We start from the raw sequence: 144179 nt of genomic DNA, 5'->3' as shown, positions 1-144179 counted from the left end.
ATATGAATACGTGCAAGTATGTGTGAGCTATACATCAAGTTTTCTGACAATTTTCCAGGGGGCGCCGTAGAGCCCCTGTGCCACGCCCGGGTCCCAGCCTCAGCGGCGTCCTAATGGCCGCAGGTTCCAATGTGCGTGCCAATTTTCGAGAGTTTTCAGGCACGTTAAGGGCCCCGAAACCCTCCGGATAGTTGAAATAAAAAAAAAATTCTTAGGGGAACAATGATTCAATATAGCTGCAAGCAGCGATGACGGGCCCAAGCCGTCAGCATACGCCACCCCGGTGGCATCGATAAAACGGTGCCCAGCGAGCACACGCATCACAGTAACCCTCTGGCAGTTTGGTTTTAAGGGATACGGCAATTAAAGGGTTAATCCAAACCATCAACTCTGTGAAACACACACACACACAGAACAACATATAAAACTTTAAATTCTGTGAAAATATATTTTTCATTGGTAGTTCATGTTAGTTAATGCATTTACAAATGCTAACAAATGAGAAATTATTATAGTTACCAAAGGTTTTAATGATTTATAAGCATTTTTTAATGATTTATTTTTCCATTAACTAACATTAATAATTTTTTCTAACACAAATGAATAAAGTAAAAAATATATTGTTAATATTTAATGTTATTTGTGAATTAACCAATGTTAAAAAACAACATTATTTAACTGTTGTTAATTTACATCATTAATAAATATATACCATTTAATGTTGATCAAAATCAATTCCAAAATGTGTTAATATATTATTACATTTTAATGTTTTATCTTTTGAACATGACTATTTTTCTAATATTACAAATATTTTGTTCATTGTTAGTTCATTGTAAGTTCATACTATCAATGAAGAATTAACATGCTGTAAAAAATATATTTTTCATTGTTAGTTCATGTTAATTAATGCCTTCCCTACCGTTAACAAATGAGACTTAATTATAAAGTGTTATCAAAACCTTTAATGCTTTATAAGCATTTTTTAAGGATTTTATTGAGATGTTTAAACAGACCCTCTCTCTCTCTCTCTCCCCCTCCACACTCACTGAACTCACACAGTCAGTCACTCACCCAGTCACCTACCGCAAACATTAGAAGCACAGAGACAGGAGATCTCTGATAGTTTTAAAATGTTCTCCTCCGCATAGTGTATTGTAAATTCATGAATTAATCACATATCCTCAGACTGTCTTGTTCTGTGTATGTAATTTTTTATGAAGTGTTTGGAAGCTGCTCTTAAAAGAAAAAAAAAAAAAAAGTTTTCTCTTTTTTACTGTAACTTTAATAAATTGCCATTAAAACGCAGTTCAAGATATCCTAAATCTGTCTGCAATTAGCATCTTCAGTATTTTGGCATCGTGAGAAAAAATATTTGGTGTGATTTCCGTGTTTCTGATTGGAGGAGTATGAATTTGTTTACAGCCCGTTTAAAAAAAAAAAAAACCCACATTAAAATAAATATAGCCGACTTCCTGTTGGTCGTAGCTAATGACTGTAAATTAGAAAGTTGTCCGGATTAATAAGAACAATTTATGTACCGAGTTTGGTGTCTGTAGCTATCATTATATATATATAAACATTAATAATTATATACCATTTAATGTTGATCAATATTAATTCCAAAATGTGTTAATATATTATTAAATTTTAAAGTTTATCTTTTGAACATGACTATTTTTCTAACATTAAAAAGATTAATAAATGCTTTAAAAAAAATTGTTCTTTGTTAGTTCATACTATCCTGCAAGAATTAACATGCTGTAAAAATATATTTTTCATTGTTAGTTCAGTTAATTAATGCATTTCCTAATGTTAAGAAATGAGACCTTATTATAAAGTGTTATAAAAATCTTTAATGATTTATAAGCATTTTTTTAAGATTTTAAAAAACAGACCCTCTCTCTCTCTTTCTCTCTCTCACCCACTGCCTCAATCCACACAGTCACTGACAGCCCACCCCACCCCCACCCCTCAATCAGAGGCAGACTGGCAGGAGCTCTCACTCAGCAGTTTAATAACTCTCTGATAGTTTTTTAATTTTCTGCTCTCCATAGTGTATTGTAAATTCATGAAATTAATCACATATCCTCAGACTGTATTGTTATGTGCATGTAATTTTTTATGAAGTGTTTGGAAGCTGCTCTTAAAAGATAAAAAAAAAAAAAAAAATCTATTTTTTACAGTAACTTTAATAAATTGCCATTAAATCATCGTTCAAGATATCCTAAATCCGTCCGCAATTTAGCATCTTCAGTATTTTGGCATCATGAGAAAAAATGTTTGGTGTGATTTACGTGTTTCTGTTTGGAGGAGTATGAATTTGTTTACAGCCTGTTTTAAAAAAAAACCCACTTTAAAATAAATATAGCCGACTTCCTGTTGGTCGTAGCTAATGACTGTAAATTAGAAAGTTGTCCGGATTAATAAGAACAATTTATGTACCGAGTTTGGTGTCTGTAGCTAAAACTAACCCCCCCATTTTTGACAAAAGGTGGCGCTATAGAGTGCCTCTTCCACGCCCGTTTATGAGCTTTTTCCAGTGTCTAACTATCATTAATACTGATATGTGTGTTGAGTTTCATGACATTCTAAACATGTTATCTGCCTCAAAATCACCAGAAACGAATTTTCAACTTTGACACGTTGCCATGGCAACATAATTTTAGATATCAATATTCCCTTCACAGTTTTACATCGGCCGTGTTTTGACATTATTCTGGTGAAGTTTGAAGCAAATCGAGTAAAAATAAGATGCTGAATTCAAAGCATTTTGAAAATGACACACTTCCTGCAGCCAGTTGGTGGCGCTATAACTTTCAGTCATAATAGTCACATCTATCCGATCGGCATCATACAACGAACAAACCACTGAAGTTTGATCTACATCATACAATGTATGTGGACGTTATTAGGCATTTCCTGGGTCTCATTTTTCGCCATAACTTCATCGCCTCGCCACGGGCAAACCGTTCGACATATCAAAAATATCTTCGCAATTTAGCGTCCCCAATGTCTTGAGATCATCTTCACCGAGTTTGGTGGCAATCGTATGGAAATCCTCAGAGGAGTATATCAAATTCCAGAGCATGCGCTTTTTAAACAGCCCTGAATAGCCGACTTCCTGTTGGGCGGAGCCTAAGACATGCAGCGTGAAAGTTGTTCGGCTCAATGAGTTCTATATGTGTACCGAGTTTCATATGAATACGTGCAAGTATGTGTGAGCTATACATCAAGCTTTCTGACAATCTTCCAGGGGGCGCCGTAGAGCCCCTGTGCCACGCCCGGGTCCCAGCGTCTGTGGCGTCCTAATGGCCGCAGGTTCCAATGTGCGTGCCAATTTTCAAGAGTTTTCGGGCACGTTAAGGCCCCCAAAAGTACCCGGATAGTCGAAATAAAAAATAATAAAAAAAAAAAAAAAAATAAATATAGCTGCGAGCAGCGATGACGGGCCCAAGCCGTCAGCATACGCCACCCCGGTGGCATCGATAAAACGGTGCCCAGCGAGCACAAGCATCACAGTAACCCTCTGGCAGTTTGGTTTTAAGGGATACGGCAATTAAAGGGTTAATCCAAACCATCAACTCTGTGAAACACACACACACACAGAACATATAAAACTTTAAATTCTGTGAAAATATATTTTTCATTGGTAGTTGATGTTAGTTAATGCATTTACTAATGCTAACAAATGAGAAATTATTATAGTTACCAAAGCTTTTAATGATTTATAAGCATTTTTTAATGATTTATTTTTCCATTAACTAACATGAATAATTTTTTCTAACACAAATTAATAAAGTAAAAAATATATTGTTAATATTTAATGTTATTTGTGAATTAACCAATGTTAAAAAACAACATTATTTAACTGTTGTTAATTTACATCATTAATAAATATATACCATTTAATGTTGATCAAAATCAATTCCAAAATGTGTTAATATATTATTAAATTTTAAAGTTTTATCTTTTGAACATGACTATTTTTCTAATATAAAAAATATTTTGTTCATTGTTAGTTCATTGTAAGTTCATACTATCAATGAAGAATTAACATACTGTAAAATATATATTTTTCATTGTTAGTTCATGTTAATTAATGCATTCACTACTGTTAACAAATGAGACTTAATTATAAAGTGTTATCAAAACCTTTAATGCTTTATAAGCATTTTTTAAGGATTTTATTGAGATGTTTAAACAGACCCTCTCTCTCTCTCTCCCCCTCCACACTCACTGAACTCACACAGTCAGTCACCCACCCAGTCACCTACCGCAAACATTAGAAGCACAGAGACAGGAGAACTCTGATAGTTTTTAAATTTTCTCCTCTGCATAGTGTATTGTAAATTCATGAAATTAATCACATATCGTCAGACTGTATTGTTCTGTGTATGTAATTTTTTATGAAGTGTTTGGAAGCTGCTCTTAAAAGAAAAAAAAAAAAGAAAAGTTTTCTCTTTTTTACTGTAACTTTAATAAATTGCCATTAAATCATCGTTCAAGATATCCTAAATCCGTCCGCAATTTAGCATCTTCAGTATTTTGGCATCATAAGAAAAAATGTTTGGTGTGATTTCCGTGTTTCTGTTTGGAGGAGTATGAATTTGTTTACAGCTCGTTTTTTAAAAAAAACCACATTAAAATAAATATAGCAGACTTCCTGTTGGTCGTAGCTAATGACTGTAAATTAGAAAGTTGTCCGGATTAATAAGAACAATTTATGTACCGAGTTTGGTGTCTGTAGCTATCATTATATATATATATATATATATATATATATATATATATATATAATCATTAATAATTATATACCATTTAATGTTGATCAATATTAATTCCAAAATGTGTTAATATATTATTAAATTTTAAAGTTTATCTTTTGAACATGACAATTTTTCTAACATTAAAAAGATTAATAAATGCTTTAAAAAAAAAATTTCTTTGTTAGTTCATACTATCATGGAAGAATTAACATGCTGTAAAAATATATTTTTCATTGTTAGTTCATGTTAAATAATGCATTTCCTAATGTTAAGAATTGAGACCTTATTATAAAGTGTTATCAAAATCTTTAATGATTTATAAGCATTTTTTTAAGATTTTAAAAAACAGACCCTCTCTCTCACCCACTGGCTCAATCCACACAGTCACTCACACAGTCACTGACAGCCCACCCCACCCCCACCCCTCACTCAGATGCTGGCTGGCAGGGAGCTCTCACTCAGAAGCAGCTTTGATAGTTTTAAAATTTTCTCCTCTGCATAGTGTATTGTAAATTCATGAAATTAATCACATATCGTCAGACTGTATTGTTCTGTGTATGTAATTTTTTATGAAGTGTTTGGAAGCTGCTCTTAAAAGAAAAAAAAAAAAAAAGAATTCTCTTTTTTACTGTAACTTTAATAAATTGCCATTAAATCATCGTTCAAGATATCCTAAATCCGTCCGCAATTTAGCATCTTCAGTATTTTGGCATCATGAGAAAAAATGTTTGGTGTGATTTCCGTGTTTCTGCTTGGAGGAGTATGAATTTGTTTACAGCCTGTTTTTAAAAAAAACCCACATTAAAATAAATATAGCCGACTTCCTGTTGGTCGTAGCTAATGACTGTAAATTAGAAAGTTGTCCGGATTAATAAGAACAATTTATGTACCGAGTTTGGTGTCTGTAGCTAAAACTAACCCCCCCATTTTTGACAAAAGGTGGCGCTATAGAGTGCCTCTTCCACGCCCGTTTATGAGCTTTTTCCAGTGTCTAACTATCATTAATACTCATATGTGTGTTGAGTTTCATGACATTCTAAACATGTTATCTGCCTCAAAATCACCAGAAACGAATTTTCAACTTTGACACGTTGCCATGGCAACATAATTTTAGATATCAATATTCCCTTCACAGTTTTACATCGGCCGTGTTTTGACATTATTCTGGTGAAGTTTGAAGCAAATCGAGTAAAAATAAGATGCTGAATTCAAAGCATTTTGAAAACAACACACTTCCTGCAGCCAGTTGGTGGCGCTATAACTTTCAGTCATAATAGTCACATCTATCCGATCGGCATCATACAATGAACAAATCACTGAAGTTTGATCTGCATCATACAATGTATGTGGACGTTATTAGGCATTTCCTGGGTCTCATTTTTCACCATAACTTCATCGCCTCGCCACGGGCAAACCGTTCGACATATCAAAAATATCTTCGCAATTTAGCGTCCCCAATGTCTTGAGATCATGTTCACCGAGTTTGGTGGCAATCGTATGGAAATCCTCAGAGGAGTATATCAAATTCCAGAGCATGCGCTTTTTAAACAGCCCTGAATAGCCGACTTCCTGTTGGGCGGAGCCTAAGACATGCTGCACGGAAGTTGTTCGGCTCAATGAGTTCTATATGTGTACCGAGTTTCATATGAATACGTGCAAGTATGTGTGAGCTATACATCGTGTTTTCTGACAATTTTCCAGGGGGCGCCGTAGAGCCCCTGTGCCACGCCCGGGTCCCAGCCTCAGCGGCGTCCTAATGGCCGCAGGTTCCAATGTGCGTGCCAATTTTCGAGAGTTTTCGGGCACGTTAAGGCCCCCAAAAGTGCCCGGATGATTGAAATAAAAAATAAAAAAAAAAAAAAAAAAAATAATAATCCTTAGAAGAACAATAGGGCCCTGCGCCTTACTGGCTTGGGCCCTAAATATAGCTGCGAGCAGCGATGACGGGCCCAAGCCGTCAGCATACGCCACCCCGGTGGCATCGATAAAACGGTGCCCAGCGAGCACAAGCATTACAGTAACCCTCTGGCAGTTTGGTTTTAAGGGATACGGCAATTAAAGGGTTAATCCAAACCATCAACTCTGTGAAACACACACACACACAGAACAACATATAAAACTTTAAATTCTGTGAAAATATATTTTTCATTGGTAGTTGATGTTAGTTAATGCATTTACTAATGCTAACAAATGAGAAATTATTATAGTTACCAAAGGTTTTAATGATTTATTTTTCCATTAACTAACATGAATATTTTTTTCTAACACAAATGAATAAAGTAAAAAATATATTGTTAATATTTAATGTTATTTGTGAATTAACCAATGTTAAAAAACAACATTATTTAACTGTTGTTAATTTACATCATTAATAAATATATACCATTTAATGTTGATCAAAATCAATTCCAAAATGTGTTAATATATTATTACATTTTAAAGTTTTATCTTTTGAACATGACTATTTTTCTAATATTAAAAATATTTTGTTCATTGTTAGTTCGTTGTAAGTTCATACTATCAATGAAGAATTAACATGCTGTAAAATATATATTTTTCATTGTTAGTTCATGTTAATTAATGCATTCCCTACTGTTAACAAATGAGACTTAATTATAAAGTGTTATCAAAACCTTTAATGCTTTATAAGCATTTTTTAAGGATTTTATTGAGAAGTTTAAACAGACCCTCTCTCTCTCTCTCTCTCTCTCTCTCTCTCTCTCTTTCTCTCCCCCTCCCCCTCCACACTCACTGAACTCACACAGTCAGTCACCCACCGCACACATTAGAAGCAGTGACAGGAGATCTCTGATAGTTTTTAAATTTTCTCCTCTCCATAGTGTATTGTAAATTCATGAAATTAATCACATATCCTCAGACTGTATTGTTCTGTGTATGTAATTTTTTATGAAGTGTTTGGAAGCTGCTCTTAAAAGATAAAAAAAAAAATGTTTTTTCTTGTTTACTGTAACTTTAATAAATTGCCATTAAATCATCGTTCAAGATATCCTAAATCCGTCCACAATTTAGCATCTTCAGTATTTTGGCATCATGAGAAAAAATGTTTGGTGTGATTTCTGTGTTTCTGCTTGAAGGAGTATGAATTTGTTTACAGCCTGTTTAAAAAAAACCCACATTAAAATAAATATAGCCGACTTCCTGTTGGTCGTAGCTAATGACTGTAAATTAGAAAGTTGTCCGGATTAATAAGAACAATTTATGTACCGAGTTTGGTGTCTGTAGCTATCATTATATATATATATATATAAACATTAATAATTATTAGGGCTGGGACTTTAACGCGTTAATTTAGATTAATTAATTACACAAAAATAACGCGTTAAATTTTTTTAACGCATTTTAATCGCACTTATTTTTGCACCGCGGAACGTTTCTCACTGGATGAGTTTCGGCGGACCGATTATACTGGAGCACCTACTAGCGTTCAGACAAAAGACGCAAAGAACGGACTTGCGTTCTCGTGGAGACCGGTCTTGCCTATGAGGCGCCGGGCTTGACAAAAGTCAAGCGAACACGGGGAGAGTGCGCGAGAGAGAGCTTCCTTGGAAGAACGAACTCGGAAGGACACGAGAACACAGAACGCACACTTATGAGAACTGAGATGTAACTTACTGCGTTCCTGCTTAACTGACCACATAGTCTCAGCATAAGAAACGGCCAATGAACAATCAATATTACAAAATGTCATAACTTATTAAAACATTTCATACTATTATAGATATTACTTTCATATAATTGTATTGTGTTTTATTTTACAGCGTTATATGTTTTACTGTTAAGATTAATTTTAATATGCCAATAAAAATGCAGACTTTCTCCGGGTCTTATAATTTTATTAAAATTAACCAAAACAAAACGATAAATGTTTACTTTTTTATTTTTATTTAACAGGGACAATGCAGTATAACATTGCTACAATTTCATGCAGCCGATGCTCTACATATAGGCTTCTAGCCGGAGGCTAATTTGCAGCCCCAGTCCCTGGTTGGGCTAAAAAAAACAAAAAAAAAACACAAATGAAATAAAATAAAATAAACAACTAAAACTATGTACCACCATCAATGTTCACATATCTGCTTTTGTTTGAACCACTTTTTCAGTTTTGTTTGAAAAATATTCAACTGTGTTTCCATTTTCAATTCAGCTGACAGGCTGTTCCATAACAACGTACCTTGAACTGAAAATGTAGATTGTGCAAATTTAGTTTTTCTCTGTGGTATTATACAGTTCTGTGTAGTTGCACCTCTTGTAGCGATCCCCTTACTACTCTGTTTTGATATTAATTTGCATATAACTTTTGGCGCAAGATTATTTAAACATTTAAAAAACATTTTAATAAAAGATGAATTTATAAAATTTTCAAAACTAAGCAAACTATATTTTTGTAAAATGCTACAGTGATGCCATCTGGTTGGTTTCTTATCCAAAACTTTTAGTGTTTGTTTATATAGGGATCTGACAGGTTTAATAGTCAGTTGAGAAACCTGACTCCAGACGGTCACACAGTAAGATAAATGTGATAAAATCATTGCATGCATGTATAACTTGGCTGCTTTCAAGGATATATATGGTCTAATCATGTAAAAACAATTCAGATTTGTTTTGATTTGTTCTACATAGCTTCTTAACATGCATATCAAATTTCAACTTGAAGAGCCGTTAAGTATTTGTGAGAGCGACTTTAAAGCTTACAGGCTTCCGTACACTGGCCGCCCACAGCGTTTTCTGGGATTTCTAACGGCTCGATTCTCTCAAGTCTGCACTCGATGCATCCTCAGTTTCAAGAACATATCCGGGCACTTTCATGCATCCTCTATACTTGCATTCTTGAGAATTGGAACTGAACTTCGGTGGTTAATGATGACGTAGAACGAGAACACAAGGACGCAAGATCGCTGAAGAATGCATATTGAGAAACAGCCAAAAACAAATCACAGTGAACATGGACAAAGAAGCTGATGAGACCGCTTTGGTTGGCCCTGTGGATGGGAAATTTAAAAATCCATATAAAAAAAACTTACTTCTCACTGTTCTCAGTTCAAATATTTATATGCGATTAAAATGCGATTAATTTCGATTAATTAATTACAAAGCCTCTAATTAATTAGATTAATTTTTTTAATCGAGTCCCGGCCCTAATAATTATATACCATTTAATGTTGTTCAATATTAATTCCAAAATGTGTTAATATATTATTAAATTTTAAAGTTTATCTTTTGAACATGACTATTTTTCTAACATTAAAAAGATTAATAAATGCTTTAAAAAAAAATTGTTCTTTGTTAGTTCATACTATCCTGGAAGAATTAACATGCTGTAAAAATATATTTTTCATTGTTAGTTCACGTTAATTAATGCATTTCCTAATGTTAAGAAATGAGACCTTATTATAAAGTGTTATCAAAACCTTTAATGCTTTATAAGCATTTTTTAAGGATTTTATTGAGAAGTTTAAACAGACCCTCTCTCTCTCTCTCTTTCTCTCCCCCTCCCCCTCCACACTCACTAAACTCACACAGTCAGTCACCCACCCAGTCACCTACCGCACACATTAGAAGCACAGAGACAGGAGAACTCTGATAAGTTTGAAAATTTTCTTTTCGCCATAGTGTATTGTAAATTCATGAAATAATCACATATCCTCAGACTGTCTTGTTCTGTGTATGTAATTTTTTATGAAGTGTTTGGAAGCTGCTCTTAAAAGATAAAAAAAAAAAAAGTGTTCTTTTTTACTGTAACTTTAATAAATTTCCATTAAATCATCGTTCAAGATATCCTAAATCCGTCCGCAATTTAGCATCATCAGTATTTTGGCATCATGACAAAAAATGTTTGGTGTGATTTCCGTGTTTCTGATTGGAGGAGTATGAATTTGTTTACAGCCCGTTTAAAAAAAAAAAACACACATTAAAATAAATATAGCCGACTTCCTGTTGGTCGTAGCTAATGACTGTAAATTAGAAAGTTGTCCGGATTAATAAGAACAATTTATATACCGAGTTTGGTGTCTGTAGCTATCATATATATATATATATATATATATATATATATATATATATATATACAAATTAATAATTATATACCATTTAATGTTGATCAATATTAATTCCAAAATGTGTTAATATATTATTAAATTTTAAAGTTTATCTTTTGAACATGACTATTTTTCTAACATTAAAAAGATTAATAAATGCTTTAAAAAAAATTGCTCTTTGTTATTTCATACTATCATGGAAGAATTAACATGCTGTAAAAATATATTTTTCATTGTTAGTTCACGTTAATTAATGCATTTCCTAATGTTAAGAAATGAGACCTTATTATAAAGTGTTATCAAAATCTTTAATGATTTATAAGCATTTTTTTAAGATTTTAAAAAACAGACCCTCTCTCTCTTTCTCTCTCTCACCCACTGGCTCAATCCACACTCAATCCACACAGTCACTCACACAGTCACTCACAGCCCACCCCCACCCCTCACTCAGCAGCAGTGACAGGGAGCTCTCACTCAGAGGCAGGCTGGCAGGGAGCTCTCACTCAAAAGCAGCTCTGATAGTTTTTAAATTTTCTCCTCCGCATAGTGTATTATAAATTCATGAAATTAATCCCATAACCTCAGACTGTATTGTTCTGTGTATGTAATTTTTTATGAAGTGTTTGGAAGCTGCTCTTAAAAGATAAAAAAAAAAATGTTTTTTCTTGTTTACTGTAACTTTAATAAATTTCCATTAAATCATCGTTCAAGATATCCTAAATCCGTCCGCAATTTAGCATCATCAGTATTTTGGCATCATGAGAAAAAATGTTTGGTGTGATTTCCGTGTTTCTGTTTGGAGGAGTATGAATTTGTTTACAGCCCGTTTAAAAAAAAAACCCACATTAAAATAAATATAGCCGACTTCCTGTTGGTCGTAGCTAATGACTGTAAATTAGAAAGTTGTCCGGATTAATAAGAACAATTTATGTACCGAGTTTGGTGTCTGTAGCTAAAACTAACCCCCCCATTTTTGACAAAAGGTGGCGCTATAGAGTGCCTCTTCCACGCCCGTTTATGAGCTTTTTCCAGTTTCTAACTATCATTAAAATGGATATGTGTGTTGAGTTTCATGACATTCTAAACATGTTATCTGCCTCAAAATCACCAGAAACGAATTTTCAACTTTGACACGTTGCCATGGCAACACAATTTTAGATATCAATATTCCCTTCACAGTTTTACATCGGCCGTGTTTTGACATTATTCTGGTGAAGTTTGAAGCAAATCGAGTAAAAATAAGATGCTGAATTCAAAGCATTTTGAAAACGACACACTTCCTGCAGCCAGTTGGTGGCGCTATAACTTTCAGTCATAATAGTCACATCTATCCGATCGGCATCATACAACGAACAAACCACTGGAGTTTGATCAACATCATACAATGTATGTGGACGTTATTAGGCATTTCCTGGGTCTCATTTTTCGCCATAACTTCATCGCCTCGCCACGGGCAAACCGTTCGACATATCAAAAATATCTTCGCAATTTAGCGTCCCCAATGTCTTGAGATCATGTTCACCGAGTTTGGTGGCAATCGTATGGAAATCCTCAGAGGAGTATATCAAATTCCAGAGCATGCGCTTTTTAAACAGCCCTGAATAGCCGACTTCCTGTTGGGCGGAGCCTAAGACATGCTGCGCGGAAGTTGTTCGGCTCAATGAGTTCTATATGTGTACCGAGTTTCATATGAATACGTGCAAGTATGTGTGAGCTATACATCGTGTTTTCTGACAATTTTCCAGGGGGCGCCGTAGAGCCCCTGTGCCACGCCCGGGTCCCAGCCTCAGCGGCGTCCTAATGGCCGCAGGTTCCAACGTGCGTGCCAATTTTCAAGAGTTTTCGGGCACGTTAAGGCCCCCAAAACCCCCCGGATAGTTGAAATAAAAAAAAAATTCTTAGGGGAACAATGATTCAATATAGCTGCGAGCAGCGATGACGGGCCCAAGCCGCCAGTGCATATGCCACCCCGGTGGCATCGATAAAACGGTGCCCAGCGAGCACACACAATACAGTAACCCTCTGGCAGTTTGGTTTTAAGGGATACGGCAATTAAAGGGTTAATCCAAACCATCAACTCTGTGAAACACACACACACACAGAACAACATATAAAACTTTAAATTCTGTGAAAATATATTTTTCATTGGTAGTTGATGTTAGTTAATGCATTTACTAATGCTAACAAATGAGAAATTATTATAGTTACCAAAGCTTTTAATGATTTATAAGCATTTTTTTTATGATTTATTTTTCCATTAACTAACATGAATAATTTTTACTAACACAAATAAAGTAAAAAATATATTGTTAATATTTAATGTTATTTGTGAATTAACCAATGTTAAAAAACAACATTATTTAACTGTTGTTAGTTAACATCAACAATAATTATATACCATTTAATGGTGATCAATATTAATTCCAAAATGAGTTAATATATTATTACATTTTAAAGTTTTATCTTTTGAGCATGACTATTTTTCTAATATTAAAAATATTATGTTCATTGTTAGCTCATTGTAAGTTCATACTATCAATGAAGAATTAACATGCTGTAAAAAATATATTTTTCATTGTTAGTTCATATTAATTAATGCATTCCCTACTGTTAACAATTGAGACTTAATTATAAAGTGTTATCAAAACCTTTAATGCTTTATAAGCATTTTTTAAGGATTTTATTGAGAAGTTTAAACAGACCCTCTCTCTCTCTCTCTCTCTCTCTCTTTCTTTCTCTCTCTCTCCCCCTCCACACTCACTGAACTCACACAGTCACTCACACCCCACCCCTCACTCAGAAGCAGTGACAGGGAGCTCTCACTCAGCAGCAGCTCTGATAGTTTTTTAATTTTCTCCTCTGCATAGTGTATTGTAAATTCATGAAATTAATCACATATCCTCAGACTGTATTGTTCTGTGTATGTAATTTTTTATGAAGTGTTTGGAAGCTGCTCTTAAAAAAAAAAAAAAAAAAAAGAATTCTCTTTTTTACTGTAACTTTAATAAATTGCCATTAAATCATCGTTCAAGATATCCTAAATCCGTCCGCAATTTAGCATCTTCAGTATTTTGGCATCACTAGAAAAAATGTTTTGGTGTGATTTCTGTGTTTCTGTTTGGAGGAGTATGAATTTGTTTACAGCTCGTTTTAAAAAAAAAACCCACATTAAAATAAATATAGCCGACTTCCTGTTGGTCGTAGCTAATGACTGTAAATTAGAAAGTTGTCCGGATTAATAAGAACAATTTATGTACCGAGTTTGGTGTCTGTAGCGATCATTATATATATATAATCATTAATAATTATATACCATTTAATGTTGATCAATATTAATTCCAAAATGTGTTAATATATTATTAAATTTTAAAGTTTATCTTTTGAACATGACTATTTTTCTAACATTAAAAAGATTAATAAATGCTTTAAAAAATTTTTTTCTTTGTTAGTTCATACTATCATGGAAGAATTAACATCCTGTAAAAATATATTTTTCATTGTTAGTTCATGTTAATGCATTTCCTAATGTTAAGAAATGAGACCTTATTATAAAGTGTTATCAAAATCTTTAATGATTTATAAGCATTTTTTAAAGATTTTAAAAAACAGACCCTCTCTCTCTTTTTCTCTCTCTCTCACCCACTGCCTCAATCCACACAGTCACTCACACAGTCACTCACACCCCACAACACCCCACCCCCACCCCTCACTCAGAAGCAGTGGCAGGAGCTCTCACTCAGAAGCAGGCTGATAGTTTTTAAATTTTCTCCTAAGCATAGTGTATTGTAAATTCATGAAATTAATCACATATCCTCAGACTGTATTGTTCTGTGTATGTAATTTTTTATGAAGTGTTTGGAAGCTGCTCTTAAAAGATAAAAAAAAAAAAAAAATTATCTTTTTTACTGTAACTTTAATAAATTTCCATTAAATCATCGTTCAAGATATCCTAAATCCGTCCGCAATTTAGCATCTTCAGTATTTTGGCATCATGAGAAAAAATGTTTGGTGTGATTTCCGTGTTTCTGCTTGGAGGAGTATTAATTTGTTTACAGCCCGTTTAAAAAAAAACCCCACATTAAAATAAATATAGCCGATTTCCTGTTGGTCGTAGCTAATGACTGTAAATTAGAAAGTTGTCCGGATTAATAAGAACAATTTATGTACCGAGTTTGGTGTCTGTAGCTATCATTATATATATATAATCATTAATAATTATATACCATTTAATGTTGATGAATATTAATTCCAAAATGTGTTTATATATTATTACATTTTAAAGTTAATCTTTTGAACATGATTATTTTTCTAACATTAAAAAGATTAATAAATGCTTTAAAAAAAAAGTTATTTGTTAGTTCATACTATCATGGAAGAATTAACATGCTGTAAAAATATATTTTTCATTGTTAGTTCACGTTAATTAATGCATTTCCTAATGTTAAGAATTGAGACCTTATTATAAAGTGTTATCAAAATCTTTAATGATTTATAAGCATTTTTTAAAGATTTAAAAAAAACAGACCCTCTCTCTCTCTTTCTCTCTCTCACCCACTGCCTCAATCCACACAGTCACTCACACAGTCACTGACAGCCCACCCCACCCCCACCCCTCACTCAGCTGCAGGCTGACAGGACCTCTCACTCAGAAGCATTATATCAACTCTGATAGTTTTTAAATTTTCTCCTAAGCATAGTGTATTGTAAATTCATGAAATTAATCACATATCCTCAGACTGTATTGTTCTGTGTATGTAATTTTTTATGAAGTGTTTGGAAGCTGCTCTTAAAAGATAAAAAAAAATAAAAATTATCTTTTTTACTGTAACTTTAATAAATTGCCATTAAATCATCGTTCAAGATATCCTAAATCCGTCCGCAATTTAGCATCTTCAGTATTTTGGCATCATGATAAAAAATGTTTCGTGTGATTTCCGTGTTTCTGCTTGGAGGAGTATTAATTTGTTTACAGCCCGTTTTTAAAAAAAACCCACATTAAAATAAATATAGCCGACTTCCTGTTGGTCGTAGCTAATGACTGTAAATTAGAAAGTTGTCCGGATTAATAAGAACAATTTATGTACCAAGTTTGGTGTCTGTAGCTAAAACTAACCCCCCCATTTTTGACAAAAGGTGGCGCTATAGAGTGCCTCTTCCACGCCCGTTTATGAGCTTTTTCCAGTGTCTAACTATCATTAATACTGATATGTGTGTTGAGTTTCATGACATTCTAAACATGTTATCTGCCTCAAAATCACCAGAAACGAATTTTCAACTTTGACACGTTGCCATGGCAACATAAGTTTAGATATCAATATTCCCTCCACAGTTTTACATCGGCCGTGTTTTGACATTATTCTGGTGAAGTTTGAAGCAAATCGAGTAAAAATAAGATGCTGAATTCAAAGCATTTTGAAAACGACACACTTCCTGCAGCCAGTTGGTGGCGCTATAACTTTCAGTCATAATAGTCACATCTATCCGATCGGCATCATACAACGAACAAATCACTGAAGTTTGATCTGCATCATACAATGTATGTGGACGTTATTACGCATTTCCTGGGTCTCATTTTTCGCCATAACTTCATCGCCTCGCCACGGGCAAACCGTTCGACATATCAAAAATATCTTCGCAATTTAGCGTCCCCAATGTCTTGAGATCATGTTCACCGAGTTTGGTGGCAATCGTATGGAAATCCTCAGAGGAGTATATCAAATTCCAGAGCATGCGCTTTTTAAACAGCCCTGAATAGCCGACTTCCTGTTGGGCGGAGCCTAAAACATGCAGCATGAAAGTTGTTCAGCTCAATGAGTTCTATATGTGTACCGAGTTTCATATGAATACGTGCAAGTATGTGTGAGCTATACATCAAGCTTTCTGACAATTTTGCAGGGGGCGCCGTAGAGCCCCTGTGCCACGCCCGGGTCCCAGCCTCAGCGGCGTCCTAATGGCCGCAGGTTCCAATGTGTGTGCCAATTTTCAAGAGTTTTCGGGCACGTTAAGGCCCCCAAAAGTACCCGGATAGTCGAAATAAAAAATAATAAAAAAAAAAAAAAAAAAAAAAAAAAAAAAAAATAATAATCCTTAGGGGAACAATAGGGCCCTGCGCCTTACTGGCTTGGGCCCTAAATATAGCTGCGAGCAGCGATGACGGGCCCAAGCCGTCAGCATACGCCACCCCGGTGGCATCGATAAAACGGTGCCCAGCGAGCACAAGCATCACAGTAACCCTCTGGCAGTTTGGTTTTAAGGGATACGGCAATTAAAGGGTTAATCCAAACCATCAACTCTGTGAAACACACACACACAGAACAACATATAAAACTTTAAATTCTGTGAAAATATATTTTTCATTGGTAGTTGATGTTAGTTAATGCATTTACTAATGCTAACAAATGAGAAATTATTATAGTTACCAAAGGTTTTAATGATTTATAAGCATTTTTTAATGATTTATTTTTCCATTAACTAAAATGAATAATTTTTTCTAACACAAATGAATAAAGTAAAAAATATATTGTTAATATTTAATGTTATTTGTGAATTAACCAATGTTAAAAAACAACATTATTTAACTGTTGTTAATTTACATCATTAATAAATATATACCATTTAATGTTGAAATCAATGTTTTAATGTTTAAAATCAATTCCAAAATGTGTTAATATATTAAATTTTAAAGTTTTATCTTTTGAACATGACTATTTTTCTAATATTAAAAATATTTTGTTCATTGTTAGTTCATTGTAAGTTCATACTATCAATGAAGAATTAACATGCTTTAAAAAATATATTTTTCATTGTTAGTTCATGTTAATTAATGCATTCCCTACTGTTAACAAATGAGACTCAATTATAAAGTGTTATCAAAACCTTTAATGCTTTAAGCATTTTTTAAGGATTTTATTGAGAAGTTTAAACAGACTCTCTCTCTCTCTCTCTCTCTCTCTCTCTCGCTCTCTCTCTCTCTCTTTCTCTCTCTCTCCCCCTCCACACTCACTGAACTCACACAGTCAGTCACTCACCCAGTCACCTACCGCACACATTAGAAGCACAGTGACAGGATATCTCTGATAAGTTTTAAAATTTTCTTCTCGCCATAGTGTACTGTAAATTCATGGAATTAATCACATATCCTCAGACTGTCCTGTTCTGTGTTTGGTGTGAATTTGTGGTTTCTGCTTGGAGGTGTATGAATTTGTTTACAGCCCGTTTTGAAAAAAAAAAACATAAAAAAAAAAAAGCCGACTTCCTGTTGGTCGTAGCTAATGTCTGTAAATTAGAAAGTTGTCCGGCTTAATGTGAACAATTTATGTACCAAGTTTGGTGTCTGTAGCTATCATTATATATATATATATAATCATTAATAATTATATTCCATTTAATGTTGATCAATATTAATTCCAAAATGTGTTAATATATTATTAAATTTTAAAGTTTCTCTTTTGAACATGACTATTTTTCTAACATTAAAAATATTTTGTTCATTGTTAGTTCATTGTAAGTTCATACTATCAATGAAGAATTAACATGCTGTAAAAAATTATATTTTTCATTGTTAGTTCATGTTAATTAATGCATTCCCTACTGTTAACAAATGAGACTTAATTATAAAGTGTTATCAAAACCTTTAATGCTTTATAAGCATTTTTTAAAGATTTAAAAAAAACAGACCCTCTCTCTCTTTCTCTCTCTCACCCAGCTCCTCAATCCACACAGTCACTCACACCCCACCCCACCCCCACCCCCTCACTCAGCTGCAGGCTGACAGGGAACTCTCACTCATAGAAGCATTGTAACAACTGTCTGATAGTTTTTAAATTTTCTCCTAAGCATAGTGTATTGTAAATTCATGAAATTAATCACATATCGTCAGACTGTATTGTTCTGTGTATGTAATTTTTTATGAAGTGTTTGGAAGCTGCTCTTAAAAGATAAAAAAAAAAAAAAAAATCTCTTTTTTACTGTAACTTTAATAAATTGCCATTAAATCATCGTTCAAGATATCCTAAATCCGTCCGCAATTTAGCATCTTCAGTATTTTGGCATCATGAGAAAAAATGTTTGGTGTGATTTACGTGTTTCTGCTTTGAGGAGTATGAATTTGTTTACAGCCCGTTTTAAAAAAAAACCCACATTAAAATAAATATAGCCGACGTCCTGTTGGTCGTAGCTAATGACTGTAAATTAGAAAGTTGTCCGGATTAATAAGAACAATTTATGTACCGAGTTTGGTGTCTGTAGCTAAAACTAACCCCCCCATTTTTGACAAAAGGTGGCGCTATAGAGTGTCTCTTCCACGCCCGTTTATGAGCTTTTTCCAGTGTCTAACTATCATTAAAATGGATATGTGTGTTGAGTTTCATGACATTCTAAACATGTTATCTGCCTCAAAATCACCAGAAACGAATTGTCAACTTTGACACGTTGCCATGGCAACATAATTTTAGATATCAATATTCCCTTCACAGTTTTACATCGGCCGTGTTTTGACATTATTCTGGTGAAGTTTGAAGCAAATCGAGTAAAAATAAGATGCTGAATTCAAATCATTTTGAAAACGACACACTTCCTGCAGCCAGTTGGTGGCGCTATAACTTTCAGTCATAATAGTCACATCTATCCGATCGGCATCACACAACGAACAAACCACTGGAGTTTGATCTACATCATACAATGTATGTGGACGTTATTAGGCATTTCCTGGGTCTCATTTTTCGCCATAACTTCATCGCCTCGCCACGGGCAAACCGTTCGACATATCAAAAATATCTTCGCAATTTAGCGTCCCCAATGTCTTGAGATCATGTTCACCGAGTTTGGTGGCAATCGTATGGAAATCCTCAGAGGAGTATATCAAATTCCAGAGCATGCGCTTTTTAAACATCCCTGAATAGCCGACTTCCTGTTGGGCGGAGCCTAAGACATGCAGCGTGAAAGTTGTTCAGCTCAATGAGTTCTATATGTGTACCGAGTTTCATATGAATACGTGCAAGTATGTGTGAGCTATACATCAAGCTTTCTGACAATTTTCCAGGGGGCGCCGTAGAGCCCCTGTGCCACGCCCGGGTCCCAGCCTCAGCGGCGTCCTAATGGCCGCAGGTTCCAATGTGCGTGCCAATTTTCGAGAGTTTTCGGGCACGTTAAGGCCCCCAAAAGTGCCCGGATGATTGAAATAAAAAAAAAAAAAAAAATAAATAAATATAGCTGCGAGCAGCGATGACGGGCCCAAGCCGTCAGCATACGCCACCCCGGTGGCATCGATAAAACGGTGCCCAGCGAGCACAAGCATCACAGTAACCCTCTGGCAGTTTGGTTTTAAGGGATACGGCAATTAAAGGGTTAATCCAAACCATCAACTCTGTGAAACACACACACACAGAACAACATATAAAACTTTAAATTCTATGAAAATATATTTTTCATTGGTAGTTGATGTTAGTTAATGCATTTACTAATGCTAACAAATGAGAAATTATTATAGTTACCAAAGGTTTTAATGATTTATAAGCATTTTTTAATGATTTATTTTTCCATTAACTAAAATGAATAATTTTTTCTAACACAAATGAATAAAGTAAAAAATATATTGTTAATATTTAATGTTATTTGTGAATTAACCAATGTTAAAAAACAACATTATTTAACTGTTGTTAATTTACATCATTAATAAATATATACCATTTAATGTTGAAATCAATGTTTTAATGTTTAAAATCAATTCCAAAATGTGTTAATATATTAAATTTTAAAGTTTTATCTTTTGAACATGACTATTTTTCTAATATTAAAAATATTATGTTCATTGTTAGCTCATTGTAAGTTCATACTATCAATGAAGAATTAACATGCTTTAAAAAATATATTTTTCATTGTTAGTTCATGTTAATTAATGCATTCCCTACTGTTAACAAATGAGACTCAATTATAAAGTGTTATCAAAACCTTTAATGCTTTAAGCATTTTTTAAGGATTTTATTGAGAAGTTTAAACAGACTCTCTCTCTCTCTCTCTCTCTCTCTCTCTCTCTCTCTCTCTCTCTCTCCCCTCCACACTCACTGAACTCACACAGTCAGTCACTCACCCAGTCACCTACCGCACACATTAGAAGCACAGTGACAGGATATCTCTGATAAGTTTTAAAATTTTCTTCTCGCCATAGTGTACTGTAAATTCATGGAATTAATCACATATCCTCAGACTGTCTTGTTCTGTGTTTGGTGTGAATTTGTGGTTTCTGCTTGGAGGTGTATGAATTTGTTTACAGCCCGTTTTGAAAAAAAAAAACACATAAAAAAAAAAAAGCCGACTTCCTGTTGGTCGTAGCTAATGTCTGTAAATTAGAAAGTTGTCCGGCTTAATGTGAACAATTTATGTACCAAGTTTGGTGTCTGTAGCTATCATTATATATATATAATCATTAATAATTATATTCCATTTAATGTTGATCAATATTAATTCCAAAATGTGTTAATATATTATTAAATTTTAAAGTTTCTCTTTTGAACATGACTATTTTTCTAACATTAAAAATATTTTGTTCATTGTTAGTTCATTGTAAGTTCATACTATCAATGAAGAATTAACATGCTGTAAAAAATTATATTTTTCATTGTTAGTTCATGTTAATTAATGCATTCCCTACTGTTAACAATTGAGACTTAATTATAAAGTGTTATGAAAACCTTTAATGCTTTATAAGCATTTTTTAAAGATTTAAAAAAAACAGACCCTCTCTCTCTTTCTCTCTCTCACCCAGCTCCTCAATCCACACAGTCACTCACACCCCACCCCACCCCCACCCCCTCACTCAGCTGCAGGCTGACAGGGAACTCTCACTCATAGAAGCATTGTAACAACTGTCTGATAGTTTTTAAATTTTCTCCTCTGCATAGTGTATTGTAAATTCATGAAATTAATCACATATCCTCAGACTGTATTGTTCTGTGTATGTAATTTTTTATGAAGTGTTTGGAAGCTGCTCTTAAAAGATAAAAAAAAAAAAAAAATCTCTTTTTTACTGTAACTTTAATAAATTGCCATTAAATCATCGTTCAAGATATCCTAAATCCGTCCGCAATTTAGCATCTTCAGTATTTTGGCATCATGAGAAAAAATGTTTGGTGTGATTTACGTGTTTCTGCTTTGAGGAGTATGAATTTGTTTACAGCCCGTTTTAAAAAAAAACCCACATTAAAATAAATATAGCCGACGTCCTGTTGGTCGTAGCTAATGACTGTAAATTAGAAAGTTGTCCGGATTAATAAGAACAATTTATGTACCGAGTTTGGTGTCTGTAGCTAAAACTAACCCCCCCATTTTTGACAAAAGGTGGCGCTATAGAGTGCCTCTTCCACGCCCGTTTATGAGGTTTTTCCAGTGTCTAACTATCATTAAAATGGATATGTGTGTTGAGTTTCATGACATTCTAAACATGTTATCTGCCTCAAAATCACCAGAAACGAATTTTCAACTTTGACACGTTGCCATGGCAACATAATTTTAGATATCAATATTCCCTTCACAGTTTTACATCGGCCGTGTTTTGACATTATTCTGGTGAAGTTTGAAGCAAATCGAGTAAAAATAAGATGCTGAATTCAAATCATTTTGAAAACGACACACTTCCTGCAGCCAGTTGGTGGCGCTATAACTTTCAGTCATAATAGTCACATCTATCCGATCGGCATCATACAACGAACAAACCACTGGAGTTTGATCAACATCATACAATGTATGTGGACGTTATTAGGCATTTCCTGGGTCTCATTTTTCGCCATAACTTCATCGCCTCGCCACGGGCAAACCGTTCGACATATCAAAAATATCTTCGCAATTTAGCGTCCCCAATGTCTTGAGATCATGTTCACCGAGTTTGGTGGCAATCGTATGGAAATCCTCAGAGGAGTATATCAAATTCCAGAGCATGCGCTTTTTAAACAGCCCTGAATAGCCGACTTCCTGTTGGGCGGAGCCTATGACATGCTGCGCGGAAGTTGTTCGGCTCAATGAGTTCTATATGTGTACCGAGTTTCATATGAATACGTGCAAGTATGTGTGAGCTATACATCAAGCTTTCTGACAATTTTCCAGGGGGCGCCGTAGAGCCCCTGTGCCACGCCCGGGTCCCAGCCTCAGCGGCGTCCTAATGGCCGCAGGTTCCAATGTGCGTGCCGATTTTCGAGAGTTTTCGGGCACGTTAAGGCCCCCAAAAGTGCCCGGATGATTGAAATAAAAAAAAAAAAAAAAAAAAAAAAAAAAAAAAAAAAAAAAAAAATAATAATCCTTAGAAGAACAATAGGGCCCTGCGCCTTACTGGCTTGGGCCCTAATAATCCTTAGAAGAACAATAGGGCCCTGCGCCTTACTGGCTTGGGCCCTAAATATAGCTGCAAGCAGCGATGACGGGCCCAAGCCGTCAGCATACGCCACCCCGGTAGCATCGATAAAACTGTGCCCAGCGAGCACAAGCATCACAGTAACCCTCTGGCAGTTTGGTTCTAAGGGATACGGCAATTAAAGGGTTAATCCAAACCATCAACTCTGTGAAACACACACACACAGAACAACATATAAAACTTTCAATTCTGTGAAAATATATTTTTCATTGGTAGTTGATGTTAGTTAATGCATTTACTAATGCTAACAAATGAGAAATTATTATAGTTACCAAAGGTTTTAATGATTCAAAAGCATTTTTGAATGATTTATTTTCCATTAACTACCATGAATAATTTTTACTAACACAAATGAATAAAGTAAAAAATATATTGTTAATATTTCATGTTATTTGTGAATTAACCAATGTTAAAGACCTATATTATTTAACTGTTGTTAGTTAACATCATTAATAATTATATACCATTTAATGTTGATCAATATTAATTCCAAAATGTGTTAATATATTATTAAAATTTAAAGTTTTATCTTTTGAACATGACTATTTTTCTAACATTAAAAATATTTTGTTCATTGTTAGTTCATTGTAAGCTCATACTATCAATGAAGAATTAACATGCTGTAAAAAATATTAATGCATTCCCTACTGTTAACAAATGAGACTTCATTATAAAGTGTTATCAAAACCTTTAATGCTTTATAAGCATTTTTTAAGGATTTTATTGAGAAGTTTAAACAGACCCTCTCTCTCCTTCTCTCTCTCACCCACTGGCTCAATCCACACTGAACTCACACAGTCACTCACACCCCACCCCACCCCCACCCCTCACTCAGAAGCAGTGGCAGGAGCTCTCACTCAGAAGCATTGTAACAACTCTCTGATAGTTTTTCAATTTTCTCCTCCGCATAGTGTATTGTAAATTCATGAATTAATCACATATCCTCAGACTGTCTTGTTCTGTGTATGTAATTTTTTATGAAGTGTTTGGAAGCTGCTCTTAAAAGATTAAAAAAAAAAAAAAAGTGTTCTTTTTTACTGTAACTTTAATAAATTGCCATTAAATCACCGTTCAAGATATCCTAAATCGGTCCGCAATGTAGCATCTTCAGTATCTTGGAATCATGTGAAAAAATGTTTGGTGTGAATTTTTGGTTTCTGTTTGGAGGAGTATGAATTTGTTTACAGCCCGTTTAAAAAAAAAAAACACATAAAAAAAAAATAGCCGATTTCCTGTTGGTCGTAGCTAATGACTGTAAATTAGAAAGTTGTCCGGATTAATAAGAACAATTTATGTACCGAGTTTGGTGTCTGTAGCTATCATTATATATATATAATCATATACCATTTAATGTTGATGAATATTAATTCCAAAATGTGTTTATATATTATTACATTTTAAAGTTAATCTTTTGAACATGATTATTTTTCTAACATTAAAAAGATTAATAAATGCTTTAAAAAAAAAGTTCTTTGTTAGTTCATACTATCCTGGAAGAATTAACATGCTGTAAAAATATATTTTTCATTGTTAGTTCACGTTAATTAATGCATTTCCTAATGTTAAGAATTGAGACCTTATTATAAAGTGTTATCAAAATCTTTAATGATTTATAAGCATTTTTTAAAGATTTTAAAAAAACAGAACCTCTCTCTCTCTCTCTCTCTCTCTCACCCACTGGCTCAATCCACACAGTCACTCACAGCCCACCCCACCCCACCCCCACCCCTCACTCAGATGCAGGCTGGCAGGGATCTCTCACTCAGAAGCATTATATCAACTCTCTGATAGTTTTTAAATTTTCTCCTAAGCATAGTGTATTGTAAATTCATGAAATTAATCACATATCCTCAGACTGTATTGTTCTGTGTATGTAATTTTTTATGAAGTGTTTGGAAGCTGCTCTTAAAAGATAAAAAAAAATAAAAATTATCTTTTTTACTGTAACTTTAATAAATTGCCATTAAATCATCGTTCAAGATATCCTAAATCCGTCCGCAATTTAGCATCGTCAGTATTTTGGCATCATGATAAAAAATGTTTCGTGTGATTTCCGTGTTTCTGCTTGAAGGAGTATTAATTTGTTTACAGCCCGTTTTTTTTAAAAACCCACATTAAAATAAATATAGCCGACTTCCTGTTGGTCGTAGCTAATGACTGTAAATTAGAAAGTTGTCCGGATTAATAAGAACAATTTATGTACCGAGTTTGGTGTCTGTAGCTAAAACTAACCCCCCCATTTTTGACAAAAGGTGGCGCTATAGAGTGCCTCTTCCACGCCTGTTTATGAGCTTTTTCCAGTGTCTAACTATCATTAATACTCATATGTGTGTTGAGTTTCATGACATTCTAAACATGTTATCTGCCTCAAAATCACCAGAAACGAATTTTCAACTTTGACACGTTGCCATGGTAACATAATTTTAGCTATCAATATTCCCTTCACAGTTTTACATCGGCCGTGTTTTGACATTATTCTGGTGAAGTTTGAAGCAAATCGAGTAAAAAGAAGATGCTGAATTCAAAGCATTTTGAAAACGACACACTTCCTGCAGCCAGTTGGTGGCGCTATAACTTTCAGTCATAATAGTCACATCTATCCGATCGGCATCATACAACGAACAAATCACTGAAGTTTGATCTGCATCATACAATGTATGTGGACGTTATTAGGCATTTCCTGGGTCTCATTTTTCGCCATAACTTCATCGCCTCGCCACGGGCAAACCGTTCGACATATCAAAAATATCTTCGCAATTTAGCGTCCCCAATGTCTTGAGATCATGTTCACCGAGTTTGGTGGCAATCGTATGGAAATCCTCAGAGGAGTATATCAAATTCCAGAGCATGCGCTTTTTAAACAGCCCTGAATAGCCGACTTCCTGTTGGGCGGAGCCTAAGACATGCTGCGTGAAAGTTGTTCAGCTCAATGAGTTCTATATGTGTACCGAGTTTCATATGAATACGTGCAAGTATGTGTGAGCTATACATCAAGCTTTCTGACAATTTTGCAGGGGGCGCCGTAGAGCCCCTGTGCCACGCCCGGGTCCCAGCCTCAGCGGCGTCCTAATGGCCGCAGGTTCCAATGTGTGTGCCAATTTTCAAGAGTTTTCGGGCACGTTAAGGCCCCCAAAAGTACCCGGATAGTCGAAATAAAAAATAATAAAAAAAAAAAAAAAAAAAAAAAAAAAAAAAAAAATAATAATAATCCTTAGGGGAACAATAGGGCCCTGCGCCTTACTGGCTTGGGCCCTAAATATAGCTGCAAGCAGCGATGACGGGCCCAAGCCGTCAGCATACGCCACCCCGGTGGCATCGATAAAACGGTGCCCAGCGAGCACACGCATCACAGTAACCCTCTGGCAGTTTGGTTTTAAGGGATACGGCAATTAAAGGGTTAATCCAAACCATCAACTCTGTGAAACACACACACACACAGAACAACATATAAAACTTTAAATTCTGTGAAAATATATTTTTCATTGGTAGTTCATGTTAGTTAATGCATTTACAAATGCTAACAAATGAGAAATTATTATAGTTACCAAAGGTTTTAATGATTTATAAGCATTTTTTAATGATTTATTTTTCCATTAACTAACATTAATAATTTTTTCTAACACAAATGAATAAAGTAAAAAATATATTGTTAATATTTAATGTTATTTGTGAATTAACCAATGTTAAAAAACAACATTATTTAACTGTTGTTAATTTACATCATTAATAAATATATACCATTTAATGTTGATCAAAATCAATTCCAAAATGTGTTAATATATTATTACATTTTAATGTTTTATCTTTTGAACATGACTATTTTTCTAATATTACAAATATTTTGTTCATTGTTAGTTCATTGTAAGTTCATACTATCAATGAAGAATTAACATGCTGTAAAAAATATATTTTTCATTGTTAGTTCATGTTAATTAATGCCTTCCCTACTGTTAACAAATGAGACTTAATTATAAAGTGTTATCAAAACCTTTAATGCTTTATAAGCATTTTTTAAGGATTTTATTGAGATGTTTAAACAGACCCCCTCTCTCTCTCTCTCCCCCTCCACACTCACTGAACTCACACAGTCAGTCACTCACCCAGTCACCTACCGCACACATTAGAAGCACAGAGACAGGAGATCTCTGATAGTTTTAAAATGTTCTCCTCCGCATAGTGTATTGTAAATTCATGAATTAATCACATATCCTCAGACTGTCTTGTTCTGTGTATGTAATTTTTTATGAAGTGTTTGGAAGCTGCTCTTAAAAGAAAAAAAAAAAAAAAGTTTTCTCTTTTTTACTGTAACTTTAATAAATTGCCATTAAAACGCAGTTCAAGATATCCTAAATCTGTCTGCAATTAGCATCTTCAGTATTTTGGCATCGTGAGAAAAAATATTTGGTGTGATTTCCGTGTTTCTGATTGGAGGAGTATGAATTTGTTTACAGCGCGTTTAAAAAAAAAAAAAACCCACATTAAAATAAATATAGCCGACTTCCTGTTGGTCGTAGCTAATGACTGTAAATTAGAAAGTTGTCCGGATTAATAAGAACAATTTATGTACCGAGTTTGGTGTCTGTAGCTATCATTATATATATATATATATATATATATATAAAATCATTAATAATTATATACCATTTAATATTGATCAATATTAATTCCAAAATGTGTTAATATATTATTAAATTTTAAAGTTTATCTTTTGAACATGACTATTTTTCTAACATTAAAAAGATTAATAAATGCTTAAAAAAAAATTGTTCTTTGTTAGTTCATACTATCATGGAAGAATTAACATGCTGTAAAAATATATTTTTCATTGTTAGTTCAGTTAATTAATGCATTTCCTAATGTTAAGAAATGAGACCTTATTATAAAGTGTTATAAAAATCTTTAATGATTTATAAGCATTTTTTTAAGATTTTAAAAAACAGACCCTCTCTCTCTCTTTCTCTCTCTCACCCACTGCCTCAATCCACACAGTCACTGACAGCCCACCCCACCCCCACCCCTCAATCAGAGGCAGACTGGCAGGAGCTCTCACTCAGCAGTTTAATAACTCTCTGATAGTTTTTTAATTTTCTGCTCTCCATAGTGTATTGTAAATTCATGAAATTAATCACATATCCTCAGACTGTATTGTTATGTGCATGTAATTTTTTATGAAGTGTTTGGAAGCTGCTCTTAAAAGATAAAAAAAAAAAAAAAATCTATTTTTTACAGTAACTTTAATAAATTGCCATTAAATCATCGTTCAAGATATCCTAAATCCGTCCGCAATTTAGCATCTTCAGTATTTTGGCATCATGAGAAAAAATGTTTGGTGTGATTTACGTGTTTCTGTTTGGAGGAGTATGAATTTGTTTACAGCCTGTTTTAAAAAAAAACCCACTTTAAAATAAATATAGCCGACTTCCTGTTGGTCGTAGCTAATGACTGTAAATTAGAAAGTTGTCCGGATTAATAAGAACAATTTATGTACCGAGTTTGGTGTCTGTAGCTAAAACTAACCCCCCCATTTTTGACAAAAGGTGGCGCTATAGAGTGCCTCTTCCACGCCCGTTTATGAGCTTTTTCCAGTGTCTAACTATCATTAATACTCATATGTGTGTTGAGTTTCATGACATTCTAAACATGTTATCTGCCTCAAAATCACCAGAAACGAATTTTCAACTTTGACACGTTGCCATGGCAACATAATTTTAGATATCAATATTCCCTTCACAGTTTTACATCGGCCGTGTTTTGACATTATTCTGGTGAAGTTTGAAGCAAATCGAGTAAAAATAAGATGCTGAATTCAAAGCATTTTGAAAATGACACACTTCCTGCAGCCAGTTGGTGGCGCTATAACTTTCAGTCATAATAGTCACATCTATCCGATCGGCATCATACAACGAACAAACCACTGAAGTTTGATCTACATCATACAATGTATGTGGACGTTATTAGGCATTTCCTGGGTCTCATTTTTCGCCATAACTTCATCGCCTCGCCACGGGCAAACCGTTCGACATATCAAAAATATCTTCGCAATTTAGCGTCCCCAATGTCTTGAGATCATGTTCACCGAGTTTGGTGGCAATCGTATGGAAATCCTCAGAGGAGTATATCAAATTCCAGAGCATGCGCTTTTTAAACAGCCCTGAATAGCCGACTTCCTGTTGGGCGGAGCCTAAGACATGCAGCGTGAAAGTTGTTCGGCTCAATGAGTTCTATATGTGTACCGAGTTTCATATGAATACGTGCAAGTATGTGTGAGCTATACATCAAGCTTTCTGACAATCTTCCAGGGGGCGCCGTAGAGCCCCTGTGCCACGCCCGGGTCCCAGCGTCTGTGGCGTCCTAATGGCCGCAGGTTCCAATGTGCGTGCCAATTTTCAAGAGTTTTCGGGCACGTTAAGGCCCCCAAAAGTACCCGGATAGTCGAAATAAAAAATAATAAAAAAAAAAAAAATAATAATATAGCTGCGAGCAGCGATGACGGGCCCAAGCCGTCAGCATACGCCACCCCGGTGGCATCGATAAAACGGTGCCCAGCGAGCACAAGCATTACAGTAACCCTCTGGCAGTTTGGTTTTAAGGGATACGGCAATTAAAGGGTTAATCCAAACCATCAACTCTGTGAAACACACACACACACAGAACAACATATAAAACTTTAAATTCTGTGAAAATATATTTTTCATTGGTAGTTGATGTTAGTTAATGCATTTACTAATGCTAACAAATGAGAAATTATTATAGTTACCAAAGGTTTTAATGATTTATTTTTCCATTAACTAACATGAATATTTTTTTCTAACACAAATGAATAAAGTAAAAAATATATTGTTAATATTTAATGTTATTTGTGAATTAACCAATGTTAAAAAACAACATTATTTAACTGTTGTTAATTTACATCATTAATAAATATATACCATTTAATGTTGATCAAAATCAATTCCAAAATGTGTTAATATATTATTACATTTTAAAGTTTTATCTTTTGAACATGACTATTTTTCTAATATTAAAAATATTTTGTTCATTGTTAGTTCGTTGTAAGTTCATACTATCAATGAAGAATTAACATGCTGTAAAAAATATATTTTTCATTGTTAGTTCATGTTAATTAATGCATTCCCTACTGTTAACAAATGAGACTTAATTATAAAGTGTTATCAAAACCTTTAATGCTTTATAAGCATTTTTTAAGGATTTTATTGAGAAGTTTAAACAGACCCTCTCTCTCTCTCTCTCTCTCTCTCTCTCTCTCTCCCCCTCCACACTCACTGAACTCACACAGTCAGTCACCCACCCAGTCACCCACCGCACACATTAGAAGCAGTGACAGGAGATCTCTGATAGTTTTTAAATTTTCTCCTCTCCATAGTGTATTGTAAATTCATGAAATTAATCACATATCCTCAGACTGTATTGTTCTGTGTATGTAATTTTTTATGAAGTGTTTGGAAGCTGCTCTTAAAAGATAAAAAAAAAAAAGTTCTCTTTTTTCTGTAACTTTAATAAATTGCCATTAAATCATCGTTCAAGATATCCTAAATCCGTCCACAATTTAGCATCTTCAGTATTTTGGCATCATGAGAAAAAATGTTTGGTGTGATTTCTGTGTTTCTGCTTGAAGGAGTATGAATTTGTTTACAGCCTGTTTAAAAAAAACCCACATTAAAATAAATATAGCCGACTTCCTGTTGGTCGTAGCTAATGACTGTAAATTAGAAAGTTGTCCGGATTAATAAGAACAATTTATGTACCGAGTTTGGTGTCTGTAGCTATCATTATATATATATATATATATATACACATTAATAATTATATACCATTTAATGTTGTTCAATATTAATTCCAAAATGTGTTAATATATTATTAAATTTTAAAGTTTATCTTTTGAACATGACTATTTTTCTAACATTAAAAAGATTAATAAATGCTTTAAAAAAAAATTGTTCTTTGTTAGTTCATACTATCCTGGAAGAATTAACATGCTGTAAAAATATATTTTTCATTGTTAGTTCACGTTAATTAATGCATTTCCTAATGTTAAGAAATGAGACCTTATTATAAAGTGTTATCAAAACCTTTAATGCTTTATAAGCATTTTTTAAGGATTTTATTGAGAAGTTTAAACAGACCCTCTCTCTCTCTCTCTTTCTCTCCCCCTCCCCCTCCACACTCACTAAACTCACACAGTCAGTCACCCACCCAGTCACCTACCGCACACATTAGAAGCACAGAGACAGGAGAACTCTGATAAGTTTGAAAATTTTCTTTTCGCCATAGTGTATTGTAAATTCATGAAATAATCACATATCCTCAGACTGTCTTGTTCTGTGTATGTAATTTTTTATGAAGTGTTTGGAAGCTGCTCTTAAAAGATTAAAAAAAAAAAAGTGTTCTTTTTTACTGTAACTTTAATAAATTTCCATTAAATCATCGTTCAAGATATCCTAAATCCGTCCGCAATTTAGCATCATCAGTATTTTGGCATCATGACAAAAAATGTTTGGTGTGATTTCCGTGTTTCTGATTGGAGGAGTATGAATTTGTTTACAGCCCGTTTAAAAAAAAAAAACACACATTAAAATAAATATAGCCGACTTCCTGTTGGTCGTAGCTAATGACTGTAAATTAGAAAGTTGTCCGGATTAATAAGAACAATTTATATACCGAGTTTGGTGTCTGTAGCTATCATATATATATATATATATATATATATATATATACAAATTAATAATTATATACCATTTAATGTTGATCAATATTAATTCCAAAATGTGTTAATATATTATTAAATTTTAAAGTTTATCTTTTGAACATGACTATTTTTCTAACATTAAAAAGATTAATAAATGCTTTAAAAAAAATTGCTCTTTGTTATTTCATACTATCATGGAAGAATTAACATGCTGTAAAAATATATTTTTCATTGTTAGTTCACGTTAATTAATGCATTTCCTAATGTTAAGAAATGAGACCTTATTATAAAGTGTTATCAAAATCTTTAATGATTTATAAGCATTTTTTTAAGATTTTAAAAAACAGACCCTCTCTCTCTTTCTCTCTCTCACCCACTGGCTCAATCCACACTCAATCCACACAGTCACTCACACAGTCACTCACAGCCCACCCCCACCCCTCACTCAGCAGCAGTGACAGGGAGCTCTCACTCAGAGGCAGGCTGGCAGGGAGCTCTCACTCAAAAGCAGCTCTGATAGTTTTTAAATTTTCTCCTCCGCATAGTGTATTGTAAATTCATGAAATTAATCACATATCCTCAGACTGTATTGTTCTGTGTATGTAATTTTTTATGAAGTGTTTGGAAGCTGCTCTTAAAAGATAAAAAAAAAAAAGTTCTCTTTTTTCTGTAACTTTAATAAATTGCCATTAAATCATCGTTCAAGATATCCTAAATCCGTCCACAATTTAGCATCTTCAGTATTTTGGCATCATGAGAAAAAATGTTTGGTGTGATTTCTGTGTTTCTGCTTGAAGGAGTATGAATTTGTTTACAGCCTGTTTAAAAAAAACCCACATTAAAATAAATATAGCCGACTTCCTGTTGGTCGTAGCTAATGACTGTAAATTAGAAAGTTGTCCGGATTAATAAGAACAATTTATGTACCGAGTTTGGTGTCTGTAGCTATCATTATATATATATATATACACATTAATAATTATATACCATTTAATGTTGTTCAATATTAATTCCAAAATGTGTTAATATATTATTAAATTTTAAAGTTTATCTTTTGAACATGACTATTTTTCTAACATTAAAAAGATTAATAAATGCTTTAAAAAAAAATTGTTCTTTGTTAGTTCATACTATCCTGGAAGAATTAACATGCTGTAAAAATATATTTTTCATTGTTAGTTCACGTTAATTAATGCATTTCCTAATGTTAAGAAATGAGACCTTATTATAAAGTGTTATCAAAACCTTTAATGCTTTATAAGCATTTTTTAAGGATTTTATTGAGAAGTTTAAACAGACCCTCTCTCTCTCTCTCTTTCTCTCCCCCTCCCCCTCCACACTCACTAAACTCACACAGTCAGTCACCCACCCAGTCACCTACCGCACACATTAGAAGCACAGAGACAGGAGAACTCTGATAAGTTTGAAAATTTTCTTTTCGCCATAGTGTATTGTAAATTCATGAAATAATCACATATCCTCAGACTGTCTTGTTCTGTGTATGTAATTTTTTATGAAGTGTTTGGAAGCTGCTCTTAAAAGATAAAAAAAAAAAAGTGTTCTTTTTTACTGTAACTTTAATAAATTTCCATTAAATCATCGTTCAAGATATCCTAAATCCGTCCGCAATTTAGCATCATCAGTATTTTGGCATCATGACAAAAAATGTTTGGTGTGATTTCCGTGTTTCTGATTGGAGGAGTATGAATTTGTTTACAGCCCGTTTAAAAAAAAAAAAACACACATTAAAATAAATATAGCCGACTTCCTGTTGGTCGTAGCTAATGACTGTAAATTAGAAAGTTGTCCGGATTAATAAGAACAATTTATATACCGAGTTTGGTGTCTGTAGCTATCATATATATATATATATATATATATATATATATATATATATATACAAATTAATAATTATATACCATTTAATGTTGATCAATATTAATTCCAAAATGTGTTAATATATTATTAAATTTTAAAGTTTATCTTTTGAACATGACTATTTTTCTAACATTAAAAAGATTAATAAATGCTTTAAAAAAAATTGCTCTTTGTTATTTCATACTATCATGGAAGAATTAACATGCTGTAAAAATATATTTTTCATTGTTAGTTCACGTTAATTAATGCATTTCCTAATGTTAAGAAATGAGACCTTATTATAAAGTGTTATCAAAATCTTTAATGATTTATAAGCATTTTTTTAAGATTTTAAAAAACAGACCCTCTCTCTCTTTCTCTCTCTCACCCACTGGCTCAATCCACACTCAATCCACACAGTCACTCACACAGTCACTCACAGCCCACCCCCACCCCTCACTCAGCAGCAGTGACAGGGAGCTCTCACTCAGAGGCAGGCTGGCAGGGAGCTCTCACTCAAAAGCAGCTCTGATAGTTTTTAAATTTTCTCCTCCGCATAGTGTATTGTAAATTCATGAAATTAATCCCATAACCTCAGACTGTATTGTTCTGTGTATGTAATTTTTTATGAAGTGTTTGGAAGCTGCTCTTAAAAGATAAAAAAAAAATGTTTTTTCTTGTTTACTGTAACTTTAATAAATTTCCATTAAATCATCGTTCAAGATATCCTAAATCCGTCCGCAATTTAGCATCATCAGTATTTTGGCATCATGAGAAAAAATGTTTGGTGTGATTTCCGTGTTTCTGTTTGGAGGAGTATGAATTTGTTTACAGCCCGTTTAAAAAAAAAACCCACATTAAAATAAATATAGCCGACTTCCTGTTGGTCGTAGCTAATGACTGTAAATTAGAAAGTTGTCCGGATTAATAAGAACAATTTATGTACCGAGTTTGGTGTCTGTAGCTAAAACTAACCCCCCCATTTTTGACAAAAGGTGGCGCTATAGAGTGCCTCTTCCACGCCCATTTATGAGCTTTTTCCAGTTTCTAACTATCATTAAAATGGATATGTGTGTTGAGTTTCATGACATTCTAAACATGTTATCTGCCTCAAAATCACCAGAAACGAATTTTCAACTTTGACACGTTGCCATGGCAACACAATTTTAGATATCAATATTCCCTTCACAGTTTTACATCGGCCGTGTTTTGACATTATTCTGGTGAAGTTTGAAGCAAATCGAGTAAAAATAAGATGCTGAATTCAAAGCATTTTGAAAACGACACACTTCCTGCAGCCAGTTGGTGGCGCTATAACTTTCAGTCATAATAGTCACATCTATCCGATCGGCATCATACAACGAACAAATCTCTGAAGTTTGATCTACATCATACAATGTATGTGGACGTTATTAGGCATTTCCTGGGTCTCATTTTTCGCCATAACTTCATCGCCTCGCCACGGGCAAACCGTTCGACATATCAAAAATATCTTCGCAATTTAGCGTCCCCAATGTCTTGAGATCATGTTCACCGAGTTTGGTGGCAATCGTATGGAAATCCTCAGAGGAGTATATCAAATTCCAGAGCATGCGCTTTTTAAACAGCCCTGAATAGCCGACTTCCTGTTGGGCGGAGCCTAAGACATGCTGCACGGAAGTTGTTCGGCTCAATGAGTTCTATATGTGTACCGAGTTTCATATGAATACGTGCAAGTATGTGTGAGCTATACATCAAGCTTTCTGACAATTTTGCAGGGGGCGCCGTAGAGCCCCTGTGCCACGCCCGGGTCCCAGCCTCAGCGGCGTCCTAATGGCCGCAGGTTCCAATGTGTGTGCCAATTTTCAAGAGTTTTCGGGCACGTTAAGGCCCCCAAAAGTACCCGGATAGTCGAAATAAAAAATAATAAAAAAAAAAAAATAAAAAAAAAATATAGCTGCAAGCAGCGATGACGGGCCCAAGCCGTCAGCATACGCCACCCCGGTGGCATCGATAAAACGGTGCCCAGCGAGCACAAGCATCACAGTAACCCTCTGGCAGTTTGGTTTTAAGGGATACGGCAATTAAAGGGTTAATCCAAACCATCAACTCTGTGAAACACACACACACACAGAACAACATATAAAACTTTCAATTCTGTGAAAATATATTTTTCATTGGTATTTGATGTTAGTTAATGCATTTACTAATGCTAACAACTGAGAAATTATTATAGTTACCAAAGCTTTTAATGATTTATACGCATTTTTTAATTATTTATTTTTCCATTAACTAACATGAATAATTTTTTCTAACACAAATTAATAAAGTAAAAAATATATTGTTAATATTTAATGTTATTTGTGAATTAACCAATCTTAAAAACCTATATTATTTAACTGTTGTTAGTTAACATCATTAATAAATATATACCATTTAATGTTGATCAAAATCAATTCCAAAATGTGTTAATATATTATTACATTTTAAAGGTTTATTTTTTGAACATGACTATTTTTCTAATATTAAAAATATTTTGTTCATTGTTAGCTCATTGTAAGTTCATACTAATCAATGAAGAATTAACATGCTGTAAAATATATATTTTTCATTGTTAGTTCATGTTAATTAATGCATTCCCTACTGTTAACAAATGAGACTTAATTATAAAGTGTTATCAAAACCTTTAATGCTTTATAAGCATTTTATTGAGAAGTTTAAACAGACCCTCTCTCTCTCTCTCTCTCTCCCCCTCCACACTCACTGAACTCACACAGTCAGTCACCCACCCAGTCACCCACCGCACACATTAGAAGCACAGTGACAGGAGAACTCTGATAAGTTTGAAAATTTTCTGCTCTCCATAGTGTATTGTAAATTCATTAAATTAATCACATATCCTCAGACTGTCTTGTTCTGTGTATGTAATTTTTTATGAAGTGTTTGGAAGATGCTCTTAAAAGATAAAAAAAAAAAAAAGTGTTCTTTTTTACTGTAACTTTAATAAATTGCCATTAAATCACCGTTCAAGATATCCTAAATCCGTCCGCAATGAAGCATCTTCAGTATCTTGGAAGCATGTGAAAAAATGTTTGGTGTGAATTTTTGGTTTCTGCTTGGGAGGAGTATGAATTTATTTATAGCCCGTTTAAAAAAAAAAAAAACACATAAAAAAAAAATAGCCGATTTCCTGTTGGTCGTAACTAATGACTGTAAATTAGAAAGTTGTCCGGATTAATAAGAACAATTTATGTACCGAGTTTGGTGTCTGTAGCTATCATTATATATATATAATCATTAATAATTATATACCATTTAATGTTGATCAATATTAATTCCAAAATGTGTTTATATATTATTACATTTTAAAGTTTATCTTTTGAACATGACTATTTTTCTAACATTAAAAAGATTAATAAATGCTTTAAAAAAAATGTTCTTTGTTAGTTCATACTATCATGGAAGAATTAACATGCTGTAAAAATATATTTTTCATTGTTAGTTCACGTTAATTAATGCATTTCCTAATGTTAAGAAATGAGACCTTATTATAAAGTGTTATCAAAATCTTTAATGATTTATAAGCATTTTTTAAAGATTTTTAAAAAAACAGACCCTCTCTCTCTCTTTCTCTCTCTCACCCAGCTCCTCAACTCACACAGTCACTGACAGCCCACCCCACCCCCACCCCTCACTCAGTAGCAGTGACAGGGAGATCTCACTCAGAGGCAGTCTAACAGCTCTCTGATAGTTTTTAAATTTTCTTCTCACCATAGTCTATTGTAAATTCATGAAATTAATCACATATCCTCAGACTGTATTGTTCTGTGTATGTAATTTTTTATGAAGTGTTTGGAAGCTGCTCTTAAAAGATAAAAAAAAAAAAAGTTTTCTCTTTTTTACTGTAACTTTAATAAATTGCCATTAAATCATCGTTCAAGATATCCTAAATCCGTCCGCAATTTAACATCTTCAGTATTTTGGCGTCATGAGAAAAAATGTTTTGTGTGATTTACGTGTTTCTGTTTGGAGGAGTATGAATTTGTTTACAGCCCGTTTTTTTAAAAAACCCACATTAAAATAAATATAGCCGACGTCCTGTTGGTCGTAGCTAATGATTGTAAATTAGAAAGTTGTCCGGATTAATTAGAACAATTTATGTACCGAGTTTGGTATCTGTAGCTAAAACTAACCCCCCCATTTTTGACAAAAGGTGGCGCTATAGAGTGCCTCTTCCACGCCCGTTTATGAGCTTTTTCCAGTGTCTAACTATCATTAATACTCATATGTGTGTTGAGTTTCATGACATTCTAAACATGTTATCTGCCTCAAAATCACCAGAAACGAATTTTCAACTTTGACACGTTGCCATGGTAACATAATTTTAGATATCAATATTCCCTTCACAGTTTTACATCGGCCGTGTTTTGACATTATTCTGGTGAAGTTTGAAGCAAATCGAGTAAAAAGAAGATGCTGAATTCACAGCATTTTGAAAACGACACACTTCCTGCAGCCAGTTGGTGGCGCTATAACTTTCAGTCATAATAGTCACATCTATCCGATCGGCATCATACAACGAACAAATCACTGAAGTTTGATCTGCATCATACAATGTATGTGGACGTTATTAGGCATTTCCTGGGTCTCATTTTTCGCCATAACTTCATCGCCTCGCCACGGGCAAACCGTTCGACATATCAAAAATATCTTCGCAATTTAGCGTCCCCAATGTCTTGAGATCATGTTCACCGAGTTTGGTGGCAATCGTATGGAAATCCTCAGAGGAGTATATCAAATTCCAGAGCATGCGCTTTTTAAACAGCCCTGAATAGCCGACTTCCTGTTGGGCGGAGCCTAAAACATGCAGCGTGAAAGTTGTTCAGCTCAATGAGTTCTATATGTGTACCGAGTTTCATATGAATACGTGCAAGTATGTGTGAGCTATACATCAAGCTTTCTGACAATTTTGCAGGGGGCGCCGTAGAGCCCCTGTGCCACGCCCGGGTCCCAGCCTCAGCGGCGTCCTAATGGCCGCAGGTTCCAATGTGTGTGCCAATTTTCAAGAGTTTTCGGGCACGTTAAGGCCCCCAAAAGTACCCGGATAGTCGAAATAAAAAATAATAAAAAAAAAAAAAAAAAAAAAAAAAAAAAAAAAAAAAATAATCCTTAGGGGAACAATAGGGCCCTGCGCCTTACTGGCTTGGGCCCTAATAATAATCCTTAGGGGAACAATAGGGCCCTGCGCCTTACTGGCTTGGGCCCTAAATAATCCTTAGAAGAACAATAGGGCCCTGCGCCTTACTGGCTTGGGCCCTAAAAATAATAATCCTTAGGGGAACAATAGGGCCCTGCGCCTTACTGGCTTGGGCCCTAATTACAGAGGAGGAATGGGAACGGGTCTGGAGTCAGGCAAATAAGATCTCTATTTGCAATAGGGCCAAAGCTATTCAATTTAGGATTGTGCATAGATTGCATATTACACCCCTTCTTAGAAGCAAGTTTGACTCAAGCAGTTCACCATTGTGTGTTAAATGTAAGGTGGAGGTGGGAAATTATACCCATTTATTATGGTACTGTCCTGTTATTAGAGTTTATTGGTCAAAAGTTATTGTTTGTATGAGCCGTATGTTTGGACGTGAGCTACAGTTGGACCCATTGTCTTTGATTTTAGGTCTTCCAGTTGGACAATTGCGGAACAAATTCAACAGACGTTTATTTGATATCCTAGCCTTTGCTGCCAGAAAAAATATATTGTTAACTTGGATCAGCGACAAACCCCCATCCTTGAAAGGATGGCACAAGATTATTAAGGAAATGATTCCCTTAGAATTTTTTAACTTGTTTTATTCATATGTCTACTGAAGCTTTTCCTCAAGTTTGGACTCCATACCTGGATTATATTGATGTCTCGTTAAGCAATATTTTGAGTTTTGGTATGCAATAACGCATTTTATTTTATTTACTATATTTTTTTTTTTTTCACTAGCATTGTAAGAGATGGGCATTGTTTGATTGTTTTTTTTTTTGTTTGTTTGTTGCATGTTGTTTGTTGAAATGTTCATAAAAAGATGTAATAAAAAAAAAAAAAAGGAGAAAACTGAAGTCATTGCATTTGGAAACAAAGATTAAGTTCTCAAGGTGGATGCATACCTTGACTAAAGGGGTCAAACAACTAAAAATCAAGTCAAAAATTTGGGGTGATTCTGGAGACAGACCTTAGTTTCAGTAGTCATGTCAAAGCAGTAACTAAATCAGCATACTATCATCTCAAAAACATTGCAAGAATTAGATGTTTTGTTTCCAGTCAAGACTTGGAGAAACTTGTTCATGCCTTTATCACCAGCAGGGTGGATTACTGTAATGGTCTCCTCACCGGCCTTCCCAAGAAGACCATTAGACAACTGCAGCTCATCCAGAATGCTGCTGCCAGGATTCTGACTAGAACCAGAAAATCTGAGCATATCACACCAGTCCTCAGGTCCTTACACTGGCTTCCAGTTACATTTAGGATTGATTTTAAAGTACTTTTACTCGTTTATAAGTCACTCAATGGCCTAGGACCTAAATACATTGCAGATATGTATTTATATATATAATATAAACCTAACAGACCATTCAGATCATTAGGATCGAGTCAGTTAGAAATACCAAGGGTTCACGCAAAACAAGGGAGTCCGCTTTTAGCTATTATGCCACCCGCAGTTGGAACCAGCCTCCAGAAGAGATCAGATGTGCTAAAACATTAGCCACAATTAAATCCAGACTCAAAACTCATCTGTTTAACTGTGCATTTGTTGAATGAGCATTGTGCTACGTCCGAACTGACTGCAATGTATTTTATGTATAGGCCTAATCGTTTTTATTTCTAACTGTTCTAAAATCATTTTAAATAAATTTTGTAATCATTTTAAACATTTTAAAAATTCTTATTTTATTGCTGTGATTATTTTTTAATGATTATTTTACTTCCTTTTATGTAAAGCACTTTGAATTACCATTGTGTATGAAATGTGCTCTATAAACAAACTTGCCTTGTCCTGCCTTGCCTAAACTGTGCAACTCTTTAGTAAAAAGGCTTTGTAAAAGACACATCGACATAAGCAACAACTCTTGAAAGAGCTAATAATTAAAGATGAATTAAATCATGAAGCTATAATTTACACTTTATGTGTGTTTGTGGCTATTCAGCTGAGCTGTAATTTATGTGCATGTGACTGAACTGCCTGTGAAGAGGATGTGTTTTTGTCATGCTTGCTCTGATTTTAATGGATGTTAAGTGCTCTCATCCCTCACATTATCCCACAGTACTGTATAGTAATAACATTACATAGGCATAGGCATAACCATAACTTAATTTTTTACCAGTATACTGTTTTACCAGCAATTCCATGGCCAGTTTTGTGACATCACGGTTGCTGTTTTCCACCTTTGCTTTTGGTTCAATTTACAATTATATTTTTTCAATGTGCAAATGTAATTGAATGAAAATAGCAAATAAATCCAAATTACATGCTGTCTTTATTAGATCATATCTGCACATCGATCTTAATTCTGTATTTCAGGATCTGTTACATATACAGTTGATCATTTTCAAGATATTGATGTTGGCATTATATAGGCAAATCTTTCTGCCTGGTTGTGGGCACCAACAGTCACAAAGACTTGGACCATAATATTTCTGTAAAATAAACAGAATGCTTATAAAGTGAATCCAAATCAATATATCTACAGAATTACAGTAAAATAATCTAAATCTATGGACTCTTTTAGCAGTTTGATTTAATTTAGAATGTAAATATAGAAAATATTTTCTGTATTTTGTGTTACATAACTCATAGTGCAAGTGGAATTTTTTTTGCTATAGCTTTCCATTTACCTCTATTTTTACTTAATTTACTGCCATTTTCTAAAACTGAAAATATGAAAAGAGTCTACACTCTAAAAAAAATGCTGGGTTAAATACAACCCTGCACTGGGTAAAATATGAATATCCAATATCCATATTTCAGCCAGCGCTGGGATGTATTTAACCCAGCATTTTTAGAGTGTATGGTCATCTGGACAACATAAAAATAAATAATTCAGCTTGGAAAACATCTTAACTGCACTCTAAAAAAATGCTGGGTAAAATATGGACAAACCCAGCAATTGTGTTGTTTTGACCCAGCGTTTTTTAACCCAACCACTGGGTCAAAACAACCCAATTCCTGGGTTTGTCTATATTTTACCCAGCACTGGGCTGTATTGAACCCAGCATTTTTAAGAGTGTGGGGACCAGGCACTGTCAAGATTAAAAAAAATATTTTAAAAAAGCAACATAAAAGTATCAAAAGCAGTTCGTACAACTCAAGCACAATATTTCAAGTCTTCTGAAGCAATATGATAGATTTGCAGATCTAGTTTAAAAATTACATATGAATTTCTTGAAGTTTCAGAAACATGGAAAATGAAAGAATTGTATTTGACCTACTTATTACACAGTGAACAAAAATAAACTTAATCAACAAGTCTTCCATTAGGAGAGAGAGAGAGAGAGAGAGAGAGAGAGAGAGAGAGCACCAATGTTACCAATGTCAGTAATAAAATAAATACTGCATGCTTATATTCTGAATAACAAAGACAAACACAACAACAACAACAAAGCGATGTTATTTGAATACAAGTATGCAATAGCTTCTTACTTGTCACGCATAGCCAAAGCAGGCAGAAACATAAAAGCCACTTTGATGTCATCACGGAGACCATTTCTCTCTCTCTTTCTCTCTCTATCCCGGGTGAAGGTTCACAGTGATGTCCAGTCCACAGCCACTATCACCCTCCAGAATCCTTCGTCCTCTCCAGGACGGGTGCTGTCGTGTTTAACCCCTACAGAGGCTTATTCTCTGTGCTCCAGGCTTTGCTCTTCCTCTCTCAGTATTCAGCAGCCGTCTCCCAGTCATCGACAGATGTTTTGCTCGCGTTAATACAATGTATTCCAGTCCGCCGAGAGAAGCGCAAGACCGTCCACAGACTCCACGCGCGCTTATATTTGAAGCACAATTAAGACATTCATCAAGTCAGTACGCATGTCTTAACAAGAAAGAAACACGTTGTTGCATTTGCAAACATGTTTCCCAGCAACAAGAAAATAAATGACAGTAGACTCCGGGTCCGGGTAAACTTTTAATCCATGAAGCGCGAGAACTGACTCTATAGCCTTTTCCGGTGAGACTGTTCAATTTCCCTCACACGTCAGCTATTTTAAGCTCGCATTCTTAGGTAGTAACAATATTTTCAGATTATTGCACTGTTATTTTATGTATCCCTGGCAGAGTGATCCTCGGATGCAGTGCGATAATCTATGAGAAATAGCTACATTCTCATATGGGACATCGCTCCGGGAGGAGCACGTGACAAACAGCGTGAGCGAGGTGAAGGAAGCGGCTCATAACAGGTCATTTGATGAAACATTTAGCATGCTAATTTAAAGATGTTTCACTTTACCCATTCTGTCTATCTTATTTCCAAGTTTTATTCCCACGTTGTCATTCAGATTTATGCCATTTTAATTTCTGTTATCCATAATATTTTTGAAGATATAGCATATTTTTATGAGACCTGAGAGATTTCTTTCACTTAAAGTCTATTCCATCAAAACGTTGATGCTTCAAAACGTTTATAAAAAATATTGTAGTATACTACTTTCCAATACGGTCTCATAGTTAACATTAGATAATGCATTGACTAACATTGATTAACTAAGGTTGTTACATGAATCATTCTATTAGCTGCTGACCCACACATACCTGTTAAAAATGTCCCCCTATTCTCATTTGGATATTCTCAGTTCCAGAGAAAACACACACACACACACACACATGCACACACAAATATAAATAAGTAAATAAACCAAATCTTCTGTTACCTACTGCAAGAGTCTACTAAAAAACAGCAACAGCCAGTGATTACCAAATGCTGTAAAATATAAATACATTTGAACAAAATAATAATAATAAAATTTAAAAAAAACATTTTGATAAGTTTTGGTAGATAATGAAAGAATACATACATTTGAATGGTGATTTTGTCTACATTTTAGGTAAAATGATACCTTTCTTTTAAGTAGATACAGTCAAAATCCACTTGACTAATACATTTGAGGGGCATGTTTCAGATACCATTTGTTTAAATGGGCATGACGTTTCTGCAGATGCCTGCTCTTTCTCTCTCTCACACACACACACTGACAACACAACACAAGTAGAGATAGTGAGGTTAGGGTTTTAAAAGTCCAGCTTCTGCATTCCACATCCGCAGTAGGTAACCTGCCAACTGTTAAAAGCAGAATCTTGTTCACAGCATAGAGAAAATCTCCACACTGCACAGTGCACACACACGCATACACACAGACTCTCACTCATACTGTACAACAAATACAGATTCAATATTTTTCATTGTGTCATTAGACACTCCCATTTGAGACACTCATTTCAGTGGGGCACCTATAGTGTATGTTAATGTTGAGAAAGACCCCTCCCCCCCATGACTGTAAAGCGCTTTGGGTGTACAGCAATACACAATAAAGCGCTATATAAATGCATCATTCATTCATTCATTATAAAGATGTGTAATGTGGCAAAACTGCATAAGAACTGACATCTTTGGCATCCAGAGGATCTGATCCAGAAACATGCTTGGGATCATAACCCCAATTTAGAATTTACTTCTTTCAAGACTGACATCCAGAAAGACACATTTGATCATGTTTTTTGACATTTTAATGGCATAGTAACACTTTACTATTTATTTACTGATGCATTTATTAAGCTATGTTCATTTATACAGTTAATGTACTGTCGTTTGTTGTTAATTCATCTTTGTTTATATGTCAATGTATTCATGTAGTAAAGCAATAGTTCACCTCAAAAATGAAAATTCTGCCATCATTTACTCTGTATAAGTTTCTTTCTTATGTACCAGTATTATTGAAAGTATCTTATTTTATGTTCAACATAAGAAAGAAACATAAGGTTTGGAACAACATGAGGGTGAGAAAATGACAGAATTTTCATTTTTGTGGTGGACTATTCCTTTAATAATTTCAATTTGCACAACTTAAATGTAAAATGTGTACATAGAAATGATCATAATATAAATAAATGCTATGAAAGAATTGTGGATGTGCTTTATTTTACATTATGTATTTACAGTGTATTTAAACATGAAAGTACTACTGAGTAATATATAGGTACTACTTGGACTTAATATGGGTTAAGGTAAGGTTAGGGTTAGGTTCAGGGTTAGTAAGCAGATAGTAAATTTAGCAGATAGTCACTTAGTAAGCAGATAGTAAATACATGTCGAACAAGACTGTAACATGAAGTGCTATAGCCTTGTTCATTGTTGCTCACAATCCTTACAGTAATGAATGAACTAATATTAACAAATTAAACATTATTTTAAAGTGTTTCTGACATGACTTGTTATTACGGCACATTCTTCTAACAGTATTCTCAGTCCTTTGGAAAACTTTACCATGTCTTCAACAGCAGTTTACCACTATCCTAATTCTGTGCCTTATATACTGTAATTATCCATAGAGCTGTTGCTGCTTTAAAAACACACACAGCTCTTTCACACTGAGTCATTAAAATTTCAATCAAAGCTGTGGCTGCTATATTAGGTGTAGAGGTGGTTTATGACAGAGAAGTGTTGCGTAAATTGTGCTCTCACACACCTCCCATTTACGGGATGATGGAGATTCCAATCTGTCGTAATGGACTTGAATCACATCTCGCCTTGTGTGGCCCACAGTAAAAGAGATTGACGGGCAAAGATTTGTGAGAGACAGATTTCTGTAATATCTGGGGGATGGGCACAGATTTAAAAAAGGGTAAGGGATGATTCAATAGATGTACCATTTTTATTCTTTTTCCTGGAAGACAAACACCTGTTGTCTGAGAGGTGAGATTACAGCTCTGATCCATCCTCCACATCCTACCCCTCCGGCAAACAGCAGACACTTTCCACAACATTTCAAACTGTCATTGATATAAGTGTGTACTGTGTTCAAGATCAGCTGAGGACAGTTAATAGTTTAAATAAAGCGATTTGTCTTCCTGGGTACACAAACACATGTGGTCAGTTTATGAGTGGGCACCACATATATAATGCTAGTAAAATAGTTTTTATGGCAGAGTCTTAAAGGGATACACCCAAAATGAACATTTTCTCATCATTTGCTCAACTTCGTGTCATCCCAGATGTATATGACTTTTGTTCTTGTGTGTAACAAACAGAGATTTTTAGAAAAATAAATAATCGCTGTGTGTCCAAATAATGCAAGTTCATGAGTTCCTCAAAGTTGACGAAAACCATGCAAAATGAACACAATAGTCCTCCATTTGACCCCAGTTGATGAATCAGTGTCTTCTGAAGCAAAACAATATGTGTTTGAGAAAATAGTAATATTTTTAACTTTTTAAACAATAAACAATTGCATCTGGCCAACTGTCAAATGTTCGTTGATGTTCATTGATGTAAACATCAGCACATGTTGAAACATTGTAAAACTTGCTCAACATGTGACGCAGAAGGACCGTCACTTCTCATCAGCATTGATTCTTCAACTGAGGTTACCAGTTAGAGTTCAGAGATTAGCAATGAGTTCACTTTGCATGGTTTTTGCATTCACTTTGAGGGACCACTTGCAGTTTATGGACTCAAAGAGAAAGACTATTTAAAGAAGGTCATTTACATCTGGGGTGGCATTACGGTGAGTAAATGATGAGAGAGTTTTCCTTTTTCATGGAATATCTCTTTACTTTACAGTTGGTATAAAACGGAAATTGTGTTTGTCTTCTCTGTTGTGATGTACACTGATCAGGCTAAAGTAAACAATAACACCACTGACAAGTGAAGTGAGTAACACTGATTATATCATTACAGTGGCACCTGTCAGGGGGTGGGATATATTAGGCAGCAAGTGAACAGTCTTTTCTGAAATTTTATGGATTGGAAGCAAGTAAAAAGCTCGAAAAGATGACTTTGACGAGAGCCAAATAGTGATGGACAGATGACCGTGTCAGAGCATCTCCAAACCCGAATATGTAATAATGATTGGCAAAACATTCATGCATTTAAGGGTCAAACAATTTTGTGGTTGAGAGAAAATTTAGAATGGGACCTGATTTTGTCCAACGGAAATTGGTTGGATCATTTGTGTTTGCTGCTCAAGTCATTGTTTTTGATTAAAGATTACAAGGGCATGTGCTTTTTATTTATTTTTAAGAGAGCCTTCTTTGGAACACACACATCCATGCACTCAAACACTGGCATGAGCATGAGGCAGCATTTAAAACTTTTGTTTGGTGCCAGTAGTGTCACAAAAATCAAATACTTCAACTTTTAAAGCCAGTCATTCAGTTATTTTGTGCTTTTTTTGTTTTTCCCTTGTTGAATGTGATTCTGTTCATTCAGCTGTATTATTTCATGAAAGTGGCAGCAAGATCATAAGGTCAAAGACAGTGGAAAGCTTTAGCCCTGACCGCTGCACTACCAAAGGTCAAACTCCATTTCAGGGGCAGTGCAGAGCAATTTAGAGTTGAGGAAAGTGTAATTGGGGCTATCTCTGACACTGTCTGTCATACACACACATATGCAAATATACACCCACACCCACAAGGTATTTCCTGTCATAGAAATGCCAGATTTAGCACTGCTTTGCTTTCAATTTAACTATATTAGCAAAAAAAATGACTCAGCATGACCTAGTATAGACACTGGGCCGGGGGAGTGTGTGTGATTTTTGACAGAATTACTGCAAGTCTGAAACTTCCTCTCTCTCTTTTTTCTTCATCTCCTGATTTTTAAGTTTAGAATAAACTGGCACTGTGACATCATGCCTTGACATTTCTCATAGATTTTGTTCGCCCTTAACTGGAAGTACCTGATTATCATGTCCACAGCCAGGTATCCTTCTCTCCAACAAAGCCTTCTTTTTCTGTCACCATTTCTAAACAGAAAGGACAAAAATTCTTCACCCAAGATAATAAGAGCCATTAGCCATTACTCCAGTTAAGCAGGGTTTTTTTTTTTTTGTTGTTGTTTGCTTTGCTTTGTCAAAGTAGCTCATTTTAACCAGTTCAACCAAGCATTGCTGATATATACGATGCTTAAAAACACTGAAAGTGATTGTCATTTGTTTATCTATTAATATTAATTAAAATATTTTTTATTATTATTTATTTTATTTATTTTTTTTATTTATTTTTTTAAGTCTACATGTGAGATGGGTTGGGGTGGGTTCTAAATTTGTACAGCTGCTTTTGGTTTTGTACTACTGTTCCACAGAATAAAATTCAATAAACAGTTGTTAACAACAGCAACAAAAAAACACTGAAAGAGTACACTTGCACATGTCACAGTTGTCGTATGTAGTGAAAAAAGAAAATTCTCTACAAATAAGAAAAAATAAGCATGAAAAAAGCATGTCCTGAACAAACATGTTGACAGTCTATTAATGTGATTTAGTCAAAAACTGAACATTAAATTTGTATGTTATACAAATTGCATATGTTATTAGAGTAAATTAAGTTTTGCCATAGTAAAGTTTTGCAATTTATGTGTAATTGAAAGACTCCTAAAGGAAGCAGGGTCAAGTTAGTTTGAGGGTGCACCAGTGGCATTACTGTCACCTCTTCCTAACACTGTGAGTCATGATTTTCTAGTGGTGTAATAGTGTACATGGGGGCCAGGATCAAATCCTGATATAATATTCCTATTTTTTAATAATGAAACAAATGGAGCACAGCGGTAGTTCTGGCAGGCCATGTTTGTCAAGCTCGCATCAGCTGACACTCAGCTGATCCACATCTACCTATAGGATCACGACACCAATCATAATTCCCTTCAGAAGGTGCCTTCAGTCATTATTCAGCAGCTATCGCTTCGCTCAGGAACTAATCACCCACCTCCATCCCCAGCTCCTCCTCTTGTCCAGTCAGGACTTGGCAGTGAATATATCGAGTCAGACCACTGAATCGTGTTGTTAAATAATCACGTAGAACAGTGGTATCTGCTACATTTATCATTGATGTTGGTTCTGTTCTGTTACCCCAGGGGGGGTATTCTGCTCTCCCTGCTCCTATCCATGCTAGGCTGCGTGGATGGGCAGGAAGTGTTTGCCCAGAACAGAACCATTCCCCCAACCTTAAATGTATGCTAATCGTAAGTTATATTGACGATAGTGGTCCTGACAAAACTAAATTAAACTGCCAGTGATTGCGCTACATTTTCGTGTATGGAAAAAAGCAGAACATTTTGATAATACTATAATGTTTCATAGGAAAAACCCAACCCTAATTTTAAATTGTATTTATAATACAATTTAACTTCCAATTTCACTGTAATAATTACTGCAATGTCTTCCTACCCAATTATATACTTTTGAAACATGAACTGAATTGAGAACATTCATTATTAATGCCTTTGGCATTTGGCGAAATTCACTAACAGACAACAAATCTGGAGAACAATTCATTTTGTAGAATAATCGTGGAACTTAATAATCAAATGTAAAAATATATATTTTTGTTATTTTCTTGTTGGAAATCCTCTTGACTCAAAATTCAACTGGGGAAGATTCATAGTTCACTGTGTTCCTCAGAAGAAAGTAAGTTTGGAACAAAATAAGGGTGCAGAGTAAATAAAAGAATGTTCATTTTTCTGTGAACTGTCCCTTTAATCAAATGAAAAGGAATATTTATGATATATTTGCTTGTGAAAGGCTGGAAACTTTAGTATGTATTAGCAGTGTACAAAGAACGGAACACATCAACAACAGCCTGCCTTCCAACATACTATGTGGTCTGCATGTTGCATTATGGGATAGAAGCCCAAGCTTCCTGTTCCTTTAGAACAGATAATAATAGCATTTAAATGTCTGCATGCTGACAAATGGCCACTGGAGAAACCAACAAAAGCCTTTGTATAAGATTTGAGCCTCCACAGTCTTCCCCTGTGATTGTGCATGTGTTTCAGGTTTAGGCCCTGCAGCAGCATCACACAACATAGCACATTAGAATTCCAAATCACTGAACCGATGTGTTTACTGACAGAGCTGTGACTGGGTCGGTACAGGGGCACACGGATCAATGATTTAAGGGTGTCTTTTAAAGACATTAATCTTTTAAAAGGACGGAAAAATCTAGTTGATACATGCCAGTTTCTTAAAAAATGTAATCTTTGTATTCATGCTGGTTTTGTTAATGCTTGGAAGGCAAAGGTGGATCTAATCCATTTAACTGATCATACAAAAGAGAAAACAAACCAATACAAGAAAATACAAACTAAACTGAAACTGACACTCAACTTTATAGGTTTTCGTATGATTTTTAAAAACTGAAACATTTCCTTACACCATCTTATCCATTATATTAACAATTCATTTAAAAAAAAATAATAATTAATTAATTAATTTAAACCAATAATTATTAATAAAAAATATCATTAATTTGGGGTTGAGTAGCCTCACGTGACTTTTATAACCTGAAGTAACCCTGCCTTGTCATAAACGTCACATTATTTAATATGTCATGAGGGTCTGCAGGGGTCCTTCTCTCTATAACATAATTTCTCATTTTGGTTTTCTGCATGTTCATTACACAACATGATTTTCCAAAGATAAATACAGATTTGTTAAAATGGTACAATTTTGCTTATAGAAATAATATTAAAATATTACATCTAAGGTTTTCTTCAAGAATTTCATTAATTTTTTTATTATGTTTTATTTCTATTTTTTCTGAGAGTTAAATCAAAGCATGAACTTCATAGAAGAGGTGTATTCTAGTCAGTGTAACTATAAATTGCGATTTTAATGTATTTCTGAATAAATTAATAGACAGGACAAAAAACAAATTGACCCAGATTTATGAACTACATAATAAATTATACACATTTTTACTTTTACCAAGTTGATGTCGCTGCAGTGCACTGTGCCTTGCAGTACTCTATAACTACATCCTTCTAGTGGTTAAATTCGGCTGAGCTGTAGATTATGGAGCTCCTTCACAGAATCCAGTGGCCAGGGGATTACGAGAGAGCTGATCAAAGTAATGCTTTCAAATCGAATCCAAAGCACACGATTAAAGGTTATTACACATTCCCCTTCCCTCATCCACAAAATGCCAGTTCTGCTGAGGATGTTTCTGCTGCTTTTTTTTTTTTATTTGTCCCTTGCACTTATTTCAGCATTACGCAAAACCATGTGTTCTATCTTTATCTCCTCATTAAAAACAGAACAACAACAGAAATACAGATCATACATACATATGCCCCTGTTGCCCCAGTGTCATTTCACAATAACGCTGCTCTCTTCCCGCCTCATTGGCTCGCCGTTGGGAATCTGAGTTAATTTGTTGTCTCCTCTTGCCCAATGGGGACGGATGGAATGTGGCAAATGTAAATGCACTGTTGTGGAGTTGAGTTGAGTCAAATGTCAAGCTCAGCTGCACTGCCACATGCTCTGTGAGTTTGCAGCATCTGTGCACATGGCACTCTGTGGATAATGTGATTATTCTAGCAACAGTGAGCACTGTGGGAGACAGAGAAACAGAAGTCACACAAAACCATGCACAATTTTAGACTGAAGAGGATAAAACACTGTGGGAAAGATGAGTTTAGAGACTGAAGCAAGTATACTTCAAAATGTATTCGGACAATATTCACAGAAACATTAAGCTCAAGTGCTAATGTACTTTGCAAACATATGTAATCCTATAGGAGGTAACTGCGACTTTTTCTCTCAAAAGAACCTTTTTTTGGACACAATTCTGAGAATATAAAAATTCAGAACTGTAACATATAAACTTCTACCACCACTCTCTCAGCCATTGTGTTAGAAATGTTAACTAGTTTTCAGTAATTTTAATGCCAGGAGAATATAACACAAAGTATAGTGTTATACAGTGTTGGGGAAAGTTACTTTTAAAAGTAATGCATTACAATATTGTGTTACTCCCTAAAAAAGTAACTAATTACATTACTTAGTTACTTTTTATGGAAAGAAATGTGTTACGTTACTTTTGCGTTACTTTTTCAATCTGGGCAGAGCTTGCTTGCTTGCTTGTTTTTAATATTAAAAAGTTTTATTTTTGGGAAAACGTAAAAGCCCTTTCACACCAAAAGTGAAGTAAATACGCCTAAAGCTGAAGAGAATGTAAATTCCCATCTGTACAATAGAACACAGAAGAAGAAAGTTCAACACACTTCAGCAATAAAAAAGAAGCACAAATGTAATTTTTGCTTATAGTCAGCAGCAAAGACATTGCTTAATAAAATGGGATTAAATACATAAAGGATATTTGTGTTATTTAACACTTAATTATTGTAGGCTCGCATCACATTCTGAGTTGCATTTCGCTGTTTTTATTAATTTTGAGGAATACTGAATGTTTTTTTTGTTTTTGCTGAAATGATGAATTAATTGCATGTTCACATTTATTCTAGAACTACAGTAAGATCTTACTCCAGATTTCTCTCAACATGGGGACAGAAGAGCTGTCAATCAATAAATGGGGAAAAAAGTAACTGGCGTTACTTATTTGAAAAAGTATCTCAGATATTGTCTTGTAAATTAAAAAGTCATGTGTTACTTTACTAGTTACTTGAAAAAAGTAATCTGATTACGTAACTCGTGTTACTTGTAATGCATTACCCCCAACATGGTGTTATAAATGTACATTAATTCAAAAAATGAAAATATAATAAACTTTGGTAGATTACAGTGTTTATAACTGTGGAAATGCATAATCACAGCCCGTGAAAAGGGTCCATTGGGATTCTTCAGAAGAAAATGCAGAGCTGTAGGTGCTGCACACAGCCAGGAACAGCACAAGGTCTGATAGACATTCACATAATTTGCTCTTATTAGTGCTTTCATTTTCGCAATAAATAAGATCTGCACCAATTTACTCACATGTAATATCCAGTTATTATTTATCCATATTCCATTTTCACTCAGCGTCATAAAATGTGCCTCCGTTAGATGGAATTATTATTTGTGTGCGTGTGTGTATGTGTGTGTGTGTGTGCGTGTGTGCACCTGGTATTCATCACGTCCTGGGGACCAAATGTCCCCACAAGGATAGTAATACCAGTAAATCTTAATCTTGTGGGGACATTTTTTGGTCCCCATGAGGAAACAAGCTTATAAATCATACAGCATAAAGTTTTTTGAAAATCTAAAAATGCAGCATGTTTCCTGTGAGGGCTAAGTTTAGGTGTAGGGTTGGTGTAGGGCAATAGCACATACAGATTGTACAGTATAAAAACCATTACGCCTATGGGATGTCCCCATAAAACATGGAAACCCAACATGTGTGTGCGTGCGTGTGTGTGTGTGTGTGTGTGTGTGTGTGTGTGTGTGGCTGAATATTCTCATCACTTCATCACTCCACAATACGACATGGGTTTCTCCTGCGTTCCAACCATGTTTGTCAGTGCCAACACAGGCCCACAATCCACTTCAAACCATTTGAAGTGGTTTGAGAAAAACGGATTGCTGTCCATCTCCACTGCTTCCTGACACATAAGCTTTATCGCCATCGGACACTAATCCAATCAGCATTAAGTGTCTAAGCATTCTTTTGAATTGGTTCGTTTCATGAGAAACAGCTCAAATCTTCGGACTCCAGTGACCCATATCACATTTCTTCGCCTTATTCCATCCTAAAGGGTTTATCCCTTGACTGATTGACCAGTTTAGGCTACTATCTGACACCCCACATCTGAAGATCTCAAAGCAAATAGAAAACTGATCCTGAAACTTCTTCTTGAACCCCACTTCTGGCACTGGGAAGTTGCATGTGTTGGTATGTTCTGATGATTTGGCTTTGTCCATCCATCCATCCAGTCTGTTTGTCTTTATCCATAGAAAAAATAAGATTTCTACAGTATAGTGTACATAAATAAAATGTACTCCATATGTTGTTCCATATGCTTTTTTCTCCTCATATTAAAACAGTTAAATGTTTTTCTAGTTCAAATGTTTACATACAGAAATCCAGACTGATAGTGTGTAGTATAAGTAAGAAAAGAAAAAACACTATCTGTGCACACAAACACACTTCAGAAGAGTATAGACTGTTTAGCAAGTGTAATGAGTCAGAACATTCTCTCATAGGACAGAGCCAATTAAGAAGAGATTTAGTCCCCTTGAACAAACCTTGTTAGTCTCATGAGCTGATTTTTATTCATGAGAGGCACTCTCAAACACAAATTCATCTGATCAAGAATTAATTTGATTCAAAAGCTGTTACAGGGTACTGCATTATGTTAATATCAATTAAAACTCACTTGATCTTCATTTCAAACTCTTTAATAAAGCTTCAACTTCAGCAAACGTCTTTGATTCAATTAGACATTATTTTTAACTGATGGTGTATATCTTATTGATATATTGATGATGAGCAAAAAAGCTTAAAATGTTTAAAAGACAGAGGCATTTTTTTCTCTCTTTCACATTAGATTTGATGTATAGATTTGTTTTATATAATTGCAGCTCTTATATTAGTGCTGTTGAATATGAGAGCTCCCCTCAGCGCTTATCATTCACTGATGTGCATGCATGTGTGTTTCATATCCGTTTCACTGCACTGCAAATAACCATATTTTTTACTTGGCGAATGTTAACATTTGCCTTCAAGAAAATCAAAAGTGCTGAATAAATAAAGAGGGAGAGAAAAAAAGAGATGTAATCAAGAAAGTAATGTACTGACTGAGAGAAAACAGTCTCTACATCACAAATCTCTTTGTGTGGAAAGTGTGGTAGACTCTATTGAATATGAAGCGTGTCAAAGCTAATTACCTGACTTCAACAGTGTTGAACTTCATCCCCCACGACAATTCCTGCCGAACCTGAGACTAGAACCCACAAGCTTCGGGTTACAAGTTCAACTCTAACCGTTAGGCCACGACTGCCCACTCATGCATTGAGTTAATGAGCATTAATGCATTAATGCTTATTTAATTAATTTCTAACCTAAATCACTGCAGTGTCTATCTGTGAAGGATGTAGGCTGTCAATACACAACTGTCAATCATAGCAGTGGTTCACAATGCTTCCGATGTAAAAATCTCAATAACATTACAAGTGGAGCTCGGAGAACAGTACAAAATAAAAAACAAAGGCAGTTCATGACCCCTTTAAGGCCCTAATATACTTCAAGCAAAATCAGTAAACTAACTGCTGTGACATTTCAAACAAAATCAGGTCAAACTAAGTTTATTTGGAGTTTTGGAGTTTGCTCCAGCTGGTAATCACCTTTGAACAAATGCTGCCTTCTGGAAAGTTCATAAGTACGAGCTGGGAAGTCCTGTTTACGATGCCAGGTGTTCAAATCATTTTAGGAGCAAGATGGTGATGTACTTTCTATTAATTAACTACACAAAAATACAGCAAGATTTTTCAACTCTACTTCTAGAAAATAAAGAACAAAGAATGTGCACCAGGTGTGTTTTGCTTTTATATGTTTTTAATTAATGTATAATTAAACTATACTTTATCGTTACATATTACATTGTTATACTACAGTGCTATTATATTTTGTTGTAAATTTTAAAAAAAAGCCTGCAAAGTCACAGCTAGATATCTAAGTATTGTGATAATCTGCCAGGTTTTTCGCTGACACACCCCCAACTCTTAAAGATCAGGGATTAAAGAAAATCCAGAGCTAACCAATGGTATTTTGGACATTGCAGTTGCGTTCATGTGCATTGAGGTCATAAATATGATTTTTCCAAAGTGACTTGAACGCACCATAAGTAACAGGCTAGGTAGGTGTGCGCTGGGCTCCTATTTCTTTTACTCACACTCTAAAAAATGCTGGGTTAAATACAGCCCAGTGCTGGGTAAAATATGGACAAACCCAGCTAATGGGTTGTTTTGACCCAGTGGTTGGGTTACTATGAACTGGGTTTGTCCATATTTCACCCAGGTTGTTTTTAACCCAGCATTTTTTAGAGTGCAGAAATCTTCTTTGGTTTATTTCCTCTGTTTCATCCATCAAGGTCAGACATTTGTGAGTGAAAACATGAGTGAATGTTATTTTGAAATTCTTTACACCCCTAAGCACACAGAAAGAAAGAAAAAAGAAAAATGTCATAAAAGTCATGCTAGAAAATGTTCAGAGAGTTGAACTGAGCATGATATTCAGTTTTTACGGCTCTATTCATAATGTAAAAGGTAAGTTACCTTGGACTGTGCTCAGGGCTTGACAGATAATCAAGCAAAATTCCACTAATTGACTTCTTGACTTTAGTGTGAGGTCATGAGTTTAAGTTTCTTTCTTTACTCGTTTTGCAAGCCAGAAGATGACATTTGCCCTGTTGCAAACTTCAACATTAGAAAAATATCTAAGGAAGATGCCAATTAGGCTTTTCTTTATACTACACCAAGAATTGCTTGTGAGTCACAGCAATCCAACAACTTTCAGTTGTTTTTTTATTATTATTATTTAAGTATTACAGTAAGGTCTATGTAAATTTCATTCATTTATAATGTAGGCTGATGATACATGGGGGCAACATTTTGAGCAATGTTGCCAGGCAACTTTGGTTAATGTTGCCATCAGTGGGCAACTAGGTGAGACACAGGGCCCACGACTGATCTAAAGTGTCCAGATAAAAATTTGTTAACCATTCTCAGTGGGGAAAATAGCCAAGCAACATTGCTCAAAAAAAGTTGTCTGGCAAAATTGCTCAAAAAGTTGCCCCATGAATCATCAGCCTTAAAGAATTGCAACCTATACACAGTCTCCCAATTTTCAGGCCCTAAAATGTAATTTGGTCAGAAGAATATAATCATAAATAAAATGTTCATTTTTTATATTTTGCTGAGAATTATTTGCAGGCAATGACTCCCTGAAGTCAAGAATCCATGGGTTTCCTTCTTCGTAATGCTTTGCCAGGCCTTTACTGCAGCTGTCTTCAGTTGTTTGTTTGTGTGCCTTTAGTTTTGTCTTCAGCAAGTGAAATACATGCTCGATCAGGTTCTTTAACTTCAAAAACTCCTGGGTTGCATTTGCACAAGTATGTTTTAGGTCGTTGTCCACCTGTACTGTGAAGCACCATCCAATCAATTTTGCTGCATTTGGCTGAATATGGTTAGACAGTATATCCCTATACACTTCAGAATTCATCCAGCTGCTTCTGTCATCTGTCAAATTATCAATAAACACAAGGGACCAAGGCCTTTTTATGTAACTGAACTCACCAGTACATCCTTTTTTAATCAGAATATACCAAACTGTCGATTTGTTTGTTTTTTTGTTCGTTTATTGTTTTGATTTTTATTTTGCAGTAATGCAGTTGTTGACTGTACAGTATCAAGGCCAGATCTGACTGTAAGAAAAATCTGTAGTGGTGATGTCAAAACACTATAGAAAAATCTATAGTGGTGATGTATCCAAAAGGGGATTTGGGCATTCTGGTACAGGCCAGTCGTCACAGATCAGTGCAGCATTATATAATTGAACATGTTGAATCAGCCTCCGTAAGTCTCCTTGACTGACACATGAGGTCAGTGTGAAGCCCTTAGGTGGGGTTAGATTTAATTAGAATCTCTCTCTCATCCTCTGGAGTCACAGCGCTCATACTCACTCATTCAAAACACTGACCAGCCTTTTTGTTTTCAACTGTGAACCATCTTGGAGTCAGCATGAGGAGTCAGAAGAGACAGGCCTGTGTTCTTATTTCCTGTTCATTTCAGCTCAAACCAGCAACCGCCACCGAATCATGGAGTACATCTTACATTTAAAAACATTTTTTGTGTTTTATTTTTTTTATATTTTTTCTCATTTTAAATTAAACAATTCAAATAGTTAATAATTAAATAATTTAAATAAAATCCAATTTTGCAAAATGGCACATCAATATAGGAGTTATTTTAAATAAATTAAAGCAATACAGATACAAGTGATGAGTATATACATCTTAAAATGTAACACACATTTTTAGAAATCTTTTGAATGAATAGAGTCACACCACATGATATTATACAACCTACCTTTTCATTAAAAGACTTGTAAGATTTATCATATTATATAAGACTTGTTGACACAGTTGTCCTCTGGGGTCCTTTCGGATTTGATTGATACATTTTTTTCACATTAATATTAATTATGGAAATATTAATAATCAGTGAAGCATTTTTTGGAAGAAATAACAATAATAAAAAATATTCTGCCAAACTACTTTTTCAAGAATATTCCTTTGATAAGACTATTTTCTTCATTGTGATATCAAGGCAACTTCTTTTCTTTTCTTTTTACTTTGTGTACCTTAAAAAATTTGAAATTAATTTGAATCCAAAATTGTAAAATATTCTCATCATAGAAGAGGTGTATTCAATTCACTGTTTGTGAATTTCATTTTTAATGTTTAATATAGGAGAACTCCCAAATGCTCCCAGTAGCCCATGTTCATTTTCCAATGTTTCAGTGATGTCACTGCACAGTCTGTCCCTGTGTCTGTTTCATGGTTGTGTGATTTTGGGAGACAGATTGCATAACAAATACAATCATGATGCACCATCCGGGTTTTTAATCGAGGAGCTTTTTGTAATCTCAAAGCCTCAGTCAAATAAAGTCATGCTTGCCTCCAGACTATTCAAACTGGCCCTATATTTTACCCGCCTACAGCAACACACACACACACACACATTGCATGCACATAGCCTTTTCTCACCCAGTACCCGCTACTGTCTCTTCATGGCTTCAGCCTCAAGGGCAGAGAGGACTGAATGGCAAACAGAGAAAGATACTGAGAGAGGAGGAAAATTGGTTCAATCAAGCAAGATTATTCAGAATCATGCACCAGAAAGGTCATTATTCATTAAGACACAGCTGAGAGCTTGCAGTATAAGAGCAAAATGAGGTTTTTTTTTTAAAAAGAAGAAAGAAACAACTGTAACTGTATCGACATAATATGCATAATGTTAAACATCTGTGTATCTTACACTTATTCACAATTACTAAAACAGATTAATATGTTCTACCAAAAACAGAGTACACAGAAAAGGGCTAAATATTTCTCAACCATTTCCACCATACAAATGTTAACCTCTATTCTCTAAATATGTTAAAACTTTCACCTTTTTACTTGAAATCTTATAAAACCACATAAAGACATTCTGTGCCTTTACATCAAAATAAATGGGACTGAGAGATCATTCACGGTACAACAACCCCCTCTAGTGGCTAGTCAAACATTTTTATCGTACAAACAGCTCAATTGTGAATCATTTTGGGAAAAGCCTTAAGGATAAAAGAACCAGTAGGCTATACCTGAATGACTGGGTCCAGTGACGTTGAATAGCAAATAGAGAGGTTCCTGCCCACCAATTAAAAAGGTATCCCAGCTAATTGATATGGCTTTGTTGGCCTGTTCAAGACACCCTGAAGTATCTTTTTGTCAGGTAGAATTCCATGCAGTGAAAATGATACTCTGTTCTCAGAGTTGGCAGAAGGGTCTTTCACAGTGTTGAAAGTGGCAGAAATGAAGCGACTGAACGAATTGCTTTAAAGCAATTGCTTTTTTTCCCATTTTAAGATGTGAAGAGAAGAAATGTCTACTTTTGCTAGCTTCTAGAAGATTGTCCTGGAAAAAGAAAGCAAAAAGGTAAGCCACAGCAGTGCAGTCACAGAAACCAGTATGATTTTTCATAACACCTATCAGATAGTAAGAACAGATATTTGATATTTCAGAAGGGAAAAAAACCTTCTTGTATCATTATTAAATAAATGTTTTTCTCTAATACGAATTGGCCACAATTAACGGCACCCTTTTATTCAATACTTTTTGAAACCTCCATTTGCCAGTTTAACAGCTCTAACTTTTCTCCTATAATGCCTGATGAGGTTAGAGAACACCTGACAAGAGATCAGAGACAATTACTTCATCCAGAAACACTCCAGACCCTTTAGATTCCCAGCTCCATGTTGGTGCTTCTTCTCTTCAGTTCACTCCACTCATTTTCTATAGAGTTCAGGTCAGAGGACTGGAATGGCCATAGCAGAAGCTTTGTTTTGTGCTCAGTGACCCATTTTTGTGTTGTTTTTGAGGTTTGTGTTTGGATTATTGTCCGGTTGGAAGATCCAAACGTGGCCCATTATAAGATTTCTAACGGAGTCAGTCACTTACTGATTTTTTATCTGTTGGTATTTGATAGAATCCATGATGCCATGTATCTAAACAAGATGTCCAGGACCTCCATCAGAAATATAGGCCCACATCATTAAAAATACAGCAGAATATTTAATTGTACACATGGGGTACTTTTTATCCCTGTGTTCACCAAACCCATCTTGAGTGTTTGCTGCTAAAAAGCTAATTTTTTTAGTTTCATCTGACCATAGAAGCCAGTCCCGTTTGAAGCTCCAGTCGTGTCTGATAACTGAATATGCTGGAGATTGTTTTTGGATAATAAAAGCGACCCATACTCGGAATTCGTGCTCTGCATTTAACCCATCCAGAGTGCACACACACAGCAGTGAACACACATACACCGTGAACACACACCAGAGCAGTGGGCAGCCATTTATTATTATTATTATTATTATTTACAATAATAATATTGTATTATAATAATGGGGAACAAATACAATGTTACAGTGAGGGGTTTCATCCAAACTAAGCATGTGAAGTTACACAATACATATGAATCGTGCCATATAGGAGGGCAGCAAGAATACTGGCGCTCTTGGTAAGTATGTCATCCAACCTACAGGACCTGGTTGAACCCACGCAAGCCCAGGGGGCGGTGGCTATGCCTGTGTCTCATTCACTCCAAAGGCTGTCAGGGCTGACACTGTTCAGACACTAGAGAACATAATTGGTGGTGGTCAACAGCAATTACTTTGAAATTAATTAACTTGATACAAGCTTATGTATAATGGGGCAACGGAGCCGTTGCAATAATGAGTACGCATGTGGCTCGTGCTGTTATTTCGGCCACATCGCCGTCCGGTTCTACATGTTATGAGCTGACAGGATGGCATTGAGGGGCATAGCATCAGCACAGGGGTGTATACAACCTAGTGGAAACCAGGCGAATGGCTCAGATAATAATTGGGTAGACGGTTGTGCTGCTTGCACAGATAATACATTTGAAGCAAGTGATGACACATCTAAGTTATCAAACCAAACAAAAAGTGTTGGGTGATGACCAATCTGCTACCAACAGATATGCCATTTGCCTAGGCCCAGGAGGAAGACATTCCCCTAGTGGAGTGGGCTTGTACCCCGATAGGACATTTCACATTCCTAGAGCCATAAGCCAAGGCAATCGCATCAACAATCCAGTGTGAGTCTTTGCTTAGACACAGGCAGGCCTTTCGTGTGTCCACCAAAGCATACAAATAGTTGTCCTGAGAGCCTGAACTGTCTAGAGCGCTCGACATATGCTGTATACCCCACCTGGTCAGTGCTGTCTATGGAAGACAGGAGGGAAGATTCAGGGTTGTGCAACCGAGCTGTGAGCGGCATGTTCCACAACTTGGATATTTCATCGTGGATTTCAGGAAAAAATGGGCTGGGTTTCCGTGGGGCACCTTTCTGGCCGTGGTCGAACTTGAGGTACCACTCATCCATGGCTTCTGGCTGGCTCGGTAGGAGGTGCCCACTCCAGTCCAAGCTGGTCAACTGCCTTAGGATGTGTACAAGCTCAACATCACAAACCTGGGAATTACGCAAGGATCTTATTTGTGGACTTCAGCTCGGCCTTCAATACCATCATGCCTGACCTTCTCTCAGACAAACTCACACAGCTCTCTGTGCCCACCTCCATCTGTCAGTGGATCACCAGCTTCCTGACAGGCAGCAGCTAGTGAGGCTGGGCAAACTCACATCCAGAACTATCACCATCAGCACTGGCGCCCCTCAGGGATGAGTTCTCTCCCAACTGCTCTTCTCCCACTCACCATCATGGTCAGTCATTCGGGTTCCTGGGCACCACCATCTCCCAGGGCCTGAAGTGGGACAATCACATTGACTCTATTATGAAAAAGGCCCAGCAGGGGCTGTATTTCCTCCGCCAGCTAAGGACGTTCAACCTGCCACAGGAGCTGCTGAAACAGTTCTACTCTGCCATCATCGAGTCTGTCCTGTGTTCATCTATAACTGTTTGGTTTTGCTCAGCTACCAAAACAGACATCAGAAGACTACAACGGACAGTCAGGACTGCTGAAAGGATTATTGGTGCCCCTCTACCTAACCTCCAAGATCTTTATATCTAAAGAGTGAGGAAAAGGGCTAAGAAAGCCACTCTGGACCCCTCACACCCAGCTCACTCTCTTTGAACTGTGAGTGAAGTGACATTCAGCCAAGTATGGTGACCCATACTCGGAATTCGTGCTCTGCATTTAACCCATCCAACGTGCACACACACAGCAGTGAACACACACACACCGTGAACATACACCCGGAGCAGTGGGCAGCCATTTTATGCTGCAGCGCCCGGGGAGCAGTTGGGGGTTCGGTGCCTTGCTCAAGGGCACCTCAGTCGTGGTATCGAGGGTGGAGAGAGCGCTGGACATTCACTCCCCCCACCTACAATTCCTGCCGGCCGGAGACTCGAACCCGCAACCTTTGGATCACGAGTCCAACTCTCTAACCATTAGGCCAACTGTTGCCCTCTGGCCGGCGCTACAGGCTGGGTAATCTGTAGCGCCTCTGGCCGGCGCTACAGATCACTGAGCACCAAAACAGCCAGACACAAGAACAGTTTTTTCCCCCAAGCCATATCCCACCTGAACAACACATAACACACCCCAGTACTGTACATCTGTAAATAACTCAAACCATCATCCGTACATAGGACAAATGCACATTCACAGTTCTGTCTATGGACATTTTTCTTTTCTGTATATTTTTATTTTTATTACTGTTGTTATTTATTTATTTATTATTAATGTTTCTATTACCTTAATTATATGTTGTCTGCACTATCTTTCTGTACTGGAAGCTCCTAACACCAAGACAAATTCCTTGTGTGTAAACACACTTGGCAATAAAGCTCTTTCTGATTCTGATTCTGATTCTGATTCAATGACTCACCAGAACACAGTAGGGGTTGAGGAGGGCGTTATCTGTTATCTGCTGTGTTGTATTAAGGAAAAGATTCTAAGGAAACCCATTAAGCCAGGGCTGGGCAACTGTGGTCCTGGAGGACCACTGTCTTGCAGAGTTTAGCTCCAACCCTAATCAAACACACCTGAACAAGCTAATAAATTGCCCTGGGTCTTTTAACTTACATCAGAAAGGTTTCTGTGACCTCTCGCGAGATCCTGGCAAAATAGTCTTGCATAGCCAGATCTTCAGACTGATGGCTGAAGGTCTGGAATCCATGGCAGCTTTCAGTGGCCAAGGCCCGCCCATGAGGCCGTTTGACCGACATGTCAAACAACCAAGCACAGTTAGTTTCGTTCAGCGTCACATTTCGAGGCGTGGAAATGTTGCATCAATAACCGGTGTGTAAAACTCTCGGATGTATTTTAAAGAGTCTATGCCGCAAACTTTAAATATTTCACATACTTTTGAAAATCCAACATTTAGCTGACCTGATACGTTAAAGAACGCGACACGTATGTCTTCCAAAAATCTATCATATAATTCAACCAATCTGATAACGACTTCGAAACTCCTAAGTGCTTCCACTTTTGTGTGCCATATGCATCAGATGTTTAGCCAGCAGTCCGTGGGCGTGATGTCTGAGGCTGAAACTACTGGCAAAAAGTCTCATGATTTATTTCCAGAACATGATACATGATGGGATACACCAAGTATACTTAGTGTATAGTGTGGATAGTGTGCTTTAGGGGCACTGTGCTTTGGCGTTTTTAAGACCTGGGACAGGCTTGCGCACTTCCTACCACATGCACACGCTCTGAAGTGGCCAAGATCGCAAGTGTGTGTATTTGGACAGGGTGTCTGTCTTCAGGATCACTAGAAAGCAGGCAGGTGTGCTTGATTAAAGTCATAGCTAAACTCTACAAGACAGTAGCCCTCCAGGACCAAAAGTTACCCAGCCTGCATTAAGCGCTGCCTAATATGGTTGGGAACCCCACCCATAATTTGCACGCGTAAATGCCATTGCCCAGTGTACACTGTCGTGATTCAATGAGGCTCCAGTAGCATTTTCAAGAAAAGAGTTTCCCCAAAAGCTTTGATGTCACAACGTAGAGACACCAAATTCGAAAGGGAACTAGTTGTAGCCTTGTTTTTCAGAGAAACAAATGTGTTAACATGTTTCCTAAATATCTGAAAACATTATGGTATTTTTATGCAGTCAAAAAAAAAAAAAAAAAAAAAAATCACATACAGCACCTTTTGAAGCTAATTAATGCATGTACGCACATGTTGTAAATTAGAAAATGAAGTTAAAAAATTCTGTAAATACAAATAATTACACAATTAATGAATGACACCCATTGGCCGTTATATGGTCATTTTGGTATAATTTGATTCATGTAAACTCTTTGTTTGTGATTTGTGTTACATGTCATTTTTATTTTGTTGACATTAGGCATACACAAGAGTGAATGTGTCCATATTTTAAAATATTTGCAAATTGTTCAATTATTTCCCTACTGTGTTCATGACATGGTTACGACTATGGTCAAACATTATAATGAACTCGGTCTACAATTACAGTGTGTTATCAATTCAATCTTACCGGTCAAATAAGAAAAAGCATCTCTGGGTACCTTTTAAATACTTTTCATGCAATCAATTAAAAGCCAGGTCACGGTTAGCTAGAGTCACAGCTCAGTTTATGGATATGAGGTGGCACGCACTGGTGAATTAAGTCTAAATAAACTGTGTGTGTATGTGTATATATATATATATATATATATATATACCAGCATTGTTACATCAAAAACAATACTACACAAAAGCAAATTACCCTTCTCGGTTTTGTTTATTTTGAACATACGCCTCCAAGCTTATGAGTTCACATTAAATTTATAATAATCTAACCCATCAAAAAAGTGCCCAAAAATATTAGAACTAAATGAGTTGCATCAACAAAAGCTAAAAATAAATACTGATGTTTACAAAGAGCATAGTAGTTGTAGATTGATGAGAAAATAAAATAAATTAGAAACAGTAATTCAGTCAGACAGACAGTTTGTGTAGCATGTATCAAGGGATGGTATAGGTTTGGATTCTGTGCTCTGTATAGTATGTGCATGAAGGGTTTTCCGAAACTGCTCATGGTTCAAGCTAAGTTGTCTGGCTCCTCTCAGGCTTTGGAGAGAGCCACAGCAGAGAAACGCACCTCCCCTTTCTCTCGCTCCATAAACTCACGGCACACCCTTGCCGCATCCTACAGAGAGATGAAGTCAGTTATTCAGTCATGGGAAGATGACTCATTGTTTTAAGATGCTCGAAATCTACTGTTCCCGACTATAATGACAGTTTACAAGAGAACATGCTACAGTTGCCATTAACTACAAACACCCATTCCTAGGAAAATGTGTGCTTACCATGACAAAGCTTTCTGGTTTTGTAGGTCCATGATTCACAGGTCCATCCATTCTGCCATCTGAGACAACAAAACACTCACTTTTTAATTCTCATATTTAAGGAGTTTATATTTAAATGCAAGTTGTTGGCACAGAAACAGACATTACACCCCAATTGATGTCATCCACTTACCCAGCTCATAAAGCTGACCATTTACATTGACAAATGTAATGAAGTGGAAGTTGACATTGTCTGCTTCTGGCTGTTAGAATAAGAGATGGAGAAGATAAATTTAATTTAATCATTACTTCTAGTGATTGTGTATGACATTATTGTCTTACCCGACACTGTCCTTCATCAGCAACTGCATCATGAGTTTCCTGAATGGCCTGAATAAAATAGTAACTTCATTTTAAAAGCACAAATCAAGTTTGAATGCATTTGTTACTGCAAACTTAATTTAAACTGCAAAAAATAAACATGGGAAATAAAAACAGTTACAATAGTACCACCTATTGGTTGTGTTGAATACTGCACAAAAAAATAAGTAGGCCTTTGAGTCGCACAAACTTAGTAACATTTATCAAGTTAATCTTTGTTTTTCAGCAAAGATTGTGGCAAATCACATGTTTAGTGTGGCTTTTAATGAACACTTACATACCTTATTTTGTTCAAGTTCTTTGGCTCTTTCTGCAGCAGACATCCCTTTGGTGGCTTCTAGAAACTTCTTCAGTGCAGAGTCACTGTCTATGGACAGAAGGGAAGAAAAAAGGAAAAAAAAACAAAAACTAAGCGTTGAATCATGACTCTGAGACACATGAATCTGCCTCTCTCACCGATCACCTTATTTTTCCCATAAGAGCGAGCATGGCAATTTCTAAGTTTAATGTGTCTGGCTTCCGGCTTAATTTGCTTCCAGCTATTTTTAACTGTACAAAACAGCTTATTTTGCAGCTTGATATTGCAAACTGGTGTGTCTTACCACATTTTAATGTATTATCTTAATTATGAACACACTGGTTTGTGGTGCAAACAGTTTTTTACTGTTTACTGCACTTTGTTATTCTCATTTACCGACAGTGGCGAATGATCCAGAAGTTACATTAACAGAAAACGGGGGGGAAAGGGTGTATTGTCAATTTGTAACTTTGTATTTCAACTGTAGTGATGTATATGTAAATTGTTGCAGTCTGGATTAACACGACTAGGACTCTAAATGTTTTTGAATTTATTTAGCTACTCAAATTATGCAAAAGTTAATTAAATTAAATAAAAATTTATTCATTATTTTTTAAATCAACAAAGCTATCCATTCTATTCAGCATCAGTAAACATCTTGTGTATGAGTGAAAGTTGATGGCATGCTTTCACTGACCAAAATCAATACGGTCCTGGTTGTTGGCCACAGCATGTACCAAACCCACAGTTCCACAAGAGTTGACCACAGTTTGTTTAAAAAAATATACACTTTTAGAGTCATCAACAGACTGTTTGGAACGAAAATCCTCATGCTAAAACAAAGAAGAGAGATGTGGGTTAAAGTTATACAATTAATATGGTAAGCCAGTAAGAATATTGTAAAGATGCTCTAAATTCCAACTGAAATATTTACTAAAAGCCAAAAATGGCTAATAAGAAACTCAAGTTTTAATTTCTTACCTATAATAAAACTACACAACTTGAGCATCTATAAGTTTTCCACGTCTCGATTCCTCACGTGAAAGATGACCACGCCCGCGTTTAGTGTAATGCTTTGAGTGCGTGCGTACCTGTTGCGTTAAAGGGAAGAGCAGCATCATGGCACAGCAGGGTGAGGGCACCCCAGACAAAGACTCATCTTCCAGACCCAAAACATCCACAAAACGCCAACTCGAGCCCACACCCAGCTTACTGAACACCTACACAGAAACACGGAAAAGGGGTTTACGAAAATCACATTATTCGAGACCCATTATCGATTCAAATCAAACTAAATCGATGTCTGATATAGCAAGTTTAAAATGACCGTGTGCAATAAATGACTAATATATTAATTGCGATATTATGCAAAATTATTGCGTTTAGCATGCATCTAAAAAATGCTACGTGTTATTGTGCATAGCAGGTGATGCTGTGTGTTAGCCCACGCCCTTTCATTTCAGATTGGGGTCCATGACAGTTCAGTCCCAGACGCCAGACCTGTCCAGCAGACAGTCTCATCATCCCCTCATCTTATGACTCAGCGAACGTACCTTATTCAGCATCTGAAACAATACAAGCGCACAAATAGTTATGTCGGTCATGATCAGTCAAGAGAAAGCGGAAGCATGCACGATACACAAATCAGCTAGCGAGGCTAAATCACGATTATGCGTTAAACCTCGGGGTTTATTTCCATAGGTTTCCACTCCATGGTTGCAGACGGTCTTGAGTGTCACTACTCTGAGTTCAGAAAGGCGCCGCCCGAGAATACACAAACCAGACCGAAGAAGCACGAGGATCATTTATGCGACTGGTCATATTCCATTTACGCAGACCGGAGGGGTGTCCGCCCAGTTACACGAGCTATTTATGAACTACTGACACACATATTCACCCTGCTAGTCACTTTTTTCTGAATATTTAGAGTGTCGGAAAAAGTCAACGTAAAACAGAAAAGAGAGAAATGGGGAAAGTTGTTTTTTCCAGCAAAGATTCTCCAGCAATAGACTGGTCCGCCATCGGCCGATTCTGGAAGCTACCAGTTCTCCAGCTCAGATGAATCATTTGATTAGAATTCAAATATAATTAGTAACACTTTACTTTAGATAGTATGGACAAAATATGAATTAAGAGCACTTAATGACTTAAGCTGCATAAATAAAAGTTGAGGGACAAAATTCAACTTTACCCAACTCACACTTGATCAGAGTGGTTCTGTTGAAATGACAACTGATGACTTGCACTTTTTAATATCTTTTAAATATGTCCAGTTTCAATGGATTTACTGTCACTCCTGTTTCTGTGTTTGTGAAACCAGTTTACACACTCAAAGATATATGCATATCGATTATTATTAATTTGATTATGAATTTTTGAAGAATATGCTGACTCTTCATCTTGAAAGAGAATGAGGATTGAATGACTAACAAATGACCAAAAAAAAAAAAAAACATTCTGAAAAATGTATTCTCTGACATTATTCACTGAAAATCACACAACAATTTTTTTATATTTTTTTTTTTAAATACAGGGCCATTACAGTTAAGGACTATTTACAGAGTACTGCAACAGCACTTCTCCTTGAGAGAAATAACGTTATCCAATTCTAATCTTTCTTTTGAGAAAAAATAATTTCAGTGAACTGTTTGATTCAGTTCACAAAACCAATATGCATCATTTATTTACAAATTAGACTGCTCTCTTGGGTTTAATTCACTGACCCGCTGATCCATTTAATAATTAGGAAACAGTTAACTAAAAAATAAAAAATTTGCTGGAAAAAGTACTCACCCTTAGGCCATTTATAGATGTGTGTTTCTTTAGCGGATGGTTGAGAACAGATTTGGAGAAATTTAGCAAAACATACCTGCTCACCACTGGATCCTCTGCAGTGAATGGGTGCCGTCAGAATGAGAGTTCAAACATCACACTACATCAAACATCTGACATCACAATAGCCCACAAGTATTCCATGTGACAGTCCATCAATGAACATTTTGAAGAGGAAAGCCGTGTATTTGTAAGATATAACACCATTAGGGTGTTTTAACTTTAAACTGTCTCTTCTGGCCAAAATACCAGCCCATAATCTATAATAATGCTTCCTCCAGTGAAAAAAATATATATAACAGTTCTTTTAATATTTATCTCCTGATTCAGACTAGACTTCTTTTTTTTCGCTGGAGAAAGTAATGTTAATTAATAATAATTTGTTACATTTTTAAAGCACTTTTCTGGGCACTTTACATGGAAGGGGGAATCTCCACCACCAATGTGCTGCATCCACCTGGATGATGCGACGGCAGCCATATTGCACCAATCAATATTGAACGCCCACCACAGACCAGCTTATTGATGGAGAGAAGGAGTGAAGAAGCCAATCAGTATATGGGGATGATTAGAAGGCCATGATGATGGACAGAGGCGAATGAGCGAATTTGACCAGGATGCCGAGGTTATGCTTTTATTTGAAGGACATCCTGGGATTTTTAATGTCCACAGAGAGTCAGGACCTTGGTTTAACATCTCATCCGAAGGATGGTGCTTTTTGACAGTATAGCGTTCCCCTCATGGGGCTTTAGGACCCACACAGACCACAAGGTGAGCACCCCCTGCTGGCCTCACTAACACCTCTTCCAGCAGCAACCTAGTTTACCCAGCTCTCCCATTCAAGTACTGACCATGCTCAACTCTGCTTAGTTTTAGTGGGCAACCAGTCTTGGGCTACAGGGTGATATGACTGCCGAATAATATTATGGATATATAGGATTCGTCTTTTAGAAGCAATGGTTTGAATTTAAAATGTCTTAATGATGAATTTGTTTATTAGCACAGCTTTTTGATTCAGGTGTTAATTGATGGACTGGTGTCATGTGGGTTTTTGGATTATTGTGATGATTTATCAGCTGTTTGAACTCTCATTTTGATGGCACCCATTCACTGCAGAGGATCCACTGATGAGCAAGCAATGTGGTGATCAATTTCTCCAGATCACATCTCACAACTCACATCTCGGATGGTCTGAACTTAAGTCAATTTTCATCAAGTGTTCATTTTTGGGTGAAAACTTTTAACAGTTTAATCACAATAAAGCTTCATAAGGCTTGAAATATAGCCTAGGCTACTGCATAGATCATATGGACAACTTTTATAATTTGATGATTTTTTTTATTTATTTTTTTTTATTGAAAGCTCCAGTCCCTCATTCATTGTAAATACATGTACAAGGATCAGGTACATTATAAATGGCTGATTTCGGGTAAGGGGGAAAAAAACAATAATAGCGTCAGTGTTAGGTTGCAGGTGAATAAATAGTACATGTGCACACTGTACCGAGATTACAGACAATTTCACCTAAAATGTGATTGTAAGGACAAGAGTATGGCTTTTTATATATTCATCATCTATGTATTCTTAATTTCATGCTAAGTCTTAGAATAAAATGCAGTTTAATTGTGTTATGGCTTGAAATTTGATCAGCAAGTCTTGCATGCATCCATGTGGAAATTATCAACAATGGGTTACTTTACAAAAAAATAAAAAATAAATATGTAATGTGACACCCATTTTTGTGTTTGATTAGACTTAATGTTGCTTGGCAAATAGTTTTTCTCCGTTTGTTTTATTAAACAGTGAAAGCACCTGCTGGAACAACAGTTTGTTGACCAACAGGGTGGGGGACAACCGCATCAGATTTCATAAACTTCCTGGATGGCAAAAGGTTTATGTTTACAATTTTGCGTGATAAAAAAAAAGAAAAAAAAGTTCACTGTATTCTTCTGAAATGGCCTTCAGATGTGATTCATTCACTGCTTTCGTACGCACATATGTGTTGAAATATAAGAAGAAAGCAGAAACACCACTACCCATAAGTCACAGCGACGGTCTTATTTGCCAGGGTGTGGCTCAACTCATCGTAGTCAAATTTAATCCTCCTACTAGCGTATTTCATTCCACATTCCTGCTGCTGTTTCGGTTTGTGCTGCAGTCCTCTGCTCCTAAGTTTCGAAACTCTTCTCTCGGTAAGTAAATGAAAACGACACTTAAAAACTAATGCTTAAACTTATATCGTACTTATATTTCTATAGAGTACACATGTACAACCCTACCTGTCTCAAAATCTTTGAAACATTTTTTTCCTATCTCAGTACTTGATAAACTAAGCTTTTTTATTATTATTTTAAACTCGCATGCTTTATATTAACATTAACGTTTATTACTCCACTGTTATTTTGTCTCATTTTTTTAGATTCTTGCTCTTTGAAGTGTGCGTGAATCTCAAAGATGGTAAGTTACTGGTTTATTGCTGTAATAAAAGTCTATAATCATTTTTAGCATGCATTAAGTTTTAACACGGCTTTATTTTGCCAATGTTTAATCTTCTATAGAGAATAATAGTATATGTAACATTTGCATCAGTTCATGTGTCGACGCCCATAATAGCTGCGAAAAACCCCTTGCTTAAAGAGGCACGTGAGCCATATAAGTCCGTTTCCTCGATGTTTCGCTGTCAAACACTTGATGGTACTGTTTATATAACTATGTTTTACGGACTACAGCTATTTCAGAGAGATTTTAAGTTTTCACAAACTTGCACAAATGTTTAGAAAGAAACAAAATAGTTGTAAATGAGAGCAACGATGACTCATTCGCGTGGGCTAAACGACCCAAAGGGCGTTCCTGTCTGTTTCTCCACTCTTGTATCCTCTCTCCTCTACTTCACCCTTGTTCCGATGAGTTCAAGTAAACTGATGGATTATTTCCGCTAACGTGGCGGATAATTGTAATATTTAATAAAGGACAAAGTCAGTAATGTGATGTTTTGATGCTACTATCAGACGATGATGCTACCTATATGCAGTTCATAGTGTGAAAGCTGCAGCTGCATTGTAAAATAAGTTCTTTTTTAGCTGTTTATGCCAGGGGGATTGAAAAACACTCAGGGACTTGATGCTGTAGGTAAATTAATATTGCTTTCATTTCCATATATTTGGATATGTCATATGTTTGTTCACTCTATTGTATGGAAAGAGTCTGAGTAACATGACTCCAGCTGGCATGAGCCTTGAATACTAGGACAAAAAGAAAAAGTATAGAAATTGGAGTAATCTGCACAGCATGTTTAGATGTATTCATATATTGTGGTGCAATGCCTTGCTTCTGTTTTGTCAGATATTTAATATAAATTAGCATTCGCTTCAGCTTCATCTAGTGAGTTGTCACCACGGCCAGATTTGCAATCTGATCTGAATCATATTTTGCTTCTTTTTTGTAACATTTCGGATTAAATTATTTCAAATCAGTTTGTATGTTGTCATTATGCAAAAGCAGGAATCTGTTCTGTTTGGACCTAGATTTTGAATGGATGGCTGCAGATTCTTAGTTGACCACAGAAAGCATTCAGGCCTGAGTTATTCAACACATTCCTGTGGCTGAGACATTAATTTAGGCTTGAGACGAACAATACATTTCCTATCCCAAACAACAGAATGTCATTTAGTTTATCTAATTAAAAGCTGTGAGAAGAAATTGGCAAGTAACAGCTGTGTGGCAGACAGCAGCTGATTTAGACTCACAAGTTTGTAAACAATAGACGCGTTCACTTTGCTTAATGTACAATTTCTGGGGGCTTAACGGCTTCTGACCTTTGGCCTTATATAATAGCCTTGGCACATATGCCAAACTCAGAATCGCAATGTAGCATACTACCCTTACTACTCCTGCCACAGAAAGATATGATAAAATAGTAAGAGTAATGTGCTAATATGCGGGTCCGAATTCAGACAAACTGTATATGTTTGCCTCTTATCGTATACCTCTTTTGACTAAGTTATTACTTTGAAACTGCGCTCTAGTTCTTTATAGTATGAATTTAATCCCAATGTACTACATTTTTCATGTTGTCATTGTCATGTGACCTACCAGCATCAGTTTTTTTAATGAGGCCTTGCTTTTGTCAGTAGTCTGGTTGTCACCCAGGGGAATTAACTGGGATAAGAACAAACCAGTGCACCTGTGCCTTTTCCTGTGACTCCTTTGATCAGCAAACAGACACCAACAGAGTGTTTTCTGCATTGAAGTTTATTAAATTGTATGAAAAATTTTTTAAAAGTATGTGAGTTTCCCAAAAGATCACGTGATCTGCATGATCTTTTACTCTGTTCTCACAAAATTTTCACTTACATCAAATGGTAATTAAAGACCTTTTATGGTGTCTTGCATAACTTTCTGAATTTGAGTAGTATCTCTTAAATCATAAATATGATGCAGATAATAAGTAAATATGAACAATGTTTGGAAAACAATGTTTAAACTAATTTTTATGTGGTATTGTATGGTATGTCCACATCCGGTATTCTGGTATCACCCCCTTCCTCCCCGAAACACATGCTACAGAAGATTTGTGGTAGTTGCTCAAAGTTTCCGTGTGGGAAACTACCGCATGTGAGAGTTAAATGCACATCTTCGTAAAGAGTCAGAGCACTGGCTGCAGAGGAAATATGGGTGTGGTTGTGACTCATGGATGCATTACTTAACTTCCTAAAGTTAAATATATACAGTGCCCTCCAAAAGTATTGGAACAGTAAAGACAAAATTGCTCTGTTGGCTGTGGAGTCAAGACATTTGCAAATATGATTAAAAGATGAATATGAGACAAAACTACAGAATGTCACATTTTATTATTAGCCATTTCAACAAAAAGAACAGCACTTTTAGAGTTCATCCCACTCATTGATGTGAGCATATTGGGACAGTTGAACATAAGGCAGATATAAAAGATTAAAATCTATTATTTAGTTGCAGCACAATCACAGCAGGGAGTCTGTGACCCATAGACATCACCAGACTCTTGGTCTCATTCTTTGAAATGCTTTTCCCAGCCTTTAATGCAGCCAATTCCAACTGTTGCTTGTTTTGGGGAGTTTCTGCCTTTACTCTCCTCTCCAGCTGGTGAAATTCATGTTCAATCAGATTTATGTTCATGTTCAATCCATTTCTTTGCCCTTATAAATTCCTTGACTGAACTGGCAGGGTGTTTTGGGTCATTGCTCTGATGCAATATGAAGCACTTCCCAATGACTCTGGGGGCATTTTCTTGAATATTGGTAGGCAAGATGGCTTTGTTCCCTTCCAAATTCATTCTGTACTGTCATCATACATTAAGTCATCAGTAAAGTTGAGAGGGCCTGTTCCAGAGGCAGGCATGCATGCTCATGCCACGACACCACCGCCACCATGCTTTACAGATGAGGCTGTATGCATATGGGATCATTGCAGTTCCCTTTTTTTTTCTCCACATTTTTGCTTTCCCATCACTTAGATAAAGGTTCATCTTTGTCTCATCGGTCCATAAACACAGTTCCAAAACTCTTCTGGCTCACCTTTGTGCTTTTTTGCAAACTTTAATCTTGCCTTTCTATTTTTGGTGCTGGTCAGAGGTTCTGTAACTCTGTGTCAGTTCTGTAATTCTGTGTCAAAGTCTCCTGAGGACAGTAGATTGTCAGAGCATCACCCCAGCTTTCTGGAAGTTGTTGGTGATTTTACAGACACGTCTTTTAGGATTCATTTTCACAGCTTTTATGATTTGTCAGTCATCAACTACTGTTGTTTTCTCAGCCGATCAGATCATTGTTGGTTGCTGATGTCGCTGGTGTTTTCCAAACTCTTGATTTCTCCATGCCCTTTGTTTTTGCTAGAGCTCTAACTGACTTCCTCTTTTCTTTTAGCATCCAAATTGCTTGTGTCATCATCGAATGCAAGATTCAGAATGCAGAAGTAATGGATATAACTGATACGACACATTCCCTGCTTTTAATATCTGAAGAATTAATGCAACAGGACACAGCTGATCACTTAGAAAGACCTGTGAGGCAACTGTTCCAATACTTATGCTCACATCAGATAGAGGGATGAAACTCTAAAAGTGCTGAACTTCTTAGCTAGTAAAACATATGTGTTGAATCACCCAATAATAAAATGTGACATTCTGTAGTTTTGTCTCATATTCATCTTTTAATCATATCTGTAAATGTCTTGACTCCACAGCCAACAGAGCAATTTTGTCTTTACTGTTCCAATACTTATGGAGGGCACTGTACATACCATAAAAGAGAACATGAAACTAACACTTGATTTTTCCAATAAGGCTGGCAGAGGCACAGTGAAGCCCCACAGTGGATTCAGTGCTAATAATGATGCTGAAGTACTCTACAAGGCAATGAAAGGACTCGGTGAGTTTGACAAGCATATTAGATGTCAATTTTGACACATTAATTATCAGTAGACCTTCAAATGCATGACTGTATTTCAACACAGTATTATATCAATAGAACCAGTATAACTGTAATGCTGTAGAATAGCAGAGATCTTACACATTTAGTGTGACTTATTTATTATTATTACTATTATAAATTTTTCTTGTTTAGAATTTTTCTCGGTTTAGTTAATTCTTATACATGAATAACCCAAAACATTGCATCTGGGTGTAGGAGATGGATATTGGTCTACTCCTTATGTAATGGTCATCAACATTAATTGTTTTTTTTTAATCAGGCACTGATGAGGATGCCATTATCCAGCTGTTGACAGCACGCAGTAATGCACAGCGCCAAGAAATCAAAGCTGCATACAAAACCCTGCATGGAAAGGTAATATCATCAGCATTAATTATGTACTCTTAACACTCTTTATTTGAATTAATGCAGAACATTTAAAAGGTGTATACATTTATTTTCATCTCTGTTTAGGATTTGGTGGATAATTTGAAGTCAGAGCTGGGTGGGAAGTTTGAGATTCTGATAGTGGCTCTGATGACTCCTCCCATCATGTATGAGGTCACGTGTCTGCGGGATGCTATTAAGGTACATACCAATAACTATAGGGCTGTCAATCACTTTTAAGATGGTTTTTTTTTTTAAGTACTTGTAGTGAAATACACTTGATATTTTGATAGACAGATCAGTGTATATCTGTACATTTGCATTTTGTTGTCTTAGGGTGCAGGCACAGATGAGAAAGTGTTGGTTGAGATCTTGGCATCTAGGTCACCTAATGAAGTCAACCAGATCAAAAGTTTATACAAGCGAGGTAACTGTGTTTGTGTGGGTTGTGCACTATAAGTCTTTGACTTTGTGTTCTCATTCTTAGTTCTTTACTCTTGATGATGTCTATACATGTATTATAGAGCATAATGATGACCTGGAGGAAGATGTGGCTGGTGACACTGGAGGTCATTTCAAGAGGATGCTGGTTGTTTTGCTACAAGTATGTAGTCCATTAACAAGAAAAATGAAAATGCAAGATTTAAATCAACAATAATGTGTCTGTGTATGTGAATAGTTCTTATGAAGTGAGACTGGAAATTTCAATCCACTGTAAATAGACCTAAGACTTAAGCGTGGATGTTTTGACCTTTTATAGTATTACTGTTCATTCATTTGATATTATATGATTTCTCTATAGGCCAGCAGACAGCAGGGTATACAAGAAGACCTCATCCAAAGCGATGCCCAGGTAAGTTTTATGCAAGTTCACATGAAGTCCAATGCAACTAAATATTTGCAAATACTTGTTTAAACTAAAGTGGTCATGTTGAGTTGGATTCAAAATTTTCATTCTCTGAAAAAAAAAAAATTGGAAGTGGAATAAAATGTTCATCTTTTGACTTGAGGTGAAATGCTGCCATCTAGTGCTTGTTGTGTGCAATATCAGTTTGTCAGTCTTACAAAGTTTAAAAAACTGTTTGTGTTGGGTGTAGGCTCTGTTTGCAGCAGGAGAACAGAAGTTTGGAACTGATGAAGGCCAGTTCATCACTATACTGGGAAACCGTAGTAATGCTCACCTTAGGAGAGGTTAGTTTGACATGCATGTGGGTAATGGAATTAGTATTTTTGTTTTTATTTATTCATTTGTTTTCTGTTAATGGTTTTTCTGCAGTGTTTGAGGAGTATAGAAAGCTCTCAGGGTATGAAATAGAGGAGAGTATCCAGAAAGAGACATCAGGAACCCTCCAAGAAGTACTGCTAGCTGTGGGTAAGACATTCTCACACAAACACACACACACACCTCTGTCAATTAAATATGGTTAATCAATCAAGTGCAAAATAGAATTTTCCTTATTTTACTTTTTATAATTTTATTATAGAGGGGAAGTTAAATTCTGGGTAGGGACTATGGACAAAATATAGAAAATGTAATCTGCCCTTTTTTAAAATCAAAAATTAGGGGAGGGAATAATTCTTATAATTGAAGAATCAGCCATATGCAGCACTCAGAGTCATGGTTTTTTCTCTATGTGTGTCTGTTTTGTCTCTTAACACACTCTTTTCTCTGCCGCCTCAGTGAAGTGTGCCCGCAGTGTGCCAGGTTATTTTGCCGATAGCCTTTACGGTGCCATGAAGGTGAATCTATGTTTTAATATTTGTGAACAATAAATATATATTTTAGTATTTATCTCTTTGATTAGAAGATTTTCTGAACCCAAAAAAATAAGGACTGCAAAGAACGAGTGTTATTTTAATATCATCGAAATACAAATATAGTTTGTTTGTTTTAGATTTTATTACTGTATTTTCAAAGTAATTTTGTGCGTTTTTGTCATTTTTATTATTATTATTATTATTGGATGTCTATATAGCAGAGAGGGGCAAACTAGTGTGGCCAAGTATGGTGACCCGTACTTGGAATTTGTGCTCTGCATTTAAACCCATCCAAGTGCACACACACAGCAGTGAAAACACACACACTGTGAACACACACTCGGAGCAGTGAGCAGCCAATGCTGCAGCACCCGGGAGCAGCTGGGTATTCGGTGCCTTGCTCAAGGTTACAAGTCCGGCTCTCTATCCACTAGGCCACGACAGTGCGGTATATAAGAGTTACGCAATTCAGTCAGAATCAGAATGTGCTCAGTATTATCTTCAGGGTTGGATTTACCCTTCATTGAGACATAGGCAAAAGAAATGTCTCGGTCCCCCTTGCCTATTAATATATAATATTACCACCGCAAAACGGCAAATAAAAATTAATCATAATCCATAGAATTTGTTGCGGTGTTGTTCTCTATTGCAGAATCCCAATTGCTGATTACAAAACATAATTTTATTTTAATGCTAATAACAGAGGCTACAGCCTTTAATATGCAAACTAACACAGTTATGAGAGAGAGAGTGAGTGAGAGATTAAGCGTGTGAATTTCCAGAGTACTAACATTCTTCGGCTGCAGCATCTCTACCAATAGCGAACCTGTAAAAGTGTGCTTTTCATAGGGAATAAATAGTAATTTCATGGGGTCAACATGGAAATAGTTTGTCTTTTTATCCTATTGTTTATTACCTATATATTTGCTTAGTCAATGAGTAGGCTATTTGGGTTTTGGTTCTTCTGCAGTTTTCTGAATTATAAAAATGCCTTTGTATCTTCCGCCGTTTTCTGGATTATAAATCAGATTTTTTATAATTTGTCATATTCCAGATGTATATATAGCAATCATTGTGAAGCGCAAAGCACGCACATTTGGATTGATTTGGATTTCCCACACTCTGATAATTTCAGTTTGGCTTTATATGAATTAATTTTGGCTTGGAGTTTATAATGTTGTTTATAGTGAATTAGACTATCATTTATGATTGTTTTATACCTATATTTTTCGTACCTTTTTCTGTTCTTAATACTGGTAAATTTAAAGGATTTCTTGTGGATTGAGGGCAACGAAAATAAATGTATCTAATGTGTATAAAGTTTTGTTTATTTTACATTATTTCTGAATTAAATAAAAAAAATGTGACTACATTAATTGACTTTATATATGCTCATTTTATGCTTGTAAAAAAACAAGGTAGAGGGGGTACAAGAACAGAACTGCCATGTATGTAAAAGTATGCATACAGTACAGTAGTAACTGAGTGTCAATTTAGAATAAATAAAATCAAGCTCCATTTGTCATGCATATACTATGCCGCCCCTCACTTTTATTCAAAAAACTTGATGTGGTCCAAGTCAAAAAGGTTGCCCACTCCTGCTATATAGCATATTTTTTGTTATTTTAGTACATCAAGTTAAACTAAATGTAAGAGAATTGTTGCTTCGGCAACTAGCTTTAAGGTTTAAAAACGTAATTTAAAAAAAAGGATTTTAGTTTTAGTTAACTATAATAACCGTGCAATGAACTTACCTGCTTTTATCCTGCAGGGGGCAGGCACCGATGACCAGACATTGATCAGGATCATGGTTTCCCGCAGTGAGGTGGACATGTTGGATATACGTGCTGAATTCCGCAAGAGGTTTGCAACCTCTCTGCACAAAATGATTCAGGTATACTCATGCATACAGGTGTTAGTAATTAGCAGTTAATGCCTTATAAATCCACATCACCGAAACTGAATGTTCTCTCATCTCTCTCTTAAATCTCTTTGTTACCACAGGGTGATACCGCAGGTGACTACCGTAAAGCCCTGCTGCTGCTGTGTGGCGGTGATGATGCATAAACCCTGTCACCTTCTCTGCCTGGGTTGGATCCCATGACTCTCACCTCAGGGGCAGGTCTATGGGACGAGGGCCTAGTCTCCTTCTGAACCTAATTCAGGACAAATTACAAAAAACATGACATTCCAAATCAAAAGAAGGATCTCTTGTCCAGCTGTGAAGATGCTCTGCATAGCACAGAATTACTTCATTCAAATAAGCAATAAGCACGTTTTGGCATTTATATTTCATGAAATGCATAATAGATTTAGAGAGGAAAAATATTTTAGTATAAACTTCAAAAATATGCAACACCTTCTCTTTTCCATATCTGCTTGTCTTATGCAGTCTATCACAGAAAAAAGAAAGGCGTACTCATTTCTTTTTAAAGATGAATACTCAAGCCTAAAAAAATGAAGTTTCTAAAAAAAATACATTAAGACCAAAGACTTGTTGTATTCAATGAAGCAATATTTTATATGCATTCAGCAATTTTTCACTTATTTATTGTTTGTATACTTACTAACTTGATATTTCAGTGTATAGCAATATAGTATAACAACCAGTCTCATAATTGGCATCGTTAGCAATTTTATTTCATTGTTTGTCTGTCTGAGTATGTTTTAAACTAGATTTGTTAAAGGAAAGGTTCACTGTACTTTTGGTGTCAGTGGTTTAAAGAAAAGAAGAAAAAAAAGTTATTTCATCAATATTCCACTGTTAAAGTTAAACATACTGCCTATAATTGGCACAATTATATATTACACACAGTAAATAAAGACTAGCAAAATGTTTGTCCTCTTTAAGATTATTAATATTCATTAAAAGCTGAAGAAAAAGGTGCTACTAAAATGTTTTAATGTTTCATTGCCATAATGTTCATAATAAACGCTCATTGATAAAAGCAAATAGAGAGTCTCCTGTGTGACTGAAGACAACTGGGCTGTTTTGTGCATTTGTTGTTGTAAAGCAATTAACCCTTATTGCAGAATTTTGCTCACCAAACGTACACACTACTAGAACAGATTTATTAGAGTCAGTGTACCATCAGGTTGGCATCGATAGCCAGAGGCGGACAGTAACTAAGTACATGTACTTGAGTATTGTACTTAAGTACACTTTTTGAGAATCTGTACTTGAGTATTATTTTTTTCTGAAACTTGTGACTTTAACGTCACAGCATTTGAAAGAAAAATATTGTACTCTTCACTCCACTACATTTCTATCAAGGTCCTCGAAGTAGAAAGTCGTTACTATGTAGCAGCATTGAAAGTCAGTGTGTGAAATTTTTATTTTTTTCTAAAACGGGACTTTTTTTTTTTTTTCAGACAGTTTATCAGTAATCACTCTTGTAGGGCTACATGAAGTGATTTCCCATCGTTTTTTGAATACTGACTAGTTGCAAATGTGATATTTATTTACAACAATTCAATAATAGGAAGTTAATATTGTGGTATATATTAGACAAAATATTGTCTGATTTTGCTAAATTGTGTACGTGAAAATATTACCTATAAAGCCACAGAAGAACTGTTGTGTGTCTCCTTATAAAACACAGTATAGGTGATGGACTGGAAGCAGCACTGCAAAGATTGTTCTGTGTGTGACATCAAAGTACTACGAGAGCGATTAGACAGCATTTAAAAAAAATTGATTTGATGTCAAATAAGTCTTGCTGTTTTGCTTTTTTGTTAAAGCAGTGTTGCTGTTGTTAATTTATACAGCTACAGTGTTGCTGGGTTTTAAAGCAGGTTTGATTTTTTTTTTTTTCTTCTTCTTCCTTATTCTGTATTTACAGCAATTTCACTGTCCACTCTGTTCAAATGTGGAAGAATGGCTACGCATAGATTTGTACACACACTGTCAGAGCTGTGTGAGATCACTACTATCCTGCTTTTGTGGGAGTGGGTAGGGGTGCTAAATATTTTTAATTTTTTTTTGCCCATAGGTTTTTAACATTCTAAAAGCTCTTAATTCCAAAGATACTACAAGCTAATCAGTGTATTCAGTTGGTGTAATGTATTGTTAGTTGCTTCAGAGGTATTGCAAGTATTATGTACAACAATAATAAAATAAAAAGCAAGTACTTCTGTACTTTTACTTAAGTAAAAATTTGTCTTTACAACTTTTACTTGTAATGGAGTAATATTTGACCAGCAGTATCTGTACTTTCACTCAAGTAACGGAGTTGTGTTTGTCCACCTCTGTCGATAGCATTGTGGGCAGTGTGCTGACTTATAGCACTGTTGCTTGCACTACAGGCGTCCTGAGTTTGAATCCTAGCTGAAGACTTTTCCCGACCCCCCCTCTCTCTCCCACTTCACTTCCTGTCACTTCTGCACTGTCCTATACTAATAAAGTGTAAAAAAAAAAAGGCCAAAAATAAGTGTACCATCAGAATGATTTTGAAACTGATATTTCAAGGTTTAAAAAAAAAAAACTTTAAGTTCAAATAGGCTAAAACTTTATAATTTCATGTTGTTGGACGTTGGTGTGGACAATTAAAATGTGAAAATGAAAATACTTGACTTTTAGTGCGTTAGTCAGTATTGGCCAAAGGGAGGCGCTGTAGTAAAAGAATGAACTGGCAGAGCAGACAGAAGGCATCGAATGGCCTACTGTGTGACATAATGAAGGAATTTTAGATGATTAATGCTTACCAGTTTGTGACTACATTACATGTAGTTTGTTATTTGTTGAAATATGAAATATGCTCTAATACTGGTCCTATTGTTTGGTGAAGTAAGGATCATAATGCTATACTTTCCCCCTGGCAAGGTACTGTAAAATAAATTTCTAGGAAAACTGACACTCGGCTTGACACTTCCTTATATCACTATAGGCATAATGGAGAATGCACTGCAAGTTTAGACAAGCTTCATTCAGACCTATATATATATATATATATATTATTATTATAAGTGGGGTGATGTACTTGTAATTCTTTAGTTCTGCTTGTGGATGTGTGCTTCAAAGTTTGTCAACTGGATAAGTTTCAAAGAGACTAGTTTTGATTATAGACCCTTATGTATGTCACTTCCACCCTCAGCTAATAGATAGGAGCAGATGTTTTACAGGTAGGTGTGACTTCATAGCAGGATGTCGACCAATCAGACTGTCTAAATTCAGGGGTGGGACTGTCAGGCCACCTCAAGCCACACAAAGGAACAATGAATGCAAAACCCAGCCCACCAAACAATACACTCCTCCCATGTGTGTGAGTGAATGAAAACAAGGAAGCATGATGAATTAAGCCTGTATGATGGCAGTGTTGAGGTAATGAAACAATATATGTGTTGTTATGAATGCTACGAATGTTGTAATGACATTTAGATGTTTATATTCAGTATTTGTGGAAACTTTGTGGATGACCCCATGCATCTGTTAGTTTGTGGGAAGGTAAACCCCTCCTTTTAAGGAAATTGTATGACTTTGATCTCTTCTTCCAGCAACCCAGGTGCAACAGTAGTCATGTAAGAACATGATCTTTGAAAGGAAGAGATATTCTACAGGTGAACACACACATGCATTCGCAAATATGTGTGTGCAAAGAGTCTGCTCACTTCAAGTGAATACCTGGGTCTGTTTGAGCTGCAACTTGAATAGACTTGAACATTCCCTTTACACACACACTAATGTCTGAACTGTAATTGATGCTATGAGAAGTGCACTGTGTTCCTGTCTAACTGTTATTTTGGTTTACACTCACACTACTGTTCAAAATTTGGATCCATAATATAAAATAAACAAATACTTTTGTTTGGCAAAGACACATTGAATTGATCAAAAATTATAATAATATGCAGTACAAACATTTTCAACACTGATAATAATGTTTCTTGAGCACCAAATCAAGAAATCTTATTATATTTCCCATAATTATATTACAAATGTTACCGACAGAAAGCATATAATATATGCTTAAGATAGATATAATAATAATATTTATTATAATAATAATAAAGCATAAGATATAATAAAAGCATTTTCAATATGGCAAGGTCGAAAAGCCTGGTCTTGACTGCATGATGACATGATCTTAAACTTTGACCGTTATAACTGTGTTGACATTAAGTGTGTGTTGGAGTGGAATGTGGTGTGATCACACAAACTGTAAAGTATAAATTGCACAATATAAATGTTGTTTTGGGTGTGTGAAAGATAGAAAGAAAGATGTTGAGTATTTCTTATTGGCCATGGGCATGATATGATCCACAGTATCGGCCAATCAAAAACATGCTCACGTGTTCTTGCATATGTGTGGGTGAATTGTCATAAGATTTATTCGTACTTACAGTCATTCTAACTAGTAGTAATCATACACCCTTGTTAATTTGATGTTAGCATTATTCCTCATGTTATTCCAAACATTTTTGGGTGAACTATTCCTTTAAGAATGAAATGTCACAAGTCAGTAGGAAGTAAATGTCTACAAGATGTATGTATGTGCTTTCCACTGATCCTCTTTCAATCCAGTGCTGTAAAGCTGTGTTGTTTATGCTTCTTGCTCATCATGTGCACATCTGCACCATCTGCTATATTACACGTTCACACATGCTAGATCACCTTGAGGATTTATCACAGAATAGTCATGTAAGTTCAGCTTTTGTGTGTGTCTGCCTGAGTGCCCATGGGAAACTAAAATGAAAGAAAAAAGTATTCTTGCTAAAGGAAATGTCATGGACAGTCATGTGGCAGAGCAACTATTTGGCCTTTAAGTGAGAAGAATGAGTTTCATTATGGGTTTAGTTATATAATGTTAAGTTACCTTTCTAAAATCTGCATTTTTAGAATTCATATTTGGAAAGAAAAAAAATATATACCATTTTTACACTAATGCACTCCAGCTATGTAATCAGCCGGTGATTAGGTGACAATATTTTATCCATAGTTGTCTATGGCAATATGACAGCATATAGCCTACAGACTGTTATTGTTTGCAATTACATTTTCATGACAGTATAAAAAATGACTGGGTGATGTTTTTCAAACTGTATTAACAAATAGCTTTAATCTCCTCTGTAAGTAACACAAAAGATTACATATTAACCATAGACAGGGAGGCAAATTATGAATGCACAGTGACAAAGTATCTCCAAAAACACACACATTACAAACCCTTGCCTTTTTGACCCCAAAGGATGATTTGTAACGTGTTGATATGATGGCATATAAATGGAATGTATTAATTACTTCACAAATCATGGTCACAAGATTATTGTCAAAGTTCCATTTGAAAGCATACTTTATATTGAAACCCAAAACATAGGTTTAATTCTCACTTTTATTTTTCATCATCGGTGTATTTCATTATTTTGTTTTATAAATACAAGAAACAGTGCCAAATTTTCTGCTATTAGATTTTCAAAATATTTTATTCTATATGATTTATAAGCTGTTTTCCACATGGGAACCAAAAAAGTGTCCCCACAAGGTCAAAATTTACTGGTATTACTATACTTGTGGGGACATTTGGTCCTCATAATGTAGGGAAATAGCAGGTACACGCACACACACTCACCTACATGCATTAGGCTACTGCCAAGAATGCTGTTATAAAGGCAAAGTATCAATGACGTGTTCCAGCTTCTATACTCGGATTACTTCAGTCAACACACACACACACACTTCCATGCTTTATGGGGACTCTCCATAGGCGTAATGGTTTTATACTGTGCAAACTGTTTTTTCTATCCCCTTACCTTAACCCTACCCCTAAACCTAACACTCACACAAAACTTTCTGCATTTTTTGATTTTTTAAAAACTTAATTCTGTGTGATTTATAAGCTGTTTTCCTCACGGGGATCAAAATATGTCCCCACAAGGTTTAAAATTCATGGTATTACTGTACTTGTTGGTCCTTTGTTCCCCATAGGCAATACCTGGTTAACACACACACACACTGACAGAGAGAACGAGAGAGAGAGAGACCTGTTTGGAATCTGTGGTTACCTTATCTCTTCCGCTGCTCCACAGACAATGAAAGTTTATGTGTGTGTGTGTGGGTAAGTGTGTGTGTGTATAGGGGAGGGTTTTTAGAATAGATCTGACAACATCCTCAAAAGCTTACCATGAACAGGAAGTTTCTTATGGTTAACATTTGGATAAGGTTTATCACTTGTTTAGGCTTTTTTTTTTTTTCCTGAATGAAAATCCAAATAAAAGTGCTATTTCTGTTAATCATCTCTGCCTCAAAGCTGCATTTTAAAAATCAAGCTTGTGTTAAATGAAACATATTGTGGTCATTTCACAAGAATGGGGTGTCTTTCAGCACAGATACATCAAAATATTTATTTTGCATGTCATGTTACAATGCAATGTCTAGTATTTTACAGTAGGCTGACGAAAATATTGTTGGCTACATTTGCTGTAACAACATCTGGATATTAAAATGAGATGATGATGAAGGTGACAGTGAGGATGAAACATCATCCAATTTTTTATTATGAGAAACAAATGTACAAATGAGCAAATTTAGCCTAACTGTTAAAGCACAAAATTAAAGGGCATATCTTCCCCCTTTTCAAAATCAAATTCATTTAAAACAACTGATTTATAGCCTAATAATCATAAAAGTAGCAACAAAAAGCTACTGGGGTCGTCGTACCCTAGGGGTCTATTTAAACTTTTCACTTCGAAATAAAAATAACTCCAAATATCTAAATTATTTACTTTTCCTACATCCCTCAAAATGCCCCTTTAATAAATATAAATAAAAACGTAATATTCAACATAGTATAAATATAGACATATCACTATTATCCGATTAAATGTCATCATTAAAAACTGTAAATGTGTCTAGAATAAATTTAGTGCCACTATGGTCAAGGCAAAAACAAGTGGTGGGAACAAGCACATCTTGACCCACCTTCCCAATTGTCAGAATCAGTACAGTGCATCTTTGTTTACAATAAAAAACACGATGTTTTACACCTTTAAAAAAAACTATCAGTAGTAGCCTATAACAATATCCACAAACGCACGTCGAGTAAAAGCGCTCGTTTAGCAGTCTCCGCTCTGGATTATAGTGAAGAGAAACGCGCAGACACTCGCCCAGGAATCTCCGCATTTCTCTTTAGCTACATCGCTGTGGTCAATGCGCTCCGTGCACTGACGCTTAGTGTCCGGAGGCGTTGTGTTCGTGGCTATCGGCGTCTTCTCTGTCTTGGGGGGTCTCGGTGACGTTTCGGTGAGTTTGAAGTGCGCATCCAGCGGCGCGCGCTTACATATGCCCGCTCGGATCATTGCGCGCGGATCCACGCAAAGTTTCTTCTGCTTTTTAACTGATCTGGCGATCTGTTTCCAATAGCCCTGGGGATTAGACTCATATTCGGTGCACGTCGCTGGCTTGGCAGTATATTTACAGGTGAATCCATCCCCGTTTGCAGGCTTACATGTAACAGTCATGGTGTACTTGTCCTCTCCGCGTGCCACCCACGAGCACTGCGCCTTATCCTTGGTTGTGAACTTTCCTTTTTGTACGGAAATGTTATTATTGCTTCGGCTCTCCTGTCTCCCTCCTTTCCTCCTCGCTTCCCTAAAGCTTTCAGCAGTGAAGATGAGCTGTGAAAGACATGCGAGGAACAGCAGGAGCGCGAGAGTCCCACGGAGAGACATTTCCTTCAGTTACGCAACGATCTAAGAAATATTAATTATGAGAATAAATACGATATTATGTCCTTTATTACATTTTAAAAGATGCAACAGGCTTATAGTAAATAGGTAATATATTTGTATAAGGTTAAAAAAAACAAGTATCATATAGGATTTTGATTTACACCGAAAAGTTAATTGATCTTACCAATAAGAGTTATGAGGACAGATGTGTGATGAGATTCCCTCACTAGTTTACAAAATGAACTCACTCTTGGTTTTTATGTCAAGTGACACACCCACTTACTACAGGACAATCAGATTCTTTCACATGAGAAAAGCCCTTTAATGAGCTCTTGCACACATGCAGGAATCCACTGCTTATGTCATTCATATATTTGCATTTTTAGAGAGGGCTGAACTAAATGATAGGAATTGCAGCTGTCATGTCCTTGGGCCTGAGGCTTTTTTAAACCTTGAAAATCTTCATTGATCTGATCTTATGCACCTAAGATTTTGAGTAAAACAAAAAGCATTATTTGTGGGTAATGTTGGCAATGTTCACCATAATGTTGAAAGAAGCCAAGATTGATTATTTGAGCCAAGGTGTGAATATTTTTTGGGGTGGGGATTCCAAACCGTGTATGTAAGAGTCATGGTTATACATGCTATATGGCTGCAAATACCTAACACTGTTATGCTTGTGTAATATGCCCTGGTATGTAAAAATGTTTTGTTAAAGGGTCATTGTGCACTCATGTGGTAGGGGTGAGGGGATTGTGTCTGTCTTTGTGGCCTAATTCCATAGTGTAACAGCCACTCCACCCCTCCCTCTTAATATCAGTTTAATGTGCTTTTTTGATTAAACTTATTGCATTTGCAGCCTATTTGCACACGCAAGTGTAAAATAAGTAATAGTACAACAACAGTAGTGCAACGAAACCATCTTTGTCTTTATGAGGTGTTAGTAACTAGTGGAATGTTAAGTGGAGTTTAATGAATTTAGGTCACTTTTGAAGGGGAGAGGGTTAGAGATGGGGTACAGAGAGACAGAAAGCAGCACTAAAAGAGTTTTAAAATGTATTTGTATATGCGTTCAGGTTTATTTCATAATAAAATGGGAAAAACATCTAAATTTAACTGATATACACACACACACACACACACACATATATATGCACTCTGGAGTTTTGTTTGAGTTATGAACAATGCGACTTTCATTTCCTTGTGCATATTCATTACTTATTTACCAAGGGATCAAGAGATGAAGATAAATTTTATAACCAAGCAATAATTCTTTGTAGTTATAGCTAAGCTCTACATCAGTGTTATCATTAATGTAATGATCTCTCATACACAAATTCATAAAGCCAAGTCAGATATGAATGTGAGTGTGATGGTTTTTAGTGATACTGTGCATGTGTCTGGTGGGGAAGCTCATGAACTCAAAAATGGCTTGGTGCTTATTGATTTGGTGACCCATTATTCCACTATGATCTATTTAGGCTACAGGAAGGGTCTGGGCTGCAGCGTTTGTGAGGTTCCAGGTGTTTGCAAATTTGCTTTGTTAAAAAAATATATATATATGTATGGTTTGACTAATAATATTTTGGTGGTGCTAAATGATATAGTATAATTAATGAATTAATGGGGCACTTGAGCCTCACTGAAGAGGCTGTGAGAAACTTGAGGCAGAAAATACTGTGCAACACTGACACATGAGTTGTGTCTGGAGGGTGTGTTTGTGTTAGGCAGGCGTGTCAGCTTACAGCTGTGCAACATATTAAAATCATAACATTACAGGGATCTAAACGGATTTGACCTCTTTGTAATACAAATACATGCATTCTTCTTTCTTTTGGTTAAATGTTTGCTGAGAGCTTATGGGATATATTTATAAAAAAGAAGCTGTCATTTTAGAAACTTGAGATTTAGAAATTCTTTGTAGCTCTAAGGTTTAAGGTTTGGCTGGTTAGCATGACCCCATTAGCCCCTGCTATAGCAGATGACTTAAAGAGATAGTTTACTCAAAAATAAAAATTCTGTCCTTTACTCACCCTCATGTCATTCCAAAATATGTGCATATCTTTATTCTGCTGAACACAAAAGAAGATAGTATGTTGTTGGTTTTGGTTCCCATTGACTTCCGTATGTCCATATGGCGACTGAAACTGTTTAGTGACCAGCATTCTTCAAAATATCTTCTTTTGTGTTTCACAGAAGAAATTCATGGAACAACATAAGGTTGAGTATAATGGCAGAATTTTCCTTTTTGCATAGACTGTGCCTTTAATTATGCCATTTGGCTTTAAAAGTATCTTTCTCCGTTGACTGACATTCAAAATTAGCTGTATATTCTGACTTAATATATAAATACATATTTTTAAAAGCAAAATTTAAATGGCTAATGTTTGATTATAGTAAAGTCGATGTTTTACTTGTGTCGGATTCTTTTTTGATGGCTCTTAAAAGTTGCTGCTTTTGATGTCACAATTTAGGATAGTCAGTAATAAAAGTTTTGGGTCTGAGAGTGTTATGGTGCCATCAGTTAATCAGCGTTCTCATGATTTAGTAATGCTCCAGATGCTCGAGAGTAATTGCTAAACTCAGGAGATTGGCTCAAAATGTTCTTTCTTGACTAAGCAACTGCCACTGAGATGCCGGACCTCCATTAAAAACAAAAACAAGAACAAACATTAATTCCACATGGGTTTTGTAACCAGTTAATTTGAGTCTTTTTAAATGAGATGTAACATTGCCCTCTAGTGGTGTTGATGTGCTCTGACATGTCGAGTGAAACAAAAATCATAATTATTGAGTCTTTTTAAATGACATGTAACATTGCCCCCTAGTGGTGTTGAAGTATTCTGACATGTCGAGTAAAGCAAAAATCATACTTCTCTTCAACTGGGTTTGGAACTGCCCTCCCCCTATTTTTTTGTCGTCTAGAGAATTCAGATATTTGTAAATTATTTATTTATTTAATTTTTTTATTTATTTTTTGTTTATTAATATTTTTATTGGAATCTTTGCTAATCAAACTAGATCAGCCCAGGATTATATTTGTTTCTGAAAATAATTTAGTAGCAAATTAATGAGCAGCCAAACTATAAAATGTGAGAACTTGAGATTAAAGGGTATTTTCAAAATTCAGATTCAAATTCAGATTTATATCATCCTTGAGACCATTATTGTGAAAAATGTATCCTAACACAATTATTGTTCACATGTGCACCACTGCATGTCTACGTCATTACATTATCTACTTTAATAAGAAAGCAAGCACAAATACACAGATTTTTATTCAGACATTATACCCAGGGAATTAAGAAATGTTTTTTCTTTTAATTAAACACATATTACAAATTTCTTTCTTTCATTCCTGTTGTCACTTAGCATGTACATTGACTTGCATAGAAAAATACATAACCACAAAAGTGCATTCATAACCACATTTACACATTTCTACACACACACACACACACACACACACACACACACACACACAAAGCCGTGGTCTCTGGAGTAAACACTTGGCCAGTTGTCTGACAATCTAAAGTCTCTGACACTGTTAACCTACAGAGAGGAGAAAAGGGGTCAAAAGAATAAAATATGAGCAACAATGGATAGAAATAATATCTACTTCTATAACAAATTTAATTTGAGCTATTTTGGAAGAATTCTGAGGTGTAACATAAATTTCCTGTTGAAATCTGGTTCAAATTTGGCCGGCGTTGGGTGTGGGTGTAAAGCAGCAGTTGATGATCAATTAAGTTAGCTTTGTGGCTAACCTTCTTTCTGTTTGCTTTCCACTGCATACGCCACAACTTTACTAAAAAGCTTCTGAATTAGTCTTTCATCTGCTGAATACACGCTACTAGTCTTGTACTAGTCCTCAAGCCAAAGTTAACAATAACAGGAGTTGGTTTTAAGTAAATAGCCTACAGTTTGTTCATCAGAGTAATGTGGTTCCTTCAAGCTTTATTTTTGCTACAGTCAGATATAGTTGGTAGATCTTTCTTACACATGATTTAGAGTTAGATTCCACATACAATAATACAAGCATAATGACATGTTTACCAGAGGTGGTGATGAATTAATTCTGGAACCAGCTAATTAAGTATGTGCAGATGCCCTGGAGACTCTTCCAGCAGTATTCCTCTGCCATTTTGGTTGCTTGACTCTTGTCTGCCACAGTGGGTCTCGCTGTGATGGTCTTTACAGGTTTACGTGGTAGAAGAGACTTGGTAATGGCAGGCTTGACTGGTTTGGAGGCTGGTTTGGCTGGTTGCTGGGGTTTAGGCTGCTGCTTTGAGCTTGGAGGTTTGGTAGAGGTGATGCTGGACTTGACCTGCTGCTGTTGCTTTTGCTGGTTCGGGGAAGCCTGTGTAGGCTTTGGGATGGAGATTTTGGGCCAAGAGGCATGGAACACCATCTGGACCTCATCTGAAGCAGAGCGGCACATCTGTGGCTTGTAGACCCGTGGTCCCTGGCAAGCGTTGTGAAGCTTCCTCATGTCCCACATGATCTGAGTAAAGTAGTGCCGAGGGTTGTTGCTATATGCTCTGCATAGGTTAGGTTTGCCCAGGAAATCGCACCAGTACGACTTGCCCTTGCAGGAGACACGCAGCTTGGTGAAGTTGGTCTGGCCGGAGATCACCATGGAGCAGCTATCTTTTGCTTTGGTGTTGAAACGAATGGGCTCATCCCAGATGCTTCCTTTCTGCGGCTGCTGCTGTCGACTGTTTTGGGTGCTTTCGATGTGGTTGATGCTGTTCCCCTGATTATTGCTGTTCTGAGCCTGAGCGTTAGTGGCCCAAATAAAACAGACCAGAAGGAAAGCGGCGCTGCATACGGCTTTCATGATGGATTTGTAGAAGGGACTCAGTGAAGGTGTTGGAGATGCAGGCTGGCTTTATAAATACAAGTCCCACAAAGGGGCCTTTGAGAAGGACAGATTGCATACATCCCTCCAGACTGGGGGGCCTCTAGTCTCCAGTCAGATTTCATACATCCCTCCAGACTGGGGGGCCTCTAGTCTCCAGTCTGGAGCTGCCTGAAAGAACTAATTGTAGGAATATTTGGAGAAGTGTGTGTGAGAGCAATTTAGTCTAGATGGGATTGGTGTGCAAGTGATTTTGATTGAGAGTGCATGAGTGTGAAAAAAAGCACCGGCTAATCTCACAGGAAAACATAACAAGGTGCCCGATTTTGTATGAATTTGTATGAAATCACATAATGAAAACCTACAATTTTTAGGGAAGAAAAAAAAAGCATGAAGGTTCACCCCTAAACTTAACCATCGCTGGGATGTAAGCAGATTGTACAAAAACATTCAAATCGGATCATATGAATGAATTCCATACAAATTAGCCACCAAAATGTAAAATAGTTAAGCTGCTATGAGATTGTGTTGATCTTTGTGTAAATGGTTTTGTGGTTCGTTTTCATTGAGTGTGTGCTGATGGTTTGAGGTGAAGGACATGCGTGTGGTTACATTCATGGATCCTTCATGGTCTTCATTATATAATCATACATGCTAACATAAGTGGGCTATTGACTATTGATGTGAATGACGTTTTAGTTTCAGGCAAAGAGACAAGGAGAGTCATTCACCTGGAATCCAGTCATGTTTTGTCTACTTTGCCTTCAACCAGTGTGGTTAACATCTGGTTTACGTGAAGTACTACATGTACTAGAATTTAGAATAAAAGAGTGCATAGAAAGAAAAGTTTTGTGCATATGTGTGTTGTTTTATAGAATACTGCCTTTACTGTAAAACTTACCTTTCTGTACTTTATTCTGCATGTGTGTAGTAGTGTTCTAACAACCTTGTAGTAACTCAAAGACAAAATGTGACCCTGGACCACAAAACCAGTCTTAAGTCGGGGTATATTTGTAGTAATAGCCAAAAATACATTGTATGGGTCAAAATTATTACATACAGTGGAACGAAATGTCGTGTCTCGCAGGACCACGGTGCTACATAAATACAGACATACAACAATGAAGTAAAAAACACTATAAACCTACACTACTAACCTACTGACAGATTTAACTATAAGTATACTATATATAAGTATTTACCCTATACAAACTAAAAGAATAAAGGATAAAAAATACAACTATACGAATGCTTCACATAAATATTACCCTATACAAACTAAAAAATAGAAGATAAAAAATACAAACTATACGAATGCTTCAGAAATACTGTACATGTGCAAAGAGAGACATTTGAGTCAGCAGCTGGTTGGGGAACAGTGCAGGATGATTTGTAGTGCATGAGCATGTAAACATACATATATTGCTGAGTCTGAGTAAACATACATATATTGTGAGATTGTGCACACGCAGCAGTGTGTGTAAGTGTCCATAGTGCACATAGTGTAAAGTGTAAGTGTCCATAGTGTAAAGTGTCCATAGTGCACATAGAGGAGAGTGTCCATAGTGTAAAGTGTCCATAGTGCACATAGAGGAGAGTGTGTTACTACAGGTGGTTTGTACAGGCCCACTCACCTGTGTGTAGCACACTTGAATTGCACAAAAAATAAGAATAAAATAAATTAAAAAAATTAAAGTTCCATACAGTTTTTCTTTGGTGTGGTAAGGTTTGGGGTGGGGGGTGGTCCATGTTCCGGAGGTAGGGGTTTGCATGGGGTTTCAGAGGGGGGCGGGGTGGTTTGAGTTCAGGGCTCTCACAGCCTGGGGGAAAAAGCTGTTGAGCAGTCTGGCGGAGCGGGCTCTGATGCTCCGGTACCGTCTTCCTGATGGTAGGAGCTGGAAGAGACTGTGGGAGGGATGGGTGGAGTCCTTCACTATGCTGTTGGTTTTGCTGGAGCATCGCGTCAGGAAGATGTCCAGGATGGAGGGGAGAGGGGCACCGATGATCTTTGCACCGATGATCTTTATAGGATATTAAGTAAAGATCATGTTTCATGAAGATATTTGGTAAATTTCTTACCGTAAATATATCAAAACGCAATTTTTGATTAGTAATATGCATTGCTAAGAACTTCATTTGGACAACTTTAAAAGCGTTTTTCTCAGTATTTTGATGTTTTTGCACCCTCAGATTCCAGATTTTCAAATAGTAGTATCTCGGCCAAATATGGTCCTTTCCTAACAAACCATACATCAATGGAAAGATTATTTATTCAGCTTTCAGGTGATGTATAAATCTCAATTTTGAAAAATTGACACTTAAGACTGGTTTTGTGAACCAGGGTCACAAATGTGATGGATGGTCAGTGTAGCACATTTCTGTTGAACCCTTTAGATTTAGTAAACTTGCAACAGCAATAAAAAGAAACAGTGCTTATTAAATAAATAAAAAATAATATTAATACTTTGTACAGTGAAATCATGCATTGTTTCAGCATCTGAGAGAAAAATGAATGTCATTTGGGCTTCCATATTTAGGAGAATTAAAAAGGGGTAGGCTTAAAAAAAACTTATAAATGGCATTAAAAAAATAAACAGCATTTAAAAGGGAAGCTTTTATAGAGAGCTTTTGACCGTGTGTTATACATTTTAGGGCTAATGATACATCAGAAATTGGGCCGTTGAATAACAAGGTAATAATAAAGAAAACTTTTTGCATTATTTCTAAATATTTGTATTGAATTACCATTTTCACCTCCATTTGAACACCTCCATTCAAATAACCATTCAGTGGGATTAGAGCTCGTCACTTCCGCTCTCAGTGTGTACCTGTAACCATAGTGACGGAACGGAAGGTGTTATCCGCGCTGTTTGTGTAACGTTAGACATAAAACTTTTACATTATACAGTAGAGAGCTTTCAAAAGCGATGGATTCAGTACTTCTGCATGGAGAAGCCGAAGGGTATATTCAAAGTCTGGAGAAGATGTCATTGCGCGATATCGGAAGTCCAAGGTACGATAATATCTCATATAAAAGTACCGGTAAACTAAGGTAAACCAGTTTAATCTAAAGTTTACCGATGCCATTCCGTTTATTTATTTCTATTATTTTTTTAAAGGTGGTTTGGTCAACATGAATACATTGAGAAGCTGAATATGCAAGCTATTCTGAATGCCAGTGCCAATCAGGAGGAATTCATAAAAGACCTCTTTGTTTCTCTTGGAAAGGTAAGTTAATCAAATTAATTGTTTTATTCTGCAAGTCGGTAACGTAAAGACGTTTATAATGTTGCGAAAGATTTTAAATATTGTTCTTTTAAAATTTCTGCTCATCAAAGAAATCTGAAAATAAGGTATATCGGATTCCACAAAAATATAAGCAGCATAACTGTTTTCAACATTGTTTTCAAAGAAATAAGGAAAGTTTCTTGAGCACCAAATCAGCATATTCGAATGGTTTTATTTGTAATGTTCTTATTTAACCTTTATTTAACCAGAAGAGACTCTGAGATAAAAAAATCTCCGTCGCAAAGTGTCCTGGATAAAATGGGCAGCAGTTTCATCACAAAATATTACAGCACAAACAGACTAGAGACACTTAAAAACAATTACAGTTTCTGAAGGATCATGTGGCACTGAAGACTGGAGTATTGGCTGCTGAAAATTCAGCTTTGACACCACAAGAATTAACTCATTTTAATTTAATGCATTGAAAAGGAAAACAGGTACTTTAAATGGTAAAAAAAAAAAAAAAACAGGTTTTACTGTATTTTTGGTAAAATAAAAACACCCTTATAAGCAAGAGACTTCAAAAATATATATTTTTTAAATGTACTAACCCCCAATTTTTTTAATGGTAGTGTATTACTTGATCATAGTTCAGCTCTCCCACTGGCACATTACTTTCTCATGTTGTGAAAAAGATTATTTTTAGCATACAGAGATGAAATAATTGAAATGAATAACAGCTGCTGTTGTTGTACTTCTTCCAGATACCCACACTGGTGCATGCAATGATACTTACAGAAGTCTGGAAACATAAAGTGTTTCCCATAATTTCCAAACTCCAGGACTTTCATCCAAAGAGCACATTTCTACTCCACATGGTTGTAAGTGGCCTCAGCTTCAAGTTACCAGGCTATGATTTAGATACATTTTCTCTTTGGGTCATTACATTTTCTCCTAATTTCAGATTCATCATGAAGCTACCATTATAAACCTGCTGGAGACAATTATGTACCACAAAGTAAGCACATCCTCACTGAGAAACATGTTTTTTATATATCTGAAAGTGTGGTTTAAAACAAAAATTTGCAGCAAACGTACATGACCCAAAAACTTAGACCACATTCTAATATGATAGCAATGTAAGAATGCCTAAATGTTGATGTGTTGCACATGCAGGAATCCAGTGAGGCTGCTGGTGATAGTGTACTTGATTTAGTGGATTACTGTCATCGCAAACTCACATTACTGGCAGGACGCTCTGCCGCTGGAGAGATCCCAACTGAGGACCGAAGTACACACGCACAGATGTCAGACACGGCATCTGTACAGGTGAAGAACACTACAGCACATATAATTCTAACTCATTCTCTTGAGCATAATTTACATTACATTTACCAGAACTTGTACACTGTTTGTTGCAGGATCTGCAAAGACAAAGTGACATGTTAGAGTTTGAAATCTCGATCAAGGCTCTGTCAGTACTTTGCTACATCACTGATCACATTGAGAGGTATCTAAGCTACTGGTTATTTAAAGAGACAATATTAAAGGAATACTTCAGCCAAAAAAAAAATCTGCTGAATATTTTCTCTATCCAACATATAGATGAGTTTGCTGCTTCGTTGGAACAGATTTGGAGAAATTTCATAATATATATTTATATATATATTTCATAATATTGCTTTCTGCAGTGAAAAATGTTGTCCCATTTGAATCAGAAGAGGTGTGCACAGATCAAGCTCTGTTTAGAATTGAAAACAGTCCAAATATAAGTTTTTACTGGAGAAAGTGTTAATATGGATTATGGACTTGTATTTTTGCCAGAAGTGATGGTTTAAAATGCCCTAATTAGGAGTTGTTTTTTTTACAAACACACAACGTCTCACTTTACAAGACAATAACTGACGGACTGGAGATGTGTGTATTACTTGTTGAATATTATTATGTTTTTATCAGCTGTTTGGACTCTCATTCTGACAGCACCCATTTACTGCAAAGGATCCATTAGTGAACAAGTGATGTAATGCTAAATCTGTTCTGATGAAACTCATCTACTGTACATCTTGGATGGCATGAGACTGAGTAATTTTTTTTAGCAAATACATTTTTTGGGTGAACTATTCTTTTAAATATTTTACATAAAATAAATAACAAAATACATATTTAAAACCCGTTTTAAAACATATGCCTACTAATGAATGTTAAAATTTCTCCTTTTAATGTAGTTTGGGTTTGAGTGTGCTCTCAAGGATGCTGTGCACTCATAATATGCCCTGTGTTCTGGTACAGCTGGTGGAAAATTGCCCCTGGAACAGAGGTTAGTATTTTAAGCATACAGTATATAAATTGAATATATATAATAATTCTTATTATTTGTTTTTTTTTCCCACTCAAGGACCTCTCACGATTAGAATACATAAGAATCAAATTACAGAACAGCAATACACAATGTCTCATAGAAGTGGATCAAATATTTCAATGAGCTGCAAGGAAAAGTGCTCATAAATTGTTACAAAATTTAATTAAGAAAGATTATAATCACAGTTGCAGGTTGGAATTACCATATTTGTAATAATTTGCATAAACGTATGCTTCAATCTATCCAAATACCTGCATAGACTTACATTAGAAAAGAGCAAAGCTTTGTCTGATCTGGCAGAGAGCAACTGTTGCTAAGGTTGGGTTGGTCAGTAACATTTTTGACTACATAGTCTTTTTCTTCCGTGTAGGAACACTAGAAAAATACACAGAGGGGAAGTGGAGAACTGTCCCGCCTGAAGATCAGCTAAAGTTGAGTAAACATGATGGCCAGGTGTGGATGGCTTTATTGAACCTGCTGCTAAAACCAGACTGCCAACGAAAATATGATTTCAATAGCTTTAACAAAACACAACTTTTAAAGGTAAGATTTTGCACAGGGGCAAAAATAGTTTTTTTTTAAATAGCATTGCTGGGTGGGCCAGTATAGGACTCTTGCAGTATAGTAAATTAGAATATAAAAACATGCCTGCACATTTGAACAATATACCAGCTTAATAATATGTATTTGAAACACCAAACAATTAAGGCACTTAATCAGCTTTGTAACAGGCTGAATGATTTTATCATTCTTGTCTTATATATATATATATATATATAGTCTATTTATAAATTATGTCTGTCATGTAATTCTTTCTATCAAGCTTCGTAGGTTTTTGACAGAGGTTATGATAGATCAGTTACCAAATCTACTTGATCTCAAGCAATTTCTCGGTCAACTTGCTGTCACAGATCCAGCAGCCCCTAAAAAAGATCTCATTTTGGAGCAGGTATTCCAGCATACACATACAGTACACTACCAAGTTTGGGGTCAGTAAGATTTTTAGATTTTTCTTTTTAATACTTTTATGCAGCAAGGATGCGTTACATCGATCAAAAATGACAATACATTACAAGAGATTTTTATTTTAAATAAATGCTTGGGGGGGGGGGGGGGGGGGGTCTTATCAAAGAATCCTAAAAGTGACCCTTTTTTCATATTAGGCAGCACAACTTTTTCAACATTGATAATAATAAAAAATAAAAAAATGTTTTGAGCAGCAAATCAGCATATCAAAATGGTTTCATGTGACACTGAAGACTGCAGTAATGATGCTGAAAATTCAGCTATGCTATCGCAAGAATTAAGTACATTTTAAAATAAATTAAAATAGAACAGTTATTTTAAATTCTAATAATATTTCAGAATATTAGTGTTTTTACTCTATTTTTGATCAAACTAATGAAGCCTTGATGAGCATAAAAGACTTTAAAAACATTTAAAATCTTACCAACCTGAAACTTTAGAACAACAAAATTCTTGTTTGTTTAGGTACCAGAGATATGGAATAATATTGTAACGATGAACAGCAACAAGTGGAAAGCCATTGCTAAATACCAAGTGACACATGTTTTCAACCCCTCTGAAAGTGAATTAAGAGAACAAGCTAGCAGGTGAGGTTTGATGTCTATCTTGAAATGTCCTTTGTGCGGGATGAGGAAAATCATTTATAAAATGTTAGTCTAACAGTATGCATATATACTGTTTAACCCTTCTGATCAGGTTGGCTCAAACATATAATCTAGACGTGATGGAGAGTTTAATCTCAGACAAACCCAAGTGTGGAGCCTGTGGAAGAACAGGTGCAAAACGCTGCTCCCGCTGTCAGGGAGAGTGGTATTGCAACAGGTATAATAACATGTGTTTGTTTTCTACCAAAATGATTCAGTCTTTCAGATTTAACAACGTTAACGGAGTAATAAATTACTTTACTATACTAATTTCTTAATTTATAAACTAGATGAAGAAAAGGGTAATATACAATAATTGCCCCTTAATTTTTGGCTTTGTCATTATTTGTTCAGGATTATATTATCGTTTATAAATCTATTTGTCTGGACTTTCTTTGTAGAGAGTGTCAGGTGAAACACTGGCCCAAGCACAAGCCTGCATGCAAACTCATGGCAGAGGCCATACAAAAACTACAGGAGGAACCCAACATCAGCAGGTGAAGTACAGGACTAATAAATGAAAGGGCTGAGAGAGTGATGCTGGGGGACACTCAAGTTCAAAAGAACACATCCACTATGAAACTGTCAAATTTAATGGACACTGATAGAAAAGGACAAAAAGATACAAGAAACTGTTCTGACAGTTCTGTCCTTAGCTGTTATGTTTGCATATTGTTTGTTTGAAGAAGTTAATAAGTACATATTCTTTGTAAATTTATGTTTTTATGAACATGGTTAGAAATTACATCATTTATTAACAATAGTCACATTTTAGTTGATTAATTAACTGTAACACTATAATCTTTATACTGACATACTGTGCTGTAATTCTGAATTAATGACTAAACTACGCTTGAGATACAAGCACATTGATTTTTACTGAAAATTTTTATTGCATGTGCTGTAAATGACTTCCTTTGTTTTGAAAACAAAAAGGAGAAATTTTGAACAATATTATTGCCACTGTTTTCTATGCAGTTAAAATGAATGGTGACTGGATCTTTCAATCTTTAGGGTTATTAAAGTTAGAAAAAAAAAGGAACAAACATTTCTGTTACTTTAAAGGTGAACTGAAATAATATGTGGAAAAACAAACTTATTTCAGCTAGCTGCCAAGGCAACATTTCTCATTTTCATTAGCCTAAATTGTTGTACTAAAATAACTCAAATTAGACTGAAATAAAAAATGAATAAAAACTATATAGATATTTAAAAATTAAATATTAATACATATTACTATATACTAAAATAAACCTGTTACACTAAAAAAGGATGCAAAAGTGGCATAAATTGTATTAATGTATCTGTACCTTTTACAAAACACAAACACAAACCGTTTTGAGCTGATTGTTTTTATTGTAACACAGCCTCCAATTCCAGTGGGGTTAACATTGTAAAAATCCAAAACACTTGGTACAAGTGCCTTTGAGGCTCATAACATGGGTGACAACAAGACCCTGGGGATCTGTTCTGTACCACTGCCAAAGAACACATGCATACAGTGGCACACAGGTGTTTGGATTTGTGGGTATCAGTAACAGATTTGGAATTTAGTTTAAATTTCATTCACAAACCGTTTTTGGTATATCATGAGAAAAGCCTTTGGCTTATGCAATAAAGGACTATGTGGAACTGTATGAACACTCTATGCTGTACTGAAACCGGCATTTTAAGAAATTACAGTACATTACAAACTGGACATGTTAAAACTATTTTCAGTTTCTTGTATTGAAGTAGACACAAAAAGAACATCAAATACATAAGACACTCAAAATAAGAAAACAGAAAGACAAGAACAAGAAACCAAAAATTAATTGATCTATAATAGTTATTTGTTTTTAGTGGTGTAATTATTGTCTTGTATCAAAAGTACTGATATTTTAAACATACAGGATCAATAAGTCTTTTAGGACATTGGCTTAATTTGTCTTTCAAGACATTGAGCCTTTTCCAGTGCATTCAACGTAGTTATCAAATTTCCTCTTACTATAAGACTTTTCTGAAACTAATACTTGATTCATTCACTGAACAATAAAATGTACAAAAATTAACATTTCACAGAACAACTGTTAAGAAAAATTGATACATGAAGAACTTGACTTTCTACTGTAAATACTTTATATAGAAGCTGCTTTGACCTTCTGACTTGAGATGTTTGGTTCATTTGGTTTCATGACCAATAACTGACAAGACAATATCACAGTGCGCAGACTGACATCCCAGACCCTTCTTGCCCCTTTATATCAAATGATAAAAAGACCAATACAAAATCTAGATGTAACCACAATTGTCTAAAGGACATTTTATAAAACAGATATTAACAAAATGCATACAAAACTTTCAAAAATTTGTTGAAAGTGTATAAAAAGAGCACATTGCTGTTTACCATGTATGATGAACTGTATGTAGAATATGCTGAGTATGTATTGTTGTTAGAAACTGGAATAAACTGTTATTAATTCAATTTTCACTGATTATATTCCCTTTTTTCCATCTTCGGTTGTTGTCCTCAGAATGTTCATTAAGAATGACAATGCCTGACTAAAAACAAAATGATCAATCAATCTAGACTGAAAAAAATTCATTAAAATCTTAAAAACCATAACATGTGACAAGAGTGTTATTGTCTTACCTGTTAAACTCTCTTTAGTTCCAGTTCTCAGTACCACTGTAGAAGAAAAAGAAGAAAATATTACTCAAATGTAACAAAAATGACAATATTTCCAATGACTTAATTTATACAAAGATTGAGAGTAAGATATAAACGAGTCATGGAAAGTCATGCGATGTTACCGGAAGAATATGTGAAAGATCAATGACAACACGGATGATTTCAGTGAAACATTAATTGAAAGTAACTATGAGGAACATAAACAGGACTGTGTAGAACATGGAAAGATGGTGAATTCCTGATGACAGAGAAAAGTAGAAAGATGGAAAGAAGGACAACAAATGTCTTAATAAAGTAATGGTGGTTGACCATGAATGAATACAAAGTGAGAAAAGTTCAAGTTGAGATGTCAGTTGAGAAGTTGAGAAATTTTAAAACAAGATGAACGCTGACATGAACGAATGTGTTTTCAGAGGAGACGTATGGACATATCAATGCAAAGACAGAAAGAAGGTCAACAGATGAACTGTTAAAAGGTTTGGTACCTGTAGGATGCATATACGGTTGCATACCCCATGTGAAAGTGTGCTTGTGTGTGTGAATTTGTGTCACCAGTCAGGCTGTCTTGGGGGGGCTGAGGCCCGAGGATACCACCTCATTGTGTCATAGGATGGATAGCTGAAAAATCCAGGTTAATTGTGAAAACTCATTGTAATTTAGACACATCTAAACAAAATATATCTTTCAATTAGCTCCAGAACAGAAAACTGTCATGCGGTGGATGGATAGAGATGGATGCTGGGGAAAAAATATCATGCTATTACATTATTCACTATGCGTGCATTTCATTTAGTTTCATTAAATTTTAGTAAAAACTAAATGAATTATAGAAACAGATCAATTCACTTTGGGGTATCAAAACTAGTCCACCAATTTAGAAATTCATGCAACTATTTTCATACTTTGACCAATGAAACAACAGACCTATGATATTTTGTCTGTTTAAAAACTAAATACATAAAAATGTAAAAAAAAAAAAAAAAGAAAACCTAACCAGAGTTTTACATGCTAAAGTGCATTCAGGCAATAGAATATTATCATGTACAGTATGAAAGACATATATCTGTTCATTTTTAATTAACCTAGTAAAATATATATTGTATATATTAATAATAGAATCTGATAATTATATTTTTGGTGTCCAAATTCAGCTCATGTTGATATCACATGCATACTGTATATATAGGTGCACATGCACACAATTGACTTCAGCTAATACTGATTTTATCATGCAGAGATGAAGAGATGGAATAAACTCTACCTGCTCATCACGGGGTTGTTTATGCCATATAAAGACTCGTTATGATAACCACTTACAACAACATCCATACTACTGGAAATAAAACAGTGAATGTAAACATTAGTTGCTTATAAAATGAGCATGAGATGTATGATTTACAGTCAGTAGAGTGACATCATGGTCTCAGTAAAAAAAAAAAAGGTATTTTTCAATTTTAATGTGCAATGATAAGTGAAAAAGTAAAGATGTAGATGAAAAGATGCGAAAATAGAAGTGGTTTGTTATCAGAATGTGAACAGATGGAGAATATGGAAAATATGAGTGCATGGAACTTTAGGATATAAGAAACTTAAGATGATTCTTGAAAGAAGGAAACAAGGTTGTTTCAAGCGTGGAGTGAATCTCCTCGAATCTTAAAAATGAAAAAATTTCAGTTTAGTTGCAGTTCTGAATGTGATGTCTTTTAGAAAAAGCTGCCATATTTCACTTCACATATGACAGGTAGCACAATCTTGTGGTGATTCAGTATAAATTCAGCAAGTACTGTATGTATGCACTCACTCATCATAGACGTCTTCAGTGTCCATCCTGCGGTAGAATTTGGCAAGTTTTACTGACATGATGATGCTGGGAATGAGTAACAAACAGCATCCTCCCAGACCAAACCAGAATGTGTTCTAAAACACACAATAAACAGCTCATATAAATAATTTTCTTGAAATTATACAGGCATATTGTCAGGGAACTGTCGTGTGTGTGTCATGTGTTCCTGCCCCTTGTGCCCATATTTGGTTTGTTTCCTGTCCTTGTTAAGCGTAATCATTAGTTAATTCTTGTCTAGCCGTGTTCGTCTCGTTATCTATGATTTACCTGTGTATATTAGTCCTGTCTGTTCAGTTAAACTTCGTCTGGTCTACTCGTTAACCCCGGTGTCTGATGTCCGTGTCTGCCTTGCATTGTCCTGTCCTGATGTCTTGTCCTAGTAAAGTATATTATTTGAAGTTATATCCTCGTCTGCGTGTTCCTGGTTCCTCCCTCGTGTGTGCACCGTGACAGAAGACCAGACCTACACAGTAAGCGGCGCCCCTTCACTTCGGTTTTGTTTTTCGTTTTGAAGAGTCTTTTGTTTGTTCCTGTTTTGTTTGTCCCTCGCGGCATGGAAGTCGCCACTTGTCCTTCTGCCCTAGCCCACGACATGTCGGCGTGGGAGTTCGGCAGGATTGCCGCGAGTACCGCGAGTCCACTGGCCACGAGCCCTCCAGTCTGCCGATCGCGGGAGAAGTTCGCCGTTGTCCGCGGCTCATCCAACCCGCCGATCGTGGAGCTATCCGCCGCCGTCCGCGGCTCCCAACCTCGCCGCTCACACCGAGCCCGCCGTTCGCGGGAGGTCACGCCGCTACCTGCGGTTCACCAAGTCCGCCGTCCGTGGGGAAAGCCAACCCGCCGTCGGCGGCTCCCCCTATTCACGCCGCCGTCGGCGGCTCCCCCTATTCACGCCGCCGTCGGCGGCTCCCCCTATTCACGCCGCCGTCGGCGGCTCCCCCTATTCACGCCGCCGTCCGCGGCTTCCCTGTGCACGCCGCCGGTCCGCCTCTGACTCAATGCCCGCCGGTCCGCCGCTGACTCAAGCCCACCGGATTGCCGCTGACTCAAGCCCACCGGATTGCCGCTGACTCAAGCCTGCCGGCCGCCGTTTCTAACCCTCTCCGTGGATCAAGTCCACATGTCACGGCCAGGAGAGCCGTGTTTGTGTTTGTTGTGCCCACAGGAACATTTTAAACTTACCTTTGTCTTGTCCATGGAGACTCGTCTGGGGCAGGCGGCTCCTTGAGTTGTGGCCATGGAGGCCAGTCGCAGCCGCTTGCCCCCCCTGTCGCAGAAGTGGAGGAGGTCGCTGAGGGACCCTGTGAGGGCCCCTGACTCCTCGTCATGCCCAGAGGAAGACTCAGCTTCCTAGCCAGCCCAGGAGGGCTTCTGGTTCCTGTGGGATGTCCTGTCGTGTTTGTCTGACCCTGGAGGGTTTGTCGTGTCTTGTACTGTTTTGTCTGTCTAGCCCCGGAGGGCTCCTGATACCCCCTGGATTCCCCATGGAAATTTTGGGGGGGGGTAGTAGAGCTCTGGGTGGAGTGGGTGGGCCGAAGAAGGATGCCATGGCCACAGTTACCACCTGCCATGGCCTCCTGAGCTCCCTGCTCTGCCATGGGTTCTGTCTGTTCCGCTCTGGAGGTCCCCGTCCTGTGGTCCGTGTCTGTCCTGAGAGGCCTCCAGAGCGCCCACCCCCCCTCCCCGATGGAACTGTTAAGGCTCGGGACGAGCCTTTCGGGAGGGGGGAGTTATGTCAGGGAACTGTCGTGTGTGTCATGTGTTCCTGCCCCTTGTGCCCATATTTGGTTTGTTTCCTGTCCTTGTTAAGCGTAATCATTAGTTAATTCTTGTCTAGCCGTGTTCGTCTCGTTATCTATGATTTACCTGTGTATATTAGTCCTGTCTGTTCAGTTAAACTTCGTCTGGTCTACTCGTTAACCCCGGTGTCTGATGTCCGTGTCTGCCTTGCCTTGTCCTGTCCTGATGTCTTGTCCTAGTAAAGTATATTATTTGAAGTTATATCCTCGTCTGCGTGTTCCTGGTTCCTCCCTCGTGTGTGCACCGTGACACATATATGAACACACATGCTGTAGGAAATTATTTGTGTGAAAAGTGAGTTTGCCTTTGGAGAATATTCTGCAAGTTCATGGTTTCAGTTCACACAAGCATACGCGCCGTGAACACTGAATGTGAACATTGTCAATCTTGATCTGTGTGTGTGTTTAGGAACATTCATGCATATTCTGCACATGTTCATGATTATGTTTCATGAGTGTGGGTTCTTGTATGTGTTATGTGTGAAAGCGGTTTTGTATCTCTTACCACTGAGTCAATGATGAAGCTGCAGGCTACGATCTCTAGTGAGTCTATGATATTGCTGATGGGCTTGCACTGGGCAACTTCCATTTCCAGCTGCACATACAGAGACAGACATTAGTTTAACTGATTAAGTTGCAGTGTTACATGACAAAGTGCTGCTCTTTTGGACTTTATCTTGTATTAGCATACTCACAGAGTGCTTGACCCACGCCGTATATTGTGAAAAATATCCCACAATGTTCTTAATGAATTTATCAGTCTCCTGTGACATATTAACAACAAACTGTTAAAAAAAACATACATACAGAGCATTTATAACTGACCTTAAAATATATAATGTATATCTTCCCCAGTATTGCTGTAAAGAACTAAACATCTTTAAAACAAGGTAAATAATGAAGTTTTGTTTGTTTTTTGCAGGCTATGGTTGTATAGATCAAGATTAGTGATCAGTAAATTAATAAATGAAATAAATGTATTTGTACCTGTTTGACCACATGTGAGGCATTGTTAGTGATGAGGTACTCTAATTCCTCGATGGCATTCAAGACATTTGTCACTTTAACCTAGAGGAAAAACCACGAGGAATGTCACATAATTATGCACATGATCTATTTATAAATCTATTTGAACACCTTATCCACTCATAATAATGTATAAATGTCATTGCATTATACAAATATCAAAAACCAAGTGCCATTTATTATATAGAAATTTTTACATAAAGATTTGTGTATTTACTGTACTTACAGGTAGTTCTCTGGATGTTTTCTGAAGCAGTTTAATGCTTTGACTTAGAGTGCCCTACAAGAAAAAAACATGTACATTCTATTTAAATAAATATAAAATACTACATAAATCACTCACAATCTAGTCAACCCTCAAAGAGTCACTGGTTTCTTTAATTCTAATTCTTTTAAATCTTTTCAGTAAGTTATAGGCTCAAGTGTGCCCTTTTGAACCCATTTTTTAGTCATTGAATTACAGATGCTGAAAAATCACAAACACAAACACAATGAGCCAAAAAGAGGACACTTACAAACACAAACATTTATTAAAACACAAACTGCGTCCACATTTACTAAAATAGTTTTCAGAAAACATTCATTTTTTGGATTATCACATCACAGTACCAACTGTTGGCTTACCCTTGCTTTCACAAATTTCTTTGGTTCCATTAAAAAAAAGAATAAAGAATAAAACTTAGAATAAAATTTCCTGTGTCCTCATAAACAGCTTGAAAACATACAAAAAAAAACAATTCTGTGGGGGTTATGTTTAGGGGTGGTGTTAAGGGATAGTAAATATGACTAGTATAGTCTAAAAACAATTATGCCTATGGAGTATCCCCGTAAACCATACATACGCCAGTTTCTGTGTGTTTGTTTTTGTACCTACAGTACTTTTGTACTACAGTAAAAAAAAAAAATTCTCAGAAATGAGCTACATCTCACAAAATCATCATCATAAAAATGGTATAAAAATAAAGTAAATACTTTTTTACATTGTAAAGTTTTCTGTTACATTTAGGTTATAGTATTTATAACTAGCTGTATTTAAAAAACAGAAGTCTATGGAATTCCTTAATGTAGTGCGTGTGTGTGTGCGCGTGCGTGTACAGTATGTGTGTGTGTGCATGTTTACCATAGCCTGTTCCATTGGCACCACTTGTTCTTTGTGGATCTGTCTTATACTGCTGGCATGACCCTTAAGTGCATTCTCAAGAGCTCCTCGTGGCTAAGAAAAAGATAGAGAGAAAGAAATAGAACTGTCCTTCCATAAAAAACACATTAAAAATGACTTTCACTAGTTTAATTTGTCCAATAACAAATTCAGCAGTGGACATACATGTATCACAAGAGAATTACTGTAAGATCTATCACTTTTGTATTTTATCTTCTGAAGGTCAGAAACATATTTACTACATCGTTAACAGCATTGCATGTTGGAAATTTGAAACATTTTGGGAAAACAATTGTAAGATGAAATAATCTAAAGCTATTTTCAGAGCTAGAATGTTATTAACCCTAAACAAATACAATTAAATGGTATTTTAATTATTGCAATATTGTTGGTCTTTATGGAAATAGAACTAAAACTGTATCAGCTGTATTTCTGCAAATTGTCATAAATCATTTTCATTCATTAAATATTCATTTATTCACTCTGTGTAGATTATAGATAACGGTTTTAAAAAATGTATGATGAATTTTTATATTTTAAGATTTAATGGCTGGGTCTGGGTCATCCTCCTACTTTAAAAGGCAAAGACTTACAATAATACAGGTAGAATTTGACTTATTTAACTGCAATATTAACAAACAGGCTCACATCTCAGACCAACATTTAATGCCCAAGTGCTGTAAAAGACCCTCAGTCATATTCCCATAAGCACATGGGAAGCTGTATGTTTTCCTCTAAATGAATGAAGTGCTTGTGTCCCTCTACACTGCAGAGGAGATCACTATAAAAAGTTTCAAAATGTTCCAGAGACTGGCCTCTGGGTGTTAACTGACATCACTTGGTTTGATACATACAGTAAATAATACCTAACCTAATATCTTCCAATATTATACATGAAGTGGCAGGAATCATTACTAACTGAAAGTGATTTGTATTTGACTCACCAGTTGGTCTGCTTGAGCTTCAAGTTCATTTGCATAGGACAAAAGATCCACAACTGTCACTCCTTTATTCACCTGTCAATCAAATGATTCTCATTCAAATGTCTTGGGTTGTTGTGTCTGTAAGTGTCTGTGAGAGTGTGTTGGTTACCTCAGTTAGATAAGCCTGATAGTCGATATCTCCAATGCCTGTGTTGGCAAAGTCAATGAGGTTATCTTTGCCCTCCTGTTCCAGAAGAAACATCCCCTGGAGATCCACATTCACACTGTTAAATATATTGGTCAGTTCCGGGTTATACTGTTAAGAAATCACAAACACATGGTTAAAGAATTGATGTCATGCTCAGTATGTAGATATACACAAAAATACATTAAATGCTTTTTGTCTTTCTTAAATCTGCTCACGCACCACTGTGGCATTGAGAAACTTGTTGAAGTTGAACTTGGTCTCCAGTTGTAGAGCTGAATATAAACCGTTATTCTCATAACAATCTCTATGAGCAAGATAAAAAAGTAAAAAAAGAGAGTGAACACATCTCACAGAGTAAACAGCATTCATTGTCTAATAAATTATTTATTCATGTCATTTCAAAACCAGAACTTTGTTTTATCTTAATAACACAAATTATGATATTTTGGTCACACTTTATTTTAAGCTCCAATTCTTGCTATTAACAAACCATTAACTATGACTTTTGCCTCAATAAGATACTAATTTGCTGCTTATTAATAGTTAGTAAGGTAGTTGTTAGTTTAGGTATTGGATAGGATTAGGGATGTAGAATATGGTCATGAAGAATATGTGCTTTATAATAAACAGCCAATATGTTAATAACAGGCATGCTAATAAGCAACTAGTTAATAGTGAGAATTGGTCGCTATACTAAAGTGTTACAGATATTTTTAATGGAACCTAGAATCCTTCCATTGAAAGTCCATGCGACCACAACAGAAGATGGATTAAACCACTCGATTCATATGGATTACATTTATATTGTCGATATTAACTTTTTAAGTGTCAAAGTTTTAGAGTAATGAACTTTCAGTGGAAGAAAAGAAATCTCTCAGGTTTCATTCTAAATAGTATCTTCATTAGTATTTTGAAGAAAGCCTAAAGTGTTTGGAACAACATGAGAGCAAGTAACAGATGGCAGAATAGCTTTTCAAGACTAACTACTTGTAATTGATTTTTAGCATTGATCTTTGCTCACACACTTACCTGTACATGCTGCCAATAGTAAGGTCGATGTTTGGATCTTGAAACAGCATACCAGCAAGGAAGTTCTTTTTGGCAGGATGGACCATATATGGTGTGTCGATGATCTAAACAGCATTAAAAAAAACACAAATTTATATGACAAAAAGTTAATTTTCCATATGCTAATCATAAATATTGGAAATGGTAATTCTGTCATGATTTACATAAATGCCATTTACATATTTGTGTTGTTGCAAACATGTATGACTTTTCTTATTCTATATGGACCACCAATAAAGAAATATTAATGTACAAACTGTGATGAGTAATAATAACATGAGGGATTTTGGTAACACATTTTTTACTTTTTAAGACAACATATATAGTGGAAAGAGGGAACAGGATAGGACAGGACCATAAGCCAGGATTTGAACTAAATGTGTTGCCTTAAGTGCAACTGTGCTGCGTGAAAGGATCAGCTCTAAGAGAAACATTTGTTTTCCTTTAATACTTGCTAAAATTCATGTATATAACATAAGCCACGAGTAGGATCTTCTAAATGTATTTGAGGTCAGAAGTGTTTGTGTGTATATGCTTTGCTATCTATGATCTGAAACTAACCCAGATTTACTTATGAACTATCAACCCCCATTTTTATACTTTTGCTTAAGTACACACACACACACACACAACCCAAGCTTAACTACAGTTTAACATAAATACAAGGACTCTAGTGTTGTGTTTGAGTTATTTAAGAATATACTGGTCTGTTTCTCTTCTTCCTTCAAAAACAAAAACACACAAGAGTTTGTGCTTAAATCTGTACTTGCAAGAAGTGACCCAAGATAGCTGATTTACTCTTTCTTTTCTTTTCTTTTTTGTAAATATAAGCTGTTATCTGCTGATTAACATAAAACCAAATTGTTGTTTCTTATCATAAAGTAATGAACCAGTACCTTAAAAATCTGTCTGTTAGCCAGCGGCTCACACACGAGCTTCTCTATGTTTCCCCCAACAACAAATGTGGTGACGACAACTCCCATGAGCACCCAGGAGAAGATGAAGCTGAAGCCAACAGAACTGACCATCAAGAAAACAAAACAAAAATGCAAAATAATTTTAGTATCTAACTTTAACTATCATCAAATATATTGTCATAAGCACTTTGTGGCAAGGTATTGTGTTATTGTATACAGTATATGTTGTTTTGGTGTTGTCATTGTAACTCACGCCATCAGTAGATTTCCTCCGGTGTTGGACAGACAGCCACGTGTTGTTGGTGTAGCATTTTTATCATAACCACATGATCCACACAGCAGACCCAGGAAATTAAAGGCCAGAACCAACACAACCATACAGCAAATCACCACACACCCTATCCATCTAAAGACACAAACACAGAGATAAAGACATATTGAGCGAAAGTGAGAGTGTACACTGCATTCGTCTACAAATATTTAGTTTGTTGTCAGTCATTTTTTTACAGAAATTAATCATTTTATTCAACAAGGATGCATTAAATTGATCAAAATTGACAATACAGACATTTATAATGTTACAAAAGATTTCTATTTCAAATAAATGCATAAAAATGTCCTGAAAACCAGAAATGTATCATGGTTTTCGTCAAAATATTACAGGTTTTTTTCAGCTGCTAACACACATTTCCAAAACTTTGCCTCTTTTTTTCAAAACTTTACACACAAATCCAAAAATTGCACACACAAAATGCTAAATGCCTCACATCTCTTGCGAAATGAAGCACTGCATTCAAAATATCACAAACACATCTCAAAAGCAAACATATGCAAACACCTTTGCCATAATATTAATTCCTGTTCGATTATTGTGTGTTACATAGGGAATTGTGTGTTGTGTTTTGCAAAAAGTTTTTATGAAATTTAAAAACTGAGTCTAAGGCTAAGAATTAGTGTATGGTTTTGCAGATTTGGTTTGTGGTTCTGGTGTTTGAGTGTCAGGTTTCAGAAATTGTGTGACAAGTAAAGATTTTGTGTGTAAGCATTTGAAAAAAACTGTAAACAGCACAATTATTTTCAACATTGATAATAATAAGAAATGTTGCTAGAGCACCAAATAAGTATGTTCAAGCATGTAAGAATATTTCAATATTGCCATTATTAACAATATTACTATTTTTTACTGTGGTTTTGATCAAATAAATGTAGCTTGGGTGAGCTAATATCACATTTTTTTCAAAAACATTTTGAACGGTATTGTATAAATATTTTGCACTTTTAAATATGTCATTAATAACCTGGGGAGCGTTTCCCGAAAGCATCGTAAGCTTAAGTACATCGTAGACTCATTGAAACCAATGGAGCTACAATCAACTTAGGAATACGATGCTTTTGGGAAATGCAGCCCAGTTCAGTTTGGTTCTACACACACTATTAGCATTAATGAAAATGTATTTGTCGCTACTAGAATTGTCTAGCAGCATATGGTTGTCACTCCCGTAAATAACATCCCAGAAAAAGTTTACAGAAGTACCTGTTGAAGTCCAGCTGGTCGATCTGTGGATAGTACGCTTCAATGTTCTTCTGGCTCTCCGTCAAGAACTTTGTGAAGTTATGAAGTGCTGGTTCTATCGGGAACATCTTTGTGAAACCAATTATCTCTCCACCAGACTTATCCAGCAGCCCTTTCATTTCTTCAACAGACAAAGAAAGACAAAGTGAATATGTGTTTGTGGATATGGAGGGATTTTCCATCTAGCACTAAAACTCTGTGAGGATTAATGTTGTACATAGTTAAGGAAAACTTACTGGGTAGAGCTTCATTTTTAAAGAGAGACAGATGGGTTCCCGCATGCAAAAGGACAGATATGAGAACAACAGCAGAATAATATTCAGTGTTTTTCTGTGTTTTCTTTAGTTACAGAGAACAAATGAGGTTAGCTTGGAGAAAGAGAACAAAGAAAGCTGTAGACCTAATAACAGTACCAACAGATGCTCTGTTGCAATGGTTTTATGAAGGCAGCACATTAAGGAATCATAGGCAATATTCCCTATGCAGGCAGCAAAGCAGCACAAAAGGTTTTGGGACAGAGCTAGAGAAAATAATAAAGAGAACGCCCTCACCTGACACAATTTGTTTCGTTTGTTCGCTGACCAGCCTTGGTGTGTCATTAAAGGAAGAGTAGCCCTAACGAGATAAACAAAAAGAAAAGGAGGTGAAAAAACAGTCACAGTACATCACAGGAGACTTAAAGTGGGTGCATGTTAAATATAGACCCATCTGACCTTCTGTACAATATTGCTGAGGTCTGTTTTAAGCACAGCATCCAGATTGGCCAAAGGTGCCTCAACATCAGGCAACTATTGGATGACACATAGAAGTTACAATTAAACCACACAGATTTTTGTCCAATCAAATGCTCTCTATAGAATGACAATGGCCCTTCCATTAGTACCACCTCCAACTGTCTAGCAAGTCAGCCAATCATTGATCGTGACTGTAAAGTAATTAATGCTTACTGGCATTTCAGTTTGGCATTAACCACAAATTGCAATGAACTTTTCTTCCCTGTGATTACATATGAAATAAAAGTGAAATGGCTTCTTTAAAGGGGTCATGACATGGATTTTATTATTTTAATATGTTCCTTAAGGTTTACTTATAATGTTAAAATAAACAAATAAATATGTGGAAAAATGACTTTCAACCCTCATTCTGACCTTCTCTCTAAAACGACCTGTTTTAAGGGGTGGGTCCTTTAAGGCTGGTCAGTAATCAGCCACTGTTATGATTGGCTGATGTCATTTAAGTTATGAAATTTGCAGGATGTATTAAACATACAAAGACCTTTTATATGTCAAAAGATCAAGGGAAATTTGGTTTCTCATGTCATGACCCCTTTAACAAAAGGTCAAACAAAAGTTTATGTGACAGGACTTGATTTTGACAATCGGGAATATGGGGATGTTCATCACTGAAATTAAAATTCATGTTTAGGGTTAGAAGTTAAGATGGCAACACTTTACCTAACAATATCTAACATTAACCAACAAGGAGCAATAATTTTCTCAAAGTATTTATTCATCTTTGTTACTGTTAGTTAATAAAAATAAAACCGTTCATTATTAATTCAAGTAAGCTCTGGTTCATTAAATAATAACAGATACAACTTTTGATTTTAATAATGCATTAGTAAATGCTTTATAAGTATTTTTAAATAGTTTTTTATGAGATTCCAAAATCTTCCTACTGTAAGAATGGTTTACTTTTTGTTGTCACTGCACATAAAACTGAGACAGAGTAACAAGAAATATATTTCATCTTAAAGTACTGTCTAATAATTGACAGTTTCCTATATACCCTGATACACAAACATGTACAATATATATGGGTTGTGTGTGTGTTACCCCATTAAAGTTTGCGCTGAGAGCGAGCTGGCTGAGTGTTCCGCGGATGGTGTTGCAGGTGTGTGTTACATCTCCATTAGAGCAGGCCGGGTCGTTGAGTGTGTTTGAGAGAGATGCACGTTCAGACTGAAGAGAGCTCTGGAGTCTGCCTGTCCCTTGCTGCAGGATCTCCAGTGATGTGGTCACACTCTCTAACGCCTCTTTGGTCTCCCGCATGGCTGCAGTACACACACACAGAACACCTTCATTACAACACTCACATGCAAATCATAAATGAACCATTACACTACTGAAAATACACAACTGATCACTGAACATTTCTATGTATATGCCATTTTCTATATAAATGTGTTTTTGTCTTTTCAGATTTTTCTTTAGCTATTAAGGTTCTCATTTCATCATCAAACAAAAACATGATGAAATGCAAAACAATATGGCAGCAATGCATAAAGATACACAATAATACTTAAAACAACAACAGGATGCACAACAACCACAATTTCTACGTTCACAAAACACATGGGTGAAACCACTGACTTTTACCTTTAATAGCACCCTCCACTTTAACTTTTATCCAAAATCACAAGCAACAGAAACAGAAAGGAACAAATTACCAGGAATAATATTACCGTGAGTGTGTGTTTTGTGGTGTTCCTGTAGCTCAAACAGTAGAGCATGGTAGTAGCAACATCAAGGTCATGAGCATTTTAACAAGTATTCTATTTATTTATTTTGCTTTTGGTAATTTCTCTTTGTTATATAATTTATATTAGGTATTTTTGGATTGCTTTTTCTGGTCCAGGCCTCTCTTGCATACTTACAGTACTTGTACAATGTGCACATGTGTGAGCAGGACAATGAAAAACTGTGAAGGTGAACAGTTAGGGTATGGCATTTAAGGTTTGTTATTTTATTTTGTGATTTTAGTTTTATTAGATTAAACTATGAAACCCCATGGAAGAATAAGAACGAAGATAATAAGTAGCTATTGTAAGTAAATAACTTCAAATTGCTCCTTAAATAAGCTGAAATAAAAGGAAATACAGTCCTGTCTCAACTGTATGACTTTAATTGTGACATTAAATCTCATAAATGTGACTTCTGGTAATTGTGACTTTATAACAGCTGCGGTTTTACTTCTCGTACTTTATATCTCACAATGTGAAATTAAACTACTATTTTCTTTATTCAGGTTATTCAGGATTGCACTGAAATGCCACATGTTAAAAAAAGTAAGACCAGTTTAGTGAAGCGTGTGTATTTGATTGGTTTTGCACCTGCTGTCATGCGAAGAGCATTGTCTAAAGCAGGCACCACTTCTCTCTCCAGCTGATTATGAATCTGTCCTCCCAGCAGAGTCCCAATATCTGATAAACCACAAATATAACGAATTAACAAATTAGTAAACACAGCTCCAACAAGTATAATGACGTTCAAAAGTTTGTGGTCAGTAAGATTTTTTTTATTATTCAAAGAAATTATAGTTTTATTCAGCAAGAATGCATTAAATTAATCAAAAATGAAGACATTGACATTGTTACAAAAGATTTCTATTTCAAATAAATGCTGTCTTTGAACTCTCTATTCATCAAAGGATCCTGAAAAAAATTTATCACAGTTTCCACAAAAAATATTAGGCAGCAACAAATACTCAAATGATAATGATAAACAAATGTCAACAATGATAATAATAAGTAATGTTTCTAGAGCATCAAACCGACATATTAAAATGACTGTAATAATTACTGCTGAAGATTAATCTTTGGAATCACTGCAATAAATTACATTTATTTATAGTTATTTTGAAGTGTGATCAAATTTCACAATATTACTGCTTCACTGTATTTCAAAAACATTGCAAAACTCATTCAGACCCCAAATTGTTCAATGTTACTGAATGTTCACAATGATACATACATACTGTAAGAATACTTACTGTCTAAGTCTGATAATACTCTGTTCTTGGCCGTTATGTACTGTGCATAGAGGTAGTCTAGTTGCTATAAAATAGAAGAACAAAGACAAACAGTTTTAGCTTTAGTGTGTGAAAATATGTTCATGTGTGTCTTATGATCAGGCCCACACAGAATCTAAACCCACAGCTTTTCAGCTAACAATAACAGTCAGTGTATTAGCTTTGTTTACACATTTTACCACTTTTACTCTACCATCTTGAACCTGTTTTTGACTTACCACTGGTGTGTAGTTGGCAAAAGATTTCAGGTCTCTTATGTTACTGCCGACGAAGCGTCTGGTGCTCTTGATCTGATTTGTGATGTTCTGATTTGCTGCGTAGGCAACTGTCACTCCCACTCTGTAAACAAAGCAATACACACACAAACTGTGTGAAATAATGTGCTTACAAGTAGGCCTATTGTTATGAAATTCTGTTATGATAGTGAAATTGTAGATTTTGGAATAACAGTAAATTAGACAGTTTATCTATCACCAATAAAGCCAGTGCACCAAATTGCATTTAATGTAAACTCTACACACTCTCAGGGAGGGAGTTTGTGATTTAAATGTATTCACAATTCAGATATGCTTTCTTTGTATATTGCTGTCATGACATGCAGTAATATCAGACGGCCACAGTGTGGTACTGTTGTTGTGCTAAGAACAGCCTGAACTGTTTGCATAATGTTCATGGGTCAATGTTTAGGGTACAGTTAGTTTGGCCTTGTTAGCCAGTGGTAGAAATTTCACCATCTGGAAACAAATAGCATTTTTTTCTCTTTTTTTTTGGACAGCTATTTCCCAATCAGCCTTATGTTTGAAAAGATCCTCCAACTTTGATGGCTTTGTAGCCCCTATATGGGAAAGCAAAGTAACCACTGGCTGTACACTTCCAAGCATTTGTTCAACTGCTAGATCATGAATAATGAAGTATTGGACATCCTTTTAATTTGGCATATTACATTTTGCATACTTTGTATCTAAAAAGTACACATATTTGAAGGGAAGGTTAGTCTTGTGAAATTTACAGCTCAAGTGACTGGTTCAACAAAGCCTGGAACAAAGATGGCAGATTTCAAACACATTATTTCAGATACAAGGTTCTGCACTAGCCAAACAACAGCATTGGTATGAATGGGAATGTTAACAGAAAGCCTTCTCCAAGTATTATAGACCTCCCTGGCAACAGACCAGTAGAGCAAGGTACTGTTCCCAGATATTTTTAATCAATATTATATAATAAATATAGTAATTCTCATATAAAATATACAAATGAATTAAAGAAATGTTGATTAAAAATTCATTTGAATATTTAAAAGTATAATAAAAGTATTTTTGTAATTATAAACATTTTATAAAAAATATATATATAAAACATTTATATTTACTACAGTTCAAAAGTTTAGGGTCAAAAAGTTTTTGCTTTTAATAAATTAATTATTGTATTTCGCAAGGATGCATTACATTGATAAAAAATGACAAAGACATTTACATTGTTACAAATATATAATTACATTGTTACAAATATATAATTACATTGTTACAAATATATAAAAGTGACTTAACGTGGCCAAGTATGGTAACCCATACTCAGAATTAGTGCTCTGCATTTATCCCATCCAAAGTGCACACACACACCCGGAGCAGAGCGCTGTACATTCACTCCCCCCACCTACAATCCCTGCTGGACCTGAGACTCTCTAACCATTAGGCCACGACTTCCCCACTGTATATACACCATTTAAAATGTATTCAATTATATGTAAATATGCATTAAAAATATGCATCTTCAAATGTCACGTTGAACTCAAACTTGGGTGAATCAGTAAATGCACACACACATACAGCGGTGCTCACAAACTAGAGATAACACTTTATTAATTGAGTGGTGCAGATACATATTAAATTGTGGCATCTGATTACAGATTATTACCAGACAAACCTCCTTCTCTGTTCCCCCACTCTCCCGTTTCCTCTTTCACTGTCTCTCTCTGTCTCTCTGTCTCTCTCTCTCTCTCTGTCTCTCTCTCTCAAGATTTAATAAAGGGGAAATGTGATTCAACAAAGGAAGCCATAGAGAGAGAGAAAAAGAAAAGAGTGAAGAAAGAAACAGAGCAGAATTGCACAGTCATGTTCTCTGCTCCCAGGCCTTGTCCTGCACAATTACTGTAAACCTCTCAGTAAGTCATTGAAAGTCCATCAAGACACACACACATACAGTACAGTCTATGCCTCACAAACGCTCATTGTGACCCAAGCAACTGCTGTCAGCACTGTCACAGAAAGAAAACAGAAAAGAAAAAGAGAGGCAGAAAGAAAGAGGTGGATGGGGTACAGAAATAAAGAGGGGACTTTCTCTCTGGACAGACTCAGGGCTATCAATATCACATGTGTGAATGTGTGTGTGTGTCATTCTAGACCGCTGCAGGTGTGTTCATTATACTTTCTAGCAATGGTGCACACCAACCAATTGACTATGTGCACAAAATGTCTCTTATTTATTCTAATCATTATCTCTTATCTCCTAAAATGTCAGTATCAGTTAACAATTAATAATTATACAAATGTGACAGAAAACACAGTTGCACAACCATACACACAGACCCAGTAACTAGCCTGGACTAGGCTAGATTAGTGTGCACCAGCACATCCTGTGTTTATCACACAAGAGAGAGAGGGCAGTGATAGGATGGTGGTGGTTCAGTGTACTGTACCTGTGACCTCTATTCTATTTCTTGACCTAAATAACTCTAATGTACTTAAACTAGAATCACTGTACAAATTTGCACACAAACTGTCCCAAACACAGTGACACAATTATTTACTAATATGCATATTTTCTGAAATATTTCAAGTATTCTTTTCAATACATAATATACTGTATTTGGTCCATGACTACTTTGATTATATACATATATATGTTTAGATAGTATGTCTTTCAAAAAAAAAAAAAAATTAAATAACATTTCATATCAGGAATAAAATCTGACATCAATGATATCAATGTGCTTCCAAATTGTTCAGGCTTGTCTAGCTAATGTTCATGTATGTTCTAGAGTAACAGGTGATTGGCTGTAAGGCGGAACTTCCAGTCTGACCAATTATATATATTATATACTTTATTAATTATATATAACGTTAGATAAGTTACAGTACTTAAAAAGAGTCTTTAGCCATCTTCAAGAAACGCCTAAAAACACATCTCTTCCATCTTCTCTGGACCCTCCAACACTAGCACTCTATTTCATTTCCATTGTATCTGTATAGTTTGACTTGTTTTCTTTTTATTTATTTAAAAGAAAATGACCCTCTATCACTAGCATTCTGTATTCTTTTTCTATTCTGTTTTCTTTTTATTTATTATTAAAAAAGTCCTTGCTATATACTGTATACTGCACTGAGCTAACCAAGACTTGTCACATCATTTGCATATTATTGCTCTTTTGTTGGTTCTGATTGCTTCTATTGTCCTTATAAAAGTGTCTGCTAAAAAACTAAATGTAATTCGAAATGTAATGTAAATATATAAGTAAATTAATAATTGTATTATATATTAATATTTTATATAATATTGGATACTTTACTTTTATTTGTTTCTGAGTGATATAATATAGGAACAATTTTGATCAATTTAATACATCCTTGCTCAATAAAAATATAATTTTCTTTGGGAAAAAAACTCCAAACCTTTGAGAGGTACATTGCAATTTAATTTTTGCTTTTATTATATTAGTAAATATTTAAATTAATATTTAATAAATAATTTATTCAAATTATTGTTATATATTCTATATAATATTTCATATATGTTATAATATTGAGTGATATAATCTGGGAACACAGTATCTTGCACTACTGTCTCAGGTTTATAATAAACCGTTTATAATAAGGCAGTCAGTTAGCGTTCCTTTTCAAGTCTGCCATCTTCCTTTGAACCAAACATCTGAGCTGTAAATGTCCTTTGACTCACCCTGTAATAAGTGTACTTTTCTGCTACAAAGTATGCAAAAAGTCATGTCAAATGATTAAAATGTATGAACACTCGTGCATAATATTTATTTATAGCATAGCATTTTTTTTACTATATTTATATCCACTAACAAGGCTGTCCAATTGACACTGGTACAGATTATTGGATGGTGCCAATAATCTCATTGCTACATATTTGCCAATTTGAACAAATTCATAATTAGTAAATTTCTCATGTCTTTCATGTATAACAATTGACTTTTACAAGCATGTGGAATGTATAAACTGTTATGAATGGTCATAAACACTCTTTGAAGATGAGGAAGACTCACGCGAGGAAGACAGAGGTTGCGATGAGTGTGGCCATGTAGAAGCCTCGTAGGCAGTCGCCGTTCTTCTTCTGTCTCTGATGCATCTCACCCCCACAGTTCTCACAGCACCGGCACACACAGAAACACAAGCCCACTATTGGCATGAACAGCACAATTATCACCCCCAGTACTGTCAGGACTATGAAGCCGAGCTCATAGTATATAGCCTGGAGAGGAGGAGAGCATTTAGTCACAATTAATCTCACTCTATATACTGATATCTGTTGAGAAAAGCCTCCAAATGAAGATAGCAAAGCTTGATCAGTTGTATGTTGTAGTGTGGAATTTATATATGGGTCAGATTCAACTTACACATTATATATTTAGTTATAAATATCAGTAACTTTGATAACTAGGAGATGAAAAATAAAAAGGTACTTTTATTAAGGTGACTTTTATCTCACAATTCTTTTTTTTTTCACAATTCACTTTTTCTTGCATTTCTGGATTTCTATCTCCCTATTCTATAATATTGCGAGATATAAACTCGCCATTCTAAGAAAAGATTGTGAGGTACAAATTCAAGGGGAAAAGTTTTTAAATCCTGAGTAGAAAATATGGAATTGGGAGATATAAACTTGCAATTGTGAGAAAAAAAGTAAGAACTGTGAGATAAAAACCATAAATTTTCATTTTTAAACAATACCTGTAGTAATAATACAACATTCTCTGGCTGCATTGCCGTAGGGTTGAAGAGACATCATTAGTGTGCATACCGAAGATAAAGAGAAAAAACTGTGATTGGAGCATATGATTCCATTATATAAAATACATACATATTTACATACATATATAATACAGTGTGGCACAAAAATCCTTAGCACAACCAAACCCAAACACACACCTTTTTGTAATCATTCCCTTTGATTCCTCCCATGTTCTGCTGGACCATTTTAACAATGAGATCTGTAACAAAAAAATGACCAGATTAGAAAAGTAAATGTTTTCTGTTGTTTAAATGATCTGTTGAGATTAGTTTGGGCTGTACGATGCCCATCATTGTTTGAATGAAGGGGCTAAAGCAGTATACACATGCTCTTAGATTCAAACAATAGTTACCAATAGTGGGTCATGCACCGTTATGATAAAACAACAAATTAGATTCATGTTAATCATAAATAAAACACTGCAGGTGTCTATTAAGTGTTTTGTTAACAGTGCTAATGCTTTTGCTACAGTTAGCATCTGTTACAAACCATCTGCTCAGCCTACATTTCTGTGTATTATTTATGCTCATGTTTTAGGTTAACAACTGATAGTTAATTTTAGTCTTCTGCACTCTAAACTAATATCCATTAAATATCAATGATGTCTACTACATAATTTTTTTTTTTTAAAAAGGCATGAAAAAGCCTTTTACTTAATAAAATGCCAGAGACTGTCAGAATAATATATATGTTCCATCTGAACTGAAAACTACATACTTTTGAAAGCTAATACCCTATGGCACAGTCTCACCCATCACGTTTTACCTCATCTGAACTAAGCATAGCCTTAATGCACTTATTCACCTCACCTCTAAGAAAACCTAGGAAAACCCACACAAAATTTAATTGAACTCTCTGAAACTAACATTTCCAGAAAATCTTTTTATGTTTTTAAGACATTATTGGGTATTTTTTATCAAACCATTTAAATTAAATAAAAAATTCAATTAAATAAAACAGCCCATTACCCCATGAAAAGTTTTGACACTAAATAATATTTTTAATGGAAAAAATGCTGAATATTTTCTGCAATAAAAGTGAGGTTCAGAGAGTACAGCAAAAAACATTATGACCTCTGTACCACTGAGTATGCATGATTTCCATCTATATTCACATACACAAAGAGAATGCATGTTCATGTATGTAGTGATATTATGATTGAATATGAATAGTTACAGACAGTGTTGTCTATGAAATGTTTCCTCCCTTAGTGGCAATTCTGTGTACTGCAGAAGTGAACTGATAACTGTAATGCTCACACCTGAACATAAACAACATAAACACTTGACCCTAAAACACCTTTACATAAAGGATAAGCTTCTTCACAGTTGTACTAATTTTAGTAGGTATTTTCTTCTGCCTTGACACCTTGCAGGATCAACACAACATGATCCAAAATATAACGCCATGGCCAAGACTGTGCTGTACAACACTAACTAATGCAGCACTTATTTACAACAATTCACAGATCCCCACCCAGTCAAAACAATATAATATTATCACAAAACACTGTGAGCTAGCTCATTTTAATAATGCCTTTGCAGTCTCCCAAAAGATTGTAGGTAGAATACATAATTACTCATTCTTAAGACATGGGACAAAACATGTCCAATAATTGTAATTGCTATTAGGTCAATTGTAAATGTGATGAGGGATTAATAACAGAATGTATTTAACCCAATTATCCCTTTCAATTAAATTTTATCATAATTATATGAAATCTATGACACTTATTGTCTTCTCACTACATTAAACAGTGTGTCCACAGAGAAGGGTTCAATCATTCCAATGCTATAAAAACGGATGAAATGGATTTTTTTAAGATGAAAAAGAGCTTGTTTTATCATAAGCAACACTTAATAATATCTCATATCAAATACATAATAAAGTTTGTTTGTATTCTGATTATGTTCTGATAATGTTTGGATCATTTATTAAGATGTTTAAATGTGAATATTAAGTTCCCGGTGAATGTAAATGACGGGAGGTAACAATTAATTGTTTTATTTGTTCATTTAACTCTTTTTAAAAGTTACCTTGTTACCATAGCAGATGCACAGCGGACATACTGTTATAAAACAAGAGAAAATAGATCAAATTTTGTGTTCCAATGATATATCATACATACTTTAATATGAATCTTGAATCAAATCTTTATAAGCAATAACATACTCACTATTTGTTGTATTTATTTTAATACAGTAATTGAATTTGAATGTATTTGATAGTTAAAATGACTACAAATTCAGGTTTTCATCACCACGGTCAGATGTGTCAACTCTGTCAGGTCTGTCACCTATGTCAGCTGAATATTTTGATAATATTTGATTATGATATTTTATATTTGTTGAGGAATTGTTGGTCACATCTGAAAATGTAATCTGTCTGCTAACACGAGAATGTGTCTTGAAATGTTAAAAACATCTTGACTGCTTGATTGCAAAATAAGTGATGGCAAGCTAAAAAGCACGTTTTGACGAAAAAGAGAAAAGTTGGGAGGTTGCATCAAAGCATAGCTCAGTAGCTTACATGTAAGATAGTTTCTTTTGAGTACAATTTTTTTTTTCAACATTGCACCCTGTTTTGTCCCACTTCTAAAGAATCAGTGAGATATTAAATATGGGATCAGTACTATTTTTTTTATTTTTTTTATTAATACTTTTATTCAGCAAAAATGCATTAAATTAATCAAAAGTGAAGTGTAAAGATATTAATAATGTTACAAATGTTATATAATTGTTCAATTTAAAATAAATGATGTTGGACTTTCTGTTTATTAAAAAATCTTTGAATTTGTATCGTGGTTTCCACAAAAATATTAAGCAACACAACTAAAAAAAATGTTACATTATGTTTTGAAGTTACATTGTGTGACGTTACAGTATTACTTCTTATATTACACACAGTGTTACCATGAAAATTACCCATTTATATTTTAGAGTGTCTAAATGCAATATATGCGTGTGTGAGATATGGCAACTCTTTATCTCAAATTGTGCATTTGTGTAAGAGAAAGAGAGAGAGAACAAGAAAAAGCCAGTGTGAACAGGAAAGGGTATCACTGGTTATAATGGCATATGGATAATCCTCTTACACTGGTGTAACCCTGTTGAAATCATTATCATTAGTATAAGTTATATAAATTGGGATTAATAATTTCCTAGTTTGATAAAGGGAATTTGAGGTTAAAAAAGTTAAGAATCCTTGACCAGTAATGCGAATAAGAAATAAGAAAAAAGCCTATTGTGTTATGTTCATGTTTTACATTTAAAAGGTTAAATATTTTTTGGTTAATAATATTTGTGAAGATGCTTTAATGATGCCGGTAAGAATAGAAAGAAAGGGTTACAGAAATGTTTTTCGAATTTCTTGTATTTCTGAAAGTTTTGTAATGAGCCTATCACGGGACAGTTGAGGTTGAGGCGGTTGGCAACACTGGATAGTGACTGGAGCGTTGATGGTAGGAAGTGACGGTAGTTCCGGAAGTGATCCGGAGATGGAAGAAGATCCAGGTGGTGGGAGTGAAGGTTACAAACAAAGTAAATGGTACTTGGTAGAAAATCGGAAAAGGAAAAAGAGTGTTAGCCAAGTATCGGGTACTGATAGTGAGAGAGAAAACCATCAGACTAGAAGGAGGAAAGAAGAATATAAGGTAATAATAAAATTCATGACAGAAGGTATGAGCTCTTTGAATCCTTTAAAACTGTCAAAAGCGTTAAAAGAAACGATTGGAGACATAGAAAGTGCTAAGATGTTACAGGACGGTAAACTGTTACTGCTCTGTAAGGATAGCAATCAACAAAAGAAAGCTCTTGGACTAAAATCTTTGATGGGACAAAAGATAAACTGCTCAGTAGTGGGAGAGAAAAAATGGGTGAGAGGGGTGATCACAGGAATCCCCACTAATGTGTCCGAAGAGGTAATCAAGAAAAGCATAACAGGCGCCTCAGTGATTGAAGCTAAACGATTAAAATACACCAATAACAAGGAGAGAATGGATAGCTTATCGGTGATGCTGAATTTTGATGAGGATAAAATGCCAGAAAGAGTGTTTCTAGGATTTATGTGTTACTCGGTAAGATCATATATCCCCCCTCCATTGAGATGTTACAAGTGTCAAAAATATGGGCATGTGGCATCAGTATGTAAAGGGAAACAACGGTGCGCAAGATGTAGTGGCAATCATGAATACGGAAAATGTGAAGAAGGAGTGAAACCAAAGTGCTGCAACTGTGGAGAGGAGCATAGTGCGGCATATGGAGGTTGTCAGGTTAGAAAGAATGCTGTCAAGATACAAAATGTAAAAATAACGGAAGGATTAAGTTACGCTGAGGCAATAAAAAGAGTGAAAAGGACAGAACAGAGAATTGCTCAAGAGAGTGACGGTGAACTAAGAATGCAGAGGCAGACCCGTGAGACAATAGGTACTGACACCATCAATATAGACAAACTAGCGTTTATCACCTTTATGGCAGAAGTAATAAATTGTTCAGCACAAACAAAAAGCAGAACAGAAAGAGTAAGAATAATAATTAGAGCAGCAGAAAAGTACTTGCAGGTAGAAGGATTAACAGTTGAAAAGGTAAACGAGAAACTAAATATGCAGATAACAAACTCGCAGGCTGTATGTGGAGGATCATAATGGTACTGATAATATTGCAGTGGAATGCAAGAAGCCTAATAGCAAATGGGCAAGAATTTAAAAAATATATAGATGAATATGAAGAAAAACCACATATTATTTGCATACAAGAATCTTGGCTTAAACCTCATTTAAATTTTGTTGTTCCTCAATATGTAATATTACGTAATGATAGAAAAATAAAAAATGGTGGTGGTGTAGTGACTCTAATTAAACAAGGAATAGAATTTCGGGAGATAGATGTGAATGGGGAAGTTGAATCCATAGTGGTGGAGGTATGTACAAGAAATCAGAAAATAAGAATAATCAACTTTTATAATCCTTGTGGTAGACTTAAGGAAGATTTAAGACAAAAAGTTGGTGGTGAGGGAAGTTTCAAATTAGTATGGTGTGGGGATTTTAATGCACATAGTACGTTGTGGGGAAGTGAATTTAATAATCATAATGGAAATATAGTGGAAAGAATATTGGATGATAATGATCTAGTGTGTTTAAATGATGGAAGAGCAACAAGGATAGATGTGGCAAGAGGTCATCAGTCAGCATTAGATTTAACTATAGTGTCTCAAAGTCTGGCAAGACAATGCAAGTGGGAAGTGCTTGATAAAACTACAATAGGTAGTGATCATTACCCCATAAGATGTGTAGTAGGTATAGAAGTGGTACAAAATATTAAACAGAAAATCCCTAGGTGGAAATTTAAAACGGCAGACTGGGTGAAGTTTAAGGAAATTAGTGAGGCCAAATTGTTAGGAATGGCAAATGATAAACAGGAGCCTGAGGAATTAAATAATGCAATTAATGAGATTATTTGTAGTGCCGCTGAGGAGGTAATTGGGAAAAGTTCAGGAGAAAGAAAAGGGAAATGCGTACCATGGTGGACGGAGAAATGCAGTGAGGTAATATCAATTAGAAATAAAGCATTTAAAAAGGTAAAGAAAACTTATTCCTTTAAGGATGTAATAGTATACAAAAGATCTCAGGCAGTGGTTAGAAAAGTAATTAGATCGGCTAAAAGATACTACTGGAGACAATTCTGCGATGAAATTGGTGAGAGAGTAGATATAAGTGAACTATGGGGTATGATTAGGAAAATGGGAGGGAATAAAATTTCTAGAAATATACCTGTAATAATAGATGAGGACAAATATATAATGATTGAAAGCGAAAAAGCAGAGGTATTGGCAAAAGCATTTGTGAAGATTCATAGTAACAGTAACATATCCGAGGATATGAGAAGAATAAGAGAGCAAGCAATAAGAGATAATCCCAATATCATGATCCAAAGAAGGTCTTCTGAAAGCACTCTGGATGAAGATTTTACTTTGTATGAACTCAAACAGGTATTGACAGGTTTAAGAAACACATCTCCAGGAAAGGATGATATTTGTAATGAGATGATAAAGAATTTATCAGACATATCATTGGGTATTATATTACAGCTGTTTAATAAAGTATGGGAGGCAGGAAAGCTCCCTTCTTCCTGGAAACATGGAGTAGTTGTTCCAATAGCTAAACCTGGGAAAGATCATTCCAGAGCAGTTAACTATAGACCAATTGTACTAACATCGAACTTATGCAAAATAATGGAAAGAATGGTAATAGCTAGACTAAATTACACAATAGAAAAGGAAAATATTTTATGCCCACACCAAAGTGGTTTTAGAAAGGGTCGCAACACAATGGATTCTATAATATGTCTAGAATCAGAAATCAGAAAAGCATTTATAAATAAAGAAGTGTTAGTTGGAGTGTTTTTTGACGTGGAAAAAGCCTACGATATGTTGTGGAAGGAGGGATTATTAATTAAGTTGGATAAAATGGGTATCAAAGGAAGGTTGTATAATTGGATAATGGATTTCCTTTTCAAGCGTACAATACAGGTCAAGATCGGTTCTAGTTATTCAAAAATATACGCAATAGATAACGGTACTCCTCAAGGTAGTGTTTGTAGTCCAATTTTATTTAATATAATGATTAATGACATATTTTCTCAGGTAGGACAAGGAATAGGAAAATCCCTATATGCAGATGATGGAGCCATGTGGAAAAGAGGACGGAATGTTAAATTTGTTGAAAAAAGCATGCAGAGAGCAGTAGAGGAAGTGGAAAAATGGGTAAACAACTGGGGATTCAAATTGTCTGTAGAAAAAACGCAAGTTATCTGTTTCTCAAAAAAGAAGAGTAGCCCACAAATAAAATTAAAACTATACGAACAAACATTAGAACAAGTATTGGAAATTCGATATTTGGGGTTGTGGATGGATTCAAAACTTAAATTTGACAGTCATATAAAGAAAATAATAGATAAATGTAAAAAAGGAATAAACGTCTTAAGATGTCTGGCAGGGGTAGATTGGGGTGCAAGTCGACAATCATTAAAAAGGATTTATTGTGCAATGATCAGACCAGTAATAGATTATGGATGCATAGTATATAGCTCAGCATCAGCATCCGAGTTAAAGAAAATAAATGTTATTCAGTCGCAAGCATTACGAATAAGTAGTGGGGCATTCAGAACATCCCCTATCCCAGCAATGCAGGTAGAAATGGCAGAGATGCCTCTGGACGTAAGGAGGCTACAATTAAAAATGTCATATTGGTGTACACTAAAGGGACATGATGAGAATCACCCAGTGGAAAAGATCCTAGAAAAATGCTGGGAGTATGGAAAAAGAGAAATTAATAGTTTTGGATGGAATGTAGGAAAAGAAGCCCAGAACATAGGAATAAATAATATAAATATTAGTCCCACAGTGGTAATGCCATCAATACCTCCATGGCTTTTCCCTAAACCAGATGTAGATCTAACATTGCAAGACAAGATGAAAAAAAAGGAAATAATCATAACAAAGGATACAGTTGTGAAGCAGCATCTAAGTCAAGAATATTACAATAGTATTCAAATATTCACGGATGGATCTAAGAGTCCAGATACTGGACATACAGCGGCAGCAGTTTTCATTCCTCACTTTAAATATAGTATTGAAAAAAGAATTACAGATCATGTTTCAGTGTACACCGCAGAAATGATTGGTATTTTAATGGCACTTCAGTGGGTGGAAGACGTTCATCCTATGGATGTAGTGATATGCTCAGATGCATATTCAGCTTTAATGAGTATAAACAGTGGAAAGTCTACATCCAGGCAGGATATTTTGTATGAAATACTTCAAAATCTGTACAGAATATACAGAATAGGAGTAAAAATTTCATTTTTATGGGTTCCAGCACATGTGGGGGTAGAGGGTAATGAGGAGGTTGATCAGATGGCAAAGAGATCTCTGAAACGTAATGTAATAGATATTAATGTATCACTGAGCAAAACTGAAGTTAAAGCAATAATAAAATCTGCTCTAAACAAAATGTGGCAACAGAAATGGGACAAGGAGACAAAAGGTAGACATCTGTATAAAATTCAAAATAAAGTTGGGGTTGAGAGAAGTAAATACGGAAGCAGAAAAGAAGATGCCATAATATCTAGGCTTCGAATAGGGCACACATGCCTTAATTATTCACTGTTTATCATAGGAAAAAGAGTTTCTGAGAATTGTGATAAATGTGGCTTGCCAGAAACAGTTGAACACGTGTTGATTCATTGCATAGAATACAACAGAGAAAGAATCAACTTTATAGAATCATTAAGATACATAGGTATTAATACACTGTCAGTAAATAGCATATTTCAAAACGCACAGAAAGAGACAAGGGTTTATAGTGCTCTAATGAGGTATCTAAGAGAAACAGAATTGCTTAACAGAATATAGTTTATGTATATAGATAGACGTGTTTTTTTTTTTTTTTTTTTTTTTTTTTTTTTTTTTTTTTTTTATATATATAATTAGTTGACTTTTGCTTCACTCGGTTAACGCTTCACACTCCTGTCCAGTTGGTGGCGGTAAATGCACCATTTAGCTGGTTTGCCAACCGCCATAAAACTCCGAAAGAAGAAGAAGAGCCTATCACGGTTGAGGTCAAAGTACAAGGGAGGAGGAGAGAGAGACGCGAGAGAGACGTGAGTGTGTGTGTACGGAGAGAAGAAAAATGTGGTTAAAGTTAATGTAGTTAATGCACCTGTTTTAGTGAAAGTGTTCAACAAGGACTCTTTTATTCACTTTAATGGTGATATTTCTGTCAGTGTGAGTGGCATACTCCGCACGCGAAGACTGAAATTAGTGCTTAGTGTTTTGCATGAACTTTGCTATCAAGCTAGCGGCCAGCGATCTCGAGTAGTTAAGTCTGTGTGGAACTGTCAGAGTGACGTTAATCAAAGACCCCGACGGAGCCGGATAGTGTTACCGAGTGTGGACTTTGCTGTATCGTGGACCATGTGACTTTCCTCATCAATCTTCTTCTCTTCAACTCTCTTCATCCTGGTTCCTGTTCTGATGCCTTTTGATCCTGTCCGTGTGAGCTTACATCGGCTTTAAGTATATAAGGTACCACTTTTTGTTTGGCCTGTGTGGTGAAGCAGCCATTTCGTTTAAGGCTACAACGCACTCAAGCTACATTCAGGCCTGCATCATTTGAACATTTGAAGGGTATCTTCCATTTAAAATAGAGTTTTGCCGGCTATTTTATTTTCTTGGGCCCCATTGTTTGAATGTGAAGTTAAATACCTTTGTGATTTGACAAGTGAGATTATTAATACCTTTTTACTTTCTGATACACCTTTTCTAACTAAATCTGTCATTTTTATAAAACTGTTGTGGTCACTGACTGATATTTTAAGTTGACTAAGGGAAAAGGGTGATTTTTGAGTTAAATGTGAGAGTATTTATAAGATAAAAGTATTTGAAAGACATTGCATTTCTGTTTAAAGTGTAAATACTACTGCTTAAATAGTGATTTAGACGGAAAAGAGTATTTCATACACTGTGATAATACACACACACACACAAGTTTAATACTGATACATTTATTAGTGAAACTCACATATTGGTATTGAAAAGAAATTGAAAGAACTCAGGATAGCCACCTCTCATTATAGTGAAACGATATAGAGAGGCGCTACATAAATTGGAGGCACCGCTGGGATCCTTAATGTGGGTTTCTTGTTTTTGTACCTTTTACATTGAAAATTTGCATTCTGAAGCTTTAAATCGTGCTAACTACTAAGCTAAAATGGACAGTATGGAAGCGCTAGTATCAGACTTAAAGGGATGGTGCCGTGGCGAGGCATTAGATGAGGCTCATGCAGTCATGGTGCTCATTCGAGAAGAAGTAGACATAAGTGCAATAGAAGAGACAATGCAAACAGTGAAGTGTTTGGGACGTGTGCGAGTCAGAGGGCGAACTTTCAACAGACAACTAAACCGATACTTGGTTTTGTGTGAATGCAAGGAAGTAGTAAAAGGCAAAATTGTTCCCGTTGAAGTGCTTCCTATCGATGGTGGAGGGCCGTGGCCTGTCATCATAGCGGATGCAGCGCGAGCCAATACACAAGTTGATATGTCCGGAATGCAACAAGCTCCAGGTAAACATGTTGAAGACCTTCGCACATTGCTCCCTGAAGACGGGGCTGCTGCGAAGTCAACAGAGGCCATTCTGCGAGCTGTGAGTGATTTACTGGACAAGACGTCCAAGTCATCAAGTGAGCACGGAAGCTATCGCCGCCTTCGAACTTTCTCTGGTATGTTGCCCACCCCCGCTGGAGAAGAGCAGTTTGACCACTGGTTGGGTCAAGCACGACTCATGGTGGAAGAGTGTGACTGCTCTCACAAAGAGAAGAGGCGGAGACTGATGGAAAGTCTTAGAGGCCCGGCGCTTGACATTGTAAAAGCAATACGAGCCAGTGATCCTGAAGTGAGCCCTGAAGACTGCTTAGAGGCACTAGAGCATGCTTTTGGGACAGCAGAGTCAGGAGAAGAGTTGTATTTTGCATTTCGTCTACTGCAGCAACAACCAGGTGAGAAGCTGTCTGACTTCCTCAGACGTCTTGAACAGTCGTTAAATAGGGTGGTGCAGAGAAATGGTCTCCCCCTTGGATGTGCAGATAAAGCAAGACTGGACCAGTTGTTGCGTGGTGCGATAGCCTCTGATCTGATGTTAGTTAACCTTCGTCTGAGAGAGAGAAGAGCAAAGCCCCCCACCTTTCTCCAGCTGTTGAAGGAGATACGCACAGAAGAGGAATATGAGGCCTCACGAAAGAAGATAACTCCTGTCCTGCAAGGTGGAGATCGAAGGCAGAATGCTGATGTGAAACAGACTGAAATTCAGAACTTGAAGTCGGAGATCAAAGAACTAAAGGCCTTGGTTGCTGCTGTTGTGTCTAAGCCAGCTCAAGACACGTCAGTTAGCAGTGAACAAATTCCCCCAAATGTAGTGTACAGTGAGTGCAGTTCGGACAGTGAGATAGCAGCTTTGAAGAAACAAATGAAGCGCTTGCAACAGAAAGTCACAAATAAAGTAGCCGAACCTCAAGCTGCCGTTTCAGCTGTGAATACCTCCAAACCAGTAGCCAGCTCCCCACAACGATCATTCAAAGTATCGGAGGAACACTTCTGCTATCGATGTGGTGAGAGTGGGCATTTCGCCAGGAAGTGTCAAAGCCCAGAAAACCAGGCTAAAGTTATCAAGAGACTTATCCAAGCTCTGAAGTTGTCCAAGAACAACCAGTCGTCAAGTGATGCCACCACAAATGCAGTTAACTGTTCCGTTAAGGAAAGTACAGCTGACATGTTTGAGAGTGTGCATGTTCCTGATGGGTTAGTTGGGCCGCCTAGCCTGGTGCCGCTGAAGGTTAATGGACAACCCTGTACTGCTCTATTAGATAGTGGCTCTCAGGTGACAATCATTTTTGAACACTGGTACCAGAAGTACTTGTCTGATATCCCCATTCAGCCAGTAGCTGGTCTTTCCCTGTGGGGTTTAAGTGAGTCTGGAGCTAGCTACCCTTACCATGGCTACGTGGTAGTTGATATGGAGTATCCAGCTGAGGTATTAGGAACCAGTCAGACTGTAACTGTCCTAGCTCTCATATGTCCTAACCCCAGGAGTGAAGATAAGACGTCTGTCATTGTGGGCACCAACGCGAGCCATGTTAGACGCTTGGTGAATCAATGCAAAGTCAATGGCATTGATGTCACCCGAACACTAGGTCTTCGTGTTCATGTGGAGGAAGATCAACCTACTCTAAAGGGTGTTGCAGTCCCGGTCCAAGAGGAGGAGGCGGGCCGTGTCAGATGGATGGGTCCAGGCCCCTTGGTCTTACCCCCAGATGGTGACACTCAGGTTGTGTGCAAAGTCGAGCTGAGGGAGCCTGTTGCTCAAGAAATCCTGATGATTGACTCCTCACCCGCAGCTGCCTTACCTGCTGATGTGATTTTTCATCCCATGGTTGTGCCCAGTGGGGCATTGGATGTCAACAGTTTGAGAATACTACTCAAAAACGAATCTTCAAGAGAAACTTCCATACCTGTGGGAACAGTGATTGGATGTGTGTACCACATTGATTCAGTGGCGACGATTCCCCCTAAGGAGACTGCTTCCTCTGACTTTGATGAGAGCATGATCAATTTTGGAGATTCCCCCATCTCTGAACAGTGGAGGAACAGATTACGTAAGAAACTAGCCCAAAAGTCTCATGTCTTCTCAATGCACGAGTGGGACGTTGGATTAGCAAGAGGAGTAGAGCACAGAATTCGACTTTCTGATTCCCGACCTTTCCGTCAACGATCACGCCGGCTAGCCCCAGCAGATATCGAAGACGTGAGAAAGCATTTACAAGAACTGCTGCAGGCTGGGATCATAACAGAGTCGCGGAGCCCCTATGCATCCCCTATAGTTGTAGTTAGAAAGAAGACTGGGGCTATTAGGATGTGCATAGATTACCGACTATTGAATAGCCGAACCATACCCGACCAGTACACTACACCATGCATTGAAGATGCGCTGAATGCTTTAACCGGAAGTCAGTGGTTCTCTGTACTGGATTTGCGTTCAGGCTACTACCAGATAGCCATGTCTGAAGAGGACAAAGAGAAGACGGCATTCATTTGCCCGTTAGGATTTTTTCAGTTCGAACGAATGCCTCAAGGCATCACTGGGGCACCAGCAACCTTTCAAAGGTTGATGGAAAAGGCTGTCGGTGACATGAACCTCTTACAAGTGCTGGTATACCTGGATGACGTGATCGTGTTTGGAAAAACTCTTGAGGAACACGAAGAGAGACTGCTCAAGGTCCTAGATCGTCTCGGTGAAGTTGGGCTGAAGCTCTCAGTGGACAAGTGCCAGATCTGTCTGCCAAGGGTCAAGTACCTGGGGCACATTGTATCTGCAGATGGAGTTGCCCCAGATCCAAACAAGATTGAGGCCGTCACTGCATGGCCGATGCCAACAAACTTGAAGACGTTGCAATCTTTTCTAGGATTTTGCGGTTATTACCGTCGATTCATCCAGAACTATTCTGAAATTGTAAGACCACTGACTGAGCTCACAAAGGGATATGCTCCAACTCAGAAGAAAAAGAAGTATGACCCAGATGTGAACAAAGTCTACTTGAAAGAATCAGAACCGTTCGGGGAAAGATGGGACAAATCCTGTACGGATGCGTTTCATCACATAATTCACTGTCTGACACATGCGCCTGTTCTGGCATTTGCTAATCCACAACGTCCATACATCCTGCATGTGGATGCAAGCTTGAAGGGTCTGGGTGCTGTTCTTTACCAAGAACACCCTGGAGGCTTGAGACCAGTTGCCTTTGCAAGCAGAAAAGTCAGCTCTGCAGAGAGAAACTACCCCATACATCAGCTGGAATTCTTGTCTCTCAAGTGGGCAGTAGTTGACAAATTCCACGACTATTTGTATGGGGCAAGATTCACCGTACGTACTGACAACAACCCCCTGACGTACGTGCTGTCCACAGCCAAGCTCAATGCGGTGGGGCATCGATGGCTAGCTGCCCTATCAACGTACGAGTTTGAGGTGCAGTATCGCCCAGGCCGACAGAACATTGATGCCGACCTGTTGTCCAGGAACATGTCAGAGGAGGATGACAATGGCTGGGTGACTATACCTCAGTCTGGAGTGAAAACTATCTGCCAGAGAGTCTGCATCCCAGAGTCTGCACGTAGTACACCAGTTTGTGTTGCTCAGCTTGGAGCATCTCCCCACTGTGTTCCTGACCTATATGCGTTTCCAACACACATGGAGTTAAAGTCCCTGGAACTCATGTCCAAAATGAGTCTCAGAAAGGCTCAAGAAGAGGATGAAGCCATTGGACCGGCCATCCAAGCCATCAGGAGTGGACACTGGCCAGAGAAGGGGGACACGAGTCCTGAGTTGTCCATATTGAAAAGAGAAGCTGGGAAGCTGTCCATGAACGATGGATTGCTGTACCGTTACACTAAGAGACCATCCGGAGAAGTGGTCAGTCAACTCATTCTGCCAAGAGAGTTCCGGGAGATGGTTATGCAGGCCATGCATGATGACGTGGGGCACCTTGGACAAGAAAGAACTGTTGACTTGCTCCGAGGTAGATTCTTTTGGCCTAGGATGTCGAAGCATGTGGAAGAATACATTAAGAACTGTGGGGAGTGTGTCACTCACAAGACCCCCATACAGAAAGCTGCTCCATTGCACCAGATTGTGAGTCAGGGGCCTATGGATTTAGTGTGTATGGACTTTCTTTCCATGGAGCCTGACTCCAAAGGCATAAGTAATGTGTTAGTGGTCACGGATCATTTCACGAGATATGCCCAGGCTTTCCCAACTAAAAGCCAGAAGGCCCATGTTGTGGCAAAGGTTCTGATGGAGAAATATTTCATACATTATGGACTGCCTTCTAGGATCCATTCGGATCAAGGAAGAGATTTCGAGAGCCGTCTGATACGAGAGCTGTTGACCTTACTGGGGATACGCAAGTCGCGGACAACGCCGTATCATCCGCAAGGAGACCCGCAGCCAGAAAGGTTCAATCGAACTCTGCTCTCTATGCTTGGTACGTTAGGCCGGGAGAAGAAGCGTACGTGGAGTCAACATGTGCCTTACCTGGTCCACGCGTACAACAGTACTAAGTGTGATGCCACAGGGTACTCACCTTACCATCTAATGTTTGGCAGAGAGGCAAGACTTCCTGTTGACCTGTGCTTTGGAACGTCCCCAGATGGCATAGAAGAAGCGTCTCACACCCGCTATGTCACAAAGCTGAAGGAAGACTTGAAGCAAGCTTACAAGTTAGCCTCTGATGCTGCAAACAAACGTCACCAGAGAAACAAAAGGTTGTATGATCGTCGAGTTACCTTTCAGTCCATAGAGATCGGCGACAGAGTACTGCTCCGGAATCTAGGTTTAAAAGGCAAGCACAAACTGGAAAGCAAGTGGAGTCCTGACCCGTATGTTGTCGTTGGAAAGATGCCAAACCTACCTGTGTTCAAGATCAAGCGGGAGGATGGAAGGTTAGGGACAAAGACTATACACAGGGATCACCTTCTTCCGATTGGACAGCTGGTGAGAATGCCGTTCACTGACCAGGATGTTGATTCGCCTGAGAAACCCAAGACTAGAGCGGACACTCGTAAGAGAAGTCAAAGGGACTCCAGACCAGAGCTTCAAGAGTTACAGGAGTTTTCTGATTCGTCCTCTGACATGGAATATTATGTCACTCACCGTTGCAATCGGAGAGAGCCTGACCAGAGGGTGCTACATAATGCTAGGCCAGTAATTGAATTAGAAGATGATCCTGAAACAGAACATGAAAATGATTCCGGCTCAGAAGAGTTTGAACAGAACTATGAACCAGGACCTGAAGATGAAGAGTGTGATCCAGAAGTAGCTCTGGAAGGAACTAGTGAAGCTGAATCGGAGTCTGAGCAAGCAGCAGTATCTGAGGTCCAAGAGGATAGAGCGCAACCCCGATCTGAGCCTAGACCCAAGAGAACTGCCAAGCCAACTATTAGACTTACCTATGATGAGCCTGGTAGATCAAGGGATGAGCCTTTGACTATTGTACACAGAGGGATAGTCATTAAAATAGGAAAACACTTGACACCGTAGTTATTATACCCTTATGACTCTTTTTGTTTTGTTTATTAGTGTCTGATGAGGACACACAGACATTTAAAAGGGGGAGGGTGTAACCCTGTTGAAATCATTATCATTAGTATAAGTTATATAAATTGGGATTAATAATTTCCTAGTTTGATAAAGGGAATTTGAGGTTAAAAAAGTTAAGAATCCTTGACCAGTAATGCGAATAAGAAATAAGAAAAAAGCCTATTGTGTTATGTTCATGTTTTACATTTAAAAGGTTAAATATTTTTTGGTTAATAATATTTGTGAAGATGCTTTAATGATGCCGGTAAGAATAGAAAGAAAGGGTTACAGAAATGTTTTTCGAATTTCTTGTATTTCTGAAAGTTTTGTAATGAGCCTATCACGGTTGAGGTCAAAGTACAAGGGAGGAGGAGAGAGAGACGCGAGAGAGACGTGAGTGTGTGTGTACGGAGAGAAGAAAAATGTGGTTAAAGTTAATGTAGTTAATGCACCTGTTTTAGTGAAAGTGTTCAACAAGGACTCTTTTATTCACTTTAATGGTGATATTTCTGTCAGTGTGAGTGGCATACTCCGCACGCGAAGACTGAAATTAGTGCTTAGTGTTTTGCATGAACTTTGCTATCAAGCTAGCGGCCAGCGATCTCGAGTAGTTAAGTCTGTGTGGAACTGTCAGAGTGACGTTAATCAAAGACCCCGACGGAGCCGGATAGTGTTACCGAGTGTGGACTTTGCTGTATCGTGGACCATGTGACTTTCCTCATCAATCTTCTTCTCTTCAACTCTCTTCATCCTGGTTCCTGTTCTGATGCCTTTTGATCCTGTCCGTGTGAGCTTACATCGGCTTTAAGTATATAAGGTACCACTTTTTGTTTGGCCTGTGTGGTGAAGCAGCCATTTCGTTTAAGGCTACAACGCACTCAAGCTACATTCAGGCCTGCATCATTTGAACATTTGAAGGGTATCTTCCATTTAAAATAGAGTTTTGCCGGCTATTTTATTTTCTTGGGCCCCATTGTTTGAATGTGAAGTTAAATACCTTTGTGATTTGACAAGTGAGATTATTAATACCTTTTTACTTTCTGATACACCTTTTCTAACTAAATCTGTCATTTTTATAAAACTGTTGTGGTCACTGACTGATATTTTAAGTTGACTAAGGGAAAAGGGTGATTTTTGAGTTAAATGTGAGAGTATTTATAAGATAAAAGTATTTGAAAGACATTGCATTTCTGTTTAAAGTGTAAATACTACTGCTTAAATAGTGATTTAGACGGAAAAGAGTATTTCATACACTGTGATAATACACACACACACACAAGTTTAATACTGATACATTTATTAGTGAAACTCACATATTGGTATTGAAAAGAAATTGAAAGAACTCAGGATAGCCACCTCTCATTATAGTGAAACGATATAGAGAGGCGCTACACTGGTCTTGCAGTTGGGCAGTTAAGTGTTCCCTCTCCCTTAATGCTTTCTTTCCCCTTTTTTCCCTTCTTTTACCAAACCCCATTCCTCTCCTATTTAATCCTTACCCCCCTATTCACACACTCTCACTTCCTTCCCTCCTTTTCTCACAGAAACAACAAGCCACTCAAATACACTGAACAGTTTTCGAAAGCAGTATAGTATGATATTATAAATAAAGACACATTGTCTAAACAGAGAGAACAGCACTTCACACACAGACAATGCCATCATAACTAGATCATATCTGGGTGCTGATCTTCCTGTCCTTCAATTACAGTGCAGTTTTTTTCAAATCCAGTGATCAGTGATATTAAGCTTTATCTGGGCTGAAATGAAGGGAGTCCCCGGATTAAAGCCCAGACTTTAGACAGAATGAATGTCGTGACATTAAACTGTATTATGTCTATCATGCATTAATCCATCTATTCCTTCACAAACAACACGCTCCAACTGTGTTCAGACCTGTGAGTTTGACTAATCTGGAAAAAGAGTTGCAGACAGACGGAATAGAGAAATATAGTTTACATATTTCGGGGAAGTCGGGGAAGTCGTGGCCTAATGGTTAGAGAGTCGGACTCGTAATCCAAAGGTTGTGGGTTCGAGTCTCGGGCCGGCAGGAATTGTAGGTGGGGGGAGTGAATGTCCAGCGCTCTCTCCACCCTCAATACCACGACTGAGGTGTCCTTGAGCAAGGCACCGAACCCCCAACTGCTCCCCGGGCGCCGCAGCATAAATGGCTGCCCACTGCTCCGGGTGTGTGTTCACGGTGTGTGTGTGTTCACTGCTGTGTGTGTGCACATTGGATGGGTTTAATGCAGAGAGGTACTAAAGAGATTGCAGAGGGAATAATATCTGTTTGTGGCTTGTGTTTGATGCGTGTCTGTCTCTAAATCAACACCCACATATTTACAGATTCAAAATGGCATCCCCTTTCTTATATTGTGATATTTTTCATTAAAATTGATGGGTTAAGGTCAGAAATATTGCAAAATGATTGTTTTTTTGGCCGTATGTTTTGTTAGAAGCATTGCATTGCGTGTACCTTTGGAGCATATGGCACTCAGATTATCAGCTTATCTGATTGGGCAGGTGACTCATAGAGCAGATCGGATAATTGGTTAGGCAGCAGAGATTTAACCATGCACACACACACACAAGCTTTCCTCTATGCTCAACATGCTGACCTCACAAAGTAATCCACCTGCCAATAGCCTGACCTTAAATAGACCGAGGCTAGTTGTCACTTTTTTTTCTGCAGTGAATGTTTCTTGGGGTAGGTTTATTTTTGAAATTCCTTTCTGTGTAGGCACATGCCATGACGTCTAAAAATATAGCTAAAATATAAATATAAGCCATTATATAAAATATAAACATTTTCACCATTATTGCTTATTGCCATACAAAGATACACAGATATATAAAATAATTATAAAGCACAAAACAATTCTTAAAATTATTACTGGTGATATTTGCAAAAATATTAACATGAGACAAACTGCCCCAATATAAATGTGACTTGTGCCAAATTCTCTGTGTAACAGCTAGCACTGGTCTCACCTGTGCACTATAATGTAACAGTTATCCTAACAGTATGTTGTACATAATTCCAGTCTCTTACCTCACTGAATAAACCGAACATCACTTTTTGAATTACACCTGGAAATCTGTACATTAATTAACTTTACTGTTAGTACAAACAGTACAGTAACAAAACCAGTGCAGTTTTATCAGTGTATAGTAATCATTTCCATTCCAACATACCCATACTTTATGCAGGTTCAGAAAGCAAATGATGAATGGATCCTTGAGTGCATCCAGGCATAACATTACATCAAATCACATTATTTCAATTCATTTATTTATGGCAAGCCATTTTAATATTTATTCCTTAAATCTAACTAGTATTAATTTTTATGTCAGAGGTGCAGATTGTTTAAAAATATGTGTCTATGTAAATCAGAGATTTGTGCTTCAATGATATTGCATAGCCATCATTATTATTATTATTGCCCTGTTACAAAATTACAAATCAAAACAGATGGCATCATGTTTTCTCACTGCACATTTCTCTGCTTTTCCTGCAAATTACTGTAATTATCTTAACTGTGACTGGCTTGACCAAATCTGCCACTAACTATTGCATCCTGGTCCATTCAGGAAGAAAGTGCTACACTGTGTATGTGTGATGTGCAGTATAACCAAATCACAAAATTAAAAAATATATATATTTTTGACACGTTTCTGTAAAATTCATAGTGAATTTGGAATTTTCATAATTGATCATTGGTGTCACTTCTAAATACTTGAGTAGTTGTGCCTATCCCTATATTTATTAGATACTAGTACTTATTCCAGTAGCGAACATCTGTTCAATTAGTTTCACATTTACCGTTTCTTGAAGGTAACAAATGAGATGTATACCAGTGTCGCATATCTACTTATCTACAAATCCGCTAATTTCAAATAAAAAGTACAAGTAAGTTAATACTAGTCATTATTAACCATTTGTTACCAGAAGCAGTGTCATTTTTATCATGGTAAATGAATACATATTAAGTCACTACTGCAATAAGTGGGCCTAGTATATAATAAATAACAAGTGAAATTTAAAAACATACTCAGATTACTAGTAAATTAATTAAACTGGCCACTATTAACATTTAAAGTGATAACACTGCATTTACAGTGTCCTTGTTAAAGTGAAGTGTTACATGTCCTTATTATAGTAATAACAGTAATTTACACACAATAACAAGCATCTTATTTTTTTACTAATTTATAGAAGTTGCAAATAAAACAAAGATTCCTGGAGTGGGTTTTACAAAAATACTATTTTATTCTTTCTATTTCAAAATGTAACATTTAATCCATCGTGTTACTTGTGTTTCTTCTTAAATAATTGTGAAATTTACTAGCTATTTCTGACCAAAAATTATTTCTCCACCAGTCATTTTTGGTGTATAGTAAATACATGTTGTTATACATATTACTCACTAATTACTTGTGTGGTTCCTCTGTAACAGGGATACCTTAAAATGTTACGGTAACACTTTATTTTAAGGTATCCTTGTTACATATGTTACATGTACTATTATAATAACAATTAAGTATGCATAATTACATGCAACTTAAATGTACTTAAATGTATAATTACACTGTAACAAGTGTAACCAATTATTATACCATTAAGTGTAATAATGTGTTACCAAAGATAGGTAGGTTTAAAAAATATAAATGTTAAAACGGCTTGCCATGTGATGCCATAAGAAGTCTTTTATCTGATACTAAAGCGTGCACCTGCGATATTCATCTATCTAAAGTCTACAACAAACTTCTGTAAGAATAGTATGTGGACGTTTGCCATGTAAAACTGACCCACAAATACACGCGCAAGAATGTGGAAAACTTTTGCGCGTTCTCAAAGCCAGTGTGCATCTCACCTTTCGGGAAAGGGTTGGGTTGAACCACATACAGAAACGCGTGGACCATGTGGAAAAGAACGCCGATGGGACCCGGTTCGTAATATGCGTGCGTTTCGTACACCACAGAAGGCACGAAGCCAAAGTCCAATTTTTCGACCGGCACTCTGAGCATCATGCTGCGCGGAGACGAATCCAGGTGCTCCTCTCGGGCTTCGCTGCTCGTGAGACCCGAGCACATCACCAGAACGAGCCCCACTTTCCACCACATGTCCATCAGTCCTTTACGCGGGGTGCTTTTGATATATAACGGGAGGGAACGAAAAGTGGAGGAGAGATAATGTGAAGTAAAAGTATGTTTGTTTGGAACGCTCTCTAGTCCTCGACATCAAAAATACAAATTAGAAAAAAAAAGAATAACCCGAAACACATAAAAAGAAAACAAATCAATAATGAAAAAATATATTCCAGCTAATGGGTTTATTCCCCGTTTCCTTTTGTTGGCTTCATGGTTCTGGAGAGCTCAGGATGAGCTGAGTGTTTGTCTGACCTGCGCCTCTTGTCTTGTGCAGTCTTCGTGCACGTGCACTGGAGATGGCTTTAGAGGAAAGTCACGTCAAGCCAAGTCAAAGTATGCCATTCCTTTCCCCTATGAAAGAAGCCAACAAGCCTACAGCAATTTACACAATACAGACACAATTCCAAACTGACAATACTGTCAATAACTGCAGATATGAACCAATAGTGTATGCGTCTAACTTTGGAAACTGTTTTCTTCTAAGGGGTTGATTTTTATTAAAACTCAGATTTTAGTTTAGATGAACAGATTTGAACTTGCGTGATTTTGTATGAAGGTCACAGAACTCTTTTTCCTTGTTTTATCATGCATTTTTTCTGGTTTATTTGTCTGGAACAAATTCAAATGAATTGTAAAAAGCATCATAACATGATGAAATGACTATGCATTGGTTGATCATAATTTCATAAGACTAAACACAATATCACATGTAATATAACTGCTATAAATCCTCTTTATTTCAGATTCTTTTTTTTTTTCCTATTTTTATTAAATTCTTTATTCTGCTCTATATAGAAATTGCACAGATATGAAGGCATTGTTCCATTTATTAAATATTTTATATGTACTTCACAAAATATTTTAATTTCTTAGACTGTGGTTATCAGACTCAACAGTCAAAGAATGATGATAACTTATGATAACTGGTCACAACTTTAGAGCAATAGAAAGTTTAACTATCAGTCGTTGTTTACAAAAATAGACAGTAAAATTCTCTTTCACGCAGTCAGAAATACAAATGAGCAGAAAAGCAGCAACTGCAGACTCTGCCAAGACACTAGCTGATGGTCTTCTTCACTGAAATGTCCCACAGCTACATTTGGAACAGCTGAAAAGCCTCTGTGCGACTGTGTGTGCATGGACATGAATATCAACCAACAGGGACAGAGAGTGAGAGAAAGACAGACAGAGAAAGAGGCCACAGTTTGTATTATGTCAGTCAGCACAACCAAAATCAACATGCACATCTTAGAGAAAAAGAGAAAGAGAGAAAAAGAGCTTCAAAAGCGTATGATTGAGCACTTTGAAGTTAAATATTCAGTAAAACAGGAAAAAATCATGATAAAATTCTTCTGGTCTTTATCCATCAACACAGCTGTTTCATTGTTTTTAAACAGTAGCTCTTATCTAAAAAATAAATTTAAAAAATTAGATTATTTTAATATTTAATATTATGTATCATACCCTGATATGATCAAAATCTCTCAAAATTCAACTAAAGTGTATTTATGTATTTTTGGCAATTACAACATACCTTTGAAATTACATAGTTTATATAAGTGGTGTGGGTCTAAAAGTCAAAATACAATTTAAACCTGGATATAAACAATTTCTTAGAATTTTTAAATACCTGAAGAAACATTGTAAATCTATTAAAATATATATATATGAAAGTTTTTGTTTGTAGGTCACAAAGCAATTTGTGACAGGATGCTTTGTTCATTCAAGCATGAGTGCAACGGTTATGAAAGCTAAAAATAAATATAAACTAAATAGTAAATATAGAAACATTTAAAAAATCTGTGTGTTTTTTTAAGTTGAACATCAACTCGGCAGTGGAGAGCCTTTTCGTACAGCCTAAGTATTTGAGATTTCTAATCCAGTTTTAAATAGACTTGTCTCATAGTGGTATTCATTCATTCGGTGATCTCATTTTACACACATTCCCAGTCAAAATCTCAATCGGTTTAGTGTTTAGATGTCTATGGTTTTAGCACAGATCAGTTTAGTGTTATATAATCTTTGGGCAACTATTATTGGCCTGGGGTCACAGAGGATGGATTTAATTTGGTCCTTGACAACTCCATCGCCTCATGCATTCGCCACCACTCAAACCAGAATGTGCATGACAGGCAGTTCTAGGATTGGCACAAATTTAACCTATATTT

The 144179-nt window shown here is 36.1% G+C and overlaps 6 protein-coding genes across 17 annotated transcripts; 2 read left to right on the top strand and 4 right to left on the bottom strand.

The window, feature by feature from the left end:
* Nucleotides 1–64704: 64704 nt before the first annotated feature.
* On the bottom strand, nt 64705–67729 carry LOC306873617 (ubiquitin carboxyl-terminal hydrolase isozyme L1-like). 2 transcript variants are annotated; one of them, XM_079423036.1, is made up of 9 exons: nt 67637–67729; nt 67509–67520; nt 67047–67175; nt 66653–66788; nt 65939–66024; nt 65619–65666; nt 65470–65539; nt 65298–65356; nt 64705–65137 (listed from the first exon to the last, which is right to left on the bottom strand). In XM_079423036.1, exons 1-9 carry the CDS (start codon nt 67667–67669, stop codon nt 65054–65056), a joined length of 657 nt encoding a protein of 218 aa, XP_079279162.1. In that variant the 5' UTR covers nt 67670–67729; the 3' UTR covers nt 64705–65053. The 2 variants fall into 2 exon arrangements, with proteins under 2 accessions (XP_079279162.1, XP_079279161.1); XM_079423035.1 differs by lacking the exon at nt 67637–67729 and having other exon boundaries at nt 67509–67629.
* A 3103-nt stretch (nt 67730–70832) lies between these two features.
* On the top strand, nt 70833–81526 carry LOC306874063 (annexin A5-like). The gene is made up of 13 exons (XM_079423785.1): nt 70833–70979; nt 71207–71244; nt 75104–75188; nt 75511–75605; nt 75705–75818; nt 75954–76044; nt 76142–76221; nt 76420–76470; nt 76715–76808; nt 76894–76989; nt 77299–77357; nt 79147–79269; nt 79380–81526. The coding sequence occupies exons 2-13, from the start codon at nt 71242–71244 to the stop codon at nt 79440–79442; spliced, it is 954 nt and encodes a 317-aa protein (XP_079279911.1). The 5' UTR covers nt 70833–70979; nt 71207–71241; the 3' UTR covers nt 79443–81526.
* A 4897-nt stretch (nt 81527–86423) lies between these two features.
* LOC306874438 (fibroblast growth factor-binding protein 1-like) lies at nt 86424–87038 on the bottom strand (the record flags this gene model as incomplete). The annotated part of the gene is made up of 1 exon (XM_079424486.1): nt 86424–87038. The coding sequence occupies one exon, from the start codon at nt 87036–87038 to the stop codon at nt 86424–86426; it is 615 nt and encodes a 204-aa protein (XP_079280612.1).
* Nucleotides 87039–91110: 4072 nt separating this feature from the next.
* Nucleotides 91111–91948, bottom strand: fgfbp2b (fibroblast growth factor binding protein 2b; the record flags this gene model as incomplete). Its single annotated transcript, XM_079424156.1, has 1 exon — nt 91111–91948. Exon 1 carries the CDS (start codon nt 91876–91878, stop codon nt 91111–91113), a length of 768 nt encoding a protein of 255 aa, XP_079280282.1. The 5' UTR covers nt 91879–91948.
* A 2787-nt stretch (nt 91949–94735) lies between these two features.
* Nucleotides 94736–100185, top strand: zmynd10 (zinc finger, MYND-type containing 10). The gene is made up of 12 exons (XM_079423019.1): nt 94736–94912; nt 95019–95127; nt 95892–96008; nt 96092–96145; nt 96304–96456; nt 96549–96637; nt 97353–97444; nt 97857–98029; nt 98310–98435; nt 98978–99099; nt 99209–99334; nt 99558–100185. The coding sequence occupies exons 1-12, from the start codon at nt 94827–94829 to the stop codon at nt 99655–99657; spliced, it is 1347 nt and encodes a 448-aa protein (XP_079279145.1). The 5' UTR covers nt 94736–94826; the 3' UTR covers nt 99658–100185.
* Nucleotides 100186–100495: 310 nt separating this feature from the next.
* Nucleotides 100496–142287, bottom strand: LOC306874401 (prominin-1-A-like). Of its 11 annotated transcripts, XM_079424419.1 has the most exons (29): nt 141735–142287; nt 121319–121380; nt 121121–121147; nt 120436–120641; nt 116372–116492; nt 116115–116178; nt 115456–115545; nt 114722–114745; nt 114179–114396; nt 113057–113131; nt 112895–112958; nt 112305–112464; nt 111024–111176; nt 110750–110873; nt 109815–109918; nt 109005–109089; nt 108747–108893; nt 108599–108670; nt 107616–107708; nt 107120–107137; nt 106722–106775; nt 106457–106537; nt 106165–106233; nt 105975–106064; nt 103629–103744; nt 103089–103160; nt 102313–102445; nt 101789–101824; nt 100497–101697 (listed from the first exon to the last, which is right to left on the bottom strand). In XM_079424419.1, the coding sequence occupies exons 1-27, from the start codon at nt 141988–141990 to the stop codon at nt 102376–102378; spliced, it is 2715 nt and encodes a 904-aa protein (XP_079280545.1). In that variant the 5' UTR covers nt 141991–142287; the 3' UTR covers nt 100497–101697; nt 101789–101824; nt 102313–102375. The 11 variants fall into 11 exon arrangements, with proteins under 11 accessions (XP_079280552.1, XP_079280545.1, XP_079280549.1 ...); XM_079424426.1 differs by lacking the exons at nt 107120–107137; nt 114722–114745 and having other exon boundaries at nt 100496–101697; nt 120436–120533; nt 141735–142281; XM_079424423.1 differs by lacking the exons at nt 102313–102445; nt 103089–103160.
* Between the last annotated feature and the right edge of the window lie 1892 nt (nt 142288–144179).

This window comes from Barbus barbus (assembly GCF_936440315.1).
Source record: "Barbus barbus genome assembly, chromosome: 8".
NCBI lineage: Eukaryota > Metazoa > Chordata > Actinopteri > Cypriniformes > Cyprinidae > Barbus > Barbus barbus.
The sequence above is the reverse complement of the archived record's forward strand: the minus strand, read 5'-3'. Positions and strand labels throughout refer to the sequence as shown.

Bases quoted from the DNA above. Each gene is read 5' to 3' on its own strand.
- LOC306874401 (XM_079424419.1), bottom strand. From the start codon at position 141,990: ATGGACATGTGGTGGAAAGTGGGGCTCGTTCTGGTGATGTGCTCGGGT. The intron at 120,642-121,120 runs GTATTGTTTAAA...CCTCCTCTCCAG, and splicing joins ATGTTGTATTATTACTACAG to GCTATATACTATGAGCTCGG. The intron at 115,546-116,114 runs GTAAGTATTCTT...GTGGTTTATCAG, and splicing joins AGTATTATCAGACTTAGACA to ATATTGGGACTCTGCTGGGA.
- zmynd10 (XM_079423019.1), top strand. From the start codon at position 94,827: ATGGATTCAGTACTTCTGCATGGAGAAGCCGAAGGGTATATTCAAAGT. The intron at 96,457-96,548 runs GTGAAGAACACT...TGTTTGTTGCAG, and splicing joins CAGACACGGCATCTGTACAG to GATCTGCAAAGACAAAGTGA. The intron at 98,436-98,977 runs GTATTCCAGCAT...TTGTTTGTTTAG, and splicing joins AAGATCTCATTTTGGAGCAG to GTACCAGAGATATGGAATAA.
- LOC306874063 (XM_079423785.1), top strand. The intron at 75,189-75,510 runs GTGAGTTTGACA...TTTTTTAATCAG, and splicing joins CAAGGCAATGAAAGGACTCG to GCACTGATGAGGATGCCATT. The intron at 75,819-75,953 runs GTACATACCAAT...TTGTTGTCTTAG, and splicing joins GTCTGCGGGATGCTATTAAG to GGTGCAGGCACAGATGAGAA.
- LOC306873617 (XM_079423035.1), bottom strand. From the start codon at position 67,559: ATGACCGACATAACTATTTGTGCGCTTGTATTGTTTCAGATGCTGAAT. The intron at 67,176-67,508 runs GTACGTTCGCTG...GTTTCTGTGTAG, and splicing joins TGTTTCAGATGCTGAATAAG to GTGTTCAGTAAGCTGGGTGT. The intron at 65,667-65,938 runs GTATGTAAGTGT...TATTTTATTCAG, and splicing joins AAGAACTTGAACAAAATAAG to GCCATTCAGGAAACTCATGA.